This window comes from Pristis pectinata, chromosome 11 (genome assembly GCF_009764475.1).
Source record: "Pristis pectinata isolate sPriPec2 chromosome 11, sPriPec2.1.pri, whole genome shotgun sequence".
NCBI lineage: Eukaryota > Metazoa > Chordata > Chondrichthyes > Rhinopristiformes > Pristidae > Pristis > Pristis pectinata.
Window position 1 is genome coordinate 22,613,199 of NC_067415.1, and position 109,942 is coordinate 22,723,140.

Genomic DNA, 109,942 nt, shown 5'->3' on the forward strand with positions numbered 1-109,942 from the left:
TTTATTATTTTATTTTTATATGGAATTTATTCCAAAGATGACAATTTCCCCCTTCAGTATTTCACCCAAGTAAACATCTCTTAACCTAAATATCATGCCTATTCAGCACATTATCTGTTCATTGGAACATCAAAGGCCAAACAAGATCCTGTCATCATTTTCAATTAAAGCACAAGTTACTGAATTGTTTCAGGAGAATGAACCAGGTCCAACTGTTTGAGTCATTAATAATTACCTGGCCTAGAAGTAGTTACAATTAGGAAGAAAGTTTGCTTCCTGACTTGGGTTGTAAGCATTCAAATAGAACATAAATGTATCTCACACTGGAATTTTAAACTGAAACTTATGCCTGTGGTGGGCAAGCTGTTGGAAAGGATTCTTAGAGATAGGATCTCTGGGCATTTAGAGAATCATGGTCAGATCAGGGACAGCCAGCATGGCTTTGTGAAGGGCAGATCATGTCTCACAAGCCTGATAGTGTTCTTTGAGGAGGTGACCAGACAGTTCGATGAGGGTAGTGCAGTAGATGTGGTCTACGTGGATTTTAGTAAGGCATTTGACTAGGTTCCACATGGTAGGCTTCTTCAGAAGATCAGAGGGCATGGGATCCAGGGAAGCTTGGCCATGTGGATTCAGAATTGGCTTGCCTGTAGAAAGCAGAGGGTTGTAGTGGAGGGAGTGCATTCAGATTGGGGGGCTGTGACTAGCAGTGTCCCACAAGGATCGTTTCTGGGACCTCTGCTTTTCGTGATTTTTATCAATGACTTGGATGAGGGGGTAGAAGGGTGGGTTGACAAGTTTGCAGACAACACAAAAGTTAGTGATGTTGTAGATAGTGTAGAGGATTGTCAAAGATTGCAGACGGACATTCACAGGATGCAGAGCTGGGCTGAGAAATGGCAGATGTAGTTCAATCCAGAGAAGTGTGAGGTGGTACTCTTTGGAAGGACAAACTCCAAGGCAGAATACAAAGTTAATGGCAGGATTCTTGGTAGTGTGGAGGAGCAGAGGGACCTGGGGGTCCATATCTGCAGATCCCTGAAAGTTGCCACACAGGTGGATAGGGTAGTTAAGAAAGCTTATAAGGTGTTAGCTTTCATAAGTCGAGGGATCGAGTTTAAGAGCCGCAAGGTAATGATGTAGCTCTATAAAACTCTCATTAGACTACACTTAGAGTACTGTGTCCAGTTCTGGTCGCTTCATTATAGGAAGGATGTGGAAGCGTTGGAAAGGGTGCAGAGGAGATTTACCAAGATGCTGCCTGGTTTAGAGAGTATCCATTATGAGGAGAGACTAAGGGAGCTAGGAGCTAGGGCTTTACTCTTTGGAGAGGAGGAGGAAGATGAAAGGAAACATGATAGAGGTTAGAGGTGTACAAAATATTAAGAGGAATAGATAGAGTAGACAGCCAGCACCTCTTTCCCAGGGCACCAATGCTCAATACAAGAGGGCATGGCTTTAAAGTAATGGGTGAGAAGTTCAAGGGAGATATCAGAGGAAGGTTTTTTTACCCAGGGAGTGGTTGGGGCATGGAATGCACTGTCTGGGGTGGTGGTGGAGGCAGGTGCATTGGTCAAATTCAAGAGATTACTAGATAGGCATATGGAGGAATTTAAAATAGAGAGATATGTGGGAAGAAGGGGTTAGATAGTCTTAGGCGAGGTTTAAAGGTCAGCACAACATTGTGGGCTGAAGGGCCTGTATTGATCTATGTAAAATGTATGAGCCCATGGTCAGATTTTTTTTTGTATTTATTCATTTGCAGAATAGGGAAGAACAAGAAGTGCCAGCTTCCTTAACAGCTCCCAGAACTTAGTGTTTGTGGAGACATTTCAGAGGGTAGTTAAGAATGCATATTTTTTATTCTAGGATTTTTGATTTATTGAATTTAAATATCCATGAAATCAGATGACTTGTCCAGGGTTCTGGATACTAATCCAGTAAGGTAACCTTTGTGCTACCATATCCTGCATTAGATTTCCATTAATATTAAAATCTGAAGGGTAGAGTCCCGATTTGAGAATGTTAATCAAGGTACCTAAATGCTTTAGGTTTTTTCCCTACTCTCAAGTTTCTTTATGATTCATTACAAGTTTCTCAAGAATAATGTGGAACCAGACGTTAATATTAAACTTAAATGTATAGAATTATAGATATAAATCTTTCACAATAGTTCAATTCTCTCTCAAAATTAGGTACTGTTTAAAAAGTTTAAAAACTCATTAACTATAGGCCATAATTTCATTTTTATCATTCCACTTGCAGGGTCTAACTCCTCCATTTCCCTTATAATATTTACCATTATGCAAAACCAAACTCTGATTCAAAATGGAAATTGGAATCTATTTAAAAGAAATATTTCATTTTCCTCAGCTATGCCTAATGCTGTAATGAAATCTCAGGTAACACTCAATTGATAGCATGCATGTCCAAGTCAAAGAGCATGGATTTGAATTCCACTCTGGAGAGCATAAAAATATGGGATGACATTCCAAGATGGAGTGTTAAATTGTCAGAAATTCCACCTTTTAAATCAGAAGCAAAACAAGCTTCCTGCCACTCAACCAATCTCTCAGGTGGCCATAAAAGATCATGGAACTATTTTTGGTAAAATTTCATCTATTCTTCAGTGTCCCAGCCAATTTTAACACTATTACAACACATTATCAGAATCTGTCACTGCTGTTTGGGGTACCATACTATGGACAAATTAACTTCACTTACAAGAAAAATGAAGTACTGCAGTAAAGCACTTGGTATGTTCCAAGGTTGTGAAAGGGACTGAATGCATGTAAACTGATACTCAGGGGTCTCAGGGGATAGAACTGAGTTCAGTCAAGATTACTAGAGAGGTGCTCAGAAGCTAAATGGACTAAGGACAGATAAGTCTCCTGGACCGGATGAAGTGCACCCTCGGGTTCTGAAGGAGGTGGCTTTAGAGATCGTGGAGGCATTGGTGATAATTTTCCAAGCATCAATAGACTCTAGCATGGTTCCAGAGGACTGGAAGGTTGCAAATGTAGTTCCGCTGTATAAGAAAGGTGGGAGGCAGCATAAAGGAAATTACAGACCTATTAGTCTGACATAGGTGGTTGGAAAGTCATTGGAGTCGATCCTCAAGGACAAGGTTATGGAATACCTGGAAGTGCATGACAAGATAGGTCCAAGCCAGCACGGTTTCATGAAGGGAAGATCCTGTCTGACCAACCTATTGGAGTTTTTTTGAGGAAATCTCAAGTAGGGTGGATAAGGGAGAGGCTGTGGACGCTGTGTATTTGGATTTTCAAAAGGCCTTCAACAAGGTGCCACACAAGATGCTGCTTAATAAGATGAGAGCTCATGGAATTACAGGAAGGATATTAGAATGGGTGGAGCATTGGCTGATAGGCAGAAAGCAAAGGGTGGGAATAAAGGGATCCTGTTCTGGTTGGCTGCCAGTTACCAGTTGTGTTCTGCAGGGCTCGGTGTTGGGGCCACTTCTTTTTACACTGTATATCGATGATTTAGATTATGGAGTAAATGGTTTTGTGGATAAGTTTGCAGATGACACCAAGATGGGTGGAGGAATAGGGAATATTGTAGAAACAAAAAGGTTGCAGAGATACTTAGACAGTTTAGGAGCATTGGCAAAGAAATGACAGATGAGATTCAGTGTTGAGAAATGTGCGGTTGTACACTTTGGAAGAAGAAATAAGTGGACAGATTATTATTTAGATGGGGAGAAAATTCAAAGTACAGAAGTGCAAAGGGACTTGGTGGTCCTCGTGCAGGATACCCTAAAGGTTAACCACCAGGTTGGATCAGCGGTAAGGAAAGCGAATGCTATATTGGCATTCATTTCGAGAGGTATAAGGTATAAAAGTAAGGAAGTGTTGATGAGGCTCTATGGGGCACTGGTGAGACTTCATTTGGAATACTGTGTGCAGTTTTGGGCCCCGTTTCTTAGGAAGGATATACTGATGTTGGAGAGGGTTCAGAGAAGATTTACGAGGATGATTCCTGGAATGAAAGGGCTTACATATGATGAACGTTTGTCGGCTCTTGGACTATACTCACTGGAGTACAGAAGAATGAAAGGGGACCTCACAGAAACATTTTGAATGTTGAAAGGATTGGACAGAGTAGATGTGGCTAAGCTGTTTGCCTTGGTGGGCGAGCCCAGGACTAGAGAGCACAGTCTTAGAATTAGAAGGTACCCATTTAGAACATAAATGAAAAGAAATTTCTTTAGCCAGAGGGTCGTGGATTTGTGGAATTCGTTGCCACATACAGCCGTTTACAACCTCCATCATTGGAGGTTTTTGAGGAGGAGATTGATAGGTATCTAGTTAGTCAAGGTATCAAGGGATATGAGGAAAAGGCCGGAAATTGGGGCTAGATGGGAATAGTTTAGCTCATGGTGAGGTAGCGGAGCAGACTCGATGGGCCGAAAGGCCTACATCTGCTCCTTTGTCTAGAGATCTTGTGAAACTGCAAACCACAACTCTACCTCCCTCTTCTTCCCTGCTAAAACATCCCCATCATGGGGAAGATATTTCTAGTCGTACTGGTTAACATATGGCATTCCAAATAGTCCCCTGCAAATATAAAATTGAACACCTGTACAAAATACAATTACTTCTAAAGGTCCCAAACATTAATCCATTGGTTAACTGAGTAAATACACAACTTAGTATGTTACCAAGTCTAAGGAGGCAGAAGCTCCCATGTTTGAGTCAAAAATAACATGAAAACCAAATAAGCCAATAGTGGGGCAGTGCAGCTGGTTTTAGTGTCCTGGGACAGGGGTGGAGTTGCATAGTGTAAATTGAGGTTGTTTTCTGCCTATAAGTTCTATCCAGAAACCAGTTTAATGCCGCACATAATTAGTGATAATGGTTGGGCTAACTGCTGACTCCAAGAACATGTTTACTTGAAAACTCACTTTTGGAGGGCTTCTCTTGTCTGTGGGATTGAGACCAGTGATATACAGCTTTACAAGAGAGAAAGTAGTATCAGTCGGAAAACTATGACCTTGTTAAATTTACTTTAACAATCAGTGACCCAATGTATCCAACCACTATACTGCCTTAACATTCAGAGAAACAATGGTTCTTCAAGGATTTTATATGCTGTAGATAGATCAACAATTGTTTATAATTTAATGAAAAACTGAATTTCTTTGAAGGGAACAAAAACCAAAAGGATTAAAAAGCCACAATTTACTTAAAGACAGTATTTTACAAAATATGGTTAAAAAGATTTAATACACCTACAAATAAGTTTCATTTTTTACTCAACAGCATAAAACATTGAAGTATTACATTTTAAAATAGTAATATACGATAGCTACAAGTTCAACTTCTTTCCTAACCACACCTAATTTCAAGTTTAATGTAATGCCTGAAGTCTGAGAAAAACATGATCATATCTCTACAACAGTGTGATGTATATTGATTTCTTGCTTCTCTTACCATATTAAAAGGCTGCTGTGTGAAAGCAGAAGCTAAATATCCCAAAGATTTCGAACCTAAACTCCTACAGAACTCTGCTGCCCTCACTAGACATCTTGATGACTAAAGCCGAATTTCACAACTATTTAAAAAAAAGGAGAATCTTTATTGGATGAAAAATTTCTCTAACTTATGTTAATATTTTTCATAATGTCCCCTTTAATCAGTGGTTCTTCAGATGTCTTTCTGCACAACAATTAACATTTAGAATGACACATATTGTCAGTGCAAGGTTAAGGGAGCTTTTCTTTTTAAATGTAGTCACCCTGAATCCAACCTAGAAATGCTCAACATTGATTGCAGAGTCCTGCAATAGGGAATTGTTCCATTTTTCTATCACTATCCCTACTGTCAAAAGTACAACATTCACTAGGAAAAAGGCATTGGTGAAAATGCAAATTAACTGAAATTTGAAATGTATACAGTGCTTTTAACTAAACATTCCAAAGCATTTTATGAAGTAGAAGCAGAAGTTAACCACAATCATAATCATGTCCCTTGTCCATATAATTTTTTTAAGGAAGTGCATGGAAGGTTGTTTATACAGTTGAGGTAAAACTCTGGAAATGCAAAAGCTCTGCAAAGAAAAATGACAAACACATTTCATTCCCACCTTCTTTGTAATACTTAAACTTATAGCATTTGATTTACCAACCAGTGTTGTAAAGTAAGCTTCACATTGGTGATTCTTGAAACTGTTGCCTTTGGGCAAGGGCTTGGTTACTCAGCAATCGTTGCTGTTCTTGTAGAAATTGGATAACTTCTAGACTTCTCAATAATGACTAAAATTAAAATTAATAGCATTAAAGATTTGACTAAATATTGTCATTATAGAATTTTCTCTACACTTGCACAGTAACAGTCTATGCGCCCTCACTAACACAGGCATGCAGGAAGCAGTGTTACAACTGAAAATTAAGAGGCAGGTTCAGTGTAGACATTGAGGAAGCCTGATTAGTTGCGAGTCCATATATGGATGCGAGTGAAAATCAGTCAATTACAGGAAGACTCACCAATCTCTTTTGATTTAAAACCTGCTCAAGAAGACTTGCTTTACGACTTGCTTGATGCACAATCATGCAGCTCAGACGCTGTTTAGTGACAGAGGTAGGTCTTTCATCTGTGTCATCCTGTAGAGTAAAGAGAAGTACCATATTCATTAAGCCATACCTAAAGAACATACAGAACAACAGAGGAACAGGCCCTTCAACCCATGATGTGTGTGTCAACCATGGTGCCAAATTAAACTAATCCCACTTGCCTGCATATGGTCTCTCTCTCTCTCTCCATCCTCTTCCTGTTCATGTGCCTGTCTAAATGCCTCTTACATGTTGCTATCGCATCTGCTTCCACCACCTCCCCTGGGCAGTGTGTTCTAGGCACTTACCACCCTGTGTAAAAAAAAACTTGCCTTGCAAATCTCCTTTAAACACCGCCCCCCCCCCCCCTTTAAATCTATACCCTCTAGAATTTGACATTTCCATCCTGGGAAAAAGACTCTGACCTATCTACCTTATCTATGCCTCTCAATTTTATATACTTCCATCAGGTCACCACTCAGTCTCTGTCCAACCTCCTTGTAGCTAATATACTCAAGTCCAGGCAACATCCTGGTGAAATCTTCTGCATCCTCTCCAAAGCCTTCACATCCTTCCTGTAATGCTGTGACCAGAACAGCACTGAAAACTCCAAATGTGGCCTAACCAAAGTTTTATGGAGCTGCAGCATGACCTGCCAACTGTTATACTCAATGCCCAAACCGATAAAGCAACTGTGCCATACACCTTCTTTACCACCCTCTCTCCTTGTGTTGCCACTTTCAGGGGAACTATGGACTTGCACCCAAAGATGCCTGTGTACATCAAGAGTATCATGTTATTTTTGTAGTAATGTCTGGACATGCTGGAATTCAGCTTAAGCAGAATTTAAATTCAAATTCATGCATGTTTGTTGCATAAACAAGATATTGATTTACAAATGATGCACTAGAATTTCAAGTTATAAAAAGCAACAACTCAAATAGTGGCACAGAATGCACTGTAAAAGTACTGTTATGGATTAGGTTACTATTTGGTGAATGTCCCTTTAAGACATAGTACAGTTGTGTGTGTGTGGCGTTAGCACGACGACAACAGGAGATGACGATGTGCTGACGTTTTGGATCAGTCAGAAGGAGAGAGGAGAAAGACACTGTCTGCTGGTCTCTGTATTAACGGATGAAAACCAATAACTGTGTCACTACGATCCACGTATGGATTTTTGGAATAATCCAGTGGAGTCCACTTTGTCGTTAACCTGTAGTGGGAAACAGGTATTTGTGTGGACGGCCTCGTCTCGAATGCCTTTCAGGGTGGTAGATACTTCAGAACAAAGCAGTGGAGATCATCAATGACAGAAGTGTCGTATGGATTCCATTGTGGAACATTTGGATTTTGTAATGTCTCTAGTCTCTCTCTACATTTTCTCTTCAGTCAACAATGGTTTTGCAAAAGCCTTTGCTCACGTTTCACCTTATGGTTTGCTGAACCGAACTTTAAGAACTATTTCTGGACTTGGAGTTTGGGAATTTGCCACACACACTTCGAGTTGAGTTTTTTTGGGGGTTAATGTTTAATATCTAACATTTTTACTTTTATTTTTCTTATTATCATATGTAGTTATTAATAAAATAGTTTCTAACACTTATACATGAATCTGTGTGTTTCTTTTGTTGCTGGTACGTAACAGTACAAAGAAGTTAAATAACATTATTGGCCCAAATATTTAGTTTTAGTTCATATCTCGTGCTCACATAAAGAACAAATTTTGATTTATGCAGCACCTTTCACGGCTTTAGGATAACCAAAACGGCTTTACCATTAAATACTTTTGTAATGTGGCACTAACAGGCAAATTGCAGAAGGCATGGTCCCAGAAGCAGTGTGAAAAGGACCAAATAATCTATTTATAAACAATGATGATCGAGGTATAATATCGGCCACATAGGAAAACTCCAATAATCTTCAAACTAGTGCCAAGGAATTTTTAAGACTCTCTGCTTACTTTTGAAAGATAAGTCAACTTTATGATACTCAGCACATGTAAACAATGAGGTAGTTAGTGAATGGCCTTTAAAGCTAATGGTAGATCCAGATTAAGTTATTCAATCAACCACTATTTCCTTGCTTGAAGTTGCTGTACTACTCATGCATTAATCACAGCAAACAGTAATAGCTTCATTGCTATTTTGTCAGCATCTGATTTTTTTTAAAAAGTATGAACATCAAATTCTTCATAATTGACTAACTTCTGTTTCACAGTTCTAAGTAGTTAAAAGAATGAATTTAATAAATTTGCAGTATTTTGCTTTCTGTTAATACTTATGGGTATTTGTGGCCCAATACAAAAGTGACCATGAAAGGTGCTGGATTAGCAGAATAAAAGTGCTGCAAATTTCTCCTCATCTTAAATGAAATAAACCATCAGAAAAAAATGTATAGGCTTAAATTAAGACAAAAGGAGATAGATTTAATTCAGAAACAGTTTAAATTTGATTTGTGTATTTTTGTTTCAACATTAATGATAAATGCACCACACAAAGTTAAATCATTTGCAACTTGAGTTTCAGGACAATTTTGGTACTCTGTAGATAACCCAGTATCCTTGAATTGGGAAGCCAGGAAGTAATTTTACCTGCATTTCTACTCCAGATTATTAACTAGTTGTTACAGTGCTCAGGATATCAGGCAAATATGGTAGTAAGGAAAAAAAAAGTGCCTTACTTCACTAGGCTCTTCAAGCTACACAAAAATCACTTAAGAGTCAGTAAGTTACAGAAAACACTGGAAAAACTAGACAGACAGCAGCTGAAGAAAGAGAAACAGTCAACATTTTAGGTCTACGATCCTTCATCAGAACTGGGAAAGAGCTATACAAGTTAGTTTTCCATAGGAGAGGAGTTGGGGGATGAATGCAAAGGACAGAGGGAATGCCTGCGATAGGGCAAATCAAAATGGCTTAACTAATGGCAGCTAACAGTACATTAAGCTTTTTGGTCTGTGTAATGTGTTATTGCTGGCAAAACTGTGAAAGCTAATTAGTAGGCCAGACTTATACAAATAGGACTAAAAAAAACTGATCCAGTCTGATATGAAAACAGAAAATGGAAAATGCTGGAAAAACAGCTGGAGGAACTTAACAAGCAGCAACTGCAGAGGCAAAGAAATAGTCATGGTTTGGGTCAGGACCCTACATTAGGGCTGAGAGTGTTGAGGGAAGATATAAAGCCCGTATAAAGAGGGCTTTATATGAAGCCCATATAAAGAAAGAAGGAATGAGACAGGGGCACATGGGTGATAAGTAGAGCCAGGTGAGGTGGGGGATGATGAACAGGTGGAGCAGGATGAGGGGTGGGTGGGGGTGGAGGGTTTAGAGGCAGAGGTTGGTGGGTGATAGGTGGAAATGACATAAGAAAAAAATAGGCAAGTGGAGCTAGGTGGGGGAGGAAGAAGGTAGAAACAGAGGCTGGAAGGTGAAAAGTAGAACTAGATAATGGAGGGATGATGGGCAGATGGAGAGGCAATAGAAAGGGTAGGCCAAGGGAGAAGAAACCCAGGTGGATTAGCAAGTGGGTGATGGTGACATGGAACTAGGTGCAGGAGAGTAATGAATCTAGCTAATGGGGCGGGGGGGAGAGAATAGGAAAGGTCAATAAAGGGAGGGAGAATCTAGGTGGACCAGTAGGAGTGGGAAAGGAACACCAAAGATGAGAGTTATCTGAAATTGGATAATTCAATGTTCATACCATTGGGTTGTAGGCTACCCAAGTGGAATAAGGTGTTACACAGTACAGCACTGGACAGGCCATTCAGCCCAATGTTGTACTGATCTTGATGTCAATTTATACTAAATGTCCTCTTCCTGTGTATCATCCATATCCCTCCATTTCCTTCATATTCATGTGTCTATCCAAAAGCTTCTTAAACTCCACCAAACTGCCCGCTTCCCCTGATAACCTATTCCAGGCACCTACCATTCTCTGCGTAAAAAACTTACCCCTCATGTTGTCTTTAAACTTCTCCCCTCTAACCTTAAAAATATGTCCTCTGGTGTTTCACATTTCTACCCTGGGGAAAAGATTCTAACTGTCTACCCTATCTATTGTTCTCATAATTTTAAGAACCTCTATCAGGTCTCCCCTCAGCCTCTGATGCTCTAGGGAGAACAACCCAAGTTTGTTCAAGCTTTCTTTATAGCTCATACCCTCTAATCCAAGCAGCATCCTGGTAAACCTCTTCTGCACCCTTTCCACAATCTCCACATCCTTCCTATAATGGGGCAACCAGAACTGCACATAATACTCCAAGTGCAATCTGACTAAAGTTTTACATAGTTGCAGCATGACTTCCTTACTCTTATACTCAGCACCCCTACCAATGAAGGCAAGCATGCCATATGCCTTCTTTACCACCTTATCCACTTGCATAACCTCTTTCAGTGAACTACAGACCTGGACCCCAATATCCCTCTGTTCCTCAATGTTATTAAGGGGCCTACCATTAACTGTATACTTTCTCCCTTCATTTGACCTCCCAAAGTGCAACATCTCACAGTTGCTAGGGTTAAACTCCACCTGCCACTTCTCTGCCCATATCGGTAACCGCTGTTTTCTTTGATAGACCTTTACACTGGCCACAACTCCACCAATCTTTGTGGCATCTGCAAACTTGCTAGTCCACCCATCTACATTTTCATCCAAACATTGATATACATGACAAACAACTGAGGTCCCAGCACTGATCCTTGCAGAAACCACTGGCCACAGACCTCCAGCCAGAATAGCAGCCTTCCACTCCTACTCTGTCTTCTGTGAGCAAGCCAGTTCTGAATCCAAACTTACAATTCACCCTGGATCCCTTGCATCTTTATCTTCTGAATCAACCTACCATGAAGGACCTTATCAAACGCCTTACTAAAGTTCATGTAGATAACGTCCACTGCCTTACCCTCATCAAGCTCCTCTGTCACCTCCTCAAAAAAACTCGATCGAGTTTGTAAGGCGTGTTCTTCATCTTGTTCACGTTTGGCCTTACCATGGCAGTGGAGAAGACCAAGAACAGACAGGTCTGTAGGAATGGGGAAGGGAGTTGAAATGACATACAACCAGATGCTCAAGATGGCTGTTGGAAAGAGAAATAGTTTACATTTCAGATGAGGGATTTCTGTTTAGCACAAAGGACAGGATCTAAACCCAAAATGTTGACAGTTTATTTCTCTCCACAGATGCTGCTCGACCTGCTGAGTCCCTCTAGTATTTTGCATGTGCTGTTCTAAAATGCATTGCCAAGAGTCGTAATGGATGGAGATTCATTCACAGTATTCAAAAGAAAATTGTATAAGTACTAGAAAAAAAAGACTGTAGGTTTCAGGGAAGAAGTCGGAGTGGTTGGGCTAATTGGATTACTGCTATATACAGCCAGTACAGATTCAGCTGTCCAAATACCCTCCTTCCATATTATAATTTAAGATTCTGTGGCACCAAGCTAAATTTTCTCCAGCAAATAACTAGCCAACAATAAAAAAATCTCAGAAGTCCAAGGGAGGGCCCAAAGAATTGTATCCCAGTAGAAACAGTTTGTCTACAGAGTACCAAAGGTAAAAAACAGATAACAGAATTGGGTAAAATGACCCAATTCAGATGAGTCCAGTAACAGCAAGCTTCCTCACATCACTCTTGTTTGAGTTGGCCATGGCCCGGACACTCTTCCTCCTCTTGTACTTGTCCTTGTAAGTTTTGTTGCGGTGCTTTTTGCACATCCAGGGCTTCCTCGGTTTAGCCACTTGCGTAGTGGTCTCCGTACAGCCCTCGTACACACACTTTCTGATCACCCTCTCGCTGTCTCCGCTTTCATCTTCATCCTCTTCCTCCTCTTCCTCCTCCTCCTCTTCATCCTCGTCCTCTTCATCCTCGTCCTCCTCCTCCCCGGGGCTGTCTCTGCTCTCCAAAGGCTCCTGTGCTCCCCCTCCTGCGTCAGGGTCAGCACTGGTTTCATTGCAAGCCCCGTCCATGGTCACCGTAGTCAGTTCATGGTGGGTGACGTTGCAAGGAGGAGGGGTAGGCCCTTCACTGCCCCTCCCGCCGTCGCTACACCCCGCACTCATCCCGGGGGCCCGGACTCCAGCCCTTCACCACCGCCACGCCGATAACCATTCGGGACCTCGGCAAATCTCGCGCGATTTGAAACGCCCGCCTTCACTTCCCACGGTCGACAGCGCTCCCCGCCCCGCCTCATCTGCACCAATCCGCCGCTCCTCTCGCCCTGAGCATGCGCGCATGTGCAGGCCGGGGACGACCACGTGATTTCTTCTAACGCCGAAGCCGCTCGTCGGCCATCTTGGTAAAGGAGAGAGTGGGTTGCGGGTGGTGCAGGTTAGGTTGTCAATCACACGGTTTATCTTCACGGAGCCGCCAGAACCTGGAGCAACACACAGAAAGTTGGAGCTTTTATTTATATCTGTACGTGGCCCTGCGTTAAAGTCTGTTTGCTGGGCTAAAAGTTAAAGGCAGTGTGAGATTAAATCCGCGGGGTCAGGCAGCGTCTGAGGGAAATGGACGGTCGACGTTTCGGGTCGGGGCCCTTGTCCAGACGAAGGGTCATTTTTTCCAAATTCCTTCCACAGAAGCTGCCTGGCCCCGCGGATTTATTCTCGCACTTTCCAACTTTTAGCCCGGCAAACAAAATTTAACACAGGGCCACATACAGATATTATGGCAAATGGTTATTTTATTGCAGATGCTGGAAACCTGAAATAAAAACAGAAAACAAAACATCAGGTTAGGCAGAATTTGTGGAAGGAGGAATAGTTAACATGTTCAGGCCTGGGATCCTTCGTCAGATATTCAGACAGTTGACTCAAAGTTGTTTTTTAAGAAACAACTAAAAGTAGAAGAGAATAGTTTAGGGAGGGGTTATGACAGAACCAAAGAGTAGTCCTTGATAGGTGGTGGACTGGAAACGTTAGGTCTGGTTTTTTCCCTACAGAGGTGTTGCCTGACCTGCTGAGTCCAGCATTTTTGGTTTTGGTTTTACCAATATTTAGTAGCCTGACAAATTAGAGGAACATTGGTGGGATTAAGAGAACATCTGTTGAGCTAAAGGGTGTCATTGGTACGTAGGTGGACACTGATTGTGATGAGAAAAAACTACCCTGCGATTCTGCATACTTCCAAGACACTTCTGGACCATTTGCCAGCGATATTAATTTCCTCGACTTTGACAACAGTTGGGTAGCAATCCATACAGATTTCACTCTATTTACATCAATTTTATCCTTCACAGGATCTCTAATTCTGGACCACGTTCTATTTTTCTTCTATGTATAAATTGGTTTTCATTTTTTTATTTTATGTGCTAATCAAGAAATCTGTCACATTTGGATTTCCTGCAAAAAAAATTATGAAATTAGCCAAAACATATTTGAATGTCTCAACATGATAAGACCCAGCATCACAACCAGATCCTATTGGACCTCACCAATTTAGCACAGAAGGGTGTCAGTCCTTAAAGACACATTCCAATGGCAGCCAGATAGCAACAATATACACACAATTATGCCTGAAATTAAGGAGGGATAGGGTTCAGGGTGAGCTTACATTTCACACAAAAAGTCCTGTTGCACAATCATAGGATATAGAGAGAAAGTCTTGTGCTCCTGAGGTAGCAAGAAATCCAAAAAAGTCTACCATTTGAAGAACCTGGGAGGAGGTGGTTGCAGTAGTTTCAGCCAGGCGTGAGAACTTCTGCACCATAGAGCAATACTGAAAAACTTCATGACTTAATTAAGTATGTCAAGGAGAGCAGAACACATTTATAGCTACTGCTTTTTCATCACACTTACTCAAACATACACATACATACAAATTGTTAATCATGCAAGCTGTTACTCCTCAGAATATTCCTCACATTCCCCATCCTTTCTCAAACCATCTCCAAAACCAACTCCTATCCTCACCCCAATGACATTCTTTCTTTTTCAGAGATCATGCCTTCAGAGAGATGATAAAAGCTCTTCATCTCCTCCACTCGGGCTAAGAACACCAGGAGTGGAGTGAAGATCATCTGCATGGAGCAGAATTAGGAGAGATAATGTTTGTGAATTCAGTGCCTCAGATATATGGAGAAGACCATCCTGCAAGCGATTGGCAGAGGAGTCACCAAGAGCAGTCCTTCAGGTAATGTTTCATTGTGATTAATACTTCTCTTTCGATTTGATCAACAGTTGATACCCTCATTATCATCTGTGCTGCTTCATCACTATTCATGAGTTTTGGGCACAGTTTAAAAAACAACTAACTTCTGTTTTGTCAGAATAGGCCATGTGTTTTCTCTATCTCAAGAAGAGGACACAAAGCTGAAGGGGGTAATGAGGGGTGGGGAAGGAAAGGGATGATCATCATGATAAGTACACTGGATCATTATTGCCTGACACCCCACAGCATTACCTCAGAGGCTGACACCACAAGGAATGAGCAGATTAGGTTAGAGGGATGCATGTAACAGGCAGATACACAAGGCACTGGTGGCAGCAGTTTGACATCAGGCATAGATAATCTGCTGGATGAGGTTCATAGCCCTTACTGCCCTGATTTAGATAAAGGCCACAATAGGTATTGTTTCAGGACAAGGTTGATGTGGATGTGCACTGGAATTGTAAGCATGTTGTAAAGTCAATCTGACTGAACACATAGCATGTCAAGCAGTATGGAAGAGTGCATTTTCTTGTTCAGAGGTGTGTTAGCTTTTATGTGAGGATTTGAATACAGGTATTGGTAAGGAAGCCAAAGAATGCTGTACAAAAAAAGTCTTTTTTCCCTGTTCCTCAGGCAATGACTTAGTAAACTAGATTTTTTTTTAAATATTCGTCCAGTCTGATGTCTTTTTTTAGAATTTAATTGCTGAATAAACAACATTTTGCCACATGTAGGGGAATTTCAACAATCAAAGTAAATGCTTTGTGTCTGTACCAGGAACACAGGAGAAAATGTATTAAAATGTTTACCCAAAAATATGAGAAAACTTTAAAAATAAGCTCTTAATTGAATATAATGCAGCATTGAAAATATTTTTTCTAGTGGTTAGATGCAAGTGACCTTAGGAATTTTTTATTCCAGTATATTATACAATTCCAGAATAAGTGATCCTTGAAATAATATAACAATCAATACATAATCACAATTAATCAAGGAATTGAAGGGGGAATCTGATATCCTGTATCCTTCAATAAAATGAGCTTATTGTAGTCCAATACATTTTTCCAAATTATTTATTTTGTGACTGAATTAACAACTTTCATTTAGGTAGTGTCTTCAATGTAGCAGAAATGTCCCACAGCACTTTACAGAAGATTTATAAAACAATTTGGCAACAAGCCATAAACAGATATTAGTAGAGCAAATCAAATTATTGGCCAGAGACCATTTTTAAAGAGCACCTTAAAACAGGAGAGAGGTAGAGAAACAATGAGCTTTAGTGAGAGTAATTCTGGGGCCTTGGTAACTGACAAAGATAGTGATAAAATATAGGAATACCTAAGAGGCCAGAACTAGAAACAGTTCTTAGCAGATCCTAAACAGGAGTTAATTACAGAGGGGCGATGCCATGAAGCAATTTGAAAACAAAGATAATTAAGACTGAGCTGTTATTTAACTTTTAACAGAAGTGATGCATAAAAAGGGTTTTGAATGACCTGCAGTTTATAGAGTAGAAGGCCAAATAGGAGTGTATTGCATTCATCAGCTCTTGAGATAAGAGAAACACAGGAGATTTCATCAGCAGATAATCTCAAACTGATGGAATAAGGTGATAATACTATGGTAGGAACAGACCACTTTAAATGAGGTCTGTACCTCAATTTAGGATCAAGAGACAGGTGCAGGATTAAGCTAATTGGCTCCTCAAACCTGCTCTGCCATTCAATAAAATCATGGCCAATCCAATCTTGGCTGATACCAATTACCTGCTCTCTTCCCTTACAACTCTACTGCATCTGTATATCTTGCCCTGAACATATTCAGTGATTCCACATTCACTACTCTCTGGAGTAGAGAATTCTCAGAGTCAGCTCTCAGAAGATGCATTCTTTCTCATCTGCCTTAAATAAGCAACCACTTATTCTGAAACTACACCCTTTGTACTAGATAAATTCACAATGGGAAATATTCTCTAAATATCCAACCTAACACCACCACTAAGGTGTTTTAAATGTGATCACCAATTCCTCTGAACTCCATTGAGTACAGATATGTCAAGTGCTTCCAGCATGGTTTTTTTCTGTGCATGTAGTGCTTAAGATAAACCTTTAATGTCCAGTATACTCTACAAACGATACACTAACCCAAGACAGAATCCACAAATACCTCTGACGACAGATTATCTCCAATACCAATAATGCCTAAATTATACAGCACAGAAAATGACCCTTCAGCCCAACACATTCATGCAACTATCTGGAATCACTGATCATCAGACAACTTGTACATTTCTGGCAATCATCTGGCATGATAGGATTTGGGCTCATTTCTGGAATTGTTACTCCAAATCCTGGATTATAGCCCAGAAACAAGCACACAATTAAATTAACCCAGTTAAAAGCAGTAAGTCCTGGTGTTGTTCCATCAGATTGGAACCTCAGATTTGTCTGGTTTTGCCCTAGCATGCAATTCCACACATTAAACTATGGAAATAAACTTACCTTGTGAAATTGTTTGAGTTACAGAAAGTCAATTGTTTCAGTATGCTGGTGAAATATGGATGTGCTTTTAGTTTAAAGATTTCTTGGTGGACAACTGAAGAACGATGGTTCTTAATATCCATCCTTACTTTTCAGGGCTACACAGAAGTCATTTCCCCTTCAAATGCAGGTCAGTCAGTTGAGAGAATGTTTCTCATTAAAGTCTTCAGTACAAAGGCAAATACAAGTGTGGGAATTTACAGGAGAATTATAGGAATTTGCAGCTGTAGGAAGCCTACCATTTTTGGAATATGGTAATTGCAAAGTCTGTTGCTCCCTCAGTTACTTCTAAATCAGGTTGGAATTGGAATAGAATTGGAATATTATTGGCACTTGTACTGAGGTACAGTGAAAAGCTTGTCTTGCATAATGTGTAATGAATTGATTTGTATGAACAGTGAGTGCATTGAGGTAGTACAAGGTAAAACAATACAGAAAGCAAAGTGTCACAGCTACAGAGAAAGTGAAGTTAGACAATTATGTACAAGGTTATAATGAGGTAGATTGAGGGGTCAGGAGTCCATTTTATCATACTAGGGAACCATTCAATAGTCTTATAACAGCAGGATAGAAGCTGTATTTTAACCTGGTGGTATGTGCTTCAGGCTTTTGTATCTTCTACCTGATTTTTTGGGTTGGGGAGGGGAGTAGGAAGGGAATGGGAAAAAGTCCCAGGTGGGTGGGGTCATTGATTATGCTGGCCACATTACTGAGGCAGCAAGAAGTGTAGACAGAGTCCATGGAGTGGAGGCTAGTTTCCATGTGCTGAGCTGCGTCCACAACACACTGTAGTTTCTTGCAGTCACAGGTAGAGCAATCACCACACCAATATTTCTATGGTGCAGTGATAAAAGTTGGTGTGTCAAATGGGACATCTCTTTAGCCTCATTGGAAAGCAGAGGCACTAGTGAGCTCTCCTGGCTGTGGTTGGACTAGGACAGACTATTGATGATATTCACTCCTAGGAACTTGAAGCTCTCAACCCTAGCACCATTGATGTAGATAGGGTGGTATGTGCACCCCATTTCATGAAGTTATGACCAGCTCTTTGTTTTGCTGACATTGAGGGAAAGGTTGTCATGACACCATGTTACCAAGCTCTCCTTCCTGTACACCAAAGTTATTTGAGATACAGCCTGCTACAGTGGTATCATCTACAAACTTGTAGATGAGTTAGAGCAGACTCTGGCCATGCAGTCAAGTGTATAGGGAGTAGAGGGGGCTGAGAACAATCTTGTGGGGCACCAATGTTGAGAATAATTGTGCCAGAGGTGTTGCTGTATCCTTACTGGTTGCATTTACCTTGTTTTAAAAACATCTTCATTGAAATGACAAGATCACTAACTGCAAGTTAAAAATGCACTTTATTGGTTGTCCCAGAGTACCATATACACTCATCTCTTATCCAAGCAAGATCAGTTAAAAATGTTAGAAATGATATTTGCATTTAACTTTAAAATACATGTTACTGAAAACCTTTAGAAAGCTAATCTAATTTCATGGACTGTTTAAATAAAAATTAATACTGTAGATAAAATTGCACCTTAAAATATTCAAAGTCACAATCCAATGGTAGCCTACAGCCACAGGGAGATGACCAGCAGCAGTCCCCAAGGGGACTAATGTTGCCATGACTAGTTCAGTCTATTTTGGTATCAACATTCCATTTTCATCCTTCAATTGCACTTGAAAATTCCAGAGGTAAAGTTGCTGGGGGTTCAATGAGAGAAATTCCCAAGTACCTGGAGAGAAGCATTACATTTATGTAAAAACACATTTCAGTTTATATAGAATTAAAAACACAAAAAAAAAACTTACTTTGAACTCTTGTACTTTTCTTTAATTGCTTGTTGAGGCTGGAAATTTGCTTGAAGAAATATTTTATGCAAGTCATTCAGACAAGGTACAATATCAGACAAAGAGTAACCAGTGAATGCTGCAAGAGATTCTGGCTGTCAGAAGTAAAAGTCACAATTTAGTTTTCATTGTTTATAATCTAGAATTGCCTGCAAACTTCAATTATGTAAAAACCAAGTCCCAAGTCTTAAATGCTAGAAGTTTAGCTCTGAAACTAGACAAGGATTCACCCCAAAGAGCAGAGCCAGAATTGAACAAATAGCATTTTATTATAAAATTAAATGTCCAAATTTCAATTTAGAGGATAGATTGCCACATTGGTTAGTCTTGCTCTCTACATTGGGCAGAGATCCAAACTAGGGTATTAATTTTATTGTACTTTTCAGACAATGCCTACTGTCACAAACCAGCAACAAGAACCACACTGAGCATGATTCAGTGTTAAAAACTATTTTAATCACTACTTATGATATGCAAAATAAAAGTAAAAATGTTAGTATGTTAGAATTCAAAAATGTTAAACCTTGAAATGTTAACCCCAAAACTAAACTGTGTGCGTGTGCGTGGCAGGCAAAGTCCAAAACTCCCAGTTCCGGAATGGTTCTTAAAGTTCAGTTCCGCAAGCCATAAGGTGAAACATGAGCAAGGGCTTCTTCAACAACCACTGTTGTCTGAAGATAAGATGTAGATGGAGAGAACATAGGGAGAGTAAATACGAAATCCAAATGTTCCACGATGGAACCCAAACGACACTTCAGTGTTTACTCGGTAGTGACTTCCTCACCCCGAAAAGCATCCGAATCGTGGTCGTCCACACACAAATATACCCGTTTCCTTCTACAGGTCAGCAACAAAGTGAACTCCACCGGATTACTTCCAACTTCCATACATGGATTTCAGTGGCAGACACAGTTATTGTTTCTCATCCATCGATAGAGAAAACTAGCAGGCTGGTGTCTGTCTCCCTTCTCTCTCTCTCCTTCTTCAACAACATCATTACATCCTTTATCTTCTATTGACGTAAGCACGCCCCACACACACACACCATCTTAAAGGGACTTTCACTGAGTCTGTAACACCTCCCACCTAAAAAAAATTTTTCCCAAGAAAAATTTAACTGTGCATACAGTTAGTAATGTTAATCATCATGCTACACAACTACTGTGCATACAGTTAATGTTAATAATTATCATGCTACACAACTACAGACTATCAGATTAGTACAGATACATGTTTCCTATTTAACATCAGGAAAGACAATCAGCAATCACATTATCTTTGCCTTTAATGTGAGTTATCATGAGATCAAACTCTTGCAAAATTAAACTCCAGTTTAACAGCCTTCTGTTCTTGTTTTTGACTCGGCTCAGAAACAAGAATGGGTTATGATCTGTATATACAGTCAATGGTTTCTGAGTGGTGCAAACATATACACTGAAATGTTGCAAGGCTAAAACAAGCGACAGTAATTCTCTCTATGGTGGAATAATTCTTTTGATGTTCATTAAATTTCTTTGAAAAGTAAGCTACAGGATGGTCAATATCATCAAGGTCACCCTTCTGCAACAACACAGCTCCTGCAGCTTCATCACTGGCATCTACTGCTAATGAAAATGGCTTTTCAAAGTCAGGTGTTTTGAGCACAGGATGGTAGCATAAAATGGCTTTCAGCTTCTCAAATGCTTCTTGACAAGAATCTGTCCAAACAAACTTTACTCCCTTCTTCAGAAGATTAGGTAGGGGAAGAGCAATATCAGCAAAATTTTTTTACAAAATTTTTGATAATATCCAACCATTCCCAAAAATGTTCTAACAGTCCTCGTACCTGTGGGAATAGGGAACTCAGATATTGCTTGAACTTTTGCCTGAACAGGAGCTTGCTTGCCTTGACCTACAACATAACCAAGATACGTCACAGTGGCATGGCCAAATTCACTTTTAGCCAAGTTAACTGTAAGGTTAGCCTTAGAAAGTCTTTCAAACAACCTTTCTAACGCAGAGATGTGATCTTCCCAAGTATCATTCCCAGTCACTAAGTCGTCAATGTAGGCATCTGTATGTTTTAACCCATGAAATGTTGCTGGAGCATTTTTCATTCCAAATGGCAAAACATTGTATTCATACAATCCAGAAGGGGTTACAAAGGCTGAAATCTCCCTTCCTTTATCTGTTAATGGAACACACCAGTACCCTTTTAATAAGTCAATCTTTGTAAGAAATTTTGCCTTTCCCACTATCTATGCAATCATCCACCCTAGGAATAGGGTAAGCATCTGACTTTGTTACAGCATTCACTTTCCTGTAATCTGTGCAAAATCTAACAGTTCCATCAGGTTTAGGTACAATAACAGGGCAAACTCCAATTTGAAGTAGAATGTCTAATAATATCATTTTCCAACATGTATTTTATTTCTGATCAACAAGTTTACTTTCTTCTACATTCATTCGATATGGGTGTTGTTTGATTGGTTTTGCATCCCCAACATCAACATCATGGGTAATTATCGATGTTCTGTTTGGAATATCTGGGAACAGATTTTTAAATTTTAAAATTAATTCTCTCATCTGTTGTTTTTGTGAAACTTGTAAATGGTCCAATTTCGTTTCAAGCTTCTCCAGGATATTTTGGTTTTTTTTAGTTTCGATGGAACAATATTTGGTCTAAATTGGCCTTCCTCAACATCAGGCATTCTAGAAACAACCTTTACATCATCCACCAAGGCCACAACTGAATCCCTCTCATAATAAGGTTTTAGCATGTTTACATGACAGTTGTGTTTTCTTGTGTCTATCTGGTGTTTTGATTATATATGTTAAATCAGTCACTCGAGATTCAATAACATAGGGTCCAGAAAAACGAGATTGCAAGGGATTATTTTGGCTAGGGAAAAATACCAACACCTTTTGCCCCACTGCAAATGTCCTAGGCCGAGCACGTCTATCAAAATATGTCTTCATTCTTATCTGGCTGGTTTTCAAATTCTCTCTCGCTAGCTGGCAGACTCTCTCCAACCGAGTTTTAAATTTTTGGACATAGTCCAACAGACTCAAGTGCACTTCTTCATTAACCCATTGCTCTCTCAACAACTCCAAAGGTCCTCTCACCCTATGTCCAAATACAAGCTCAAACGGACTAAATCCTATTGACTCCTGGATTGATTCTCTAACAGCAAACAAAAGTAAATGGATACCTTCGTCCCAATCCTTTGTGTTTTCAAAGCAATACGTCTTCAGCATATTTTTGAGAGTAGAATGAAATCTCTCCAGAGCTCCTTGAGATTCTGGGTGATATGCAGATGATACAATCTGCTTTGCTCCCAGCTCATAGACTAGTTGTTGAAAAAAATGTGACAAAATTACTACCTTGATCAGATTGGATTTCTTTTGGCAAATCAAACAAGGTAAAAAATTTTAAAAGAGCCTTTGACACCATCTTGGCCTTAATATTTAAGGGGTATTGCCTCTGGAAATCTAGAAGTGGCACGCATGATGGTTAACAAATACTGATTTCCAGTCTTAGACTTTGGTAATGGGCCAACACAGTCCACAATCACCTTCGAAAAGGGCTCACCAAAAGCAGGAATTGGTTTCAAAGGAGCCACAGGGGGTTTTTTGATTTGGTTTACCTACCATCTGACATGTGTGACAGGTTCGACAAAACATCACCACATCTTTTCTCAAACTAGGCCAATAGAATTGTTTCAAGATCTTCCCTACAGTTTTATTCACCCCAAAATGGCCACCCAAAGGCATACTATGGGCCAGGTTTAAAATCTCATCCCTATAAACTTTTGGAACAACAACCTGATGAATAACTTCCCATTCCTCATTTACAGGAACATGAGGAGGTCTCCATTTCCTCATTAACACTCCATTTTTGACATAATATGCAATTGGCACTTTTTCCAATCTCCTCACAAGTGCTTTTTCTTTCAATTCTGTCAACTCAGGGTCCTTTGTCTGTTCCACCATAAAAATCCTTCCTCGACAAAGACAAATCTTTAAATTCAGGCTCACTGTAAAGATGTTGCTCCTCCAGTGAAGACAGAAAAGTCTCAGATAAGGCATCATAATTTTCTTCCTGTTTAGGACTGTCGCAAGGAACCACATCAGACTGCACCGGACTGTCTTGGCTAATTCTTTAGCTCTAGCTCGAGTCACCGCACATGATGGGTAAACATCTGGATCATTCTCAGACTCATCAATCCTTGGTTTGGTCGTTAACCGTACCACAGGAACAATTTCTCCATCTGCAAGGTCATTCCCCAATAACAAAGAAACTCCTTCCACTGGCAACCTAGGTCTTATCCCTATCTCAACTGGTCCTTCTACGAACTTTGACTTTAAAATCACCCTGTGTAAAGGGACAGACATGGTGTTATCTGTAACGCTTCGTATTAGATTTACCTCACCAGTGTCACTTTCTTCACCAAAATTTAAAACACTGTCCAGCAAGAGAGATTGACTAGCCCCAGTATCTCTAAGAATTTTCACTGGCACCTGGGGTGACTCATCATTCAGTGAAACAAAACCCTCTGATACACAAGAACAGAATTCCTTTCTCACCTCCTCCAACTTTTCCGCTTTTCCCTCTTGCAAGGACTGATCTTTAACAGCATCTCCTAAACCTTTTTGATTTTTAATTGCCTGAAAGCAAGCATTGGGCACAGCTTCCTTCCTTTTCTTCAAAAGGGCACAATTAGATATCACATGGCCAGGTTTCCTACAGTAATAACAAGTACGCTCAACAGGTTTCTCCAGCACTGGCTTCTTTTCATCTTTTCCTTTTTGATTACCTCCCAATTTAATCTCCGGTTTACTTGGATTGTCCTTGTAACTCTTTTGAAAGGTTTTAGGTTGTCCCCATTTGGATTTATGGGTTAAAGCATAATCATCTGCCAACCTAGCAGTTTCTTGTAAAGTTTCCACTGCCTTTTCATTTAAATATGTTGTCAATTCAGCTGGAACACATCTTTTAAAGTCTTCCACTAGTATCAATTCTTTCAATTTATCAGAATCCCCATCTATATTTTTAGCCAGGCACCATCGTTCAAAACATATTCTCTTTCCATTGGCAAATTCCATATAAGTCTGATCTGCAGATTTCCTCAAGTCTCTAAATTTTTGTCTAAGCTTCAGGTACCAATTCATAGGCCTTCAATATAGCTTGTTTTACCTTGGTATAATCAGCTGCATCCTCAGCAGACAAAGCAGAATAAGCTTTTTGAGCTTTACCTTTAATCACACTCTGTACCATAAGAGCCCATCCTTTCTTTGGCCAGTTTGAACTCACAGCAACCTTTTCAAAATGTTGGAAATACTGATCAACCTGATCTTCCACAAAAGGAGGGACTAATCGAACCTCCCTGCTGGCTGAAAAACCATCATCAGAATCAGATTCTGAACTCTTTCGCTTCATTTGTAACTCATGCTGCCTGTTTTTCCTTCTCCTCTGCCTCAAACTTTAACCGAATTAGTTCCTGTTCAGCCTCCAACTTCATCTGAGTTATCTTTTGTTCGGCCTCTAATTTATCTCGTTTGGCCTCTAACTGGGTTTGCTCTCGTTCAGCCTCTAATCTCTTTTGCTCGGCCACTAATCTCTTTTGCTCTCGTTCAGCCTCCATCTTTGCCAGCTGCACCTGTGCCTCAGAAATTGCTATTTCACTGCCAGGAAATTGTTTTAACACTTCCTTCTCAAACACCTTTTCCACATAATGGCCAGCTATCAGTCTCTGAATATCTGCCTTTCTCATAGACTGCTTTACTTCTGTAAGGTTTAACCTTGTAGCAATCTTTATCAGATCATCCTTTTTCACCACCTCCAATCCCTTTTGGGTTGGTGACTCCAAAAATGCCTTAATATCCATTGCTGCTGGTTTCCACACACACAAGCCAATTAAAAAGAATTTATCAGACCTCCTTCAAAAATTTTAGGATTGAATCCCAAACAAATCTCGTCAATCTGGGGAACGATCCCAGACGAATCTCGTTAACCTTGGGAACTATCCCGGACAAGCCCCCAATTTTGTCACGAACCAGCAACAAAAGAACCACACTGAGCATGATTCAGTGTTAAAAACTATTTTATTAATCACTACTTATGATAATACGTAAAAGTAAAAATGTTAGTATGTTAGAATTCAAAAAAATGTTAAACCTTGAACGTTAACCCCAAAACTAAACTTTGTGTGTGTGTGGCAAAGTCCAAAACTCCCAGTTCCGGAATGGTTCTTAAAGTTCAGTTCCGCAAGCCATAAGGTGAAACATGAGCAAGGGCTTCTTCAACAACCACTGTTGTCTGAAGATAAGACGTAGATGTAGAAAACATAGGGCGAGTAAATACAAAATCCAAATATTCCACGATGGAACCCAAACGACACTTGTGTTTACTCGGTAGTGACTTCCTCACCCCGAAAAGCATCCGAATTGTGGTCGTCCACACACAAATATACCCGTTTCCTTCTACAGGTCAGCAACAAAGTAAACTCCACCGGATTACTTCCAACTTCCATACATGGATTTCAGTGGCAGACACAGTTATTGTTTCTCATCCATCGATAGAGAAAACTAGCAGGCTGGTGTCTGTCTCCCTTCTCTCTCTCTCCTTCTTCAACAACGTCATTACGTCCTTTATCTTCTATTGACGTAAGCACGCCACACACACACTCACTATCTTAAAGGGACTTTCACTGAGTCCGTAACACTACTCTTCATCCAAAATAAAGTGTATACTTTAATTAGGTCCACAGCTTTCCTAAATTAGTTTATGTACTGGCTAGCAATTCTATTTGGTCTTCAGTTCTGACATGCACATCTAAAAAAGGCTGATACCAAGTGCCATCTTTCCAGTAATTCTATTGAACATGTTTTGTCATTAGCATAAGATACTTACCCAAAAATCTTTGTTGATGGTGTAATTTGCCAAACAATATGCAGCTGCTGCTGTCAGAGAGGGCATGTACTTGAGGCATACATCAGCTTCTAGTAAACTCAGTTCAGCTATATACTGTAGATGGAAATATTGTTAGTTAACTTGGCACATTAAAGTTTAGATTAGTAATACACTTCAGTTTAGCAATCACATCATTGGGCAGCTTTATTCTAAATTTTGCCCTTTAATTCTGGTAACAAGGCACAGTTCCATTTCAAATAACTTGGGTTGAGCAACATCTGTTGAGCCAAGGGATCTTGACATTGGGCTCTGAACCTGCATCAGGACAGGGTCATGACCCAATGTCAACTATTCCTTTGCTTCAAGACACTGCTTGACCTGCTGAATTCCTCCAGCACTTTATTTTTGCTCCATATTCCAGCATCTTGCATCTCCAACTTTCAATGCTGTTTGGTTGAACCAGCCATACCACAAAAAATGTTTTACATTATTCAGGGTAGCAAGTAGCATTTGCTTAGACCACCAAATCTGGAAGAAATAGTGTATTGGCAAGTCCTCAAGTTCACCACAAATACTCAAGGCTCCATTTCAATTAAAATACACCTTGATAAGTCTACAGTCAAGCATCTTAAACATCCAACTTCAATCTCAACAAAAATCTGCTACCTGACTATTGGATGAATGTGTACCTAATACATCACAAATTGGATTGTGATAATTACAGCAATTCAGATACCAGTCAGGCTTTCAATTATCACTACTTGAGATGCTTCAAGAATCACATATCCTTTACCTTTAATGCACTGGTGGTTGTGTTCATTGTTGAGTCACGCTGTCCTCTACAATTATCAACAAAATGAGACTTCCTATATAATCAAGTGTCTTGTCAGTTAGATAATGTGGACCACATTGCAGTTCAACATTAGACCAACAGATCCAAAAACAAAATTGATCCTTAAAGCCAATCGACTCCAACATTTATGGCCCTTTGTTCAATTAGATTGAATCTTGGCTTCACTTTCCTGCCTGATCTTAATTCTGCCCTTTCCTGAAGGCAAAAAATTATTTTGCCCTTTAATATATTCAATGATTCAGCCTTCTTTGCCCTCTAGGGCCACAAGTTAGATTTACAAGCATAAACCTTCTTGTCAAACTTGTGACCCTCCCTCAAATTGCCTCAAGTACATTCTTCCTAAAAACTGCATGCAGTCCCCAGGTATGTCAATGCCTTACACACTTACAACAATGACTTCAAATTTTCACACCATCAGGGCAAACATTCAATATGCCCTCCCATTTCTAGACACTTATGCAGGCTTCATTGGCAAGGATACCCAGATCATTCTGTACAGGGGCATTTAATCTGTTTAAATAATAGAATGTTTCTATTCTTCCCAAAGAGTTCAGTCTCCTCCCTCCCCCACCCCAGAGGGTACCTGCCAAAATTTCACCCACTTAAATTATCTGTAGTACTTTAAATTTGCTTTCCCACCTGCTTTGTACAAATCAAATTTGCCAATACATCAAGTACTTTATCACCCCACTTCTTGCAGCAAGCCATCCTGAAAAATGACTGTCTTGGGAATCTATCTATGCTATAACTTAATGCTACAAGTTTTCACCTGTGCAATAATTTGACATCTTGAAGCTCTTTTGGAAATTCAGAATTGATGGGCCCCATTATTCCTATGGCTCACTACTGAAAAGGATTTTGACTGCTTATTTGCACTACAAGTTTCGGCATTTCCCCCAATCAAATAAAGGCTAACTGGCCCATTATTCCGAATAGAACAATACAGCACAATACAGGCCCTTTGGCCCACCATGTTGTGCTGCCCTTCAAACCACACCCAAGACTATCTAACCCCTTCCTCCTACATATCCCTCTTAAATTCCTCCATATGCTTATCTAACAATCTCTTGAACTTGTCCAATGTATCAGCCTCCACCACCACCCCAGGCAGCACATTCCATGCACCAACCACTCTCTGGGTGAAAAAACCTCCCTCTGACATCTCCCTTGAACTTCCCACCCATTACCTTAAAGCCATGTCTTCTTGTTTTGAGCATTGGTGCCCTGGGAGAGAGGCACTGGCTGTCCACTCTATTCCTCTCAATATCTTGTATACCTTATAATTCTCATTTATAATTCTAGTTTTCCCAATTCACCTTTCTAGGATCTAGTGAAACTTTGATAAACTGGTTGTGATCTTCCACCATTTTCCACAGCCACCTCAAGTTTCTAGAATGTAGATCAAGTCCAGGGAACTCATCACCTAGGACTTAGTAATAATTGTGGGTTTTTCTTAAGCTCCTACATCTCCTTTTGCTTCAAATTTCAGATCCTTAGCATTTCCTTCTAAAACTAAAAATTTCAGTCTCTGCTAGTTCTCATTTATTCCTTAGTCTCATCCTCTTGGGATTTCTGTACCAAGAACACTAGTAGGCCAGTTGGCTGATCTACGTTCTATTTTCTTCCCATGAACACTTTACCTGTACTCAAGATTATAAATATATATCTGCCTTAAAAACATTCATACTTCCACAATCCTTTGAGTTAGACTCAACCCTCAAAACTGGCTCAAACTCCATTTAAAAAGTGATCTAATTCTATATTCCCACTCATCTCTTTCCCCCCCTCACCCCACCAAAATAAAAAACATCTTTCCCACAGCCACTTTGATAAGAGTCCTCAGGATTTAGATTCAATCAAGTCCCTTCACTTAAACCCCAGATACAAAGCTCATCTTATCCAACCCTCAAGACAACCTGACTATTCTTAGTCTAGTAGAGATCAAATGCTAGAAGCATTTCAGTCTTGAGAAATACTGTATACCATGTGAAAAAGTGTTGGAAACACCAAGGTCAGGCAACACCTGTTGAAAAGAAACAGTTAACATTTCAGGTTGAAGCCCCTTTATCAAAATAGGGCACCAGATTTGGTCTCACCAGTATTCTGCTTTTGTATTCAAAATAGTGATAAAGACAATTAATTTGCTGCAACTATTAGTTTTGCTAATCATGCATTGCAACTTCAATTTTCCCATTTCATGTTTTCCTCCCACACTAACCAGATATTTGCCCTTGTACTTGTATTCTATAGCCTCCTCATCCTCTTCACAAGTTTTGCCACTTTTGCCATCAAATTTAGCAATTACTTCTTGAAATCTATCACCAAGTTTCAAAAGTTCCCCAGACCTGATAATCTTAGCAATATTACAAGCCTTTTATTTTGACAGCATAATTAGCTACAGAAGTACCATCCTGTCTGATGGAATGCATCTTCCAAAATTATGAAATCCCTCTATGTCATTACTCATCCACCATCTTGCTTTTTGATCCATTTTTTGCCCAATTTAGCCAACTGCCTTTGTGCCTCAAGGCCAGTTTCAGACCTAATTACCCCCACCATCAACTGAATGCAAGAAAATCAATTTTCTCAAAAAGATCCAGAGATCAATCCCATCTCATTACATATGATCAGATCTTGGTTAACTCTTTGCTTCTACAATGTCATTCTAAACTGCTGCAGCACCTTGTACTTCTGCTCAAGGTGCTATTTTACCAATTTGAACTCATCTAAATGATAGTGACTGATTTATGCAAGTTTTTTGAAAAAGCCCCATATCTGTTTTGGTGTAGCTACTGTAACTAGGTTATAGACCACCTTTCCCTTGTTAATTTCTTAGCTTCATTTAAACCAATTCTCTTAATCTTTCAACACCTGGGACTGTTGAATCTCATCCATTATGAGCCTTCCTAGATTTTCCATCTATATTTCTTAGATATGTAGATTATCTAGTACTACCATAGTTCCACTAGTATACTTCAGCAGCTTTGAATGGGTCTGTTTGGAGGGGATTTCATTTAGTGTAGTGTAGAGACCACCTTGCCACAGCACATTGGGCTAGCCCATTGTTTTAACATGTTGAGAGTAGAGTGATCCAAAAAACACATTTCACTTAGATAGCATTGTCTAATTAGACCAGGCCCTTCTCTTCACACCATCCCCACACTCAAGTCAATGTATTAGTTCAATGTTAGAAGTGGCACAGATGTTTAGCACTGGTAATATTTGCTTCTGCCTACCTAAAACACAGTTTGGATTCTCCAGTGCATGTTCAGTAATCTAACAAATTTAGATTGGCAAGTACTTATTGAAATCCACAACTGGATTGTTAGATACTACCATGCCAGAGTCCAATACAATAGCACATGCTCATGGTCAAAGCTACTAAAGAACACCAACATATTTGGCAAAAAAATTTATACTCATGAACTAAGAAATTCAAAGCCAGCCCAAATGTATGGAGAAGGTACAAATGTGATATTTTAGACAAGGATTATCAAAGATCTGGCTAACCCCCATCAGAAGCTATGCATTTCCCTCCGATTATGGCCAGCATACAGTCACAACTTCCATCCACTAATGTTTTATGACAATGTTTTATACTTAAAAATCACTGCCATTCTGGAGTTTTGTATTCAGTGTTAGAACTTCAGGTAAGTAACAGCTAACATCCTTTCAAAGAATGTGGTCATTTTACTATCACAGACTGGAAACAAGTTTTACTTGCATTAACCAAGCCAAATTATTTAAAGCTTTGACACTTAAAATTCTAGCCACTAGCACTATTCCAGAGCCATTCTCAAGCTACTACTTCATTCACAATACTCTCTGCATTTGATCCCAATCAGAAACTCCATTTCATTTGCCTCCACCCTAGTGAACTGACCATCTAAACTGGTGTCTTTGTCATAACCTGACAATGGGTCTTCAGTCAAAAAACAAAACTATTCCTACTATGTAGTACTTGACCTAATGAAAGTTCCCAGCATCTGCAATTTAAAATGGAGATCTTGATGCTCATTTCCCTATAAAGTCAGTAAGGACCTTTAAGTCACTTGCAGAAGGGAAAATAGTGCCAAGAGTTTCTTCCACTCTTGCCTGCACCTCTTCCTTTAGAAGAAAGCAGTTTAGGAACAGGGCCTTTGGCCCATGACATTGTACTGGACTAATTAGTAATCAATGCCCAACTAAACTAATCCCTTCTGTCTACACAATGTCCATATCCTTCCATTTCCTGCATATTCATGTGCTTAAGAGCCTCTTGAACACCTCTATTGTATTTGCCTCCTCCACCACCACTTAAACTGGCCCTGCACATCTCCTTTGAATTTATCCACCCCCCACCTTAAATGCATGCTCTGGTACTAGACATTTAAATAGTGGAAAAAGAGATACCAGACATCTATCTTCACTTCTCAATCTTATGAGCTATTAGATCTCCCTTCAGTTGATTCAGAGAAAGCAATCCAAGTTTCTCATCACAACCACATGCCCTCTAATCCAGCAACAGCCTGGTAAACCTCTTCTGCACCTTCTCCAAAGCCTCCATCCTTCCTGTAATGGGGCAACCAGAATTGAATGCAATACTCCAGATGCAGCCCAACTAGAGTTTATAAAGCTCAACATAACTTCCTGACTCTTGAACTCAATTCCTTGACTAAAGATTACAATATGCCTTCTTTACCACCTTATCAACCCATGTAGCCACTTTCAGGGAGTGATGATTTGGACCCCAAAATCCCTCTGCACATCACTTAAGGGTCTTGCCATTAAGAGTGTACTATCCCTTTACATTTCATGTCCCAAAGTACAGCACCCCACATTTGGCAATGTTAAACTGTCATTTCTCCACCTATATCTGCAACTGATCTATCCCATTGTATCCTTCAGCAGTCTTCCACAATACCAATTTTTGTATCATCTGCAAGCTTATTAACCCAGCCATCTATTTTCATCTAGGTTCTATTTATACTTTTGAAAATACAGAGGTCCCAGTACAGATCTCTGCAGACCACCACTAGTCACAGACCTCCAGCCAGAATAAGTCCCATCAACCACTTCCCTCCATCTTCCATGGACAAGCCAATTCTGAATCCAAACTACCAATTTGCTGTGCATCACATGAATCTTAATCTTCTAGATGAGCCTCATGAAGGACCATATCAAACATCTTACTAAAATCCACAGACAATATCTACAACTCTACCTCCAATCACCTCGAAAATTCCAGTAAGACATGACATGCCCTGCACAAAGCTATGCTAACTGTCCCTAGTTAGGCTATGGTTTTTCCAAATGCTCAAATCCCATCCCCAAGAATCCTCACCAGTAATTTCCCTACCACTGATGTGAGACTGACTGGTCTGATTTCCAGGATTATCATTTCCCTTCAATAATGGAAGAACATTAGCTACTTGCCAATCCTCTGGGACCTTATTTGTGGCTAGAGGACAAGATATTGGTCAAGTCCCCAGCAATCTCTTTTCTTGCCTCTCAATATCTTGGGGTATATACCATCAGGTCCTGGGGACTTATCCACCTTAAACTATTCTTTAAGAAACCCAACACTACCTCATTTCAAAGATGCCCTAGCATATTAGCATGCTCCACACTGATTTCCCCATCGTCCATGTCCTTCTCCTTGGTAAATACTGATGCAAAGTGACTTAGCTCTAACATTGCTCCAGGTATTGCATTTTGGAATCCTTAAGACCACAAAACTACCATCAAATGATTTACCAAGTTTCTTCTAGTTTATAATCTGTTTTACTTAAAAATTCCATCTGAAGTGACACAATTTAGAGGGGAGACCTCCAGAGATTTGTCAAGTGTTTGTGCTGATTTTTTTTTTAAATATTTGAAAAAGGGTTATCCCACCAGCTTCATCTACTTAAATCCGATGAACATCCGAACTATATGTTAAAGTTATTCAGCAACTCTGAAGACAAGGAAATTTGGTCTGGGGATTTCCATTTCAACTAGCTCTTCGCACATTCATTACTCAATGATTTTAGGTAGGCAATTTAGAAATCAAAGAAATAAACTCTCGACTCTTGCATTATATTCTAAAGTAGAACTGGTCACTTTAAACATTGTTTTGTTGGCAATTAAGACCTAGTTAAGAGTTTGTGACCTGTGCTCCAAAACCAGCTTAAGTCATTTTTGGAATTTAGATGGAAATAATAATTCAAAAGCTGACAACTATTAAACAAGGTCATAAAACTTCAATTACAGGATTACACAGATGAATTGCAATTTTAGTTAATTGCTCGATTCCCCAGTATCCTGCGACTCATTCCATTCTGTGCCATTTAACAGAATTGCTGCTCCCTCATTTGCAGAGAAAGTGAACTTTCAACCATTATCCTCTGGCATTAAAATAAATCGCTACCCATTGCTATTTTTAAATTAGTAATACAATCTCCCAGTTAGTGGGTCGAATTTCATAAGTCAATAAAACGTACCATGGCCAGGGTTCCCATTTGTCCACCAATCCCCTCTTCCTTCAAAAATTGTGTGAGAAATTGGTTGACTGTCGGTACAGTCATGTCAAAGCTCAAAACCTTGAGGAGGAGGTGCTCCATGCGCAAGAGTTGCTTCCTTGTGTACGTGTCGTCTGTTATGTAGACAAATTCATCAATTTCCGGAGGATATATTTCTTCATATTTGCTAAGGGCGAGACAAGTTAGAAATTTTAACTTCTACACGCAAGACCGTTTTGTAGTAGGTAATTTAAAAACAATAAACTTACGATGCCACGAGTATGGCTGCTGTCCCTACAAGCTGCAACTTTCCTCGCAGTACCGACATGCATGATAGGAATCTGTCCAAGTAGTTTATTGCCAAGTACAAAGTTTCAGTTTGCAGATTGTACTCCTCGCTGACTTCTACCAGCCAATCCACAAGGATAGAGCGCATACTGGCCGTTATGTCTGGTTGCTTCTTCATGTAACCAAATTTTGGCTTACACCTCACCTGAGGAAAGTTAAAATTCGTTTTGTTAATTAATTTACATTAACTTTATGTAATTTATGTTTGCCATGTCTAATGTACTGCTGCAAAAAGCTACTTTTCATGGCATACACATCCTGATTATGTATGCCTATGACAATAAACTTGAACTTTATTTTGGTCTCCATGTCGAAATGGATCGTTCCTTGTCCTAACGGACACCTCGAAAGTGCATCGTAGTTTGTTGTAGGCGGCAAGAGAAACCGTACGTACAAAAAAACTCTAGTGGTTCAACATAGAGTGCTTGCGTATCAACCCACAAGACCAAAAGAACATCATTAGCCTTGTATTAAGATTTTGCTATAAAGTGTTTAAATCGCGTTGAAGAGTGGCTTTTGCAGTGAGACAATAGCTTTAGCAGCCAGAGTGTTGAAACTAACCCCGACTAAAGCAAAACCAATACGCAGAACTTACTTCGGCTTCTCGAAGGTATTGATAAATATCTTCCGCATATTCTTCCACAGCAAGAAAATCCACATGTTCATCCGAATCATAATGAAAACGTCGAATTGATGAATCTATTACCATTGGCGAAGCTGCAAGGAAGGAGGTTTTTCGAAGTGAGCGATATAAGCACAATGTTTTAATCTTTAAAGCCGAAACTTATTAGTAAGAACAAAAAAGCGGCAAGGCGTTAATCTAGTCAGAAAACAAGTATGGTAGTAATAGTTTCAGTTCAGATCTTGCAGTTACCTTCACTAAGATCCAAGAATAAGCAGTCGCCGGCTGGTTTGGGGACATGACCAACTTCTCCCAATTTTGTTTCTAATTCGGATGTCAGGTTATATTCTGATATTTCAACCTCATCTTGGACTTCATCCTCCATGTAAATATTGAAGTTTGGGTTGGATACGATAGTAACCGGGCACTCCGCAAAAGTGGTGCTACTCTTAGTAGTGCTGAAGCCATTGTCTATACCTAGTGTAATGATACTATTGGGTTTCGGGGGAACCTAAAGCAGCAAGTTGAATAGAAGCGGGAGGAGGAGGAAGCAGAATAAGAGATAATAAAGAAATACATCTTTAAATTTTTTAGGATAAAATGTTATATAGATAAATCATGTTTTCCCCTTTTAATCAAATACATTTTACCTGATGAAGTGAACGTTTCTGTTGATCGTTTTCATTTAACACTCCCAAAACGGTTCGTTGCTTTTGAAGAACAGGATAATTTTGTGGTCCAGAATAAATGTTTTCTTGATTAACATTGCGCCTTACGACCCCAGCAGAATTATTCCTGTGCATGGCTGCGAATAATGGTCTTTTTAACCCCCCCAGTCTGCTGCTCCTTGACCTAATCGAAACAATTCCTGATGAGTAAAACTGAATATAAGCTGCTCAGTAACAAATGAGGCCGTGTTTAATTGGTCTCTAAGCGCAGAGCAACTCGCTCTGATTCCATCATGTAGCAAATTACTTTCAATCAGCCCGCGTCTATTAAATCCCACCAATCACCTTCCGTTATTACTGCACGTGCGCATGTAGTCAACAGCTCCATGGTAACGCAGCACGCTATTGGTTTCACGTGACTTCCGTATCGTCTCTGCGGCTGCGTGTTACCTAGGTGATGGCAGCATCCCTGGGACTTTAAAGCAACCTCTGGAAACATCACGAGGTAATTAATGCTGCTGACAGAAAACAGCTCATCGCTTACAGGATGCAGATAATATTATTTCGAAATTAGGGAGATTATATTAGTAGTTCAAAAACCAGAATTGTATTTTGTGGCATAAGCACCTGATCAAAAGTTTCATATCACTGTATTAATATCATATACAAAAAAACATGAAGAAGGAAGAGAAAATAAATATTTAGTAAGGATATTGGTTAACCAGTAGGAGATGATAAAAAGGGATAATAGGCAAGTACTCAAGTAGGCAGGGGCTGTAAGTAGTCAAGGCAGTGACAAGTGTAAACAGAGTCCATGGAGGGGAGGCTGGTTTCCGTGATGTGCTGGGCTATGCCCACAACTTTCTGCAGTTACTTGCGGTCACGGGCAGAGCAGTTGCCATACCAAGCTGTGATGCATCCAGATAGGATGCTTTCTATGGTGCATTGGTAAAAGTTGGTGAGGGTCAAAGGGGACATGCCAAATTTCTTTAGCCTCCCGAAGAAAAGGTGCTGGTGAGCTTTCTTGGCTGTGGCACCTATGTGGTTGGACCAGGATAGGCTATTGGTGATGTTCACTCCTAGAAACTTGAAGCTCTCAACCCTCTCAAGCTCAGCACTATTGATGTAGGCAGGTGTATGTGCACTGCCCTCTTTCCTGAAGTCAATGACCAACTCTTTTGTTTTGCTGACATTGAGGGAAAGGTTGTTGTCATGACACCATGTCACTAAGCTCTCTATCTCCTTCCTATACTCCAACTCATCGGTATTTGAGATACGGCCCACTACAGTGATATCATCTGCAAACTTGTAGATGGAGTTAGAGTAGAATCTGGCCACGCAATCATGAGTATATAGGGAGTAGAGGGCTGAGGATGCAGCCTTGTGGGGCACCAGTGTTGAGAATAATCGTGCCGGAGGTATTGCTGCCTGTCCTCACTGATTGTGGTCAGAAAGTCAAGGATCCAGTTGCAGAGGGAGGTGCTGAATCCCAGGTCTCAGAGTTTGGTGACATTTGCTTGGAATTATAATATTGAAGGCGGAGCTGTAGTCAATAAACAATAGTATAACGTAGGTGTTATTACTGTCCAGATGCTCCAGAGATGAGCGTAGGGCCAGGGAGATGGCGTCCACTGTTTCAGCAGTAGGCGAATTGCAGTGGGTCAAGGTTTTCTGGGAGGTTGGAGTTAATGCATGCCATGACCAGTCTCTCAAAGCACTTCATGATGGTGGATGTCAGAGCCACTGGTCGGTTGTCATTAAGGCATGTTACCTTGATTTTCTTAGGTACCGGGATGATAATGGTCTTCTTAAAACAGGTGAGAACTTCAGATTGAAGCAGGGAGAAGTTATACATATCTGCAAATACCCCTGCCAGCTGATCTGCACAGGATCTAAAGACACGGCCAGGGACACCATCCAGGCCAGATGCTTTCTGCATGTTCACTTTCCAGAAGACTTGATCTTGCATCCTCAATGGTGACCATGGGTTCAGGTGCATTGGAGGTTGTCGGGGTGGGTGGTGACATTCCAATCCCCTTATGTTCAAAACATGCATAGAATATGTTAAGCTCATCAGGAATGGATGTGCTGTTGTTGGTGATGCTGCTTGACTTTGTTTTGTAGCCCGTTATAGCGCGTAAGCCCTACCACAACTGACGGCAGGTCTGGGACTTGATTTTGAACTGATATTGTCTCTTGGCATCTCTGATAGCTTTACGGAGGTCATATCTCAATTTCTTGTAAAGGTTAGGATCACCTGATCTGAATGCTGTTATTTGAATATTTGAGTATTTGAATACTTTACTCTATACTGTTATTGTTTTTACCTGTACTACATCAATACACTCTGTACTGACTCAATGTAACTGCACTGTGTAATGAATTGACCCGTACGATTGGTTTGTAAGACAAGCTTTTCACTGTACCTCGGTACAAGTGACAATAATATACCAATACCAATACCATGCTGCAGTCTTTGACTTCATTGGGGAGTGGATCTCCCGGTGCATCCATGGTTTCCAGTTTGGAAACACCTGTATTGTCCTCTTCAGTACACAGTCCTCAACACACTTGCTGATAAAGTCTGTGATGGTGGTGACATAGGCTGGTGATGGTGGACATCTAGGTTGGCAGCTGAGTCTTTGGACATGGACCAGTAGCGTAGAAGCTCATCTATTTTCTCAGACCAGCACTATACAACTTTCTGTACTGGATCCTCCCATTTCAGCTTCTGTTTGTATTCAGGGAGAAGGAGCACAGCCTGGTGGTCAGATTTTCCAAAGTGAGGGTGAGGAGTGGCTCGGAAGGATTCTTTGATGGTTGTATAGCAATGGTAAAGGGTGTTAGGGCCCCTGGTGGGACAGGAAACGTGCTGTTAGTATTTTGGTAACACACTCTTCAGGTTGGCCTGGTTGAAGTCACCTGCAATAATGAAGATGGCCTCAGGGTATCCTGTTTCAAGGCTGTTGATTACAGAGTATAGTTCATTGAGTGCAGGCTTCATGTCAGTCTGAGGTGGGATGTAGACTGCCATCAAATTACAACAGGAGATAGAAAAGGAATGTGAAAAGGGCAATGTTATGGTGGTCATGGGGAATTTCAATAGGTAGGTTGATTGGGAAAGTCAGGTTGGTACTGGATTCCAAGATAAGAAATTTGTAGAATGCCTATGAGGTGGCTTTTTAGAACAGCTTATGGTCATGTCCACTGGGGAAAAGGCAATTCTGGATTTGGTGTTGTATAATGAACCAGATTTGATTCGGGAGCTTAAAGTAAAGGAACCCTTGGGAAGCAGTGATCATAATATGATAGAATTCACCCTGCAGTTTGAGAGGGAGAAGCTAAAATTGAATGTATTGGTATTACAGTTGAGAAAAGGTAACTACAGAGGCACGAGAGAGGAGCTGGTCAAAGTTGATTGGAAGGGGACCCCAGCAGGGATGACAGTAGAGCAGCAATGGCAGGAGTTTCTGGGAGTAATTCAGAAGACGCAGGATCAGTTCATCCCAAAGGAGAAGAAGCATTCTAAAGGGAGGATGAGGCAACCGTGGCTGACAAGGGAAGTCAAAGACAGCATAAAAGCAAAATAGAGGGCATACAATATTGCAAAAATTAGTGGGAAGCCAGTGGATTGGGAAGCTTTTAAAGACCAACAGAAAGCAACAAAAGAAGAATTATGGGAGAAAAGATGAAATATGAAGGTAAGCTAACCAATAATATAAAAGAGGATACCAGAAGTTTTTTCAGATATATAAAGAGTAAAAGAGAGGCAAGAGTGGACATCTGACCGCTGGAGAGAGAGTAATGGGGAACAAAGAAATAGTGGATGAACTGAATAAGTACTTTGCGAAGGGCTTCACTGTGGAAGACACCAGCAACATCCCAGAAATTCGAGAGAGTCATGGGGCAGAAGTGAGTGTAGTTGCTATTACTAAGGAGAAGGTTCTTGGAAAACTGAAAGGTCTGAAGGTGGATAAGTCACCTGGACCAGATGGACTACACCCCATGGTTCTGAAAGAGGTAGCTGAAGAGATTGTGGAGGCATTAATAATGATCTTTCAAGAATCATTGGAGGCAGGAAGGGTTCTGGAGGACTGGAAAATCGCAAATGTCACTCCACTGTTTAAGAAGGGAGTGAGACAAAAGACAGGAAATTATAGGCTGGTTAGCCTGACTTTAGTGGTTGTTAAGATGTTAGAGTCCATTATTAAGGATGAGGTTTCGGGGTACTTGGAAGCTCATGATAAAATAGGCCAAAGTCAGCATGGTTTCCTTAAAGGGAGATCTTGCCTGACAAATCTGTTGGAATTCTTTGAGGATAGACAAAGGAGAGTCAGTGGATGTTGTTTACTTGGTTTTTCAGAAGGCCTTTAACAAGGTGCCGCACATGAGGCTGCTAAACAATTTAAGAGCCCATGGTATTACAGGAAAGGTACTAGCATGGATAGAAGATTAGCTGACTGGCAGAAGGCAAAGAGTGGGAGTAAAGGGGGCCTTTTCTGGTTAGCTGCCGGTGACTAGTGGTGTTCTGCAGGGTCAGTGTTGGGTCTGCTACTTTTCTTGTTATGTGTTAATGATCTGGATGACAGAATTGATGGCTTTGTGGCCAAGTTTGTGAATGATACAAAGATAGGTGGAGGGGCAGGTAATGTTGAGGAAGCAGGGAGCCTGCAGAAGGACTTGGACGGGTTGGGAGAATGAGCAAAGAAATGGCAGATGGAATACAGTGTAGGGAAGTGTACGGTCATGCACTTTGGTAGAAGGAATGAAGGCATAGACTATTTTCTAAACAGGGAGCGAATTCAGAAATCGGAGGTGCAAGGGGACTTGGGAGTCCTAGTGCAGGATTCCCTAAAGGTTAACTTGCAGGTTGAGTCGGTAGTCATAGTGTAATATGAGGAAGGCAACAGCAATGTGAGCATTCATTTCGAAAGGACTAGAATATAAAAGCAAGGATGTAATGCTGAGGCTTTATAAGGCATTGGTCAAATCACATTTGGAGTATTATGAGCAGTTTTGGGCCCCATATCTCAGGAAGGATGTGCTAGCATTGGAAAGGGTCCAGAGGACGTTTATAAGAATGATCCTGGGAATGAAAGGGTTAATGTATGAGGAGCATTTGATGGTTCTGGGCCTGTACTCGCTGGAGTTCAGAAGGATGGGGGTGGGGGATCTCATTGAAACCTACCAAATATTGAAAGACCTAGATAGAGTGGATGTAGAGAGGACATTTCCAGTAGTGGGAAAGTCTCGGACCAGAGGGCACAGCCTCAGAATAAAAGGACATCCTTTTAGAACAGAGATGAGGAGGAATTTCTTTAGCCAGTGGGTGGTGAATCTGTGGAATTCATTGTCACAGATGGCTGTGGAGGCCAAGTTATTGGGTACATTTAAAGTGGAGGTTGATAGGTTCTTGATTAGTAAGGGCATTAAAGGTTATGGGGAGAAGGCAAGAAAATAGGGGTTGAGGGGGAACAATAAATCAGCCATGATCAAATGGCAGAGCAGACTTGATGGGCCAAATGGCCTAATTCTTCTCCTAATGGTAACCAGAGAAGATGTAAGCATTAAATTAAAATTATTAAATATTAAGTAGTAGGATGTGTAAAATAATTAAAATCAAAAAGCAGAGTCAATGTTGTGTTTGAAGATTTTTTTGATTTTTTTTAATAAACTTCATGATTTAAGAGGAACCAGCAGATATTAGGTTGTTATTTAAAAAACAAAAGTTAAGAGGTTATGGCATTTGGAGGGTAATGTATTACTATGCACAGAAGGCTGGTTAACAAAAAGCAGGGGGTTGGGATTAATGGGTCATTCTTAAGTTGGCAACCTATAAATAGTGGGCTTCCACAAGGATCAGCGCTGGTCCTCAAATGTTTATCATCTCTATTAATGACTTGGGTGAGTGAACCCACTGATTGTAGCCAGATTTACTGCTAATACAAAGAAAAGCAGGAAAACAAATTGTGAGGAGGACACAAAGGTACTGCAAAAGGATATAAATAATATGAATAGTTTAAACAAGTGGATTATATTTGGTTGATGTAATAGAAACCATATATGTTCTGTTGGAACATGTGAGATTATCTATTTTGGCAGGAAGAATAGAAAGACAAAATATTGTTTAAATGGACAGAGGACAAAATGCTACTATCCCTATGGATCTGGGTGTCCTTGCTTCTGAAATATGAAGTTAGCATACAGGTATAGCAAGTAATTAGGAAGACAAATACAATGTTGGCCTTTATTGCAAAGCTTTATAAGTATTTATAAGTAGGAAACTCATGCTACAACTGTATAGGATTTTGGTGAAACTTCACCATGAGTACTGTGTATAGTTCTGTTTTTTTTATTCAAAGAGGGATATATTTGCATTGGAGGCAGTTCAAAGAAGATTCACTAAGTTGATTCCTGGAATGAAAGGTTGGCTTATGATGAATGGTTGAGCAGATTTGGCCTGTGTTCTTTGGAGTTTAGAAGACTGACAAGTTATCTTATTGAAATATATAAGATTCAGAGGGAGTTTGATAGGGTAGATGCTGAGAGGATGTTTCCCCTCTTGGAGGAATTTAGAAGTACAAGACATAGTTTCAAAGTAAGGGGTCACTCATTTAAAATAGAGATGAGGAATAATTTCTTCTCATAGTTAGTTATTAAACTTTAGAATTCTCTAACCAGGAGGATGTGAAGGTTCAATAAATATATTCAAGGCTGAAATAGATAGATGTGGAACAGGCAGGAAAATGGAGCTGATGCTAAAATTAGATCAGCCATGATCTTATTGAATGGTGGAGTAGACTCAAGGGACCAAATGGCCTAGCCCTGATCTTATTTCATGTACTTGTATTCATTTTTTGTTCACTTTCTGTTTTCTCTATATATAATTTGCAAGCATTCTGTCTGAGCTAACATGTAATTATTATTGTAACTGCTGGTACAAGGGCCAAACTTCTTTTTCAATCCTAGATATTTATATTTACAATGCTTCTAATCACATAAGTAGTCTTTTGACTATCAATGAAAGATTGTAAATGCCATGACGTTAGATGAAGCTCTTCTTGAAACAGAAGGGAGTAAAATATCTTGGTTTGCTTACTATAGACAATAAATTGTGCAGAAGTCAGACTTTCAGATGTTACATTGTAAATTTAAAACAGAACTATAGTTTAATACAACATTATATGCAATGAGGGATTAATGTTAATCAGCCAGTTACGATATTACATTTTAGATGTTTCAGATGCTCATTTACTTTATTATGTGTTTTGTTAAGAGCCATAGAGCCATACAGCGCAGAGACCGGCTGTTCAGCCCACAATGTCCATGCTGACCAAGTAACCATCTATACTGATCCCATTTACCAGCACTAGGTGCATAGGCTTTTATGCCTTGGCAACTCAAGTGCGTGCCCAGATGCTTCTTAAATGTTTTATGAGTACTTGTCTCTACCTTCTCAGACACTGTGTTCCAGACTGCAATCACCCTCTCATCTCTTCTAACCTTCTCACTCCTCACCTTAAACCTATGTCCTCTGTTACCAAATGAATATCAAAACAGAATATCCTCTGTTATTCTGACTGTCAAATGGCAAAGAACAGTACAAAATGTCATAGAGATGTTCTGGATTAAAGCATCATTCTTCTCAGTTTTGTCTCAAAATCAGAAGATTGTGGTTTCAAATACACTACGGAGACTTGAACACATTTTTAGATTGACATTTCAGTGCAATACTGAGGAACAGATGCACCATAGGAGTGTTGGCCTTCCCCGGGATTATTACCAGGATGCCATCTGTCTTCCCAGATGGATATAAAAGATCTTATGGTACTATTGAAAGAAAAGCTTAGAAGATTACGCCGGCAAATACTTAACCCTAAAGCATCACTAAATTTATTCCCATTGTTGTTTGTCGTTTATCTCTGCAAGTGCACATGCCCCGAAAGACTTAATCGTCTGTACACCTTAGCATGGTAAAGTTGTTTTTATCAATGTATTTTTGAAATGTCTTTTGCTTTCATTATCAAGGGAGCTTCATTACCTTTAGTGAGTAAAGCCTATTAAGCTCCAGTAAAAATGCATCAAATGAATTCAATTTCGAAACCAAATATCGGAAAAAGACTGAAATGACCTATACTGGTTCACTTAAATCAGTACATAAGGATGATATATTTATCCAACTATCGATTTGTAGCTGAATTATTCTGGCCAAAGATCCCATACGTAAATACATGATTAGTGAGAAAATGTCGAAATTGTTTAAGCATTGTGGCTGTAAACGTTTCTTTTGATGCATTGACATCATTTTAAAGTCGAGTCTTCCATTCAAAGATTTGTAGGTTACATTTTCGTGTATACGACATCAAAATATTTATTTTCAAAGAATCGCGAATTTAAAATTGACTGTCTGCCTCTTCTGTTTGCAGTTAATTAATATTTCGTTCTATGTTGTTTATTGTGCGACCTGCAGTAACATCAAAGTAACGCTATTGTCAATATTATTGGATTCTACTACGATAATATGGATTGTTTTGCGTATTCCGAATCAAGTCATTCTAATTGTATTTTTCATATTTTTTCACAAAGCTCGTATCTGCTAAATTTTGCAAGTGCAAGATATTTCATTTGCATTGTTTATTATTTCTCTTTTTAAATTGCGTACAAATCAAAAATATGGGATCCACACCAGAGATATTAATGTGCAAGGTATCTTAAGACTACAGCATAATCACATGTTACTTTATCGGGCTGATGATTAGCTTTACTCTCAGACCCGAGCTCTATAATTAGTCACCAACTGATTGCGTTCTATTTCTAAGGACGCCGAGTATCTCAAGCTTTTCGGCTCAGCGTGGTGCAGTTACTATGGAGCCAGAACTTACACACTGCATTTTCCCCATTCCCTGTAGAATTACAGCAAGCCGAGCAGCAGCAGTCTCCTATTTCGACGTTGTAAGCCTAGCGACCTCAGAAATCGCATGCAAAACTCGATGTCATATTTCTATTCCTAACCTCTGAGGCATTTGAGAATTTATAATTAACTATAGCCTTGCCGTCTAGGGTGCTAATAAAATAATATAAACTGTCTTTTGATATAATTTACATTATAAATGAAACCTCTGCTGGTATTCTTATCTTCCAGACCAGTTATAATGTCCTCACTGCTGCTCTACTGAGATCAATCAATTCACCCATGCAATCTGAAAAGCTAAGATGAACATTAAGGAATATTTTTATACAATTGTTAGATGCAATAAATCAGGTCTGTGAGCTTTATTTTCATTCTTTTAAATGATACCTGCCTGCCCCAATCATGATTTCACATGTTACCTTTGTCTGTTCTCATTAAGATTGTTCCAAAGAGATGCTATTCAGCTTTAAACAACGTTCACATTTGGGCAATTCTCTGCCAAATTTTGATTTGGAAACCCAGCACTTCAGTGGATAATAGTAAATATTTCCAACCCTTTCTGGAGCCAAACCCACGCATGTACTGCCGTGAAAATGAATTTCTGAAATAAGTAGTATAAAAACAGTTAACAAAATAGTCAGGGATCAGCCATTACCAATGGATAAATGATCTCCCTGGATGCATTCAGGGTACTTGACTGATTCAGGTTCGTGTGTAATTATATGGGTTCCAAGTCCTATTGCACTCTTGGGTGTAAAAGAATCACTGGATCGGCTCCACATTTTATAAACCCATTTTTATTTGCATTTTTATTAATTGAAATGAAAAGCACACACTTTCTACATGAGGTGGCCAGTCTACAGCATCAGGTTGACAACTGGTGCCTTGTTAAAAATCTACATCACTCTCCTCTGCCATGCTCATGAACTGCTTGCCAGCCTAGGTAGAAAGTGTTCTCAGGCTATCTTATTATGTGGGTATTAGAGCATGGAAGGATTATTTCTTCATAATGCATTAGGAGTAACAACATTTTTATATGTTCACAGAATTATTATCCATTTCCTTTATTCCACTAGATATGTATAACACATTTTTCAGCAGTGGTCATTTGATAACAGTGAACAGGATTGCCTGCTGATCTTGTTCATGAGTTCAAGGATTGTGGAGACAACTGTAATACCTCAGCAACCACACTGGCTGAGATCAGCTAATTATCTTAGGAATAAACCTTATGTTCCATGTCATGAACCATCAGTGAAGATACTCCAGTGTATCCAATTCTGTGAATACACTGTATTCACGGAATACAATGTCAATGATAAATTGTAGCCAACACATTGAAAAGTATTTTCACTCTCAAATAGCGGAGCAGCAATATTAATAAGACATATGTTAGAAAGTATTTCTTTACCTTCAGGGTAATCAGCAGCTGGAAGTGGTTGTCAAAAAGAGAGGGTAATTTCAAGACACAGCAGTTTTTTTAATAACTAGATACTGAGCTAGTGTTCTACAAGAGTGGGACCAAATGGGTCATGGAGCCTTCTTCAGCTAAACTTCTTTTGTTGCACTAACTTTAATTTTTAATGCCATCAAAAGATTATGGGTTCAGGTCACACTCCAGAACTTCTGCACCAAACTTGAGTATATATTATGGGAGACACAAGAGACTGCAGATGCTGGAAATCTGGACCAACACACAAAAGAGCTGGAGGAACTCAACAGGTCAGGCAGCATCTATGGAGGGAAATGAACAGTCGACATTTCAGGTTGAGACCCTTTATCAACCCTTCATAATGGTCCTGATGAAGGGTCTTGACCCAAAACGTAGACTGAATTCTTCCATCTCCTTTGTGTATCGCTATATATTATGGGAGTTCTGCACTGCTGAAATTGCTGTCTTTCAGTTGAGATGTTAAACCAAAGCCCCATTGGTTCTCTCAGGTGGAAGCCTTTTTGCCAGATAAATACCAAATAGCCCATTGATTTTAAAGTATTCCACTGCACCAGGCAGAAAATCATTATGAAACCTATTGCCACACATCCATTAGTGACTCCTGTTTCATATTGGCCCGACCTTTCTAGTCAACATAATGGTGAAGCTTCTGGCACATTTGTATGTGGGTGGTGCAGCAAATTCTGGCAATTAAGCTTAATTATCCAAAAATTGCAGGCCAAGTTGTGCTGCACTGTCATTAACTTTGCAAAAATATCTTGCTTTCTGCTTCCCTTTTGTAAAGCATGAATGCCATAAAGCTTTCGTGCAGCAGGTACAAATTAAACCAACCAGTAAAGTTTTGTCTATTCCAGGCTAAGTACCTGCTTTCTACCTCATCCTTCTTGGGTGCACAGTAGGTTGCTTCATAGAAGCATCTTGTTCAATATGGAAATAGAACATAGAACAGTATAACACTGGACAGGCCACTCAGCCCACAATTTTGTGCCAAACATGATGCCAATTTATACTAAATGTCCTCCTCCTGTGTGTTATCCATATCCCTCCATTCCCTTCATATTCATGTGTCTATCAAAAAGTCTTAAACTCAACCAAACTGCCTGCTTCCACTACTACCCCTGGTAACCTATTTCAGGCACCTACCGCTCTCTGCGTAAAAAAACATTCCCCTCACATCACTTTTACATTTCCCCCCTCTAACCTTAAAAGCATGTCCTCTGGTGTTTGACATTTCTACCCTGTGGAAAAGGTTCTGACTGGCTACCCTATCTATTGTTCTCATAATTTTAAAAGCCTCTATCAGGTCTCCCCTCAGCCTCCGACATTCTAGGGAGAACACCCCAAGTTTGTTCAAACTTTCCTTATAGCTCATAACCTCTAATCAAGGCAATATCCTGGTAAACCTCTTCTGCACCCTTTCCACAATCTCCACAGTCCATTTTATAGTTTGTTTTCTCTATCGATGGATGAGAAATAATAACTGTGTTTGCCACTGAAATCCATGTATGGAAGTTGGAAGTAATCCGGTGGAGTTCACTTGAGTCTGTTGGACTATGTCCAAAAATTTAAAACTCGGTTGGAGAGAGTCTGCCAGCTAGCGAGAGAGAATTTGAAAACAAGCCAGATAAGAATGAAGACATATTTTGATAGACGTGCTCGGCCTAGGACATTCGCAGTGGGGCAAAAGTTGTTGGTATTTTTCCCTAGCCAAAATAATCCCTTGCAAGCTCGTTTTTCTGGACCCTATGTTATTGAATCTCGAGTGACTGATCTAACATATATAATCAAAACAACAGATGAGAGAATTAATTTTAAAATTTAAAAATCTGTTCCCAGATGTTCCAAACAGAACATCGATAATTACCCATGATGTTGATGTTGGGGATGCAAAACCAATCAAACAACACCCATATCGAATGAATGTGGAAAAAAGTAAACTTGTTGATCAGGAAATAAAATACATGTTGGAAAATGATATTATTAGACATTCTACTTCAAATTGGAGTTCGCCCTGTGTTATTGTACCTAAACCTGATGGAACTGTTAGATTTTGCACAGATTACAGGAAAGTGAATGCTGTAACAAAGTCAGATGCTTACCCTATTCCTAGGGTGGATGATTGCATAGACAGAGTGAGAAAGGCAAAATTTCTTACAAAGATTGACCTATTAAAAGGGTCAGTCCATTTTATAGTTTTTCAGCCTATGGGATCTTTTCTGTTTTCCCTAGCACCATGTATGCAGGATGTGTACAAATAAAAATCTGCAATATTGATCCTGAAATGTCACCACAATTATTCTTTTGAAACAGCTATTAGAAACAAATTACACCTGCAATGCTTTGCCTGCCAATTGTTTGTGGCTAGATATGGAATCCATTCTTCTATTCTATCCAGCAGGTATGATTATACTTGTCTTTTCATTCAAGGTTGCAGCAATAGAACAAAACTACATATTATTTGTGAATCTTCACAGTTCCCAAATAATGTTATTCAGATGATGAATATAAATATTAAATATTGTAACTGCAAATGCTGAGATTGTCAGCACTCATCTGTCAGTGCCAAGTATCATATTATATAGTACCATGGTATTCAAACTTTTGTGAATCCCTAAAAAATTTTGAATGGAGAAATGGTTCCTTCAGAAATCTATGGTTTGTACAGTTGTTATTATACTATTGTTGAAGTAAATATCATTTTTATATCCATTTGCCTATCTGAATGTCCAAGAGAATCTTTGAACAATAGTAGAAGACAGCTTATACCATAGACCATAAGGAGGAGCTGGAGTAGGTCAGTCATCTGTGTAAGAGAATCTGGGTAGATCAGAAAAGAGAAAGGGACAAAGGGGGAGCAGGTTACGTGACACTGGAGAATTCAATGTTCATGCTGGGTTGTAGACTACCCAGGCAGAATATGAGGTGCTGTTCCTCTGGTTTGCAGTGGTTGAATATTGAATTCTGATCTACCCAGGTCTTTTTACACACACCCAACTCCCCACCACCCTCCCTCCACCCTCAGCCTCATTTCACCCGGTTTCTTTCCCCTTTTCCACCTACTCTATGTGCCCATTGCCCACATACTCCTCCCACTGGGTCCCCTCTCCCTCACTGTTCTCATCTGCCCACCCCACCTCCCATATTTCGTTCCATGCTCCATCATCTGCAGCCCTTTGTTGCCTCCACCTATCGCCTCTCAGCCTCTGTCACTCTTTCCACCCTTCCCCCCCCCCCACCTGACTTCACCTGCCAAACACCCCTCCTCACCTGGATTTACCTATTGCTTGCCAGCACTTGCTCCACCTCTCCCCCTCAAATCTCTATACCGGCTTTCTCCTCTCTATTCCTTCAGTTCAGGTGAAGGGTCTTGACCCAAAACATTGACAGTCCATTTCCTTCCTCAGATGCTGTCTGACCCACTGAGTTCCTACAGCAGTAATTTTTTTGGTCCAAATTCCAGCATCTGCAGTCTCATGTGTCTCCGTATCCCTTACTTCAAACAAACAGGCAAGAATTCACCTCAATTGAAATTATACCTTCAGTAACAAATATAATTCAGTGAAAGAGGGAAAGCACCACTTCAATGGCTTTCAAGTACTGCTGTTCCACTGCTCTTAGCTGAGATTATGAGGGCAGTGTCAATGTCCACATTTAATGAAAGAAGATGCAATTCTCTCTGTGCCTCATGGTACCTAGATTTATGCCTTTCCACCTACTATGAGTTCTGAAGTTTCAGGGCTCAAATATTTATTGAAACCTGCAGCTGAGAATTTATTTTCTCCTCACACACCAGCCTGATTATAATTACTGCTGGCATTCAAAGAAAAGTGATCTGGAACAGGAACAATGGTTATAATAGAACACAACTTGTCTTCACCCCAGCCATTGTTCTTCTGAATGGCAGGGCCCGGTTTCACTATTCACACAATTGTTGAAACCGAACTGCCAAGTTCAGGGTCAGTTATGTGCTTGAAGATGACATTGGGATGGCTCCAAGCCAAATAAATAATTAAACTCTTTTAGAATGTAAGGCATTTATTTTCAGTTTTACCCCTGTCTTTTATCTTGATTCACAGTCCAATAATCACCTAGTCAGCCATCTCAAACCCTTTAGACATAGCCCATAGAGCAAATTGAAAACTGCGGCTATAGGATAAGTTCTCAATAGTAGGTCTCAGGAACAGAAGTTCATAATTTAAAAATAAAGGATGCAGGAAACTGTGATAGAAGTTGATAGGCCTGAGTTGTCAGAATCATAACTTAGACATAAGGGCACAGAAGTAGCTTAAATAATCTCCTGATTGCACATCCTGACTACATTGCCCTGACTACATTGGTGAATCACTTTTAGAATATTTTACCATCTGAGTATGTTGCCCTTCCTGAACTCAACCTGCACATGCAAATCGTGCAAGGCTGTTGGGCTTTCAAAAGAATATCCCATCCTCTGATGTTGCGCAAGAGCAGGAACTTGGAAGACAATGGATTGTTTTAATAATGAAGATTGAGCAAAATTAAATAAAAATAGAGGCTTTCGCAACCATGCAACAACTTAAATGTAGCAACGTAAATGAACCATCCCTATGAGTAACTAACTAAATCAGACCACTCCCACCCCACTCAGAAATGCTTATTTTCATAGTGTGAGTGGATCCTCTTCCAAGGCTGAGAAACGTTGCTTTGAATCTAATTTGAATACATTTTCTGGGTTAAATTAGATTTTTGCAATGTTACGTACCAGCAACAATAGAAACACAACGAGCCAGGTATAAGTGTTAGAAACTATTTTATTAATAACTACTTGTGATAATAAGAAAAGTAAAAACATTAGAAATCAAACATAATCCCCAAAATATTAAACTCAAAGTGTGTGTGTGGCAAATTCCCAAACTCCAAGTCTAGGAATAGTTCTCAAAGTTCAGTTCAGCAAGTCATAAGGTGAAACGTGAGCAAAGGCTTTTGCAAAACCACTGACTGAAGAGAAAGTGTAGAGAGAATGTAGAGAGAAATTACAAAATCCACATGTTCCACGATGGAACCCATTCGACACCTCAATCTCCGATGATCTCCACTGCTTTGTTCCGAAGTGTCTGCCACCCCGAAGGCATTCGATACGTGGCCGTCCACAGAAATACCTGTTTTCCAGTACAGGCTAACGGCAAAGTGGATTCCATTTGATTGCTCCAAAAATCCATTCATGGATTGTAGTGACAGACACAGCTATTGTTCTTCATCCATTGATACAGAGACCAGCAGTCAGTGTCTCTATCTCTTTCTCTGTCTCTCTCTCCGACTCTCTTCGATTCACTGAGCAAAACAGCCAGCACGTTGTTATAGTCTTGCTGTCTTGATAACACCACACACACACACACACACACACACACACACACACACACACACACACACACACACACACACACACACACACACACACACACACACACAAAACTACTACTCTACTGTCCAGGTGCCTTAAAGGGACATTTACCAAATAGCAACTTGGCTCATAACAGCAATGAAAAGTCCAGAGGTGGTGTTGGGGATGTGTTACTTTTGTCGGACATGGTGTTACTCTTGAGATCAGTGACCCACTCTATTTGCGAATGGTATACGATGAAGAGACAGCTAAAAAATAAAAGATAAATTTAAGATTATATTCCAGTTAGAGGATATACATCAAGTTTGGCAGTTTGCAGAAAATTATTTCAGTGCTATTAAGTACATTTCCAAAGAACTTCAGTGATTCTGTAAACACTATTACAATGCCAGTGACCCAGGTTCAATTCCTGCTGCTGTCTGTAAGGACTTTGTACGTTCTCCCCGTCTCTGCATGGATTTCCTCCGGGTGCTCATGTTTCCTCCCACATTCCAAAGATGTATGGGTTAGGAAGTTGTGGGCATGCTATGTTGGTGCCAGAAGCGTGGCAACGCTTGCGGGCTGCCCCTAGAACACTCTATGCAAAAGATATATTTCACTGTGTGTTTCAATGTGCATATGACTAATAAAGTTATCTTATAATTTAAAGAATTATTTCCTAACGTACTTTTTGAGAATACTGTGGTAAGAGGAGTATATCAGATTACTGTTGTAATTGTCCAAAATTTATCCACGCAAGGTTGATGTTGAAATTGGATTGGGGATTTAATTTAGTTGGTTATGGAAGTCATGTGCTACATGGTTACATTGAAATATATTTTTCATTCATGGCACCTGCAATACATTTGATGCTTGTGTTGTTAGTTCCTAATATATTTGTTTGCCTTGTACTTTATTGTGTCATACAGGTCAGAAAAACTGTTTAGTCGAATCTTGCATGAAGCATTAACCATTAGTCTAGAAGCTATTTGTATTGTACAAATATCTGTCAATCAGAATTATTGGCTAAAAAGATTGGTTGTTTGACCAGTGTTGGGTTAAGTAATACAACAGCTGTTTCTCAGCTGCCATTTATTTGCATGGCCTTTGTTTGCTACGCCTGCAGTAAAGAAAAGTTCTATTCAGTTTAACAGAAACTCGGTAGGGAACATGAGTTTGACCCAAGGGCATTTTGCTTGCCCATTTTCATTCAGACTGATGGATGAAAACATAACAGCAATAATTACAGTTTGCTAATTTTCTAAAGCTTAGCTTCAATTGCTTGTAAGTATGCTGTTAGGAGCCTTATTATTATTTAAGATTAATTCAATCATTACCCTGCCACATTGGTAATGTTACTGGTTGACCTTACAGTATACCAGTTGTGCTTCTTGATCTTTTTTTAAGTACCATTAAGAGAAGTACCATACAACACCAATTACTATAATGAGCTTTGTCAGTTCATAGCAAGCCAGTAAGTGCCACAGCACTTTGCAACTCCTGAATCCTTCTGTGTGTCTAACAAATAAGCCTTTGGTTTATTGGCAGCATTCCTGTGTTTTAACCCAGTTTTAGATAATCTGGGCGAGTAGAGGCCAGAGCTTCTATCTAAATTCTAGTGGGATTCTTAGATCTGGTGGATATGGGTGCCTGGCCCCAACCATAAAGAATAATTTTACTAATGATCAACAGTATGGGTGGCATGGTAGTGTAGAGGTTAGCATTATGCTATTACAGCGCCAGTGACCCAGGTTCAATTCCACTGCTGTCTGTAAGGAGTTTGTACGTTCTCCCTGTGTCTGCATGGGTTTCCTGCCACATTTCAAAGACATACAGGTAGGGAGCTGTGGGCATGCCATGTTGGCACCGGAGGAGTGGTGACACTTGCGGGCTGCCCCCAGCACATTCTCAGTAATGCAGAAAAACACATTTCACTGTGTGTTTAGATGTACATGTGACTAATAAATTAATACCTTATCTTACCTTCCCCCCCCCCATTCCCCCCCTCTCCATTGGTCAAAAGATACAAAAGCTTGAGAACATGTACCACCACGCTCAAGGGACAGCTTCTATCCTGCTGTTATATGACTCTTGAACAGACTCCTTATACGATAAACATGAACTCTTGATCTCTCAACCTACCTTGTTATGGCCCTTGCACTTTATTTGTCTACCTGCACTGCACTTTCTTGGTAATTGTAACACTATATTCTGCATTCTGTGTTTTTTTTCCTTTTGCATTACCTCAATGTACTTATGTATGGAATGATCTGTCCTGATGACATGGAAACAAAAGCTTTTCACGATATCTCGGTACATGTGACAGTAATAAACCAATTACCAATTACCAGTTCTTTCTATACCGCAGTATCATTAAGATTATTGAGACATTGAGGTTAAGCTTTCATGGATTCATTGTATCTGGATCACTGTTTTCAAACCCATCATAATTTTAACCTTAGACATTGGTCAAATCCTTATGAATCTTAATATTATCTAAATATTATCTGGAAAGTGTCACAGATTTGAGCTTTTTGAAGTGGTAACCAATTGACAAGGGCAGGGTGGAGGAATTGTCTACATGGACTCTAGCAAAGCCTTACACAAGGTTCCACATGGTAGACTGGTCTGGGAGATTAGATCACATGAGATCCAGGGTGAGCTAGCCAATTGGATACAAAATTGGCTTGGTGGAAGGTGTCAGGGGATAGTTGTTTCTCAGATTGGAGGCCTGTGACCAGTGGTGTGTCGCAGGGATCAGTGCTGGGTCCTCTGTTGTTTGTCACATATGTTATTGATTTGGATGAAAATGCAGGTGGCATGATTAGTAAGTTTGTGGATGTCCCAAAATTGGTAGTGTGGTAGACTGTGAAGAAGGTTGTTTCTGGTTATGACAGGATCTAGATCATCTGTGAAAGTAGACAAAGGAATGGCAGATAGAGTTTAACTCAGACAAGTGTGAAGTGATACATTGTAGGAACTTAAACTAGGGCAGGACATGTATGGTGAATGGTAGGGCCATGGAGAGTGTTGCAGAATAGAAAGACTGAGGGGTATAAGTACACAGTTCCCTGAAGGTGGCGAGATAGTTAGGGTGGTGAAGAAGGTGTATGGAGGGCGCAGAAAAGGTTGTTGCCAGAAAAGGTTGTAGCAGAAAAGGATGTTGCCAAGACTGGAGGGCTTGAGTTATAAGGAGAGACTTGATAGACTGTGACTGTTTTCCCTGGAGCAAAGGAAGCTGAGAGGTGGCCTTATAGAGGTTTATAAAATCATAAGAGGCATTGATAAGGTGGATGGTCACGGTCTTTTTACTAGAGTAGGGGAGTCTAAAATTAGAGGGCATAGGTTTAAGGTGAGAGGGGAAGGATTTAATGAGGACCTGAGAGGCAAGTTTTTCACACAGAAGCTGGTGGATATATGGAATGAGCTGCTAGAGGAAGTGGTGGAGGTGGGAACAATTACAATGTTTAAAACACATTTAGACAGGTACATGGAAGGGAAAGGTTTAGAGGGATATGGACCAAACGCAGCCAAATTGAGACAGACATCTTGGTCGGCATGGAGAAGTTGGGCCAAAGGGCCTTTTCTGTGCTGTGTAACTCTATGACCATTTGTCTTTCTAATGCTCGCTGTTTTTACTCATTAACTTTAAGTAATTTGTGTACAAGGACACCCAGATCCCTATGAACACTGATACCTTTCAACCTCTCAGAAGTTAAGAAGTACTTCAACTTTGTATTTTTTCTATAAAGTGGATGACCTCACATATTTCTGCATTACGTTACATATACTTGCCCATCCACCTGTCAAAAATCCTCGAGTGTCTCCCTTCATCCTCCTCATAATCTCACTGCTACCTATCTTTTCTTCATCAGCAAATTTCAATATACTACATTTGATCCCCTCAACCAAATCATTAGCACATTGTGAGTATCTGAGGCACCAGCACTGATGTCTGGTGCACTCCAGTAATCAGTCTGCCAAACCAAAAATGCCTCTAGATTTTCCATCCAGGGGAAGCATCCTCCCTGCATCTAGCTTGTCAAGCCCTTTAAAGAATTTTGTATGTTTCATTGAGATGCCCTCTCATACTTCTGTACTCCAGGGAATATAGTCTGTGTCTGGATTATCACTCCTCATACAGTAAACCCACTTTCCCTGGTGCACCAAGGCCCTATACAATTACAATAAGACTTCCTTACTCCAATCTAAATCCTCTCACAATAATCAGTGACTTGTGTACAAGCATACCAAGGTCCCTTTGAATATCAATTTTGTCCGCTCTCTCACCATTTTACAAATACTCTGCTTTTCTGTTATATGCACCTAAATGGAAGTGGATAATCTCACATTTTTTCCATATTATGTTCCATCTGCCACATTATCACTCATTTACTCAGCTTGTCCATGTCCTCTTGAAGTTTCTTTACATCCTCCTCCAAGCTCATAATCCCACTTGGTTATCATCTGAAAACTTGGAACACTTTAGCAACACTATGACCACTTTGATCACTTTGCACTAAAGTGGATTTTGCTTTTTTTTGTTCTAATTGTGTTCCTTCTTGTAAAAATTTTATATAATTTATATTTAATTTATGTTTTTCTCGTGAACGCTGCTTATATGATGCTATGTGCCTCTGATGCTGCTGCAAGTTTTTCATTGCACCTTGTGCATGTGACAATAAACTCAACTTTGACTTCTTGACTTTGAAATATGACATTTGATATCCTCAGCCAAAGTCACTGTTTGTTTTTGTGAAAAGCCAGGAGTCCAAGCTCTGACCACTGTATATCCAGTCCATGTGGGTATATTACCCCTAGTTCCATGTGTTTTAACCTTGTTGGTCACAACCTTATTGACTGCTTTCTGAAAATCCAAATCTACCAAATCCACTGATTCAACCTGATCTATTCTACTCATCAACTCCTTAAAAGAACTTCAGCAGATTAGTAAAACACAGATTTCCTATCATAAGTCCATGTTGGCTCTTATTCTTATTATTCTTTTCAAGGTGTTACATTATTACATCCTTTGTTATAGATTGCAGCGTTTTCCCTGCCACTGCTGTTATGCCTAACAGGTTGGTAGTTCTCTGTTTCCTCTCACCCTTTTTTCATAAATAATAGGATTACATTTGTTACCCTCCAATTAACAGGAACAATTCCAAAATCTGTAGACCTTTGGAAGATGTTAACCCAAACATCCACTATCTGTAAAGGCTCCTTTTTCAAAACTCGGAGATGTAAGTTATTGGGTCCCTGGAATTTTTCAACTTCTGTGCTCACCAACTTCTCCGGCACTATTTTTGAATAATACTCAGTTCTTGCTCATTCTCTTGTCTAGTGGCAGTTTTTGTATGGTCTTTTGTAAAGAGTGTATATTGATAAATAATGCTCATGCATTATGGTTTGTGAGGCACTTGCAATTTTTATTCCTTTCACTGAAAGTGAGCAAGGCCAACGTTTAATGCCTGTCATGAATTTGTCTTTGACACGTTTAAATATACCAAAATGATTAAAGTAATTATTGCACAGGAAGCAGTTTTTGAGCTACATATCTTTTTAACAAAGTGGAGCAGTAAACAAACAATTGTGCATTTATTGGTGTTAGTTGTCAGTTGCTAGTAGCACAAAGCTGGAATATGCTGTGGCATGTTTGTTCAATACTATGACATATCACAACAATGCCTCATTTAAAGTTAGAGACAATCTCCGATATACATTCAACATAGTCATAAGCTACTGAGGGCTTGTTACGCATGGCAACAAGAAGCCAGTTTTATAAGCATGTGCTTTCTTCCTGCTGTAATGAAGGCTACAACAATAATCTTGACATATTGCAGGATTTCTTTTCACCAGCTTCACATAAAAGATTGGAGATTTTTAACAAAACCATGTTTTAAATTTATACGAATTTACTAAAACAGGATCCTGAGAGAAGTTGAAGCTGTTAATGGCAATGGATTAAATTTTTATATTGTTTCCCTGCTGACTATGAAGAATGTTCAATTAACAGGAAAAGTAACTTTAATAGTCAAGTAGTCCAGAGGCCTAGACAAATGATCCAGAGACACTAATGGCAGCTGGAATATTTAAATTTAATTATTTAATCGATCAGGAATAAAAATATAGCATCCATAAAGGTAACAATGAAGCTACCAGATCATCATAAAAATCAATTTGTTTCATATATTAATAAAAAGGGAATAAGTACAGATGCTGGAAATCTGAAATGAAAATAGAATATACTGGAAATACTGAGAAAGTCAAGCAGCATTTATGGGGAGAGAAGCAGTTAACATCTCAGGTGGATGACCTTCAGAGATCAAGCATGTTTTAAGAGCGTAGAGAAAGAGTGCAGGAGGAGGACTGGAGAAATGGGGATATAAGAGAGATCTTTGTTAGGCTGAAAGACCGTAGAAACTAATTTATAAAAAGATGGAAGTGCAAAGTAGTAAGTCTGTGAGAATATATGCAAAACAATTATCTGAAATTACTAAAGAAAAGTGAAAGGAGTGCTGGAAATGCTGATTATTTGTTGAACACAGTATTAAGTCTTGAAGGCTAGCTGGGCCTAACTGGAAGATTAGCTGCTGTTCCTCAGTCTTATATTGAGCTTCTTTGGACTGGCATAGGAGACTGAGGTCAGTGGCAATGAAATCGAGAGTTAAAGTGACAGGTGACAAGAAGGTTGAGGTCAAGCTTGTAGATTGCACAGAGGTATTTGGCAAATCAAATACAGTTTACTAAACTGAAAGAAGCACAAATAAAATGCTGATTCAAGTAAAAATAATGTTGGTCTCCTGGATGGTGGGAAGGTGGGATGTTAAAGGACTGCATCTCCTGTGGTTGCATAAGAATGTGCTATGGAAGTGAAGTGGGTATTAATGAAGAATGAAGTGAACTAGAGGGTTGTGAAGGCAACGGTCCCTTCCCTTCCAAATGCTGAAAGGGAAGGGGAGGGAAAGATAGTGGCATCACATTGGAGGTGTTAGAAATTGTGGAGGATAACCTGTTGAAGATATTTAAGAGAAGACAAAAGAGAATCATATCATGGTTCAAGGAGGAGAGAGAAGGAATTGCGGTAGAAGTGAGGAAAATGGAACACTTCTTGTCAAGAGCCTCATCAACTATGATGGTGGAGCAGAATCCATGAACGAGGAAAAGAGGAGGCATATTAGACATATTGATATGAAAGGTGGCATTGTGATAAAAGATGTGAAGCAAACAAACACTAGGATGCTAACAAAAAGTAATGTAGAAGGATGTGTAGCCAAGATAATTATGCGAGTTGGTGGTTCATTAATGATCTTTGTTGAAGGAAGGCTTTAGTTAGGTTGGCCTATCTGACTCCAGACCCATGGCAATGATTGACCTTAAACTGATTCTGCAATGTTTCCTAGCAAAACACATTGGCTGGAATTTTGTAGTCAGCAGTAAGCAATGGTGCTTGGTGGTAGCCTCAAAGAAGAAAACTTCTTCATCTTTTCTGACACCTGTTGAAGTCAAGTTCAGTTCAAAAGGATCCCTGCCCTCACACTTGGTGTTTGACTGCACAGCTATCCCCAGCCCAGGGATTTCTCTGTGGTGACAAGCTTAATGATGGGTACTGGCCTTTCAGCTTGTGCATCCAAACAAGGAGAGAGGGAGACAGCAGTTTCCATAATCAAATCCAATAGGTGGTGATGAGAAAAACCATAGGATCTAATCAGTCTGTCAACACATGGAGCAGGTGCTGCCAATTACACCATCATGCTAGCCAGAGTGCCCAACCAACCTGCCCAACACCAGTGCTCACAGGCAGCATCTCCACACTGAGCCATGGATTATTCATGGCTAGATTCTCACTAGGTCCTTAGCACATTAACAAGAAACAGAGTGGAGAGCAGGGATTCACACAAGGTTTCCAGCACAGTTGTGCTGCCAGTAACACGCCTCTCTATATATGCTATCACTGACTCCATTAGTGCTCTCATTCCTAGGAACACATTTTGAGTTCTAAGCAAAATATCAGTCTGTGCAGTTAAATTGTTGCTGAACTGTGCCAGTGGAACTGTTGCATTTTGGTGTGTGTACTGATTCTGCCTTATTCCAAACACTTCTTTGAGTATTTCCCACTATATATATCAACACTACCAACAGTAGTGTGTGTGTGTATATATATATCCAGAAATTTCTGGAACAGAAGCAGCATTTTTGGCCCATTGGTCTAGCTTGTGTCTTTTATCCATTGATAAAAGACTCAATTACAGCCATGGGAAAAAAGGATTTCAGTAATGGATATCAGACAGAAAAATCACTAATTTTATTGTGGACAATTTTTGTTATTTCTCAAAGTTTATTGCATATAAACTTAAAACCATATTTCATAACTCTAAATCTCGTACAGTATAACCTGTTCCGTAAAACTGTCCTGAATAGATTTAGACATCTGCTGCATTTACTACATAAGCTGTTGTGTTTCTTCTGTATATTTTAAGAATCAGAATCAGATTAATTATCACTGACATATGATGTGAAATTTGTTGTTTTGCGGCAGCAGTACAGTGCAAGACATAAAAATCTATGAATTACAAAAATAAATAATAATGAGGTGGTGTTCATGGGTTCATGCACCATTCAGAAATCTGATGGCAGAGGGGAAGAAGCTATTCCTAAATCGCTGGGTGTGGGTCTTCAGGCTCCTGTCCAGAAGAAGGGTCCTGACCTGAGACGTTGACCGCCTGCATTTCTCCACGGATGCTGCCTGGCCTGCGGAGTTCCTCCAGCATCATCGTGTTTTTCATCTAGATTCCAGCATCTGCAGTCCTTTGTTTCTCCTGTACCTTCTCCTTGATGGTAGTAATGAGAAGTGGGCATGTCCCAGTCCTTAGTACTGGATGCTGCCCTCTTGAGGCACCATCCCTTGACGATATCCTCGATGATGGAGAGGTTTGTGCCCACGATGGAGCTGGCTGAGTCTATAACACCCTGCAGCCTCTTGCGATCCGGTGCATTTAAGCCTCCATACCAGGCTGTAATGCAACCAGTCAAAATGTTCTTCATCGTACATCTATAGAAATTTGTAAGAGTCTTCGGTGACATACCAAATCTCCTCAAACTCCTAACGAAGTAGAGCTGCTGGCATGCCTTCTTCGTGATTGCATCAATGTGTTCAGCCCAGGATAGAACCCCTGAGATGTTGACGCCCAGGGACTTGAAGCTGCTCACATTTTCCACCGCTAAGCCCTCAATGAGGACTGGTGTGTGTCCTCCTGACTTCCCCTTCCTGAAGTCTACAGTCAGTTCCTTGGTCTTGCTGATGTTGAGTGCGAGGTTATTTTTGCGACACCACTCAACCAGCCGATTTATCTCACTCCTGTAAGCCTCCTCATTGCTACCTGAGATTCTACCAACAACAGTGTGTTATCAGCGAATTTATAGATGGTGTTTGAGCTGTGCTTAGCCACACAGTCATGAGTGTAGAGAAAGTAGAGCAGTGCGCTAAGCACTCATCCTTGTACCTAGGCACCTGTATCCCTGATTTCTGTGTTACCAACTGCATCAGAAATCAGAGGATCTATAGATAGTTATCCCCAGTCTTGCTTGCTTTGGTGTTCCTTATTGCAATTAATAATACCTCCACTAGTGTAACAAAAATATTTAAAAATTCGTTCCTTGTTCTTTCCTGACTCAGCAGCAAGAGGTATCCGCAAACAAAGAAGGCACTGTACACGTGTTAAAGGTTATAGAAACTACTTTATTAGAGTTATACAACGAATAAAATACAGAAAGAAAGAAGAATACTTAAAATACAGAAGGAAGCAAAATAATACTTATCAACCAATCAATGAATTGATCTATGTAATGCCGGAGGGAACCTCAGGTGTCAGACAGCCTTTCACACAGCCTTCTGTCTGTGTCTCAGCACCGGTCACGACCCAGCCTAAGGGAAGGTCCCAGTTTGCACAAAGAAAGTGCCCCCTTTTATACCCCTTAAAAACTTAACATAAATTTTACCCCAGTACTTTTCCATTTCTTAGTGGTACCATCCTATACCTTCTTATCGCTCACGACCATTGGCCTAAACACCTAACTGAGAAACAGAGACAACAGGTCTGTATAGGAGAAAACATTCTTCACCTGAATCTAATCTCAAGGATGTGCATCTGTACTCCAAGTTCTCAAAACATTCCCACATTCCGAGCTGACACCATTTTGTGTTACACACTACTGCACATACTAAGGAGGAATCAGAAATGACTTCTGACTAATTTAACTCTTTCCTTACAACTACCTGATTTTCCTTATTAAATCCTATCATTCTATTATAGGAATTGGGTCTCTTTATATGGCTGCTTCCTCCTCTTTTTCCAATGCTTTCCCTATACACTTAACTCTTTCACAGAATTTCCCAAAATGCAGAGTACTACTGAGGATAGTCACATAGCATTTGGTGTTGTGGCTAAGATGACTATTTGTTAAATGCAAAAGTTGTTTCCAATCATCAAATGTACTACTAATGATGTTTATGTAATGTCGCTAACGTACCAAAATGTTCCATGGGGTTACTCAGGAATGTTATCAAACAAAATTTGACACTGAACCATATAAGAAGACATCATGACAAGTGACCAAGCCACATAAGAAGATATTAAGGCAGATGACGAAAAGCTTGTCCAAGCTGTAGGTTTTAAGGAGCACCTTAAAGGGAAAGAGAGAAGGGGAAGTTTAGGAATGTAATTCCAGAGCTAGGTGAATGGTGACAACCCTAATTGGTGGAAAGGGGATGCTAAAAAGGCCAGAGAAGTGAAGTTATGAGGGTTGTAGGGCTAGAAGAGATTACAGAGGTAGGGAGGGCTGAGTCCATGGATGAATTTGAAACTGATGATGAAAATTTTAAAATTAAGCTATTGCCAAACTAAGATCCAGACAGATCACTGACTACAGGGATAGAAGTGAATTAAACTTGTCTTGAACCTTGATAACTGTCATGATTCAGTCATTCAAGAGCAATCCACAAAATACATTAACTACCATTGGACCTCCATTCTTGAAGCAAGTAATTTTGGAATATTGTTCATCCAGTTTATACAAATTATCACTGTATGTGCCACCAGTGGCTTCTTTTCTTGATGCTGCTGCAAGTAAGTTTTTCATTGCACCTGTGCATACATGTACTTCTGCATATGACAAGAAATTCGACTTTGACTTTTGATGCACAGATTTTCCAGAATTTAGACTGGTGTTATATGCCTCTCACATGGGAGTAATAGATTTGATGGCTGGCTGTTATTGTTATTTTCTATCATTCTTGATTATTATCCACACTGGTGCCCCACAAGGCTGCGTTGTCAGCCCCCTACTCCCTATACACTCATGACTGCGTGGCCAGATTCTGCTCTAACTTCAAGTTTGCAGATGATACCACTGTAGTAGGCCGTATCTCAAATAACGATGAGTCGGAGTACAGGAAGGAGATCGAGAGCTTAGTAACATGGTGTCATGACAACAACCTTTTTCTCAATGTCAGCAAAACAAAAGAGCTGGTCATTGACTTCAGGAAGGGGCGTGGTGCCCATGCTCCTGTTTACATCAATGGTGCTGAAGTCGAGTGGGTTGAGAGCTTCAAGTTCCCTGGAGTGAACCTCACCAATAGCCTGTCCTGGTCCAACCACATAGACACCATGGGCAAGAAAGCTCACCAGCATCTCTACTTCCTCAGGAGGCTAAAGAAATTTGGCATGTCCCCTTTGACACTCACCAACTTTTATCAATGCACCATAAGGATGCATCACAGCTTGGTGTGGCAACTGCTCTGCCCATGACCGCAAGAAACTGCAGATAGTTGTGGACACAGCTCGGCACATCACGGAAACCAGCCTCCCCTCCATGGACTTTGTCTACACTTCTCGCTGCCTCAGTAAAAGCAGCCAGCATAGTCAAAGACCCCACCCATCCAAGACATTCTCTCTTCTCCCCTGTCCCATCGGGCAGAAGATACATAAGCCTGAGAGCATGTACCACCAGGTTCAAGGATAACTTCTATCCCACTGTTATAAGACAACTGAATGGTTCCCTAGTATGATGAGATGGACTCTTGACCTCACAATCTACTTCGTTATGACCTTGCACCTTATTATCTTCCTGCACTGCACTTTCTCTGTAACTGTAACACCTTATTCTGTTATTGTTTTACCTTGTACTACCTCAATGCACTGTGTAATGAATTGAGCTGTATGAATGGTATGCAAGACATGTTTTTCACTGTACCTCAGTACACATGACAATAATAAACCAATTCCTAATTCCTATTTTGTTATTCTCCAGATTGATCTTAAGAACAAGAGCAGGAAAGATGGTGTTAAAGAAACAATTTGCAATAATGCTACAGCATTTTGGAACATGTCCAAAATATGTTAGGGAAGTACCTTGTGTGACAAGAACAATTAGAATCATAAAGTTTGTTCCTTATGTAGTTTCAACCTCCATGTAAATGTCTTGTCACTATGTATATAGATGAATGGAAACCTTGAAACTTGCACTCATTGATACCATCAAAATAAGTGAATGGAATACTGAGATGATATAATAGTATAATCTGAGTAAAGATCATAGAAATATTGATAAATTAAATGCCAGTAGGAGATTAAAGCAAGATACTATGACATGATATTGCCAAAATCAGGGCTGATAATCTTGCTATTCAGAGCTGTGGTCTTCTGGACTCTGCATTAGTCAAATGCTGAGCATCATTTCCTCAAATAATTTTTCGTGTGAGATTTTGCATGTAGAGCTTTAATTTCTGGCACAGCAAAAGCAGGTCTAAGCTAGCACAGTATTGGTATTGGTATTGGTTTATTATTGTCACTTGTACCGAGGTACAGTGAAAAGCTTGTCTTACAAACCGATCGTACAGGTCAATTCATTACACAGTGCAGTTACATTGAGTTAGTACAAAGTGCATTGATGTAGTACAGGTAAGAACAGTAACAGTACAAAGTAAAGTGTCACAGCTACAGAGAAAGTGCAGTGCAATAAGGTGCAAGGTCACAACAAGGTAGATCATGAGGTCATGGTCCATCTCATTGTATAATAGTTCAATAGTCTTATCACAGGGGGGTAGAAGCTGTCGTTAAGTCTGGTGGTACGTGCCCTCAGGCTCCTGTATCTTCTACCCAATGGAAGAGGAGAGAAGAGAGAATGTCGCGGGTGGGTGGGGTCTTTGATTATGCTGGCTGCTACACCAAGACAATGAAAGATAAAGACAGAGTCCAAGGAGGGGAGGCTGGTGTCTATGATGCATTGGGCTGTGTCCACAACTCTCTGCAGCTTCTTGCGGTCCTGGGCAAAGCAGTTGCCATACCAAGCCGTGATACATCCAGATAGGATGCTTTCTATGGTGCATCGGTAAAAGTTGGTGAGAGGCAAAGGGGACAAACCAAATTTCTTTAGCCTCCTGAGGAAGTAGAGGCGCTGGTGAGCTTTCTTAGCCATGGCATCTACATGATTTGATCAGGACAGACTGTTGGTGATGTTCACACCCAGGAACTTGAAGCTCTCAACCCTCTCGACCTCAGCACCATTGACGTAGACAGATGCATGTACACCGCCCCCTTTCCTGAAGTCAATGACCGGCTCTTTTATTTTGCTGACATTGAGGGACAGGTTGTTGTCATGACACCATGTCACTAAGCTCTCTATCGCCTTCCTCTATTCCGACTCATTGTTATTTGAGATACGGCCTACTATGGTGGTATCATCTGCAAACTTGTAGATGGAGTTAGAGCAGAATCTGGTGATTTTGTTCCTCCTTATGCAGTTACCAAATAGTTCTGAAACTGAACTGTGCCAAATGCGGTAACAGCAACTTACTTCCTGGCAGAGGTCCAATTGGGCATAAAATTAAAACATAATCCAAGCGCAACCTGACCATCCAATCGGAACACAACACAAGCTCAAAGATATTCATTTTTTGATACCCTATCTGAAGGTCACACACAAAGTCAGACTCTGTTGGTCTCAGATTGGGTAGTCAGGCATATCTATAACTTTTGAGGTCTGGGAGAGACAAAAGTGACATCTCCATAAAAAGCAGTTTCCCTTGCGCATCTACTCCCCTGCCGTTCAACAATCCCTGGCCTGTCTGGTAACCAATGCATCAGGGCAGTTTTAGTCCTGTACAACTGCTCTTTAAATTCAATCCAAAGCATTTTAATCCCTGAAGAAAATTCATCATCCCAAACAATCTAGGAAAATACCTGACAAAAATCGGGAAGTGATTTTAACATTCAAAAGTTTAATCAAAGCCAGTAATTGCACACATTCCCATTTTTAATCCATTAACTGCTTCCCAACAATATTACCACTGCTTTTATGAATTTACTGACTGGGTAACTAGGAACAATTGAAAAGTAGAGCTTTGAGAAGATAATACATGCACACTTACATTGTTGAGGTTATGTTTGTTTTTGTACTAAATGCACTACTATACATAAATCAAGCAGACAGTGGGAGGCTACAGTGATACTTGCTACCTTTCAAATGATATTAAATGTTGTCTGCCTTGCTCATCTGGCAGACATAAAAGATCCAAAGCACTATTTGAAGAGCAGGATATTTATCCTGCATCCATCATTATTAAATCTGATAACCTGGTCATTTCCCTGTTTGTGGAACATTATCGCATTTGCAATGTTACAACAGTGATTGACTTTGCTTGAAAAATATCCAGTTGGCTGTAAAGCACTTTGGGTGCCATTTTCTTTCAAAATCATTACAGAGATACAAAATTGTGAGATCAAATGCAAATACAAAAATAAAAAGAAATTTGAAGTACAATAAAATCAAAAGTGTGCAAACCTTTTTTATGGAAGACAGCAAAAACTGCAGTTGAGGCTTGGAAGATAAAATTCTGCAAACTTTTAGAGTGTATTTATTCTTTAGCTTTCTCTCTCACACCACTTCAGTCAGGTGAGGCAGGTGGGGACTATTTGACAACAAGATTGCTTATTTATAGTTCAGCTATTTGTGCACTTATTCTTGGGTAACAGTGTGGTTGCCCTCACCCAGATTCATGTCACTGGGGACCAAACTGATGGTGATAACAGAACAAATTAAGCAGAGATCAGTCCACAGTCATTGGTACCTATCATGGTGCCGATGCTGTCGTTCATGGTCTGTTGCTTGGCTGGTGATTTAATTTAGTAGGTGCCAGTGCCTGGATTGGGGTTGTTGCCATGAGGTCTTGTTTATCTCTCTGGTAAAACATGGTGGTGTAGGTTATGACAAGATTAAGCATTTTGTCAGGGTTCCATTGGACCAAGGGTGTAGCCATGGGCATTCGCATGGGCCCCAGCTGTGCCTGCCTTTTCACTGGCTACGTTGAATAGTCTCTGTAAAACATGGTGGTGTAGGTTATGACAAGATTATGCTCTAAGCATTTTGTCAGGATTCCATTGGACCAAGGGTGTAGCCATGGGCATTCACATGAGCTCCAGCTATGCCTGGCTTTTCGTTGGCTACATTGAACAGTCTCTGTTCCAGGCCTACTCTGGCCCCATTCCTCAACTCTTTATCCACTATATCAATGACTGCATTGGTGCCACCTCTTGCACCTGTGCAGAACTCGACAGTTTCATAAATGTTGCCACTAATTTTCACCTGGCTCTCCGATTCAATTGTATTATCTCTGATACCTCTCCTTTCTCGATCTCTCCATGTCCATCTCAGGAGATTCTTTATCCACCGACATCTTCTACTAACCCATTGACGCCCACAGCTACCTTGATTACAGCTCCTCTCACCCTGTTCCTTGCAAGGACACTATCCCTTTCTCTCAATTTCTTTACCTCCGCTGCATCTGCTCCCATGATGAGGCTTTCCACCCCAGGACATCAGAGATGTTCAACTTCTTTACTATCCGTGGCTTCCCCCCTGCTCTGGTCAAGAAAGCTCGCATCCGCATCTCTGCCATTTCCCACACCTCTGCTCTCACTCCCACCCCTCCCAGACCCAACAGAGATAGGGTCCCCCTTGTCCTCACATTTCATCCCACCAGCCTACGTATTCAACACATCATCTTCTGCCATCTCCAACAAGATCCCACCACTAAGCATATCTTCCCCACCCCACCCCTTTCTGCCTTTCGCAGGGACCGCGCTCTCGGCGACTCCCTAGTTCACTCCTCCATCCCCACCCATCCCACTCCCACCCTGAGGACTTTCCACTGCCCGCGCCATTGATGTAACACCTGCCCCGACATCACCTCCATCCAGGGACCCAAACAGCCCTTTCAGGAGAGACAGAGATTTACCTGCACCTCCCCTAATATCATCTACTGCATTTGGTGCTCCAAGTGTGGCCTCCTCTACATTGGCGAGACCAAATGCAGACTAGGTGACCATTTTGGGAACATCTGCGCTCCATCCGTAACTGCAATGTGCATCTCCCCATTGCCAGTCACTTCAACTCCCCCTCCCATTCCGTTACTGCTACGTCAGTCCTTGGCCTCGTCCACTGCCAGGAGAAGTCCAGACGCAAACTGGAGGAACAGCACCTCATTTTCCGTCTTGGGACCTTGTAGCCTAACAGCATGAATATTGAATTCTCCCACTTTAAGTAAACCAAACCCACCCCCCCCCCCACCATGCCTCTCCTTTTCTTTTTTTCTTCCCTTTCCTAGCCTATCTCTCTTTTTTCTTCTCGCCTTTCCTTTTCTTCTCGTCTCTTCCCCCCATGAGGTGCCTGCCTCCATACCTTTGACTCACCCCCTGGTGGATCTGCTCTCCCCTCCTCCCCCGCACCTGCCTATCACTATCTCTTACCTGCATCTACCTATCACCACCTTGTGCCCACCCCACCTCCCCTCTTTTGTCCACCTATCACTGCTCTGTTTCTCCCCACTATATATTGGGCTTCCCCTTTTCCTATCTTCAGTCCTGAAGAAGGGTCCTGACCCGAAGCATTGACCATCTGTATTTCTCCCCAGATACTTTTGGAGCGGCGATTGTCAGAGTGGACAGAGTCGGAGTGAGTGGCTTTGGCACAACAGGCTTCAGCATCAAGAGGCGGAGGCCATCTGCAACAACACTGGTGAGCAGTTGGTAAGTAAAGATAAGGTTTACAGTTATTGTTATAACTTTTAAGTAGACTACAGATAGGTAAAAAAAATAGTTCAGATGGAGGGCAAGGCGATGTGCTGCAGCTGCATGATGTGGGAGCTAGTGGACCCTGCTGTGGTGCACGGTGACCACATCTGCAGTAAGTGCTTGAGGCTTGAAGGAACTTCAGCTCAGAATTGATGAGCTGGAGTCACAGCTTCAAACACTACGAAGCATCAGGGAGGGAGAGAGTTATGTAGATGCTGTGCATCGGAAGGCAGTCACCCCCCTTAGAGCAGATACTTCTAGGGTCCAGGAGGCAGATAGATGGGTGACTGTCAGGGGAGAGAAAGAGAAAGGGAACAGGCAGACAGAGCAGAGGACCCCGGAGGCTGTTCCCCTCAAAAACAGGTATTCCACTTTGGATGCTGTTGAGGGGGATGACCTACAGGGATCAAGCGGCAGTAGCCAGGTCTCTGGCACTGGGACTGGTCCTGCTGCTCAGAAGGCAAAGGAGGAGAAGAGGAGGGCAATAGTGATAGGGGACTCGATAGTCAGGGGAACAGACAGGAGGTTCTGTGGACATGAGTGAAAATCCCAGATGGTATGTTGCCCCCCAGGTGCCAGGGTCCAGGATGTCTCTGATCAGGTCCACAGCATTCTTGTGCGGGAGGGAAAGCAGTCAGAAGTCATGGTACATGTTGGTACCAACGACATAGGTAGAAAGAGTGATGAGGTCCTGAAAAGTGAGTTTAGGGAGCTAGACAGAAGACTGAAGAACAGGACCTTAAGGGTAGCAATCTCAGGATTGCTGCCAGTGTCACGTGATAGTGAAGGTAAGAACAGGAGGAGATGCCAGATGAATGCATGGCTGAGGAGTTGGTGCAGAGGGCAAGGTTTTAGATTTTTGGATCATTGGGATCTCTTCTGGGGAAGGTGGGACCTGTACAGGTTGGATGGGTTACACCTGAACTCAAGGGGGACCAATATCCTTGCAGGCAGGTTTGCTAGTGTGATTCGGGAGGGTTTAAACTAGTTTGCAAGGGGGATGGGAACCGGAGGGATAGGTCAGTGGAAGAAGTGCATGGAGTAAAGCCAGATCTAACATATAGAGAGGCTTTGAGGAAGGAGAAGCAGAGTATAGGGTATAAAAGTAGTAAGGTGGATGGGCTAAAGTGCATTTACTTAAATGCAAGAAGCATCAGGAAATAAGGGTGATGAACTGACAGCTTGGATAAATACATGGAACTATGATATTGTGGCTCTTGCAGAGACTTGGCTGTCACCAGGGCAGGAATGGATACTGAATATTCCCTGATTTCAGTGTTTTAAAAGGGATAGGGAGGGGGGCAGAAGAGAAGGAGAGGTGGCATTACTGGTCAGGGATACTATTACAGCCGCAGAAAGGGTGGATAATGTAGCAGGATCCTCTCTAGAGTCAGTATGGGTGGAAATTAGGAACAAGAAAGGAGCAGTTACTCTACTGGGAGTATTCTATAGGCCCCCTGGTAGCAGCAGGGATACTGAGGAGCAGATCGAGAGGCAGATTTTGGAAAGGTGCAAAAATAACAGGGTTGTTATCATGGGAAACTTCAACTTCCCAAATATTGATTGGCACCTGCTTAGTACCAAAGGTTTAGATGGGGCAGAGTTTGTTAAGTGTGTCCAAATCGTATTCCTTTCACAGTATGTTGACAGGCTGACTAGAGGGACTGCCATATTAGATCTAGTATTAGGTAATGAACTGGGTCAGGTGACAGATCTCTCAGTGGGTGAGCGTTTGGGGGACAGTGACCACTGCTCCCTAACCTTTAGTATTGTCATGGACAAGGATAAGAGCAAAGAGGACAGGAAAATATTTAATTGGGGAAGGGCAAATTATGAGGTTATAAGGCTAGAACTTGCGAGTGTGAATTGGGATGATATTTTTGAAGGGAAATGTACTATGGAGATGTGGTCATTGTTCAGGGATCTCTTGCAGGATGTTAGGGATAAATTTATCCCGGTGAGGCAGAGAAAGAATGGCAGGGTGAAGGAATCATGGTTGACAAGAGAGGTGGAACATCTAGTTAGGAGGAAGAAGGCAGCATACATAAGGTTTAGGAAGCAAGGATCAGATAGGTGTCTTGAGGAATATAGGGTAGCAAGGAAGGAATTTAAGAAGGGGCTGAGGAGAGTAAGAAGAGGACATGAAAAGGTCTAGGTGAGTAGGATTAAGGAAAACCCCAAGGCATTTTTCACTTATGTGAAGAGCAGAAGGATGACGGGAGTAAGGGTAGGACCGATTAGGGATAAAGGTGGGAAGATGTGCCTGGAAGCTGTGGAAGTGGGTGAGATCCTCAATGAATACTTCTCTTCGGTATTCGCCAAGGAGAGGGGCCTTGATGATGCTGAGGACAGTGTTGGTAAGGTTAATGTTCTAGAGCATGTTGATATCAAGAGAGAGGATGTATTGGAGCTGTTAGAAAATATTCAGACAGATAAGTCCCCGGGGCCTGATGGAATATTCCCCAGGCTGCTCCGCAAGGCGAGAGAGGAGATTGCTGAGCTTTTGGCTAGGATCTTTGAGTCCTCGTTATCCACGCGAATGGTGCCGGAGGATTGGAGGGTGGCAAATGTTGTCCCCTTATTCAAAAAAGTAGGAAAGGTCCAGGGAATTATAGACCAGTGAGCCTTACGTCTGTAGTAGACAAGCTGTTGGAAAGGATTCTTAGACATAGGATCTGTGGGCACTTAGAGAATCATGGTCTGATCAGGGACAGCCAGCATGGCTTTGTGAAGGGCAGATCATGTCTCACAAGCCTGATAGTGTTCTTTGAGGAGGTGACCAGACAGATTAATGAGGGTAATGCAGTAGATGTGGTCTACATGGATTTTAGTAAGGCATTTGACTAGGTTCCACATGGTAGGCTTCTTCAGAAGGTCAGAGGGCATGGGATCCAGGGAAGCTTGGCCGTGTGGATTCAGAATTGGCTTGCCTGTAGAGAGCAGAGGGTTGTGGTGGAGGGAGTGCATTCAGATTGTAGGGCTGAGACTAGCGGTGTCCCACAAGGATCGGTTCTGGGACCTCTGCTTTTCGTGATTTTTATCAATGACTTGGATGAGGGGGTAGAAGGGTGGGTTGGCAGTTTGCAGACGACACAAAGGTTGGTGGTGTCGTGGATAGTGTAGAGGATTGTCGAAGATTGCAGAGGGACATTGATAAGGTGCAGAGCTGGGCTGCGAAGTGGCAGATGGAGTTCAATCCAGAGAAGTGTGAGGTGGTACACTTTGGAAGGACAAACTCCAAGGCAGAGTACAAAGTTAATGGCAGGATTCTTGGTAGTGTGGAGGAGCAGAGGGATCTGGGGGTCCATACCCACAGATCCCTGAAAGTTGCCTCACAGGTGGATAGGGTAGTTAAGAAAGCTTACAGGATGTTAGCATTCATAAGTCGTGGGATCGAGTTTAAGAGCCGCAAAGTAATGATGCAGCTTTACAAAACTCTGGTTAGACCACACTTAGAGGACTGTGTCCAGTTCTGGTTGCCTCATTATAGGGTGGATGTGGAAGCCTTGAAAAGGGTGCAGAGGAGGTTTACCAGGATGCTGCCTGGTTTAGAGAGTATGCATTATGAGGAGAGACTAAGGGAGCTAGGGCTTCACTCTTTGGAGAGAAGGAGGATGAGAGGAGATGTGATAGAGATGTACAAAATATTAAGAGGAATAGATAGAGTGGACAGCCAGTGCCTCTTTCCCAGGGCACCAATGCTCAATACAAGAAGGCATGGCTTTAAAGTAATGGGTGGGAAGTTCAAGGGAGATATCAGAGGAAAGTTTTTTACCCAGAGAGTGGTTGGGGCATGGAATGCGCTGCCTGGGGCGGTGGTGGAGGCAGGTGCATTGGTCAAGTTCAAGAGATTACTAGATAGGCATATGGAGGAATTTAAAATAGAGGGATATGTGGGAGAAGGGAGTTAGATAGTCTTAGGCGAGGTTTAAAGGTCAGCACAACATTGTGGGCCGAAGGGCCTGTATTGTGTTGTACTGTTCTATGTTTATGCTGCCTGGCCTGCTGAGTTCCTCCAGCATCTTGTTGATTTTTCATTTAGATTCCAGCATCTGCAGTCCTTTCTTTCTCTTTTATTGGAATTTGCCTTCCCTTCTCCCCCCACACCATTCATATGTTGCCGGAGAATTTCATCTTTCCGACCCTGGTGTTGATGACATCTGGGAAAATCAACCCCTCTCCCTCTGGGTTGTCCACCGGGGTTTTTTCAAGATTAGACTAAAACTCCTTGGCTACATCCACAGCTTTCAGGATTGGAGCATATGCAGTAATGACCATTGCATGATGGTTCGCTGTTAAGAGTAAACCATATAGTCATGGGATGTTCAATTATTCCACAAGATGAGTTGCTGAAACTTCAGACCAGCTCATTCTTGAAAGCAATGCTCATCCCATGAAGATTCTTCTTCCCATTTGCTCTTCCAGAGGCCTGTTCTTTGAGCTCTCTCACACTGGTTGTGTCTCACTCAGGGTGGTGATGACAATGTCATCGAGTTGTATAGCACAGAAACAGGCCCTTTGGTCCACCACATATATGTTGACCTTTTTGCCCATCTACACTAATCCCATGTGCCTGCATTCCGACCTTATTCTCCTATGCTTCACGTGTCTGTCTAAATGCCTTTTAAATTGTATCCAATTCCAACTCCTCCTCTGGCAGTGTATTCCAGATATCAACCATTGTGTAAAAACAAATGTACTCCTAGGATCCCCTTTAAATCTCCAAAAATATTTCCTTAAAACTATGCCATCTTGTTTTTGATACCCCTACATGCGAAGACAAGTTCCAAGGCTATGTAAACCGAGCATTGATCAGGTGTGTCACTGTTGGGACTATCCATGAGGGTTCAGCCATTCCATGTCCTTAACTTCATGTTGAGGAATGGAAATCACGTATGTTTTTTTTATTAATGTGCACACTGGTTGCACATCACTGATAGGACTTGACTGATAGGGGCCTAGGCATTGGAGACCAGGCTTTGTTGCATGGACATTAACATGTGAGGTGCCTGTCAGCTAGTATTACACACAAAAACATACACTTAAGTTCAGTCACAGGTGGCCTTGCTTCCCACTCCAAATGTTCCCACCCATCCACTCTTTCTCTCCTCGACTCTCAGTTCTCTCCAATCCTGAATCTCTTTTCAGTGACCCCGCTGCCTTCTGTACCCCTCCCATCGACACCATCCTCCCTCTTGCATTCTGCTGCTTGCTCCACCTCCTCTCTTCCTGGCAAACAGATTCACTTCTCCCTTTTCTTTCCCCCTGCATAGTTCTAGCCCCACTTACACCTGCTCTTCCCCCATTTCAGACCACACCCAAGTGTTCCCTGAGGTATTGGCTGAGCAACTGACAGGGCCTGGGATTGGAAGGCACACTGCATTCCCAATTCTTAAATTCCTAGGGCCCACGTACATGCTGGTTCCTGGCAGGTGCCACTGTGGCCACTCTCTGCTTCTTACTGCTGAGTTGATTTTGAATTCCATTTGCCTCTCCTTCATGGATTAAACTTTCTTGGCTAGTCTTCCATGTGAAAAGCATTGCTGTACCACTGTAGTTTAACAATGGATATCCTCATGGATAATCCCAACAGCGACACATCTGAACAATGCTCTGTTTGCATAGCCTTGGAATTTGGATGTTTTCCCACGTCGTTGAGGGTCACGTGGGGCAGCGGCAAGGTCCGGATGTGGTCGGCCCCTCTCCGCCCACGTGACGGGCCACCCTCCGCCGAGTCAGTCGGAGCGGCGGCTGTGCTTTGGGGGCTTGGTCCTGTCACATCGGGCCCTTCCGCCGTCCGTGAATCAATACTCGTTTGTTTCATTTCCTGAAGTGTTATATTTGAACTTGGCTTGTCCACGGGGTGGGGGATATTCCCAAAAGTCCGGTAAGTAAGCAGAGGTTGGAATGTTATTGAGGGCTTTTGGGACTGTTGTTTTGAAATGTATCCTGGTTTAATTAATGGGAGGAGGAGCCGTTCTGACCCTCGACTTGTTGCAGATCTGGAGATCGACCCCACAGGCTAACCTCCCTTCCACGACTTTTGACCCTTGCGTACTATCTATCGCTCTCGGTAATAAAAATTCCCACTTTTCCGATCCCTCTGTTCAGTATAATAAACTTTCCGGCCTTAACTTCCAAATAACCTGGTTTTAATTTTTTTTCAGTTTTATCCCCGGGTTCTCGTTTTCCCCCACCAAAAGAAATTGTTTGTACCTAGCCCGTTGAAATTTCTATAATTGTTAAGCCACAATGGTACAGCAATGTTTTTCACATGGTAGACTAGCCAGGAAAGTTTAATCCATGGGGGAGTGGCAAATGGAATTCAAAATTAGCTCAGCAGTAAGAAGCAAATGGTAATGATTGATAGGTGTTTTGTGAATAATAAGCTAGTACCAGTGTTGTTCCACAGGGCACTGTGTTTGGTCCCTTTGGTTTTGTAATATTTTAATGATTTGGACTTAAATGGGCATGATAAAGAAGTTTGCAGATAATGCAAAAATTGCTACGACAGGAAGAAAGTTTTAATGAACAGGAGAACAGCAATGGATTGGGTGTTTCGGGTAGAAAAGTGGCAACTTCCTCACCTATTTCCTCAACTTCCTCAGAAAACTAAGGAAATTTGGCATATCCCTGATGACTCTTACCAATTTTTATAGATGTACAATAGAAAGCATCCTATCTGGATGCATCACAGCTTGATAAGGCAACTGCTCTGCTAAAGATCAGTAGAAGTTGCAGAGTTGTGAACGCAGCCCAGTACATCACAAAAACCTCCACTGATTCCGTCTACACTTCCTGCTGCCTTGGGAAAACAACTAACATAATCAAGGACCCCTCCCATCTTGGTCATTCTCTCTTCTCCTTTCTCCTGTTGCGCAGAAGATACAAAAGCCTGAGAGTACAAACCATCAGATTCAAGGATAGCTTCTATCGCATTACTATCAGATCTCTCATATGTTATAGTTTGAACTCTTGATCTCCCAATCTACCTCGTTGTGGGCCTTGCACTTTATTTGTTTACCTGCCCTGCACTTTCTCTAACTGTATTTTGCATTCTGTTTTCTTTTTGCTATCTTGGTATTGGTTTATTATTGTCACTTGTACTGAGGTACAGTGAAGAACTTATCTTGCATACCATTTGCACAGATCAATTCATTACACAGTGCATTAAGGTAGTGCAAGGTGAAAACAATAACAGAATACAGAGTAAAGTGTCACAGCTTCAGGGAAATGCATTGCAGGTAGACAATAAGGTGCAAGGTCATAAGGTGGATTGTGAGGTCAAGAGTCCATCTCATATAAGGGAACTGTTCAATCGTCTTATCACAGTGGGATAGAAGCTGTCCTTGAGCCTGGTGGTATGTGCCCTCAGGCTCTTGTATCTTCTGCCTGATGGGAGAGGGCAGAAGAGAGAATGACCCGGCTGGGTGGGGTCTTTGATTATGCTGGCTGCTTTACCAATGTAGTGAGAGGTATAGACAGAGTCCATGGAGGGGAGGCTGGTTTCTGTGATGTGCTGGGCTATGTCCACAACTCTGCAGTTTCTTGTGGTCCCAGGCAGAGCAGTTGCCATACCAAGACATGATGCATCCAGATAGGATGCTTTCTATGGTGCATCGATAAAAGTTGGTGAGTGTCAAAGGGAACATGCCTCCTCAGGAAGTAGAGGTGCTGGTGAGCTTTCTTGGCCATGGTGTCTACATGGTTGGACCAGGACAGGCTATTGGTGATGTTCACTCCTAGGAACTTGAAGTTCTCGATCCTCTCGACCTCAGCACCGTTGATGTCAAGTGGATCATGTGCATCGCCCCCTTTCCTGAAGTCAATGACCAGCTCTTTTGTTTTGCTGACATTGAGGAAAAGGTTGATGTCATTGACACCATGTCACTAAGTTCTCTATCTCCTTCCTGTACTCCGACTCATCATTATTTGAGATGTGGCCTACTATGGTGGTGTCATCTGCAAACTTGTAAGTGAAGTTAGAGCAGAATCTAGCCACGCAGTCAAGAGTATCTAGGGAGTAGAGCAGGGCTGAGGACGCAGCCTTGTGGGGTACCAGTGTTGAGAAGAAGCGTGCTGGAGGTTTGCTGCCTATCCTCACGGATTGCGGTCTGTTGGTCAGTCAAGGATCCAGTTGTAAAGGGAGGTGTTGAGTCCCACGTCTCAGAGTTTGGAGATGAGTTTGCTTGGAATTGGAGGCAGAGCTGTAGTCAATAAACAATAGTCTAACGTAGGTGTCTTGATATGTTGATGTAATTACGTATGGCATGATCTGTCTGCCACATAAAACAAAAGCTTTTCACTGTATCTTGGTACATGCAATAACATACCATTAAAATTCAGTCCAGGGAAGTGAGGTAATGCATTTGGGGAGGTACAGTGAGGGTAAGGAATATGCAATAAATGCCAGTATATTGAGTGGTGTTAAGGAACTTGGAGTCTATGTCCACAGATTTTTAAGGATGGAAGGGTAAGTTGATAAGGTGGTTAGAAAGGTATATGGGATGCTTTCCTTTATTTGCTGAGATGTCTAATATAAGAGCAGGGACACTAGAGGAACAAAGGACTGCAGATGCTGGAATCTAGACAAAAACAAGATGATGCTGAAGGAACTCAGCAGGCCAAGCAGCATCCATGGAGAAAAGCGGTAGATGAAAAACACGAGGAAGGGTCCTGACCCAAAATGTTGACTGTCTGCTTTTCTCCACGGATGCTTCCTGGCCTGCTGAGTTCCTCCAGCATCATCATGGTTTTTCAGCAGGAACGCTATGCTGGAACTGAATGCAAGAGCAGGTAGAGTTCAGGTGATAGAAACTCCCATCACATCTAAACAAAACTTGGATGTGATCTTGAAGAGTAATGACCTACAGGGCTATGGACCTAGTATTGGAAAGAGAGGTTAAGCTCAGTAGCTCTTTCTTGAACGAAATGGACACAACAGGTTTAATGGCTTCCTCTTTGGTCTTAAATTTTAATGTAAAGATCATCCCTCAACTGTTTAATGTTGTGGGAGCAAATGTATGGATCCTGACACAGAAATTTAGCTCTTTATGCCCTAGTATCATTTTGGCATTTTGATATACCTGCTTTAGGATAAGTAAGTATGCATCATAGAAGAAGATGATCTCCTGGAATTACTTTATTGAGGAGGTGATTAATTTGCCAGTGCTTATGAAATTGTCCAGAGATTTATTGGTGCTGTAACCTGAGTTCAAGAGACCGGGAAGTGATGGTGAAGTTGCATTATGTGGCTTGGTTTTTGTTCAAATCATTTTGGTATGGGAGTTCACTGTGGAATTATTTTAAGTGATAAATAGATGGTGAATTTAGTAATGTAAGGAGAAATTCCAAACAGTGGGTTGGTAGAATGAGCAAAAACCTTTTGATAAGGGTGGGAACAAAGGAGATTTTGGTTTTGGAAGAAGTTAGTCATAGACTAACTGCACTTGTAAGTCCAGATTGTTATTGATTTGGATACAGGATTTGGTTGTGCATCCCTTTTTGTTTTTGCAATTTGAATAATACAATTGCATCGTTTTAACTAATATGAGGATATTCTCATGACTGTCAAAACTAAAACATCTACAAGGATTATGCTATTTCATGGGAGAATAGCTGAAGTTGCTTACTAATATTTCTATAATGCATTGTAAAAATTCCTCTAAAATGGTGCTATGGTAAGAGTATGGTACTATGGTAATTTAAATTCCTTTAAAGTGGTACTATGGTATGATATCGGTTTAAAATAGTTAAATGTTAAATAGAACTAAATTGTTTTGATGCTTTGAGGACATGGTGGTGCAGGGAAGAATTAATACATTCATTGTTCACTACAGCTTTACAGTGGCTTAATCTCTAATCACATGTTTGTTCACAGAACATGACAGAGACTTATTGTACTCTTAATTTTTTACAATTTTTCATGAATCATTTTTCCTTCATGGCCTATTTTTAAATTATCAACTGGGGTTCTCTATCCCAAATATTCCTAAATTGCAGGAGCTGTTGTTACAGGGTTGTTACTTTTACAATACTTTTTGCCTTTACTTTTTAAAAGGGTAATACTGTATCCCCCTCCACGAAAAAATCTAAGAAACCATATTTGCCCTTTCCTATTGTTAGCTCCCCAACAACAACATTGAAAGGCACAATGTTGGCCAGTGCCATCTAATCACTTTTCCTGATCTCTCTAATTCATCCACATTGTCATTCTGCTTGTCCAACATCCAAATCCTAGATGAGCTCAGATCTTTTTATGCTTTTGTTAATTCTTAGTTCAATGCTAATGTTCTCACCTCCTATCCAAAGTTCAATATTCTAACGTACACCCAATTCTGCTCATTTACCACTCCTAAAATTGCTGATGTATATAGGGTCCTTTGACATCATGCCTCTCTCTCATTGCACCTTTAGAATTTAGATCTTCTGTCCACATTTAGATAGTGATGTCTGGACCTGAATGATCCTGGAGAAACCCAAACTGAGCATCATCAAAGAGGTTATTGGTAATTACTAATTGATAGCACTCTTGATGATAACCTGTCACCAGTGTTTGAAACAACTGAAAAGGTTGAGCGAGCTAGGGGTCTTTGGAGCGATGCAGGATGAGAGGTGACTTGACAGGTGGATAAGATTATGAGGGGCATAGATAGAATGGACAGCCAGCACCTTTACCCCCAGGGTGGCAAAGGCCAATACCAGAAGACATCAGTTTAAGGTCAGAGGCGGAAAGTTCAGGGGAGATGTCAGAAGTAGATTTTTTACGCAGTGGTGGGTGCCTGGAACACACTGCCAGGGGTGGTGATAGAGGCTGATATAATAGGGACACTTAAGAGACACTTAGATGGGCACATGGATGTAAGAAAAATGGAGGGTTATGGCTTATGTAGGAGGGAAGGGTTAGATTGATCATGGAGCAGGTTTATATAGATTGGCACAGTGTTGTGGGCTGAAGGGCCCGTATTGTGCTCTACTATTCTATGATTGGGCACTAATTATCTGGATTGGATTTGTCCTGCCTTTTTGTAGGCATGATACATCTGGGTAATTTTCCACTTGGTTGGGTAGATGTTTGAAGTGGACAGCTTGAACTGGAACACAAGTCTTAATTTATTACCACCGCTAGGATATTGGTGTGTCCTGTAGTCTTTTATGTACCATGTGATCTTACCCATTTGTTTATCTACATGGAGTGAATTGAAGTGACTAAAGATCAGCTTTTGTGATGGGCATCTTGCGAGATCAAAATTATTCATTCATTTTGCACTTCTGAATGAAGATGGTGGCAAATGCTTCAGACTGTCAAATCTTTTACATCCGCAAAACATCTCTAAATGCTTTGTAGCTAATCTACTTTTGAACTGTAAATACCATTGTTTTGCAGGCAAGTATCGCAACTCATTTATGCATAGCATAATCCTGGAAATTATCAGTGAGATGAATGACCAGCTGGTTATCTTTTTGGTATTGATGGCTGAGTAACACTCTGGCCAGACACTGGAAGAGGACCTTGTCAATTCTTGCTAAAAACATTCATGATCTATTATGCATTCCTGAACAGACGTAAAGGACATTGGTTTAACATTTCACTTGACAGATGGCACTTGTACCGCAGTATTCCCTTGTTGCCATGTTAATTGTCAGCTTGGGTTAGAATGCTTTTGGGGATTGAATCCACAACTCTGATTAGGCTGAAAGTGCAGTCACTGAACCAGATGACTGTAATGATGTGGATTTAATGAAAAGCTGTAATTATGTAGGACATTGTGAAATTGGGTCTGAGATTGCACTTGTCTTCCAACTAATTGACATAATGTCTACGAAGGTTCTTTTTGGAGAGAATTTGTGTGTTTGACACATTGGGGCAATTTAAACTGGACTTGCTACCTGTCTTAAGTCATCTCTTGGGTTCCTTGTGTGTCTGCACAAACCTGGGCTGGATGAAGTTGGCCAGTCTTAATGTGCTTCCCACCGTTGAGCTGTGTGAGGTCCTGCACTTCTTCAGCAGGAGGAATCAAAAGGCAGATTATTATCTAAATGGTGAGAGACTGCAGATGAGTGAAGTACAGAGGGATCTGGGTGTTTTAGTGCACAAATCACAAAAAGTTAGTAGGCAGGTCCAATAAGCAGAGAAGAAGGCAAATGGCATTTTGGCCTTTATGCAAAGAGATTAGGATTAAAAAATAGTGAGGTATTGTTAATGAGGCCATACCTGAAATACTGTGCACTGTTTTGGTCACCTTACCTAGAGAGTCATAGACCACTACAGCACAGAAACAGGCCCTTTGGCCCATCTAGTCCATGCTGGCCTGGTTTTTCTGCCTAGTCCTATCTACCTGCACCTCCATACCTCTCTCATCCATGCACCTATCCAAACTTCTCTTAAATGTTAGAATTGAACCCACATCCACCACTTCCACTGGCAGCTCATTCTACACTCGCACCACCCTGAAGTAGTTCCCCCTCAGATTCCCTTTAAATATTTCACTTTTCACCCTAAACCTATGACTTCTAGTTTTGCCCAACCTGAGAGGGAAAAAGCTTGCATCCGTTCACCCTATCTATACCCCTCATAATTTTGTATACCTCCATAAGATCTCCCCTCATTCTCCTGTGCTCCAGGGAATAAAGTCCTGACCTATTCAACCTATCCCTGTAACTCAGGTCCTCGAGTCCCAGCAACATCCATGTAAATTTTCTGTTTTCTTTCAAGCTTATTGATATCTTTCTTGTACGTAGGTGACCAGAACTGCGCACAATACTCTAAACTCAGCCTCACCAACATCTTATACAATTTCAACATAACATCCCAACTCCAGTATTCAATGCCCTGCTTTAAATTAAGGACGTAGAAGCATTGAAGACTACAAAGGAGATTCGCCAGGCTAATTCCTGGATGAGAGGTTTGTCCTATCAACAGAGGCTAAACAGTTTGAGTTTGTAGAGTTTAGAAGAATGAGGGATGATCTTACTGAGAAATATAAGATCCTGAGGGGGAAATGACTGAGCGGGAAAGTCTCGAACAAGCAGACTCCTGAACAAAATAAGTGCCCAGTCATTTAAAACAGAGGTATGTAGAAATTGCTGTAGAGCATGATGAATTCTTTACCCAAAGGGTTGTGGAGGCTAAATCATTAGAATTATTTAAGGTGGAGGTAAATACATTTTGTTTAAAAGATTGGGGAATTGAGGACTATGGACACCTGGCACAGAAGAGGAGTTGAAACAGTGTAGATCTACAATATGATATTGAATGTGGGACAGGCTTGAGCAACCAAATGGCCTACTCTAATTTTCTTTTGTGTGAGCAGGTCAGCATGGTCCATAGGGTGACAAGCTTCAGGCAGCATCATAAGGTGCTCTGCTAAAAGGCTTTGACTTCTGTCAAAGCTTAGATTGGAATTTTTTTTTAATATCCCAGAGTCTGTGACAACGTGGGCACTCCTGTTTCCTCTCTCATCCCAAAGACGTGCAGTTCAGTAGATTAATGAGGCACTATAAATTGCCTGTAATCTGTAGGTGAGTTGAAGTATCCTGCAAGGAGTTGATGGAAGTGAACATTCATGTGTCATTTTTGAGATATACTTAAATTAAAAACGCTGATTGCAACCACTGCCTTCAGCAACAGCCAGCAAGATTCACCTTATTAAATTATAATCTCAAGTGACATATGCTTAAGTAAATAAGGAACAATAAATGTAACCTCCTAACAACAAACTTGGTATAAAAATGAGCAACATATAGAACTTGTAGTCAGAAACAAAGCAGAAGAGAGCAATTCAGTGTCTGGAGCCTGTACTGTCATTTGATTTAATCATTGCTATTTTATAACTTAAAATCTCTCTACCTGCCTTGGTTGTGTGTTTCCTAATATCTTTCTCTTTAAAGGAAAAATTGACAAGCTGTTTTGAAAATTTTCATCAGACAATTTTTATTTGGGATGAATTTTGCATTTCCACTTGCCCCTGTGTGAGGAAAGTCTGACAAACCCATTAAAAAGGCCAGATCTATTGTAAGGTTATTCGCTTATGTTGGACTTGCCCACTACGCACAATCAGCTCTAATCATCTTGAGCACTGCACTTTTGTCGTTGCTTCTTTTTCTATATTTACTGAGGTACAAGGCAGATCTTCAGAGCCTTGTTACTGGAGTTGTTAGCCTGGGAAAAGATGCCAACATTGATATTTTTTTCTATCCTGCCAATGGATTTGGAGGATATTGTGGAGACCTCATTTGTAGTACCTGTGAGGTAGTCCATGTCTCTGAAGCATGCAGGAGGGCAGGGGCAACCACTGGTCGGAGACTGAGCTTTATGTCATGAGTGAAGTCTTTGAACTCTGTTATCCTTAGATGGTCAGAGGTTATACCTGTGTGCAGGAGGTCTTGGTGAATTTCCTTATCCATTTCTTCCTTTGCTGAAAGGTGCTCCTGAAATCTGGAAAATGATCCACTTTCTTCAATATCTCATCATGGGTCTTTATTGCCAGGGTTGTGTTGTGCAACAGAATCAGTTTATTAGAAGTCTTCTGTTCTAGACACTAAACATAGAAAATAGGACCTACCTACCTGGATTCATCGATCACCTGCCAGCTCGTGCTCCTCCTTGCACCCACCACCACCCCCCCCCCCCCCCCCCCACCTCCACCTTTTATTCTGGCTTCTACCCTTTTTTTTCCAGTCCTGATGAAGGGCCTCAGCCTGAAGCATCAGCTGTTCATTTCCCTCCATAGATGCTGCCTGATCCGCTGAGTTCTTCCAGCATATTGTGTGTGTGTGTGTGTGTGTTTTGGCCTACTCAAAACAGGAGCTTGAGTAGGCCAAAAACAACTTTCATTTTTTTAAATTACTGCTGGATCTTCCATCAGTTGTTTTCAGGGGTGGGAAAAGCCTGTAGAGCTGGAACTAGTTTGGGACATCAAGTACAACCATGATGAATGAAAGAGTTGACGAGGTCATGAGAGTTTTGAATGAACTTAAGTTTATTTAAGCTGATGAAACACTTAACCTGATTATTTTTGTTAGGTATGGAAACCTGCAATCTTCCAACTAAAAATACAGCAGAGGGTCTTGAACGAATCAAAGAGGAATATAAAAAGGCATTCATCTTTATAAATAAAGGTCTCAGCGCAGATGAATCGGGTCAAAAAGAAGCCGCAAAGCAGTATTACAGGCAAGGAAAGGAGCATTTAAATAATGGATTGCGTATTCCAACAAATAGTCCAGAATGCATAGGTGCTGAGTGGGACGCAGCTCGTCAAATGCAAAATAAAATGAGTGCAGCACTAAATAATATATGTATAAGACTGACTATTTTGGAGCATGATGAAAATCCAGCCGCATCTAATCAATTAAACCAGCTGCCTGGAACTTCAGGGTCTAATTACCCAAAAGCAGAGTCAAGGCTATATCCAGTTATACCAGAGCCTTGCAAAGAGAAATCTTCAAAGCCTCCGCCTGACTGTCAACCTTCTGCCATGGAAGTGAGCAGAACTACAAATGGAAACTCGCCCTGTACGGCTCCTAATCTTTTATCACTGGATACTGCACCTGTATCTAATGAACTGCCCCCTGTATACACACCAGAGGCTGTAGGTGGGCATATGACTCTTTCCTATGGCACTGAATCTGGTGAGATTGCTGTTGTAGGTGACGACGTTTTTGGACAAAGGACCCAGCCCCATTCATTGGAACCGCTCGGTATGGATGCATATGAACTAATTTTAATTGAACATGGTGTACAGATTTTCTATGTTACGCCTGATGGACAAGTGAGTGCACCCTCGTATCCTGGATTTCTCCGTATTGTGACATTTTCAGAGAGAGGTACTGGTGCAGCACAAAGCAGACCACCTCCTTTTCTGCAGGTATGATATCTTCAGATAACTGAGAAAATATTGTTCATTAACTCTGTAGTCGTGAATGCATAAGTGTATTGATTTTATTTCTACTGGAGTCCAGTTTATTTTTGACTAGTAATCATCAAAGCAATTGGAGATATTGGGAGACGAACAGTTCAAATTTAGGAAGTGTTTTTTATGTATGTTTACAAAGACTAGAGCATAATCTTTAGATTTTCTATCATTTACCTGATTGTTAGGAATTTAGTTTAATGATAAATTTTTAATCCAATAGCAAATTGGGAATAGTTTAAGAGAAATAGGTTGGTTTGATGTGCATGAAGTGATAGCTTTGTGCAAATAAAATAAAGTCAAAAGTCTGGAATTGAATATTTGATGTTATGCTGTACATCTCTGATAAAACTGAATATTTTTTTCATTTTATAATAGTTTTGAAATCAAGCAAATAACTTCCAAACATTTTATTAAGTTATTGTTTTCAGGCTGGGATCAGGAAAATGATTTTATTGGTATTGGTTTAGATTGATTTTAGATAAGGTTCCTAAAGTTCTGGATTTAAATGCCAATACCAACACTACCATATACTCTAAAATGGCACCAATACTAAGAGACTACAGATGCAGGAATCTGGAGCAAAAAGCAAGCTGCTGGAGAAACTCAGTGGGTCAGGCAACATCTGCAGAAAGAGATGGACTGTCAGCATTTAGGGTCAAGGCCCTTCATCTGGACTGAAAGACTAGAGGGAATATAGTAAATATAAAGAGGTGAGGGGGTGGGGTAAGAGCTGGCTAGCAGTAAGTGGATCCAGGTGAGGAGGGGTTGATTGGCAGATGGAGTCAGTGGGGGAGAGGTGAAAATGTGATGTGGAGGCAACAAAGGGCTGCAGATAATGGAATCTGATAAGAAAGAAAGGTGGAGTGTGGAACCAAATAAGGGAGGTAGGGTGGGCAGATGGGAACAGTGGGGGGGGGGAAGGGGACTTGGTGGGTGGATGGTTGAGCATATGAGTAGGTGGAGGAGGGGAAATAAACTGGGGGATGGGGGGTGGTTTGAAAGAAGGATGTGTGAGATGACCTGTGTTGATCGGAAGGGGATAGGGAGGCAGGTTACCTGAAACTGGAAAATTCAATGCTCATGTCATTGAGTTGTAGACTACCCAGGGAGAATATGAGATGCTGTTCCTCTGTTTTGTGTTTGGCCTCCTCCTGGCAGTAGAGGAGGCAGAGGATATACAGGTCGGTGTGGGAATGGTGAGGGAAATTAAAATGACTAGCAACTGGGAGCTCCAAAAGGCCATGGAGGACAGAGCACAGGTGCTCAGCAAAGCAGTCGCCTAATCTGCACTTGGCCTCCCCGATCTAGGGGAGGCCAGGGAGTCACGGAGAGAGTGGTCCCTGTGGAAAGCAGAAAGGGATGGGGAGAGGAAGATGTGACTAGTAGTGGAATCATGTTATAGCTGACAGAGATGTCGAAGGATGATGTGCTGGATGCTGATGGGGTGAAAGGTAAGGACCAAGGGAACTCAATCCCTGTTTTGTCTGGAGTGGGGTGGCTCAGAGCAGAAGTGCAGGAAATGGAGATGTGGGTGAGGGGTCTGTCAACCACAGTGGATGTTTCTCTTTTCTTCTTCGCTACTAACTTCCACCCTGCTCTCAAATTCACTTGGACCATTTCTCATGCCTTGCTCCCCTCTCTTGATCTCTCTGTCTGTGTCTCAGGAGATAAACTATCCACTGATATTTACTACAAACCCACTTAATATCACAGGTACTTAGATTACACCTCCCACCCTGTCTCTTGTAAGGACTCCATTCCTAGACACGAGATTCTGCAGCTGCTGGAATCTGGAGCCATGCACACAAAATGCTGGAGGAACTCAGCAGGTCAGGCAGCATCTATGGCAAGAAATAAACAGTTGAAGTTTCGGGTCGAGACACTACTTCAGGACTGCAAAGGAAGAGGGCAGAAGCTGGAATAAGAAGGTCGGGGGAGAAGTACATGCAGGCATGTGATAGGTGGGTCCAGGTGAGGGGGGAAGGCAGGAGGGTGGGAGAAGTAAGAAGCTGAGACATGAAAGACAAGTAGCAAAAAGCTGAAGAAGAAGGAATCCAGTAGGAGGGGGCAGTGGACCATGGATAAAGGGAAGGAGGTGCTGAATAGATAGGGAAGTCGTGAGGGCAGGGGAAGGGATGGGCAGGTCATGAGGGTGGGGAAAGGGGGCCACAGGAATGAGGGAAGACAGAGGAAAAACAGGACTCCATTTCTATCTCTGTTTCTCTGTCTCTGCTGCATCTGCCCCATTGTGGTTGATGGAGCCTTCACTTGCATCTCCTGCACTTCTGCTCTCTCTCCTGCCACTCCCTTCCCTTTTCTTCCACCACACCCACCCAACAGAACAGGGATAGAGTTCCCTTGTCCTTGCCTTTTATCCCACCAGCCTCCACATCCAGCACATCATTCTTCAACATTCCTGCCAGCTACAACAGTGCTTTTGATGTAGCCGGCTCTATCAGTGAGACCAAGTGCAGGCTAGGCCACTGTTTTGCCAGGCACTTCTGCTCTGTCCACCATAATCATTTGGAGCTCCTTGTTGCAAGCCACTTTAATTTCCCACCCCATTCCCACACTGACCTTGTCTGTCCTTGGCCACCTCTACTGCCAGCGTGAGGTCAAATGCAAACTAGAGGAATAGCACCTCATATTCTGCCTGGGCAGTGTACAACCCAATGGCATGAACATTGAATTCTCCAATTTCAGTTAACCTTCCCTCTTTGACCCTTTTCTTTTCCATCTGATCTACCCAGGTCCTCTTCAAACACACCCATCTTTCCACCCCCTGCCCATCATAGTCCATTTTCTGCAGCCCTATTTTTGCCTCCACCTGTAACCACCTAGCCTCAGTTGCTATTCCCACCCTTCCCTCTGTCACTTGACTCTATCAGCCAATCAATCCCTCCTCACCTAGATCCACTCATTGCTTGCCCTGCTCCACCACTCCCCCTCGCCTCTTTATACTGGCTATCTCCTCTCTGATCTTTTGGTCAAGATAGATAGATCTTTATTATAGTGTCTTGACATGAAATGTCGATTGTCCATTTCCTTCAACTGATACTAAGGGATTGTGAAAGTTGCAGTTTTGGAGAAATTAAATCAAAGGTGCTTCTCCATGCTCATTTAAATGTAAAACATCTATGGCGAAGATGAAAGTTCCTTCAACAATGTTTGAGTCAACATTTGCACTCCAAACAATGCCTAAGCTAATCTATACTGTTTTGTTTGTAGGAATATGCTATTCATTAACTGGCCACCTTTCAAAAGTGCTTGACTGCTACAAAATGTTTTTGTTTTGGGCTGACCTTGTCATGATGGCCATATATGGCATAAAAATAGTGCTGGAAGTACTCAGCAGATCAGGCAGCATCTGTGGAGAGGGTGTTATTCTTAAGGTTGAACACCTTTCATCAGAATTGTGCAGAGTAAGAGAAATTAGTTTTAAGTCACAGAAAAAGATTGAATTGGGTGTGGGGCGGCAGAAAGAACAAAATGGTAGGCTTGTGATAGCGTGGAGATCCACATAGAATGAATTGCAAAAGTGGTGACTGTACCAGCTATAAGGTGGTGGGAAAGGATAGTGAAGAACAAAAGTTATGCCTGGGGAGTTGTAAATAGGAGACAGATGAAACCTGAGACTACCAGGAGGGAAATTGAATACTGGAAATGTGTCATTACAAGACAGGGAAGGCTGGTTATTTGAAACTGTTATATTCAGCGTTGAATATTGAAGTCTGTGATGTGACATCTCAGAAGAAGTGCTGCTCCTTGTATTTACAGTGCAACTATGAGGCCCAAGACAGAGGTCAGTCAGATTTGGAACGAAGAATTGGGTTGATTCAAAACTGAAATTATGAATTTTGTTTACAAGAATTATTTTTAAAATGCTGACATGTTTTAGTCTGATTAACCTTGGTAGTGAAGAACTCGACACTGCAGGAGTGATAACTTAAATTTTGCAGGGTTGGCATCTGTGGGGCATCCTTTCCAGAAGGAGAAGATTACCACATTAACAACTCAAATTTCAATGTGAACTTTTTATTTTCTGATGATTATTCCCCATTAATTTGGACCATAAGCTAGATAGGGATGGTTTAGATATGGAGGCACGAGACTGCAGATGCAAGAATCTGGACCAAATAAAACCAAACTGCTGGAGGAACTCAGTGGCTTGAACAGTATCTGGAGGGGTGGGGGGGGGGGGGGTGAAATTATTGATGTTTTGGGATGAGACCCTGGATCAGGACTGAGAGTGGAGAGGGAAGATTGCCACTATAAAGAGATGGAGTGGCCCAAGGAGGGGTGAAGGATGACTGGCAGATGGAGCCAGGAGGGGGAGGGATGGATTTGGGAGACACAGGAGGGTGAATGATAGGCAGAGGCAGACAAAACAAAAAGGCAAATTGAGAGTGAAGGTGGAGACAGCAAGGAGCGTGATGACCAGGAACACAAAAGTTACCAGTGCTGGAATCTGATTAAGTAAGGAAGGTGATAATGGGAACCAATAGGGGAGAGGAGGGATGGATGGAACCAGATGGGGGTAGGGATCCAGTGCGTGAAATGTATGGGATTTGGATATGTTGTCCACATACAAAATTTAGTGGTTCTTTTCTATCATTTCTTTATACTTAAACCTGAAATTTGTTGCTGACCTAGGTGTCAAATAGTTCTGACTGCTATTTTAAACTTGGTGTTACAGTGGGAGATAAGTCTTCCTTGAAGTAAAAGCAAAAATGCTGGAAATACTCAGCAAGTCAGGCATCTGTGAAAAGAAACTTAATGTTTTATATCATGTATGCCTTTTTAATTGAAGAGTGCTGTTAGATTTTGCATACTGATTTTAATTATTCAGATGTTATTGGGTATTTCATTTTCAAAGTGTAATATTGGTACCAGTAAAGAGAATATTAGAAGCTTGTATATTGTGTCATCATTCCTATAGAATAACAAATGTGTAAAGTTCTGTTTATTTCCTGTTCTGCATTTTTTTCTAGGTTTGTGATTGGGTATATCCACTGATACCTAGTCAGTCTCCTGTACTGCAGTGTAACAATGGAGTCTACATGTTTCCAGACATAATGTCACAAAATCCTGATGTCTATGTTGGAGTGGTGTTATCTTCAGAGCTGCCACCATCAGACCGCAAACATTTTGAAGACTTGTTGAAACAAATGACTTATTTGAAAGTTCAAGTAAGTTTCCAGGATTCAGAAAAATTGCACTACTTGTATAAATCTACTACCTATATAAATTTGGTTCATTTTAAAATATACAAGCCTTTTAAGAATTTATTCAATGTTTGGGTTTGATGACAAGACCAGTATTTATTGCCCATGCCTAATTGCTCATCGGGTGATAGTGAGTGGCTACCTTGAACCGCTGAAGATACTTCAATAATACTTTTGCGGAGGGAGTTCCAGATTTTAGACCCAGTGTTGAAGTAATGTTGCTGTATTTCCAATGGTATGTGACGTGGAAGGGAACTTTCAGGTGGTGATGTTCCCTGAAGCCTTTGCCCTTCTAGGTAGCTGAGGTCAGGGGTTTGGGAGGTGCTATCAGTGTAGCCCAAGTGAGTAACTGCACTTTATAGACAGTGTTACAACGCAGTCTATGAGCACAGGTGGTAAGAGGGGATGAATTGGTTGCCACAAGCAAGCTGATCTGCCCCAAGTGGAGTTGAGCTTATTGAGAGTATTCTGTCACATTCCTTGCTTGACTCCTTTAATTAGTGGATATGGCTTTGGCTTGTGAGGCAAATAACTTGATGCATGATAGTTGGCCTCTGACCTACTCTTATAGCCACAGTGTTCATGTTGCTGGCCCAGCTGAGATTCTGATCTTTCCAATGGGGACTCTGCAGTGGTAATACCATTGAATCTCAAGGGTAGGTGGCTACACTGTTGGCAGTGGCCATTGCTTACCACTTTTGTGGTACAAATGTTACTTGCCATTTACCAGACAATGTCGGAATGTTGTCTCGGTCATGCTGCATGCAGGGGTGGGGTGGGTTGTCTTTAGCACACCTATGCTGAGATCTGCCATTGAGGATGGGGATGTTCCTGGAAACTCTTCCTCCTGTTTAGTTATTTACCACCTTGCTGAACGAGATGTGGTAGGACATAAAGTTTCAATGTGATCTGTTTTGTGAGTTAACTGTATGCTTTTATAAAATATTTGCAATCTTGTGTTGCAGCTTCACTAGGTTGGCATGAAAACAAACTGCTGGAAACATTCAGCAGGTCAGGCAGCATCTGTAGAAAGAAGTCGAGTTAATGCCTCTAGTTGACAACCCTTCAATGATTTTTGATGATAGGTCTTTAATCTAAAATGTTAACTTTGTTTCTCATTCCACTGCTACCTATCCCACTGAGTGTGTCCAGTATTTTCTGTTTTTATTTCAGATTTCCAACATCTGAAGTGTTTTTCTTTATATTTTCATTCACTAGATTAGCACTTTGTTTTAGGTATGTCTGATACTGTTCCTAGCATACCATCTGGTCTCCTTATTGAACCAAGGTTCATCCCCTGGCTTGATATTAATGGTAGATCAAAGCATGAATCACTATGCATTAACTTAATCCACCTTTTGGAGAGAGTTTGTGCAAAGGCAATGGTATCTAGCCCAGATCTGAATAATGTTTTTGTTACATTCACGGTTATGCTATCTTATCAGATATAAGGGCATGTGGATTGATTCCCATAAATCTAAACTACCAAAAGAAGTACTGATGCCACTGAATGTGTTAATAACCTCCAGTAGTCCCAATTGTTAAACACAACTACATGCTTGTAGGTGTGTTGCATTTGTTGAAGTTGGAATTGATTTCAATAAGCAATTGATATAATTAAGATGAATGATTAACAAAGACAGACTTATCTTTCTCTCCACCCCCATGCATTTCCAACTAGTGAGGAATGGGGATTATTTTTACCATGAACATGTATAATATACCCATGAGAAAGTTGGAAGATTTCCAAATTTTTGAGATTCATTTAACTCCTGCGTGAAAGTTCATTGTACAGAAATTGAATAGCACCTTTTATATACAAATAAAATGATTTGCAGGCTTTTTGTCTTGTTTGTGCCATGAAATAACTTGTATTTTACTAGATTATTTCTGTTTAGGACCCCGAAGCTTCAGTTGATGAAATTAATTTGAGTGAAACTGTGCCAATGGATCACGAAACACAATCAAGTAACCAGGAGAATGTTCTACCTGAGTGGAGTGAAAAAATGGCCCGTGGAATTTTAACAGGTAAGCAGTTCATGTCTTTAAGCAGTTCATGTCCACAAGCAATAGAACTATGAATTTTTAGAATGCTCTCACTATCAGAAGCAAGTATGCAAGTCAAGTACTTGGTGTAATAGCAGTTCTCCTTTATATTTGAATAAAAACAGAAAATACTGGACAAGATCAGCAGTCAAATTGGTAAATTGGTTTATTATTTTCACTTATACAGGTACAGTGGAAAAACTTGTCCTGCATACTGTTCATACAGATCAATTCATTACAACAGTGCATTGAGGTACAAGGTAAAACAATAACAGTATGCAGAATAAAGTTTAACGGTTACAGAAAGTGCAGTGCAGGTCAACAATTAGGTGCAGGGTCATCACGAGGTAGATTGTGAGGTCAAGAGTCCATCTTATCGTACTAGGGCACCATTCAATAGTCTTATAACGAGGGGATAGAAGCTGTCCTTGAGCCTGGCAGTACATGCTTTCAGGCCTTTGTATCTTTTGCCTGATGGGAGAAGAGAGAATGTCTGGGGTGGCTGAGGTCTTTGATTATGATGGCTGCTTTACCGAGGCAGCGAGACGTGTAGACAGAGTCCATTGGAGGGGAGGCTGGGTTCCATGTTGTGCTGGGCTGTGTCCACAACTCTCTGCAGTTTTTTGTGGTCCTGGGCAGAGCAGTTGCCATACCAGGCCGTGATGCATCCAGATAGGATGTTTTCTATGGTGCATCAGATTTGCAGCATCAGCAGTTTTTGATTTTCAGTCTTGTTTAAAGTTGTGATGCTATTTACCCATCACATTTCATAAGTTAAGATAACTTTTTCTTCAATGCCCCAAACCACTTATCAGTCATTTACATTCTAAAAATACCATTTTTTTTTGTTCACGGCTTTAGATGGAGTAGCAGTATTTCTCAATTTTGTGTGATGAAAAATTATTTTTCCACCTTGGAGCCACGTATATTGCACAATGGATGTGTTCATCAATTTGTAGTTCAATCTACAAAGGTAACTTTGAAGCTGTAGTTTGTTGTGGCCAAAGGGCAAGAACCACAATGTCTGACTTCAACAACAAAGCAAAGTAAATTTTTAATTGTAGCAAAAAGCTTAAATTGCTTGAATCCTTGACCTGAAATATTGCCTTTTGTTTCTCTCCCCATGGGTGCTGCTTGACCTACAGAATGCCTCTGGCAATTTGTTTTAATTTTGCTTCTTAATTGACCTTCAATTATATAAAAATATTGTTAACACGCAATTTAAAGCCCAAGAATAAAGGATGGACCAGTGCAAAGAAACATTTTTCATGCATTTTAACCCTTAAGCTAATAGCTTTATTGGGACTTTCAATTTGTATAATGTGCTGGCAATGAAAATAACTAAAAATACTTTTGAGTTAAGAACAAAAGTCACTTTTCTTCATGGATCCAATGGCAAATTCTCCCAAGTTTAGTCACTTTTACATACTGGGTTAGGAAGGAGTCCTGTACATATTGAGAGAACTTCATTTACTCTACCTTTTCAATCTAATTAATGTTGGACATTTGAAATACCCTATGATTATTACTTTATTCTTATGTCCCTAATTTATCTGGATTTTTCTTCCACCTCTCTCTCACATTATCATCCTTTGACTTTTTGTGAGTGAGATTGATCCTTTGTTACTCTCGTATTTCTTGCAATATTTAATTCCTTGAATTTTTTTTTGTCTGTAGCCATTGTCTTAATCTCTACTTTGTCCGTTCTTCCCAATGTACAATTGCATCCTGCTTATCTGTTTAATTGGTTAGCCATTATCTTAGATCCTTTTCTATAGCACTTTGAGCTCCCTTGATGTCACTGTCCCCAATAATTTATTCTTTCCTGTTTCTATTCAGACTGCTAACATTTTAAGAGATCAGTTCCCCTTTCTTGTTTAAAGCCTTTGCCATCTTACTGTGCCTTTTCTGTTAGAACGTGGATCCTATCCCAGTTCAGGTATAGCCTATCCCAGGCATAATGATTATTGAGACATGGCTATTGAAAAGAAAAAAAGGTCAGCCTCTACTGATAGTAATTACCGGATAACTAACTAACAGTCCAAGTTCCACTAGCAGGAAGCTTGTTTGTGCTGACCATCACTGTGAAGGAAACTACAAGATCAAAATTAGGATAAATACTAATTGTTAACGGCAAAATTCAACTGAATTCTCTCAAGTTCCAGACCTTATGCATTGTAGAAAATCAGAAGTTGCAGATGGTAGAAATCTGAAATAAGATGAAAAATAAACCTGAAAAGTTAACTTTCTCTTTCCACAGATGTTGCCTGATCTGACTTTTTTTTTCCCCCAGTGTTTTCTGATTTTATTTCTGTTCTCCATTAAAACTGCACTGTTTAAATCTTCAGAATCAGACTGGAAACACTTGTGGACTGCCTTTTTGTGTTCAGGAAATTCTTCGATGAAAAGAATGCATAATTTGCTTCCTATGAACATAATTACTCTTATTTCTGAAAATGGAAAATCTGGTTATTTAATTTTTCAGGTGCATCTTGGTTGAGCTGGGGTTTAGTTAAAGGTGCCGAATTCACTGGTAAAGCAATCCAGAAAGGAGCCACTAAACTGAGAGAGCACATTCAGCCTGAAGATAAACCTGCAACAGTCAGTCCCACTGTGCAAAAGGGACTAAGTGTTGCACGACAAGCAACAGGAGGGGCTGTAAAAGTCAGCCAGTTTTTGGGTAAGCAACCTATATCATTCCTTACACTGAACTGGGAGCCCACAGAGTTTTCAAACAAAATTTGATATTTGGTCTATGCATTAAATGGGTTTTGAGGAGTGTCCTTCCAAAAAAAAATGGAGATGTTTGGTAAGTAGGGTGGATTTTTGAGTTTGGGCTCTTGCATGCTAAAGGCACAGATCAACGTGAGTAAATATTCAAAAAGCAAAGATATTTAATAGGGTACTGGGGCTAGAGAAGATTACTGTGTTCATCTGGGATGAGGCCATGAAGAAATTTAAAGAAATTAAAATACAATTTAAAGAAATGGGGGCAGGCCAGAAGCACAGTGACCAAAGGCATGGATTGAATTTCTTTTAATTTAAAATTTAATTAAAATAGTATGTGAATCTTAAAATGGAGGCATTACTCAAGTGGGAGACTGGGCCATTAAAAATAAGAATGATGGTAAATGTGACTTAAGCAGCTGAATTTTGAATAATCTTAAGCCTAAGGGCAGGAAATGGGGGCAGGCCAGAAGCATTATGACCAAAAGGCATGGATGAAAGTTCAAACAGCAGATAACTGAGATAGGACAGAGTCGGACAATTTTAAGCACTCTTAATAATGGCTCAGATACATGGTTGGAAGTTAATGTAACATCAGCATTGCAAATTTTCTGGTTTGGCTTCCGTTGGCAAGAAGAAATATGAAATCGGTGGCTAGGCAGTGGAGTCTTTGGCAGGCAAAGAATACAATGGCTTCAATATTCTGAATATTTGATTGTCAGAAATTTCTCCTCATCCAGTCCTGAATAGCATAAGCGAGGTGAGATTTAATAATGGTGGTATGGAATTGAGATTACTAGTTGGCAAACTATTTTTGAACTGTCTTATCACTGCTGGGTAATGATTCATTGAATACAAATTATAGGATCATAGAAAAGTTACAGCCACAAACGAGAGTGGCATATTGTGCTGGTTGAAAAAGAACTATCCAAACTAATTGCACCATCCAGGACTATGTCTGTGGCCTTGTAGGTAATAGCTCCGAGTACTTTAAATGTGCTGGGAGTTTCTCCCTCTACCACCCTTTTAGCTAGCAAGTTCCAGAACTCTGGGGATGGGGGAGGATGCCTCATTCCCCTTCCAATCCTTCAACCATTTAATTTAAATCTGTGCCCCGAGTTATTGTTGAGTCCTTGGCTAAGGTCCTTTCTGGTTACTGTATCCAGGCCTCTTTAAATTTTATACACCTAACTGTTCTCCCTTTGTCTTTCTCGGTTCCAAAGAAAGCAACCTTGGCTTATCCAATGCAACAATCTGGTAGAGGAACTCAGTGAGTCAAGCAGCATTTGTCTCTACAGATCCTGCTCGACCTGCTGAGTTCCTCCAGTAGATTGATTGTTGCTCCATATTCCAGCATCTGCTGTTTTTGTCTCCTTAGCTTATCCAGTATTTCTTCATAGGTATAATTTTACACAGGGCAACATTTTTGTAATTTCCTCTGCACTTCAGTACAATAATTTTTTTATTTTTGATTGCTGTTTTACGAGATGTCGTATTCAGCCTTTGGCATAATTAGTGTTGTATAAAGTTCTAGCATTACTTCCCTGCTCATGCATTCTACGCCTCAGCTAATAAAAGAAAGCATCCCATGTGCCTTTTCATCCACCCTTATTGATCTATCCTGCTACCTTTTTAAGGATTTACATTACAGTATCCTTCTATTCCTGTGCACCATTCAATGTCTTGCCATTTATTCTATTACTTTATTGCACCAGCCCTATTGTACTGTTCTTTGATTAAAATCCATTTGCCATTTTTCTGCCCAACTGACCAGTCCATCTATATATTCCTCCAGTCTAAATCTTTTCTCCTCCCTGTCAGTCACACAACTAATTTTTGTATTAACTGCCTGTTTCTTCATTTTGTCTCTGCATTTGGATCTAAATTGCAATGTATGTTAATAAGGAACAAGAACACTGAGTCCTGTGGAACCCCAGTGATATCATTTCCCCCCCAAGTAACAAGAATACATTTTAATTTTTTTTACCCAATTTTTGATCCAATTTGCCACTCTCCTTGGATCCCATGGGATTTAATTTGTTTGACTGGTCTGCCATATAGGACATTTTCTGAAGTCTTGTAGACTACATCGTATGCACTGTCCTTATTGACTCTTCCTGTTACTATCTCAAAATTCAATCAGATTTATCAGACTTTCTCTCAAATATCTTTGCAGTGTTCCTGACTATTCTGAATGAAGGTTAAAATGTCCCTTAGAATGCATTCCAGTAACTTACTCACTACTGAAGTTAAACTAACTAGCTTGTAATTATTTGGTTTATCCTCCTTTTTATAAACAGCTGTAAAACAGTTTAAATAATAGTTTTATCTGAACAACTTGCCTTGCCTTTGTTCCAAAAACAATTTGAGAGCTAGAGGCTGCTGTACCTCAGAGGTCAGCTCACCTGTGTCCTCTGTACCTAGAGTAGGTTAGTGCAGGTGAGTTCTTTCATTCTCCATACGCTATGGTTTGGAATCCCACTGTTCGCACCTTGGAGAATTAGTATTTTATTCGCCTGTCAGCTTGCTGAAGAGCATTTTGGATGGCTTGGTATGAATTCCATTTGTTTTTCTTTCAAGCTCATATTGAAGGAAATGTCAATTCAAGCAGCATCTGCTGAGAGAGATACTATTTTTCTTTCCGTAGGAACTAATCAACTGGGATTTGTACATCACTTTATAATGGAACTGATGTGTTGAGCTGTTGGTAGTTCGCATTTTCCAGCATTCCACCTGCTGAAACTCATCAAATTGACATGTAATTTTGTTCAATAGATAGCAGCATTTCCTATATTACACCAACAACCAAAATTCAAGAATACTTGAAAGGATTATGAGTATTGCTATAAAAATGCAAATCTTTCTTGAGAGGTATTCTACTTCCAAGCTGAATTCTTTCAAACTTTGATACTTAAAAGTAAATTGTTAGTGTCAGGTTAGAAAAACATTTCTGGTAGAGTATGCCAGAGTTCCACAGATTTAAGTGGGTCTTCTGAGGCTCTAATGACCTTCTCTGCTATTTGTTCAAAAGTTGTTGAAGTTTGGGATTTCTGTTACTGTTTAACATTGGAAATGATGGTGATTACAATCTTTAAGTCTCTAAGTGGCACATAAATAGCATTACCTCTTTTTTATTGTTTGGAGCCTGCCACTGATGCATTCTGATCCGTGGGTATGAATGAATGGCAGGGGAGCTGGTTTTACAGATAAATTATTCCAGTTTATCTATGACAAACACACCTCATGCAGGACAACTTGTTAATACAGCTTTTTTTCTAAAAGTTGCTTTTTGTATTGGTCACTTAATGTGGAAGGTGGTATTGTTTGGGGGAAAAACCAGGTTGAAAAATAGTTCAATACATATTTCTTGAGGCCAAGAATTTTAGCAGGGTCTCTGTAATCAGTGCAAAAAGGAATTTTCTTAAAATTATTTTAAAGCTAAGAATCATGCTGTGGAATCAACTAAATAGAGAAGATCATAGCTTCCTCTTGAGTTTGGTCCTTCATCTTTGATCATGGAAAATTGTATGTTCATACACTCTTGTGTACTATTGGTTTATCTTTATACAGTCCAGAGTGAAGGCCCTTAAAGTAGGTAGTTACATATGTCTAAACCTTTAAGTTTCATTTTTTTTTATTATTAATTCACAGTTGATGGACTTTGTACTGTTGCTAGTACTGTTGGAAAAGGGCTTGCTCCACATGTAAGGAAACATGGAAGTAAACTTATCCCTGAATCTATAAAAAAAGATAATGATTCGAAAGCCAAACTGGATGGGGCCCTTGTGGTGGCAGCAAGTGGAGTTCAAGGTACATTTCATCTATTTTGCTTTATTATTAACTTCTCATTTGTTATAAATGTCACAATATTTCATTAATTCCTTAACATTTTTTAGTCATGTTAAATCTATATGTGTTCAATAAATGTGGTGCAGGAAGTGCATTGTTGAGAATAGTGAATAACTTGAATTTGAAAAACAAAGTCATTGGATCTGTTAAGGCTCCTCTGCTGTCAATCCTTTTCAATGATTAACTTAAGTTATTTGCTCATATGCATTTTCCCCTCCTGAAATATGTAAATCCATGGTGCACAATACTATAAAACTCCAATAAGCCACACTCTTGGGGCTTTGAACTAGCAAATTATTGGATGTTATTACTATTAATATCCCAATAGACTTTTAATCATTTTTTAAATATGTTACTCAGTATTTATCAATCTCTAGTAAATGCAAATTAATTGAGTTGGTGTCCATTAGTAGTAATAACTCCCAAATGTTCTCCTAAATGACTGGACCTTGTTTTTAGTGTCATGTCCCTTTCACCTGAATATTTAGAATAATATATTGACATTGATTTCCCCTCTGTTCCTTTACTGTGTGAAACTCTAACTTTGCGATTTTTATTTCTACAGCTAAGTGCTTTGCCAAAATCAGCATATCTTTCCCCTTCCACTTCACAAAGGCTCATGTGGTTCTTATTGGGCATGCTTAGAATTTTACACATACCAGTGTAAAAATTTCAGTTACAATAAAATCCAATTCGGAATTCTGATGCATTTCTCTATCATTTAGATACTTCCTTTTCACCTCTTAATGATTATCTAGAAACCTAGTATCAAGTTCTCTATCCATGCTCAAGACCAAACTTTGTGCCTTTCTACCGCCTCGCTAAATTCCATGGCTGCTGCTTGGCTAAACAATATATAAGCCTTGAATAAACTTTTTCAGGGTTGTTGACATGAAATGTTAATTTTTTTTGTTATTCGCCCAACACATGCTGGGTATACGCAATAGATGAGCATAATCTTTTTATTTTAGATTTGCAACATCTGCAGTAATTTATTTTTAAGAAGTATAATTGGCGGCAGATGAATTAACCAAGCAAATACAAGTAAATGGATATGATCTAATTACTACTGCAGAAATGTGGCTACAAGCTGACCAAAACTAGGAGGTAGAAGGAATGTTCAAGGACAATTGTTAACGAGGAAGAATAGTTTGAAAGGAAATGGAGATGGGGCACTGCTATTAGTGAAGGATGTAATCAGTACAGTAGTGAGAAATGAAGGAGAATCAGAAATGGCAAAGTGCAAAAAATTGGGAATAATTTAGTGGCCACCAAATAGCAGTTGTAATATTGGCCATGGTCTAAACCAGGAAATTAGTGATACAGGAATCATAAGTACTTTAATCTACATAGACTGGACAAGGCAAATTAGTGATAATAAGGTAGAGGACAAATTTATGGAATTTGAGATGTTATAGATCAGTTTGTTGGCAAGCAGTTATGGAAAAGGCTATTTTACAACTTGTATTATGCAATGAGAAAAGGTTAGTTAATCTTGTTGCAAAGGTCCTTTCATAGAAGAGTGACCATAACTTGATAGAATTTTATTAAGTTTGAAAGTGATGTAATTTGATTTGAAACTGGGATCTTGTATCTAAACACAGAAATCTATGTAAAGGTGTGAGGGGTAAGTTGGCAATGGTTGATGGGGAAACAACATTAACAGACACAATGGCCAATATTTAAAGAAATAATATGTATTTGCATTTCCTTTTAAAATTTAAAAACCAATTGGGGGGGGGAGGGAGGGTGTGGTCTGTCATGGCTGACAGGAGAAATTAGGGAGAATATTACATCAAAATAACAGGCTTATAAAGTTGCCAGACATAGTAGCAGGCCCAGCAACATTTTAGAACTCAGCCCAGAAAGACCAAGACATTGATGAAGGAAGGGAAGCTGGAATATGAAAGTAAACTTGAGAGAGACAAATGGACAGAGTGTAGGTGTGTGTACAACAAAAAAAAAGATATTCTTGCAAACAGACAGGAGAACTTGTAATGAGGAATAAGGAAAGGGCAGAAAAATTAAATACATATTTTGTGTCTGTCTTCACAGAAGAAGCTTAAAAAAACTGTCAAAATATTAGAGAGCCAAGGGATTTACAACAATGAGCAAACGAAGGAAATTGGTATTAGTAACAAAAAAATAAACTGGAGACTTTGTGGGACCAAAAGCTGATAAGTCCCAAGGACCTAATGATCTGCATCCCAGAGTTTTGAAAGAGTTAGTGGATCCTTAGGTTATCACCTTCCAAAATTCTGTAGATTCTGTAAGTATGGATTGGAGGGTAGCAAATGTATCCCCACAGTTTAAGAAAGGAGAGAGTGAGAAAATGAACTTCTGGCCTATTAGCTTAACGTTGGTAGTAGGGAACATGCTGGAAGTGGTAACAATAGATGTTATGTTGGAACATCTAGAAAATAATATGATTGAGAAGCGGCAACATTGATTTAAGTATTTGATTAATGTGTTGGAGTTCCTCGGACAGCTACTACAATAAATAAAAGGGAAAGTAATTTAGAGTTTCAGAAAGCTTTTGGTAAGTTCCCACACGGGATTGGTCAATAATGTTTGAGCACCTAGAGTTGGGATTTTATATCAGCATGGATTTGAAAGTTAGTAAGCAGATAGAAATCAGAGTGGGAGTAATTGGTCTTTTTCATGTCAGGCTGTGATCAGTGGTATACAGCAGGGATTGCTGCTGGGCTCCAGCTCTTTACAACCTGTATTAATGATTTGGCTGAGGCTTACTGATCACAAAACTAAGTGGATTGTCAGTGGGGGGGAGGAGGATGTAAATTGGTTTCAACAGAATCTAGACAAACAAAATGAGTGGGTGAGAAAATAGCAGATGGAATATAATATAGAAATGTAGGATCATCCATTTTGGTACACAAAATAAAAGCAAAGTCTTTTTTAAATGATGACAAATTGGGAACTGTTAATGCTTAAAGGGACCATGTGTCATTGTTAAGTCTGCTGAAAGCAAACATGCAAGTGTTGCAAGCAATTAGGAAGGCATATTGGCCTTTGAGGATTTGAGTACAGGAGTAAAGATGTCATATGCAATTTTCTAGGCCCTTGCTGAAACCACACCTTCAGTTTTGGGTACTGTTCTGGTCTCTTTAGCCAAAAAGGATATACTTGTCATTGTGGAAGTAGAATGGAGATTCATTATTAGGTTCCACAGATAACAGGTTTGGTGTAGGACAAGAGATTGAATAGACATAAGCTGTATTATCTGGAGTTTAGAAGGATGAGAGGTGATTTCATTGAAACTTACAAAATTCTTACAGGGCTTGACAGGGTAGTTGCAGGGAGGATGTTGCCCTAGCTAGAGTCTAGATCGGTGGTTGTGATTTCAGAATAAAGGGGGGGGCCATTTAAGACTAAAGAAATTTCTTCACTAAGATGATGGTGAATCTTTCTAATACTAATTCAGATTCTCTCATTGAGTACTTTTAAAACACTGATGGATTTCTGGATTTTAAGGGAATTAAAGGGTATGGAGGTAATGCAGAAAAGTGGTGTTGAGATATAAGATGTCATAATGTGGGGCAGATGTAAAGACCAGATAGCCAACACTTGCTCCTAATTATGTTCTTTTCATATCACAGGATTTGCAACTGTCTGGAATGGTTTAGAATGTGCAGCCAAGTGCATAGCCAAGAGTGTTGCAGCAGAGACCGTTCACACAGTGAAACACAAGTAAGTAGTTTTTTTTAAGGGGGTGGGATTCAATAGAAATTCTGTTTATGCAAGCATTTTGTACTTTGAGACAGTTTGACATTTGTACTTTTTGTACTTTCTGACATTTTGTACTTTCAGAGACAGAAATAGGAAGATGTGCATTTCAAAAGAGAACTAAACTTGGGTGAAGCAGAATAGTTCTACTTTAAATTTATTGATTAAATTAGCTTTATCTTTCGGGCATGATATCTCAATCATTATGAATCATTTTGGGCTCTGCAATATTTTTTGCTGCTGCAGAATCATTTTGCACAAAAGGAATGAAATATTGCTGATTTATTTTCTACAATATCCTATTTTTTATCAATATGATTCTCTTTCCTCTGTTCGTGCAAACTGGGAATTCAGTCCTTGCAAATTTAGTGAGCTAGTTATTTTGAGTATCCCATTTAAATGAATTCCAATTTTCAATTTTCCTAATTTCTGCTACCAGTTTTCGCTCTGCACTCCTGTTTTTAAAAAAAGATTTCTTTATTAGTCACATGTACATCAAAACACAGTGAAATACATCTTTTTGCGTAGTGTTCTGGGGGCAGACTGCAAGTGTTGCCATGTTTCCAGCGCCAACATAGCATGCCCATAACTTCCTAACCGGTATGTCTTTGGAATGTGGGGGAAACCGGAGCACCCGGAGGAAACCCACGCAAACACTGGGGGAAACATACAAACTCCTTACAGACAGTGGCTGGAATTGAACCCGGGTCGCTGGTGCTGTAATAGCGTTATAGAATGCCTTTTTGTTTTTAAACAGCTTTTCCCCCAGAGTTGGGGAATAAAGAACCAGACGGCATAGGTTTCAGGTGAGAGGGGAGAATTAATAGGCTTTTTCATCGGGTGGTCCTTATATGGAATGAGCTGCCAGAGGAAGTGGTTGAGGCGGGTACATTACAACATTTAAAAGACACTTGGACAGGTACATGGATAGGAAAGGTTTAGCGGAGCATGGGCCAAATGGGACTAGCTTAGATGGGCTTCGGTTGAAGGCCCATTTCTGTGCTCTGTGACTCTAACTATTGCAAAACTCTGCCTACTAAACAGTTAAATGTTTACATTTAATACATTATACATTTAATATTACATATAATATTTAATATTTCACATAGGGAAATAAGTGTATAGGTGTTTTCTCAATGGCTTGCTCTGATGTACTGAGTTCGCAGATGGAGGTGTTCCAATTTTGAACCCTGAGTTAATTTTAATCTGTGTTGAATGGACATCCTATTTTCCCATAATGTTTCTTTTCAAATGATTGAAAAAATTCATTGATGGTCCTCCTGGAATTACCCATGCATAGCTCCATTCCCGCCTTTACAACATGGTCTTCCAGCTGCACCTCTTGTATTCCACCTGGACACTTAAGTTCCTGGAATTATTACTGCCTTTTTAATTTGCTAGCTCCCAACAAGTTCACCATTCAAAATAGCATTGCCTTAAACCTTGGGTCACAGTTAGCAACTTCTGTAGCCAATTATACACTACTGTTCAAGCCTGGTGTGCTCTGTATTGTTTGCCTCATTTTCATCAATGACTCTTTCACTTCTCCAGTGAAGCTATAACCCGTCACCATCTATGTCAAAATATTTATTGGCATGGGTAAATAGAAACAACCCCCTCCCCCACTGCTTTCACCCCTGCTTAATTGAGATAGTTAAGCCAAACTCTAATATTAGCATTACTTCACAAAGTGTTGTCTCTTACCATGTGGGCTATTGGTATCACAAAGAAATCTCCACTCTTTTGCTTCCTTTTCACTGATTGGTAAAGGGAAGATAAATTTCTAGATCTGAGGTCACTATATACCATTCACCTTTATAAACTTGCATAGTTTTCTGGATTGCATTGTAGGTTTCCTGAACAATAAAAAGTTGGTCTTGTGTGTACTTGGCACATTTAAAGCAGTTATCATCTTTGGCCACAACCTCTTGCACTTATTCTTTGTGGGTTGAACAGCTAGTTTAGGAAGTTGTCTGTTTGTGTGATCCATTTAGTATCTAGAGGAGAAAAGACAGGACTAAAGGAAAAAGAACTGGTGGGAACAGAAGTGGAGGTAGGGAAATAATTCTGCTGAAAATCAAGTAGAATAGTTCACATTTGCAGCTATCTGCTTTTTCTGGCTCTTCTGCTTTAAATGATTGGTGATGATCCATTCTAATAAAGGTACGGTGCTGCTGCTGGGAAAGTTACAGATAATGCCGTGAACTCTGCCATCAATGTTGGTGTGACAGCTTTTAATATTGATCATCTGGGCATCAAAGCGATTGCACGACGCACTGCCAAGGAAACTGGAAATGCTATTCTCGATGACTACAAATTACAGGAGAAACAAGAAAAGCCAGTAAAAAAATGATTAATTTCACCTTTTGAATGTCTTAAATTCAGCTGATGAAACTGTAAATTTTAACATGCAACTCAACAGATGCTAATGCAACAGTAATGTTTTGCAGAACTTTTGATTTTCAACTAATATGCAGGTTGATCTTGGAGACTGAAGATCCTCTGGCACTTTGAATCAAATAGATCTAAATTATTTTTGTGATTGTCACATTGGCTTTATTTTAACATGTTAACAAGGCATGAAAACTCTGGGGCGTCTTGCCCTCTTCAGTTATATAGAGTACAACCTTGCTCTGTGAAGAATATATATATATATTTTTTGTTTTCTTTCATCTTTCCTCTTCAGATTTCCCATCTCAATTTTGGATCCTGATTGAATTAGATGTGAATTAGAATGTGTTGTGATGCATATAGAAATTTCAGTATTTGCTCATTGGATATGAAATTTTTGATGTTGGGTGGGGAATTTGAAAAGAATACAGAGAAGTGATTATTTAAAAAGTATCTTTCCTGCACTTGTGCCTAAAAGTGTGTATCCATGCTGCTACACTGATTACGAGCTTTATTTTGGATGCAAACAGCTGTGGTTGAGTGAAAGAGATAATTGATGTGCATTTTGTACAGAGGAACATTTTGAGAGTGAGAATAAATCCAATTAACAGCACTGGTATCTTAGTCTTGTATGAGTATGTTCAAAGCACAACCTTTATGTTGTAGTAAAGCAAGTGACTGTGAAACAGGACATTTTTTCTGCACTGATAACAAAAATAATTTTGCCCGTCAGGTCATACCAGTGACCAAAGCTACCCAATATTGAGGTAAGAGAAAGTAGTATTTTCAAAGTTGGTCTGGTAGAGTTGGCTTCAAATGCTAATCTTTAGTGGAAGAAGTTAACTTTGTTGTCATATTTGTAATTATTTCTTAAAATTGCAAGAAACTTGATTGTACCATTTGTAATCTGTAAAATGGTGCTAGAATGAGTTATCACATTTAGTTCTCACAAATTTACATGTACTTAATTTGTCGATTGGGAGCGAGAGGTGAGCGAGTGGAATCAGCTGAGGAGTACCGAACAGAAGTTTTTTTTTCCCTAACGGTTCAGGAATAGTGGGGAGTAACTGCACAGGCATGTGATGTCAGTCGGTAGTGCGTGAATAGTTTAAAAAGACAGCCATATCCAGTGGACAGCGTCGGAGCGGGCAGCGGAGTGAGGGGGAGTAGAGTGATTGGGCTTTGGCTTAAGGGGCTTAGGTGGTAAAGGGGTGAGAAGGGGTAAGTGATTTGAGGAAAGGAGGTAGAATGAGTGCAGTTTTTTTGTGCTCGGTGTCAGATGTAGAAGGTCCTGGAGTCTCTCAGCCTCCAGGACGGCCACATCTGCACCCGGTGTGTCAAGCTGCAGCTACTAAGGGACCGTGTTAGGGAACTGGAGATGCAGCTCGATGACCTTCGTATGGTCAGAGAATGAAGAGGTGATAGAAAGGAGTTATAGGCAGGTGGTCACACCGGGGCCATGGGGGTCAGTCAGGAGGGGGAAGGGGAAGAGACAGATTCTAGAGAGTACCCCTGTTGCTCTACCCCTTGACAATAAGTACACCTGTTTGAGTACTGTTGGGAGACAGCCTACCTGGGGGAAGCAACAGTGGCAGTGCCTCTGGCACACAGAGTCCGGCCTGTGCCTCAAGAGTAGGGAAGGAGAGAGGAGGGCAGTAGTGATAGGGGACTCTATAGTTAGGGGGGCAGACAGGCGATTCTGTGGATGCAGGAAGGAAACTCGGTAGTTTGCCTCCCAGGTGCCAGGGTCCGGGATGTTTCAAATCGCGTCCAAGATATCCTGCAGAGGGAGGGAGAACAGCCAGAGGTCGTGGTACATATTGGTACCAACGACATAGGTAGGAAAAGGGAAGAGATCCTGAAAAAAAGACTATAGGGAGTTGAGAAGCAGGACCGCAAAGGTAGTAATTTCAGGATTACTGCCTGTGCCACGCGACAGTGAGTATAGGAAAAGAATGAGGTGGAGGTTAAATGCGTGGCTGAGGGATTGGAGTGAGGGGCAGGGATTCAGATTTCTGGATCATTGGGCCCACTCTTGGGGCAGGCATGACCTGTACAAAAAGGATGGGTTGCACTTGAATCCCAAGGGGATCAATATTCTGGCAGGGAGGTTTGCTCAGTCTACTGGGGAGAGTTTAAACTAGAATTGTTGGGGGGTGGGATCCAAACTGGAGAGACTTGGGAAGAGGTGTTTGGCTCTAAAATAGAGAAAGCTTGTAGTCTGTATGAGAGGAAGGATAGGCAGCTGATAGAGAAGGGACGTGCTCAGACAGATGGTTTGAGATGTGTCTATTTTAATGCAAGGAGTATTGTGAACAAGGTGGATGAGCTTAGAGCTTGGATAACTGCTTGGAGCTACGATGTGGTGGCCATTACAGAGACTTGGATGGCTCAGGGACAGGAATGGTTACTTCAGGTGCTGGGTTTTAGATGTTTCAGAAAGGACAGGGAGGGAGGCAAAAGAGGTGGGAGTGGCACTGTTGATCAGAGATAGTGTCACGGCTGTAGAAAAGGTGGATGTCATGGAGGGACTGTCTACGGAGTCTCTGGGTGGATGTTAGGAACAGGAAGGGGTCAATAACTTGGTGTTTTTTTTATAGGCGTCCAATAGTAACAGGGATATCAAGGAGCAGATAGGGAAGCAGATCCTAAAAAGGTGTGATAATAACAGTTGTTGTGATGGGAGATCTTAATTTCCCAAATATCGATTGGCATCACCATACAGTGAGGGGTTTAGATGGGGTGGAGTTTAAGTGTGTTCGGGAATGATTCTTGACAGAATATGTAGATAAGCCTCCAAGAGAGGCTGCGCTTGATTTGGTATTGGGAAATGAACCTGGTCAGGTGTCAGATCTCTCAGTGGGAGAGCATTTTGGAGATTAGAATTATGATCACTATCTCCTTTACGATAGCATTGGAGAGAGAGAGGAACAGACAGACTAGAAAGGCGTTTAGTTGGAGTAAAGGGAATTATGAGGCTCTCAGGCAGGAAATTGGAAGCTTAAATTGGGAACAGATGTTCCCAGGGAAAAGTACGGAAGAAATGTGGCATATATTCAGGGGATATTTGTGTGGAGTTATGCGTAGGCATGTTCCAATGAGACAGGGAAGTTACGATAGGGTACAAGAACCGTGGTGTACAAAGGCCATAATAAATCTAGTCAAAAGGAAAAGAAAAGCTTAAAAAGGTACAGAGAGCTAGGTAATGTTAGAGATCTGGAAGAGTATAAAGCTAACAGGAAGGAGCTTAAGAGGGAAATTAGGAGAGCCAGAAGGGGACATGAGAAGGCCTTAGCGGGCAGGATTAAAGAAAATCCCAAGGCATTCTACAGTTATGTGAAGAGCAAGAGAATAAGATGCGAAAGAATAGGACCTATCAAGTGCAACAGTGGGAAAGTGTGTATGGATCTGGAAGAAATAGCAGAGGTACTTAATGAATACTTTACATCAGTATTCACTACAGAAAAAGATCTGGGTGATTGTAGTGACAACTTGCAGCAGGCTGAAAAGCTTAAGCAAGTAGATATCAAGAAAGAGGAGGTGATGGAACTCTTCGAGAGCATCAAGTTGGATAAGTCGCCGGGACCTGATGAGATGTACCCCAGGCTGCTGTGCGAGGTGAGGGAGGAGTTTGCAGAGCCTCTGACGATGATCTTTGCATCATCAATGGAGATGGGAGAGGTTCCAGAGGATTGGAGGGTTGCAGTTGTTGTTCCATTATTCAAGAAGGGGGTGTAGAGAGAGCCCAGGAAATTACAGACCAGTGAGTCTTACTTCAGTGGTTGGTAAGCTGATGGAGGAGATCGTGAGGCAGGATTTATGAACATTTGGACAGGTATAACATGATTAGGAAGTGTCAGCATAGCTTTGTCAAGGGCAGGTCCTGTCTTACAAGCCTGATTGAATTTTTTGAGGATGTGACAAAACACATCGATGAAGGGAGAGCAGTAGATGTAGTGTATATGGATTTCAGCAAGGCATTTGATAAGGTACCCCATGCAAGGCTTATTGAGGAAGTAAGGAGGCATGGGATCCAAGGTGATATTGCAATGTGGATCCAGAACTGGCTGGCCCACAGAAGGCAAAGAGTGGTTGTTGAAGGGTCATATTCTGCATGGAGGTCAGTGACCAGTGGTGTACCTCAGGGATCTGTTCTGGCACCCTTACTCTTTGTGATTTTTATAAACGACCTGGATGAGCAAGTGGAGGGATGGGTTAGTAAGTTTGCGGCTGACAAAGGTTGGAGGTGTTGTGGATAGTATAGAGGGTTGTCACAGGGGGACATAGATAGGATGCAAAGCTGGGCTGAGAAGTGGCAGGTGGAGTTCAACCCAGATAAGTGTGAAGTGGTTCATTTTGGCAGGTCAAATATGATGGCAGAGTATAGTATTAATGGTAGGATTCTAGGCAGTGTGGAGGATCAGGGATCTTGGGGTCTGAGTCCATAGGATGCTCAAAGCAGCTGCACAGGTTGACTCTGTGGTTAAGAAGGCATATGATGTATTGTCCTTCATCAATCGTGGAATTGAATTTAGGAGCCGAGAGGTAATGTTGCAGCTATATAGGACCCTGGTCAGACCCCACTTGGAGTAGTGTGCTCAGTTCTGGTCACCTCACTACAGGAAGGATGTGGAAGCCGTAGAAAGGGTGCAGAGGAGATTACAAGGATGCTGCCTGGATTGCGGAGTGTGCCTTATGAAAGCAGGTTGAGGGAACTAGGCCTTTTCTCCTTGGAGCGACGGAGGATGAGGGGGGACCTGACAGAGGTATATGAGAGGCATTGATCATGTGGATAGTCGGAGGCTTTTTCCCAGGGCTGAAATGGTGGCCACAAGAGGACATAGGTTTAAGGTGCTGGGGAGTAGGTACAGGGGAGATGTCAGGGGTAAGTTTTTTTTTACTCAGAGTGGTGAGTGCATGGAATGGGCTACTGGCAACGGTGGTGGAGGCGGATATGATAGGGTCTTTTAGGAGACTTTTGGATAGGTACATGGAGCTGAGAAAAATAGAGGGCTATGGGTCTCTAAGGTAGGGGCATGTTTGGCACAGCTTTGTGGCCCAAAGGGCCTGAATTGTGCTGTAGGTTTTCTATATTTTAACTATAACTGAGAAAGGTGAAGACTGGACAAATGTTACTGCTTCCATCTTAAGTTTACTGATTAAACAATAACTATAAGCACTGCTTCTGTAGAATAACCTTTCACTTGTATCTTGTGCTTTAAACTCTCAACAACCTTATCTTCAATTAAAGTGCCTTTGTTTGAACCATGCTACACCATGTAGATGTATTTGTATAATTTTTTATTTAAATATAAGTTACTAATAGATTTGAATAAAGTTAATTCTGTGTATATAAAGAATGATACCCCAAATCTGCTTACCTTTGATGCTCATAGTAAAATGCAGAAAACCTAACCAAAACCTGTATTTGCTAATTTTTACTAATATAGAATAACTAGATATGATTTACAATAAATCTGAGAGATCCTGAAAACTATCTATTTTAATATCTACCTTTTTGTCAATAATTCACAACCAACCAGAGGTGGACCCTGCAATGTTCCATTTCTCAGTTGGCTATCCTTTACTTTCCCTTCCTGCATTTCTTCTTGCCAAAGCATAAGGAATATCATTTTGCTTATTTCACACCCCCCCCCCCACCCCCAAATCACCAAGTTAATTCTCTACAAAGCAGTCCCCAGAAAGAAAATCAGTATCTACACACTCTGAAATACTTTTTTTTCCAGATAAAGTTGTATGGTCTGTTTATTCAAAGGCACAATCTCCTGAGTTCAGTATTACCTCTTATTCTCAGCTTTTTCTCCTTTTTCTTGTACTTCCTGCTACTTATCCAAATGGAAGAGTTATTAGTGATCGTTAGACCTGAGGTATGCTAGAATGGGGTTCATGATCAGGGTGGAAGGAATCTGTCTTCTGGTTGTCACTAATGGCAACCAATAATAGGCTCTCTGAAACCAAGTCTCCCACAGCTGTACAAGCTTTCATAACAATACTGAATTACACAGGCCTCCAGTCCTTATTTTTCAGATGGATCCAGCTTCAGCATTCCAGTGCTGCAGAACACAGCATTTCAGTTTAAGAGGGAAAGGCTGAAGCTTTAAAATTCATATCAAAAGGTGTGCATCACTTAAAGTATAATGCATGGGCAGGAGTTGGGTTGATTATTAACAATGGAAAGTTAAACACCAGTCTGGAA

The 109,942-nt window shown here is 40.7% G+C and overlaps 3 protein-coding genes across 5 annotated transcripts; 1 reads left to right on the plus strand and 2 right to left on the minus strand.

Moving 5' to 3' along the window:
* Positions 1–5,128: 5,128 nt before the first annotated feature.
* On the minus strand, positions 5,129–12,704 carry rfxap (regulatory factor X-associated protein). Its single transcript, XM_052025770.1, has 3 exons — positions 12,198–12,704; positions 6,506–6,622; positions 5,129–6,274 (listed from the first exon to the last, which is right to left on the minus strand). The coding sequence occupies exons 1-3, from the start codon at positions 12,630–12,632 to the stop codon at positions 6,167–6,169; spliced, it is 660 nt and encodes a 219-aa protein (XP_051881730.1). The 5' UTR covers positions 12,633–12,704; the 3' UTR covers positions 5,129–6,166.
* A 5,901-nt stretch (positions 12,705–18,605) lies between these two features.
* On the minus strand, positions 18,606–35,280 carry ccna1 (cyclin A1). Its single transcript, XM_052025764.1, has 8 exons — positions 34,963–35,280; positions 34,565–34,823; positions 34,286–34,407; positions 33,612–33,835; positions 33,325–33,529; positions 26,011–26,124; positions 19,080–19,213; positions 18,606–19,003 (listed from the first exon to the last, which is right to left on the minus strand). The coding sequence occupies exons 1-8, from the start codon at positions 35,113–35,115 to the stop codon at positions 18,931–18,933; spliced, it is 1,284 nt and encodes a 427-aa protein (XP_051881724.1). The 5' UTR covers positions 35,116–35,280; the 3' UTR covers positions 18,606–18,930.
* Positions 35,281–42,823: 7,543 nt separating this feature from the next.
* sparta (spartin a) lies at positions 42,824–109,112 on the plus strand. 3 transcript variants are annotated; one of them, XM_052025760.1, is made up of 9 exons: positions 42,824–42,953; positions 67,670–67,784; positions 82,854–83,695; positions 88,735–88,932; positions 90,867–90,996; positions 93,500–93,694; positions 97,393–97,551; positions 101,208–101,298; positions 103,498–109,112. In XM_052025760.1, exons 3-9 carry the CDS (start codon positions 82,856–82,858, stop codon positions 103,685–103,687), a joined length of 1,803 nt encoding a protein of 600 aa, XP_051881720.1. In that variant the 5' UTR covers positions 42,824–42,953; positions 67,670–67,784; positions 82,854–82,855; the 3' UTR covers positions 103,688–109,112. The 3 variants fall into 3 exon arrangements, with proteins under 3 accessions (XP_051881720.1, XP_051881721.1, XP_051881723.1); XM_052025761.1 differs by lacking the exons at positions 42,824–42,953; positions 67,670–67,784 and adding an exon at positions 73,542–73,716; XM_052025763.1 differs by lacking the exons at positions 42,824–42,953; positions 67,670–67,784; positions 103,498–109,112 and adding exons at positions 73,554–73,716; positions 101,419–103,488.
* The last annotated feature ends 830 nt before the right edge of the window (positions 109,113–109,942 follow it).

What these genes read in the sequence shown, in the direction of transcription:
- sparta (XM_052025760.1), top strand. Translation starts at nt 82,856, where the DNA reads ATGGAAACCTGCAATCTTCCAACTAAAAATACAGCAGAGGGTCTTGAA. An exon ending in GGCAGCAAGTGGAGTTCAAG is followed by an intron (nt 97,552 to 101,207) that starts GTACATTTCATC and finishes TTCATATCACAG; the next exon opens with GATTTGCAACTGTCTGGAAT. An exon ending in GTTCACACAGTGAAACACAA is followed by an intron (nt 101,299 to 103,497) that starts GTAAGTAGTTTT and finishes ATTCTAATAAAG; the next exon opens with GTACGGTGCTGCTGCTGGGA.
- rfxap (XM_052025770.1), bottom strand. Translation starts at nt 12,632, where the DNA reads ATGAGTGCGGGGTGTAGCGACGGCGGGAGGGGCAGTGAAGGGCCTACC. An exon ending in CCAACTCAAACAAGAGTGAT is followed by an intron (nt 6,623 to 12,197) that starts GTGAGGAAGCTT and finishes TTTACTCTACAG; the next exon opens with GATGACACAGATGAAAGACC. An exon ending in TTTTAAATCAAAAGAGATTG is followed by an intron (nt 6,275 to 6,505) that starts GTGAGTCTTCCT and finishes TTTTAATTTTAG; the next exon opens with TCATTATTGAGAAGTCTAGA.
- ccna1 (XM_052025764.1), bottom strand. Translation starts at nt 35,115, where the DNA reads ATGCACAGGAATAATTCTGCTGGGGTCGTAAGGCGCAATGTTAATCAA. An exon ending in AATACCTTCGAGAAGCCGAA is followed by an intron (nt 33,836 to 34,285) that starts GTAAGTTCTGCG and finishes AACTTTCCTCAG; the next exon opens with GTGAGGTGTAAGCCAAAATT. An exon ending in CCATCAACAAAGATTTTTGG is followed by an intron (nt 19,214 to 26,010) that starts GTAAGTATCTTA and finishes TACTTCTGACAG; the next exon opens with CCAGAATCTCTTGCAGCATT.